The 143994-nt window shown below is 38.6% G+C and overlaps 1 long non-coding RNA gene and 1 pseudogene across 1 annotated transcript; both read right to left on the reverse strand.

Annotated features, from left to right (window-relative positions):
• Positions 1-1910: 1910 nt before the first annotated feature.
• LOC143676268 (uncharacterized) lies at positions 1911-100604 on the reverse strand. Its single transcript, XR_013171966.1, has 4 exons — positions 100517-100604; positions 80116-80263; positions 32230-32265; positions 1911-1978 (listed from the first exon to the last, which is right to left on the reverse strand). It is a non-coding gene; the product is annotated as an uncharacterized LOC143676268 (long non-coding RNA).
• LOC143676766 (ubiquitin carboxyl-terminal hydrolase MINDY-3 pseudogene) lies at positions 33993-36918 on the reverse strand (annotated as a pseudogene).
• Positions 100605-143994: the final 43390 nt, after the last annotated feature.

Genomic DNA, 143994 nt, shown 5'->3' on the forward strand with positions numbered 1-143994 from the left:
GCCATGGTGGCTGAGCAGGCAGAGTTCTCAGCTGCCCCGCTGGAGACCCCGTTCGATTCCCGGTGCCTGCCCATGTAAAAAAAAAAAAAAAAAAAAAGAGGCATGAGAGATCAGAGAGGAGAGTCAAGGAAGTTCCACCGCTGTACTAGATCTAAATTGCAAGGGAGAGGAAGGAACAAGCAAAACGATGTAATTAGAGGCATTTTACCCTGTGGGAGGAAAAGCAAAATATTCTATATTTGAAATCCAAGTGGAAACTTGAAGTTTTAAGGTGGTAGGGATAAGGATTAAAGGAACAAGGAGAAGGGGAGAGTGAAAGGAAACTGGCATCAATGTCTACATCAACACATAGGGGAGGTACTTGATCAGATACCTTGAAGAATCAAACAAATAGTGTTAGGAGAAAGGGATAGTAAAATACATTTCTCCTAAGTGTTTTAAGAGATGTCACACTAGATAAAAAACAATGAGAGATGTTGGGGAGGGAGAGGGTTGACAGGGCAGAAAGAGCTGAGAGCAGTTTGAGTATCTCAATTGATTTTTTTAAAGTAAAACTATTTTACTAGAACAAAGTCTCTACAAATGCTATTAATATTTAATTAAGATTACATAGCTTTACCATGCTAAAAGTAGTATTTTCTAAAAATACTTTAAAAAGTGCTACCCAACCTTTTTGGCTACAGTTCAGGGAGGAGTTATGGAACTTTCTATAAACCTAGAAGCTACCATCTCCCCAAGGCTAATTTTGTTTTCTACCTGATCCTGCCAAACTGAGAAAGTGAGTGTAACTTGTTGATTTGGCAAAGTACAACACTCAAAACTTCTTGAAGAAGACACAAAAATACCAAGGTTTCAAGTTTCTCTTCAGAAAGCTATTTTTCTTGCATAAATAATCCCTCACAGTTATATAGCATTTTAGACTTTTTAAGACACTTTCATCTGAATTTCAGTAAATTCCATGATGTATCATGTTTTGTTTTTACATACTGCTTTTTTCCACTATCAAAACCAACAAAATGTTGGTAAATTAGTTTCTTATGACTTCAGTACCTTCAACCTTTCACTGCTCTCTTTCCTTCCCTCTGACTTGAAAGCATTTTATATGACTGGTCAGTTCTCCTGACTCTGCCAAATTTCTAGTCTTTCACTTAACTCAAGACCTGTAAGAACTGTCTCAGATGGGATGAATATCTGGTACTTTGTTTCATGGCCAGTGATCAGGTCACTGGCAGTGAAAGAGACAATGTGGCTTCTTGAGGCACTTAAAGAGCATTGGGGTCTATCAACCAAAGTTGTAACGTAAGGCTAGACCTGGCTTTGAGCCCTGGCTTTACCATTTAATTGTTATGTGGTGTCCTCTGTAAAATTATGACATATGCTTAATACCATTTGTAAAGTTTCTCCTCACATAGAGGTCCTGCCATATAAGTCCTTGAATGAACATTGATTCCTCTCCCTTACCCCATGGGAGGAGGGCTGTTAAAGAAGGACTAGGAAGACTTGTCACCCATGGCTTCAGTGACAAGGGCTGGGTTGCCATCTTTTCTGTAGAATTAGAGATGGGAACTTCTAGAATCCCAAAATAATTGTGTGCATTGCTGAATGCTGGCCTGCTCACCAAACCTGCTGAAACCAGGACATCTGCTGACACCCCTCGGGATGACATAATGGCACCTACATACCATAATCCCAGGATGGCTTCAAATGTATACAAAAGACCATCTCCAACCAAGCTGGTAATTATACAACAACCCCAGATATGGCCTGCCAGCATCATTCAGACATTTTGCCTTCCTAACATGGGACAGAGACATTTTCAGTGTTTTGGCTTTAAAAGACCTACCCGCCACCCCCCCCCCCCCACCCCCCAAAAAAAGACCTACCACTTTTCTCCTCTCCCAAACCTCTGTCTGGATCAGATTTCCTGCTTGGCAGCACAATTTTCCCATTCTGTGGAAAAGACTTGGTCTTTACTCCCCTGTGGGAGAAAGTAAACAAGAGCCCCTGTGAATGTGACATGATGACTGTTAGGAGGGAGAATTGGAAAACTGGATGAGAAGGTGGGAAGAAGTCCCTTCAACAGGACAACTGATCTCTCTGTGTCGGGGAGTGGTTTGATTTCAATGAGCATTTACAAGTCATTTTAGTCAAATACTGCATTATTGCCAGAGGTATGTGGATGAGTAGAACGTGGACCCCATCCTAAGTACTAGTGGCCTAGTGGGAAGGACATATGAAACATATTGTTAACACATCATGATTTTGGTTGATACTAAAAACAACTCAAGACCCAAAGAACTCTGGGGTCATAGAAGAGGGGAAAGGTCAACTCTAACTGGGAGGCAAGAGAAGGTTTCATACAAGAAATAATACTGATGCTAATTAGGAGCTTCATGCAGGTTTTAACCAGCAGTTATCATGTAAAATAAAATCAATTATGGAATTTAACGACATCTCTAGTTCATATTAATTCTTCCATTTCTTCTTAATGATGTTTTCATATTTTGAAGTATGTGAATATATGACTATTGATATTAACACCCAAAATGTCTTCCTTTTTTCTTTCTAAGATTTCCATCTTTATTTTCTGTTCTACATTTCTTTACCACACTTGCCTTATGTTTGCCAGCCTCTAACCAGCCTGTGACCCAGCAACATACATCAGGGTCCCTGTAAAAGAAACACTTGGAGAAGCCCAAGATTGTGGTCTTAGTGTGAAGCTCCTATTCCTGCTCACAAAGCTGCATGCAATTCTGCAACTTCCAGCTAGATTTGCATTTTGGAAAGTGCTATCATCTTTACTCAGACAACATACTCTATGCTCTTGTTAGCCCAAGGATATCCCTGTTTTGCCCCAATCTAAAGCTTTCTTTCATTCAGCTGTCTCTGAGTCACACAGATCCATGGAGAAGGGATTTATTTATCTTGCTCTCATTTTAACAGGAAGACAGCCTGAGGTGTTGTAACCTGATAAAGATTCCCCAAATGGCCAAAGACTAAACTTGCAGTGCAGTTCTAAAATGTGCCCTCAATAGTTGCTGAAATTAAGTGGCAGAACTTTAATATTATAATTCCATACCCACTTTTGTGTAGTGGGTCAGCTTGAGTTGAAGCTTACCTCACATGTTCTGTTATATAGGTCACAAAAGCACCTTGCAAGCTATAATGCATTATGCAGACATAACTGCATTATGTTTGCAATTATGTTAGAGGCATTAACCCATTAAAGGGTAAAGTCTTTCTGCATAGATCACATCCATGCCTCTTTCCTTTATCAATATTTACATGAACTACTTTGGACTAAGTTGCACTGTTACTCCTGAGAGTCATTAAAATGCTATCCATTTGACTGCAGAGAAGGACAAAAAGTTTTCAGATTTTCAGGAATATTTAATTAAGCTGACCGTTCAAACTTTTCCTGCCTACCATTGAAATCTTAGGGAAAATAGCAGTGGGTAAGAGAATTTTGGAAGTGGAAGTAGAGAATACAGCTGAAAGGAAGGGGGAGGTGAGCTATACAAAGGTTATAGCTGATGCAGGAAATATGCATATTAAGAAAGCTACAAAGAGGAACTAAAGTAAGCGCATTGCCTAAAATTATAACAGAGGAAATAAAAATAGTGAGACATTCACATTAGGACGGGGGATGGGGGAAGTGAACAAGCCCTCATCTATCAGAATGGGAAGGAAGTCCACTGATAAAGTCTGTCTTGATAAATGAAGAAGTGGAGATATGACTGTATTATTCAGAGATAGGGAAGTGACCACCTAGAAGAACGAAAAAAAACTGAAGCTGTTAAAACATTAAACTTGATTGCTTTTGGAGTGTGAGTCTGGGGTTTGGGTGGGAGGCAAAGGGGTGTGTGAGGTGGGGAGCTGGATGTTGCAGCAGATAATTTTTACTTTTTACAATAAGCTCTTCAACACTGTTGAATTTCTGTAACATGCGCACATTTGGTTAAAGACATTTAAAACATAACTTAATAGTAAGGCCATTAGGCCCAAGAACAAGTCCCTCTGTCCAGTAATCTGCCAAGTTACTCTTCACTTCTTGAGCCTGCTTGCTAATAAATTATTTACATCTTCATCTTTTAATTGGTATCCCGGAATTAACCCTTGTGAATTTTATGTTCTCTTTTTTTCCCTTTATTTTTTTGCCTTCTGCAAACAGTTTAGAAATGGCTTCTCTATACAAAAATCTGAAGACTATTCATTATGGAAAGTTTGTTTCTGATAGGCTGTTAGGTGTAACAAAGAAGGCTCCAACAATTCAACTGGGTTTAAAACATGCATATGACAAATTCATTAAGATAGAAATAAGACCAGTGCTTGCCAGGGACTGGAGGGAGGGGAAATACAGAGTAGCTACTGATGGGTATGAAGTTTCTCTTTGGGATGATGAAATTGTTCTGGAATTAGAGAGTGGTGATGATTGCACAACTTGGTGAATACACTAAAAACCACTGAAATTGTACACTTTAAAGGGGTGCATTTTTTCCCTTGTTTAAAAAATATTTTTATTGAGAAATCTTCATACATATACATTCCATACATGGTGTATAATCAGCGGCTCACAATTGTCATTGCATAATTGTGTATTCATCACCATGATGATTTTTTAAAACATTTGCATCACTCCAGAAAAAGAAATAAAAAGAAAAAAGAAAAACTCATACATACCATATATCATACCCCTCCCTCTCACTGACCACTAGTATTTCCATCTACCCAATTTATTTTGCCCTTTGTCCCCCCATTATTTATTTATTTATTATCTATGTATTTTTTACTCATTTATCTATACCCTGGACAAAGGAGTTTCTGACACAAAGTTTTCACAATCCCACAGTCACACTGTAAAAGTTATATCTTTATACAATCATCTTCAAGAATCAAGGCTACTGAAACAGCTCAACAGTTGAAGGTACTTTCCTCCAGCCACTGTAATACCATAAACTAAAAACTATATAGAGGCATTAAGAACAACCTCCAGGTATTCCTGATATTCACACAAACAGTGAGGAAAACCAAATCAATAGGCCAAGCCCTCAATCTTGAGGCTTGTTCCTATGAAACTTATCCCCGCAAAGGATAGACTAGGTCTACTTAAAATTAGGCCTAAGAGTCACCCCCAGAGAACCCCTTTTTGTTGCTCAGATGTGGCCTCTCTCTCTCAGCCAACAAGGCAAGCATATTCACTGCCACCACCCCCCACCCCTGTCTCCAGGTGGGACATGACTCCCAGGGGTGTAAACCTCCCTGGCTATGTGGGACAGAAATTCTAGAATGAGCTAGGACTCAGATCAAGGAATTGAGAAAATCTCGACAGAAACAGGGAAGAGAGAAATGAAACAAAATAAAGTGTCAGTGGTTGACAGATATCAAACAGAGTTGAGAGGTTATCCTGGAGGTTAGTCTTACGCATTTTATAGATATCCCCTTTTTAGTTTAAGGTGTATTATAGAGACTAGAGGGAAGTACCTGAAACTGTAGAGCTGTGTTCCAGTAGCCACGTTTCTTGAAGATGAATGTATAATGATATAGCTTTCGCAATGTGACTGTGTGATTGTGAAAACCTTGTGTCGGATGCTCCTTTTATCTACGCTATTGACAGATGAGTAAAAAATATGGATTAAAAATGAATAATGGGGGAACAGTGAACAATGAAAGGGAGTGGTAAGGGGTATAGAAAAGAAATAGGGGGAACAAAGGTTAAAATCTATTCAGTATATGGAAATACTAGTGGTCAATGAGAGGGAAGGGTAAGGGGTATGGTATGTGTGAATTTTTTCTTGTTTCTTTTATTTCTTTTTCTGGAGTGATGCAAATGTCCCAAAAAATGATCATGGAGATGAGTATACTCCTATGTGATGAAATTGTGAACCATTGATTGTATGTTAAGAATGTTCGTGTTTGGATATTAAGAATTACTGATTGCATATGTAGAATGGAATGATTTCTAAATGTTGTGTTAGTTAATTTTTTTTAATTAATAAAAAAAAAGAATGTTCGTGTTTGTATGCTGTTTTGGTTTGATAATGCAAAATAAATTAAACTAAAAAAAATAGCCACCAGAATAATCTCTCAACTCTGCTTGAAATCTCTCAGTCACTGAAACTACTTTATCTGATTTCTCTCTTCCCCCTTTTGGTCAAGAAGGCTTTCTCAATCCCTTGATGCTGGGTCCCAGCTCATCCCAGAGTTCTAGCCCATGTTTCCAGGGAGATTTACACCCCTAGCTGTCATGCCCCACGTAGGGGGAGGAGGACAGTGTTCCACTTGCCAAGTTGGTTTAGAGAAAGAGGCCACATCTAAGCAACAAAAGAGATTCTCTGGGAGTGACTCTTAGTAGGTTTAGCTTTTAGGTGAACCCTACGCTCGAGGGCTCAACCTATGATTTGGCTTGCGAGAACATCAGAAATTCTCCAAATGGGAAGTTGAATATTTCCTCCTTTCTCCCCAGTCTCTCAAGGGTACTTCGCAAATACTTCATTATTCACTGATCAAATTACTCTGGGATTTATCAGGGCATCACGCTAACCTGGACAAACCTACAAAATCCCATACCCTATTCAAATGAGACAAAATAAAGTTTCAGTGACTGAGAGATTTCCAATAGAGTTGAGAGGTTATCCTGGAGGTTATTCTTATGCTTTATATAGATATCCCTTTTTAGTTTATGGTTATTGGAGTAGCTAGAGGGAAGTACCTAAAACTGTTCAGTTGTGTTACAGTAGCCTTGATTCTTGAAGATCATTATATAAAGATATAATGTTTACTATGTGACTGTGTGATTGGGAGAACTTTGTGTCTGATGCTCCTTATATCCACGGTATGGACAGGTGAATAAAAAAATATGGGTATCAGTAAGTAATAGGGGGAACAAAGGGTCAAATAAATTGGGTAGATGGAAACACCGGTTTCCATAAACTGACCATACAAGTTAAATTAGGAAATGTACTACCTCGAATATAAATTTTGCACCCAATAAACATCTCTTTCTTCAGTCTCACACAGAAGTTGAAGTTTTAAAATATGGACGATATCATCCTTTACCCTGTATTCTCATACATTTTAATCCTATCCAGATCAGCTTCACTCATATCTCTATTCAAAGTCTGATCACTTTTTCAACTCTTTAATCAGTTCCTGTATAGGTATTGTTGACTTTTATAACTTCAGAGCTCTAACTCTGAGTCTCAGGTGTCACATAAATATTTGAAATTTCTGGGAACAACCATGTTATATACAAACAGCTCAGTATCTCACAATTTAGAATTAACAGTTACAACTCCTGAATATATGTGACTGCTATAAGAGTTTACAATCTAGGACCCTTTACAGTAAGCCCTAATCTGATAACCCATGTTCTAGACTCTAGTTCACTGAACTTTTATATTATAGTTAGTCCATATGATTGAGGCATGATAATATTTATCTTTTTGTTCCCGACATTTCATTTAACATACAGTTAATGGGGTAAATTTTATGGTATTAGAGTTGTATCTCAATTAAAAACAAAAACTTCTGAAAAATGCTGCAAGGGAATGAACTAAAATGATCCTCATTTTGTTATACTTGGGGGGTATTTTTCTATCTTTTATTTTCCTAGAATTTTGGTAAAGTGATACTAATTTCATAATTTAAGAAATATTTTCAATATCATTAGCCTCAGTGTGTAATACAATCTTCAGATATCTACTTTATTCTCTCATACACCGTAGAGGGCATAATTGTTCACATTTTAATCCTTTTTTTAATAACTTTAGGTTTGCTGTTACAATCATTTTTATTTGACTTTTTATTTTTCTTTTCAACATCTTGATGCTGTCAGACCTTTGCTTGCAGTTTGCTTATTCTGCTCTGTTTTCTTCACTCACTTCAACAGATTGCTTTGCTCCTTTCCTTGAGAGCTCTTCCTGAACCACTTATAAATGTCCTAACTACATTGTGACACAGTGAAACAGGAGCTGGACTTTCCTCCCTTTAATAAGCCCTCAGCCTAAACAGAGCTGGCAGGGAATCTGGAGGAGGAGGAGGACAAGGAGAGTAAGAGGAGGAGAAATTAATATTTATTGAGCTCTTCCTATGTGCCAGGCTCCTTAGAGGCATGATTTCAATCCTTCTTCAGCCTGGGGTGGAGTGGGGGACATTATTACCCTTTTCTTTTTAATGCAGACTGTGGCTCAGAGAAGTTAAGCAACTAGCTTGAGGTCACACAACGTGTAAATAATAGAGAAAAGATTCAGACCCAGGTCTGTCTAACTTCAAAACCTATACTCTTTTTTTATACATCTTCTCTAAGTCATTATATTGAGTCATATTGCCAAGTTCTTCTCCAGAAAGTTTACATCAATCCCGACTGATGATTAGTGAATTTTCATGCTTATTGGCCATTTATGTATTTACCAATTTACATGAACTATTAGTCAATGTTCTATGTCTATTAGATGTTTATATAATTTCTTCTCTGAATTTCCTGCTCCTTTACTCTCCCTATTTTCAATTGGGTGTAAGTTTGCTTGCAATTCTTATTTGTAGGCCTCTCTATATATTATGGCTAATGATTCTTTATTTTCTATGTTATAATTGTATTTTCTGGACTGTCATTTGCCTCCCAACTTTTTTACAATACTTTTAAATGTAAAACAATTATAATTATTCACATTTCCAAATCTATCCATTTTTTTTACTTATGGTTTGAGTTTGGGGTCACTGTTCCACACTAGGACAATAAAAATATTTCTGTGAATTTTGTTCCTGGTAGTTTTTTTTTTTTTTTTTTTTAATTTTTTTATTAATCAAAAAAAAGAAAAGAAATTAACACAACATTTAGAAATCATTCCATTCTACACATGCACTCAGTAATTCTTAGTATCATCACATAGATGTATGATCATCATTTCTTAGTACATTTGCATCGATTTAGGAAAAGAACTAGCAAAACAGCAGAAAAAGATATAGAATGTTAATATAGAGAAGAGAATTAAAATAATAATACTACTAATATATATATATATAAAAAGGAAAAAGAAAAAAACAAAAACAAAAGATACAAACACACAAACAAACAAACAAAAAACCATATTTCAGGTGCAGCTTCATTCAGTGTTCCAACCTAGTTACATTACACTTAGGTATTATTGTGCTGTCCATTTTTGAGTTTTTGTATCTAGTCCTGTTGCACAGTCTGTATCCCTTCAGCTCCAATTACCCATTATCTTACCCTGTTTCTAACTCCTGCTGGTCTCTGTTACCAATGATATAGTCCAAACTGATTCTCGAATGTCGGTTCACATCAGTGGGACCATACAGTATTTGTCCTTTAGTTTTTGGCTAGACTCACTCAGCATAATGTTCTCTAGGTCCATCCATGTTATTACATGCTTCATAAGTTTAGTCTGTCTTAAAGCTGCATAATATTCCATCGTAGGTATACGCCACAGTTTGTTTAGCCACTCGTCTGTTGATGGGCATTTTGGCTGTTTCCATCTCTTTGAAGTTGTAGATAATGCTGCTATAAACACTGGTGTGCAAATGTCCGTCTGTGTCTTTGCCCTTAAGTCCTTTGAGTAGATACCTAGCAGTGGTATTGCTGGGTCGTAATCCATTCTGCCATTCTATGTCTTTTGATTGGGAAATTCAGTCCATTAACTTTTAGTATTATTACTGTTTGGATAATATTTTCCTCTACCATTTTGGCTTTTGTATTATATATATCATATCTGATTTTCCTTCTTTCTACACTTTACTCCATACCTCTCTCTTCTGTATTTTCATATCTGACTCTAGTGCTCCCTTTAGTATTTCTTGCAGAGCTGGTCTCTTGGTCACAAATTCTCTCAGTGACTTTTTGTCTATAAATGTTTTAATTTCTCCTTCATTTTTGAAGGACAATTTTGCTGGATATAGGAGTCTTGGTTGGCAGTTTTTCTCTTTTAGTGATTTAAATATATCATCCCACTGTCTTCTAGCTTCCATGGTTTCTGCTGAGAAATCTACACATAGTCTTATTGGGTTTCCCTTGTATGTGACAGATTGTTTTTCTCTTGCTGCTTTCAAGATCCTCTCTTTCTCTTTGACCTCTCACATTCTAACTAGTAAATGTCTTGGAGAACGCTTATTTGGGTCTATTCTCTTTGGGGTGCGCTGCACTTCTTGGATCTGTATATTTAGGTCTTTCATAAGAGTTGGGAAATTTTCAGTGATAATTTCTTCCATTAGTTTTTCTCCTCCTTTTCCCTTCTCTTCTCCTTCTGGGACACCCACAACACGTATATTTGTGCGCTTCATATTGTCATTCAGTTCCCTGATTCCCTGCTCAAGTTTTTCCATTCTTTTCCCTATAGTTTCTGTTTCTTTTTGGAATTCAGTTGTTCCATCCTCCAGTTCACTAATTGTAGCTTCTGTCTCTTTAGATCTACCATTGTAGGTATCCATTGTTTTTTCCATTTTTTCTTCTTTGTCCTTCACTCCCACAAGTTCTGTGATTTGTTTTTTCAGATTTTCTATTTCTTCTTTTTGTTCAGCCCATATCTTCTTCATGTCCTCCCTCAATTTATTGATTTGGTTTTTGAAGAGTTTTTCCATTTCTGTTCGTATATTCAGCATTAGTTGTCTCAGCTCCTGTATCTCATTTGAACTATTGGTTTGTTCCTTTGATTGGGCCATATCTTCAATTTTCCGAGCGTCATCCATTATTTTCTGCTGGTGTCTGGGCATTTGATCAGATCTCCCTGGGTGTGGGACCCAGCTGGTTGAAAGGTTTTTCTGTGGAATCTCTGGGCTCTGTTTTTCTTTTCCTGCCCAGTAGGTGGCGCTCGTGGCGGTCGTTTGTCTGCGGGGCAGTCGGCCAGGGAAACCGCGCGTGGAGGCGGGGGTCGCTGGCTGTGAGTGCCGGTCCAAATTGCCCAGCTGGCCCGAGACGCCAAGCGTGACGGGAGGGCCCCGCTATCCAATGTTCCCAGTCAGACCGGGGAGCCACGTGCGTGGAGGGGACCCCAGACGCCAGCCACCCCAGCCGGGAAAACGTGCACCCCTCGGGTATCTCACAGCAGTGGATTCTCCCTACCCATTCAGCCGTTCCAGAATGGGGTACGCTGTCTTTTTTGGTCTCTGTCGTGACTCCGGGAGCTGTTTCGTATTGTTTCTGTTTCTTTAGTTGCTTTTCTGGAGGAGGAACTAAGACCCGCGCGTCTTACTAAGCCGCCATCTTCTCCGGAAGTCTCCTGGTAGTTTTATAATTTGTTTTTCTGTTTAAGATTTAAGTTCTTGATCTATCAAGAATTTTGTTTGGTATACTCTCAGGGAAGGAATTAACATACTATTCTCTCTCCTAATCAATAGCCAATTGTCCCAAAGGAATTTATTTAATTTCATATACTGAAACCACTTATTTTTATGTTCCCTTTGTGGTATATCAAACTGATAGTTACATAAGAGTGTGTCTCTAAATTTCCTTGTTTATTCCAATGATGTATTCCTAGGCTTAAACCAGTATTACACTGTTTTAATTATTATTTTCTATTATTAATATTTATATATCTGGAAGGACAAATCCCACCTTCTTGCAATGCCTTTCAAAAAAACAAATAGACAAATAAAACTCATATCCAAAGACACTAAGTGACTTGCTTAAATTTACATGTGTTTTAGAGATAGAATGAGAGACTAGTTCAGTCTCTTAAGTTTGGGTCATTTATTCAAATACTTCACTAATTCAATTAATTTCAAAGATTTTTGCTGAGCACCTACTATACGCCTACCACTGTTTTAGCTGCTGGGGATCCAGCAATGGATGAAATATGAAAATCCTTATGGTTCTTTCCTGCCATGCCAGAGACCTGAATTGAATTCCAGGTCCCTGCCCATGCAGGAAAAAAAAAAAAAAAACCAAAAAACTATGCCCTCATGGAACGCATACATATTCAAAGTTAAACTTCCCAACTTTAGAGAAATAAATTTTGGTTATTACGGCATCATAATTATAAGAAGTGGGATCTTGCATTTATATTGCACAACCTCTTTTTCTTCCCATAACTTTTTTTTCATTAGAGAAGTTGCGGGTGTACATAACTTTTTTAAACTTTACAGTCTCATTTCTCTTTTTTTGTATGCAAATAGTCTCTCCCTTACATCAGAATTTGGTTTCTAAAACCATCTTTGTAGGAGACTTCATGGTTAAGGAGCTTAAAAGTTTACAAGAAAAATAACCAGGGAAATCAAGATTGTCATTAAACTAGAAAAAATACATATTTTCCTTAAACACTCATTGAAATCAAGCAACACCTCTAGCACATACCGATAATTGTCACCGTATAATTAATTTCCATTCACCACTTCCTGCTTTTGGAAAACAGTGCCGAATCTCTCTTTTATGACATTTCAGCTAGATGCATGTTCCTTTTATTTTGTAACACTTAATATTCATAAGAGGGTTTTTTCCCTTTCTGTTAGTTCCGATTACTCCATTTCTGTTGTTTTATTATTTTTTTTTCAAGGGTAGGCATGGGGAAACGAACCCTCCATTTCTGATTTTAAGAATTGGAGTAGTAGTTGACTCCCACCATCTAATCCTAAAATGACCCCAAAGAGACACAGTAACTACACAGAAGTTAAATGTAATCATATTTCTAGGTTCTGTTAAGTTAAACAGATCTGGATACCCATCCAGCTTTGCCAGGACTCTGTGTGACACTGGGCAAGTGAGGTACCTCTCTACATGAGGGTTCTCCACCTATAAATTTTAAAAATAGGGCCTGTTTCACAAAATTGTTCAGAAGATTAAATAAGCTAGAACATGTACATGCTTGGCACTTAAGTGTTAAATAAATGTTAACCAATATCATTATTGAGAGGTTTGGTAGGATACTTTCAATTCAAAGAACAGAATTTCAGTAGGGAGATGGGGGAAGGGTTATGGTGAGGATATTCGTGGAAATGAATCTGCTGGAAGTTCCAGAGGAGCTGTGGAGTCAGTTGGGCGTCATGGGCATTGAAAGTGACTCAGGGACATTGAGAAGCATCCAAGGAGGAGACGCTGGTCTGAGTCATCGTCCTGCTGCCTTGGCAGCAGTTCACTGATCCTGGGAACTGCGGTGACTCGGCGTCTCTCCATCTGTGCTGCTACCCTTCCTATTTTTGCTAACCACTTCCTCACCTCTCCTCCAAACAGACTTGATTTCAGCTTACCCATGGCTCCTGCTTGTTCATAACTGCTTCCAATAATTTCTGATCACTCAAATTTCATCCTATTCATAGTTTACATTTATTACTGGTATCTCCTGGCCTGGGCATCTGCCTGGCCTCTCTGTGAATTTCAGCTCTGGCTCTACCTCCAATGATTTTATTGTCTTCCCTTACAGTTCCAGGTCAAATTTCTAGGTAAAAGGATCTGCTTGACTCAATAACATGCCTGTTGGAACAGAAATTCTATGCTAAACAACTTCACAGGCCATAAGCCCATCTAAAACGTGTTACCTCTGGGACATAGTCTGGTTCCTGGTTCTGGTCAGCTGTAGTTGGAGACTGGAGGAAGAGTTAGGGAAGGGGTATGACAAGGTTCAGAACCTGGCTACCCTCTCATAGGCGCTGCAGGCTTTGCACTTTCCCAGAAAGGGACCATGGATGTGGTGGCCACTGTGACTGGCTTATCCAGTAAAATACACCTTGGTCAATTTTAATCCATGCATTATAGCCAAAAAGGAATTTAGCACTCACCTATGTTTTTCAAAGGACTGTACACTAACTTGAACTAATTTACATAGAAAGGAATTTATTGGCTCACAATAAAGGAAGGATTAAAAAGTACATGCCAAAAAATTCTTTCTTTCCAAATAACTGTGCTTCTTTATGTTAAACTGATTTAAAATATACCCTATTTCTCTCCTATCTGCTCCCCATAAACTATGAGTTTGACCTTGAATGATCTAATGCTATTTCAATTACTTGTTTCTGGCTTACATAATACTTGGCCCACATGTGTATGGTTTGTTTTTAGCACACCAAGCCTTCCTTTGAATTCTTTTTACTTCAGTAGGTTCTCAGTGTCTTACTTTTATCTCAGGACCCAGGTTACTTCCCCTTCCCATAGTCTTTGGTCTCCAGGGGCTTAGGCACCATTCATAGTGCTTTTCATTTTCTTTGGGCTTTACCTCCATCAAGTTTCCTGGAAGTCCTAAAATCACTCCCACTTCTCCCTTTCATCTTCTATGCTGAGCTCATGAAGTTTTCTCCTGCATATACTCAAGACAAGGTTATCGTTAGAGTAAGTAATCTTGGCACTCTTCCCTCAATTAAGGTTCATCTTGGCAACCCTGTCTACTTCTTCTTATTCATTATTTTTATCTCCACCATTTCCTGAAGTATGTCTTGATTTTATCCCCTCTCTTTTTATTGCTCACTTTACCACTCTCCCCTTCTCTTATAGAATCAGTTAATTCCTCTGTGCTCAAAAGGCAAATGTTGCCAAATCCTACCTATGCTTTAAAATGCAGATCAAAATTTTTCTCCTCCAGTAAATTTCCTAATCCAAAAAAGGCCCAAAGAGTCTCACACAGAAGTTATTGTCTCTCCCATTCATCTGATAATCAGCCATGTGCTCTATTGTAATATCTCTCATTTTATCATAACAAATTGCTATGTATATTTGTGTTCATTTTTATATGGTTTAATTTTCCAGGTAAGGTGAGGGGAAGAAAAATCATGCCACCCACTGTTTGAATCTCCATTAATATCTGGTACAATGCTTTGTAAATAGTATGTTTTCAATAAGTAAGTCTGACAGTTTAATAGATATTCTCTCACTTTAGAGTCTCCCAAATTCAAACCATTGTAAAGCTTGACACCAATTGTTTTCGGTCAATTCCTAAAAGATAGGTTCTCTTTGGGAAAGGGCCCTGTTCAGCCAAGTAAACAAGAATCCAATCAAGTAAGACCTGGCAGGGGTGAAAACTGTCTGAGGTTGACTAGATAGGGGTCAAAATTAACTGAGATTACTGCTAAAGCTTGGATGGGGTCCGTTCAGGAAGAGATCCTTAACGTGACAATGGTGGAGAGCATGTGCTGGGGTCCACTTGACTGACAGGATGGGCATGAAGCACACGGCAGGCCTAAGTCGCAAGCCAGGCCTTTGTTGGTGGAGCAGGGAGAAGGCATGGCTCAGGGGTCTGTACCTTGAGTGAATCTGAGAGAAATGCTACCTCAATACTCAGCTAGTTAAGGAGCCTTTTTCACTAAATATGGTCCTTCTCCCTCACTGACAGGTCCAGGGATGGTACAATAACCCATGAGTAAGATTTCATCTTCCTAACCAAGAAAGAACCTTCCCTGGGTGAATGAATATGGCCTTGCAAAAGTCTTCAGTTTCCACCTCACCAGAGCCTTCTTCCACGGGTGCCTCAACTCCCTTTCCACTGGACCTTGACATGTCTCCAGTATTCCCATAGGCTCCCCAGAGACACTGCACGAGGCTGCTTTCATTTGCCCACATCTGCAGTACTAACCACGCTCCCTCAAAAAGCAACACTAACTTCCTCTTTCTAGGCAGGACTTTTGCCCCGTGTTTTAGTTTGCTAGCTACTGGAATGCAATATACCAGAAGTAAATGGCCTTTAAAAGGGGGGAAATTTATTAAGTTGCAAATTTGCGGTTCTTAGGCTATGAAAATGTCCTAATTAAAGCAAATCTATAATAATGTCCAATCTAAGGCATCAAGGAAAGATACCTTGGTTCAAGAAGGCTGATGACATTCATGGTTTCTCTCTCAACTGGAGTGGCACATAGCGAACATAGAGATATCTGCTAGCTTTTTTTCTCTCCAAGCTTCTTGTTTTATGAAGCTCCCCCAGGGGCTTTTTCTTTCTTCATCTCCAAAGGCCTCTGTCTATGTAGGATCTCATGGTTCTTGTGCCTCTATTGCTCACTTGTGGCTCTGCTCCCTCCAAAATGATTCCTCTTTTAAAGGAGTCCAGTAAGCTAATCAAGAACCACCTGGAATGTAGTGGAGTCACATCTCCATCTAAGATAAAAGCTTATACCCACAATTGGATGTGTGATATCTCCATGGAGATAATCTAATCAAAAGATTCCAGCCTACATTATTGAATAGAAATTAAAAGAAACAGTTGCTCCCACAAGATTGGATCAGGATTAAAACATGGCTTTTCTAGGGTACATAATACTTTCGAACCAGCACACCCTGCTTTGGCTCATGTTCTCCTATCTGGTCACCCAAAAACATTTCTGATGTTTTCAATTTATGGTTTATTAAGCATTTCCCTGGTGTTAAATACTTAAACATTTTTTTCATTGCTGCAACCAACCCTCTTAGGTAGTATATTCATTTTCTATTACCACGTAAGAAATTACCATGAATTTAGTGGTTTAACACAACATAAATTCCTTATCTCAGGAATCTGGACATGGATTAGCTGAGTCCTTCACTCAGGGCTCTGCTAGGCTGGATTTGAGTTGTTGACCACAGCTGCTGTCTCATCTGAGGCTCAGGGTTTTCTTCCAAGCTCATTGGCTGTTGGCAGAATTAATTTCTTTGTGGGTCTATAATCCAGAACGCTCCTTTCTTGCTACCTGTCAGCTAGGAACTGCTTGCAGCTCCTAAAGGTTGCCCTGAGTTTCTTGGATGCAGCTTCCCCTCTCACAAAGTGGCCGTTTGCTTTCTTCCATGCCAGCAGGAGAGGTTTCTCTGAGGTTTCAGCATCTTTTAAAGACTTTCCTTATTAGGTCAGACACACCCAGGATTATCTCCTTTTTGTAAACTCTAAGTCAACTGAATAGCGACCTCATCAGAGGAGTGATATCCCACCATGTTTGCTGGTCCTGTTTATACTAAAGGAAAGGGATTGTGCTAGGCATATGCACCAGGGAGCTGGAATCTTGGGCACTCTCTCAGAATTTTCCGTACTACAGGGGGGTACCATTATTATCCCAACTTTACAGATTGAAAAGTTGAGGTACAGGAAGATTTTATAGGTTTACCACAATCATATTGCTTGTAAATGGCAGTGCTGGAGTAGTTTGCTGGCATGTCGATTCCAAACCAATGCTTTTAACCAATATGCTTGACCTCCTTTATTATCTCGATTTCTGCCTGCAGCATTGTTCTTATCCTTATTTTTGCCCACAAAATTGCATTTTTTTTAATCTGTCAAACATCAATATAATCCTCATGTCCTTCAAGAAATCTTTTTTGATTAGCCGAGCTTGATGTTGACCATAAGTAACTCTCACATCTCTCATATGTTTTCCAAACCCTCCTCCAGTTGGATATTTACAGGACACACTAAAAAACAAAAGCTAATGTTCTTTGTTTATGCCAGAAATATATTGACTGCTTTCTATAACTCACCAATGTTTGTCAAATTTAGCAGAAAGAACACATTATCTCTGAGAATCCCTTAACATAATAAGAAATAGAAAATTGAAAGCATTACTTGTTTCCACCCCTCAAAGGAATATTGCAAATGATATGCCCTTAGACTAAGACATAAGCTATATCAGAAAATATAAAGTATCTTTTGGAAATTGAGACAACAGGATGTAGCATCAATATGACTACAGAACTCTAGAGGGAGCTAAATGTATCCAGGAGAATCAGTGTTCCAGAAGTAGTCATGCTTTCTCTTACAGTGGTTCTCAAACTTGAGTGCACCTGAATCAACCATTAAAATACAGATAGTTGGGTCCCATCTCCAGAGTTTCTGTTCAGTAGGTCACAGATAGGGCCTGAAAATTTGCATTTCTAACAAGTATCCTGCTGATGCTGATGCTGCTCGTCTAGGAACCACACTGAGAACTACCGTTCGAGAGGGAAGAACCAATGGGCAGAGAATACAGGATACCTCATCTGGTTCAAAGTGCAGGGGGAATCTTTTTTAAGCCATGGTTGCTTTCCAACAATCCAACAGACTCTTTCATGAGGAAGAGAGCTTTCCATGACTGGAAATCGCAGAAATTGAATGATTGCTTATTGGGGATTTTATAAAAATGATTGTTGCAGTAAGCTGTGGTTTTCTGGGTTGAAGCCATGAAACCAGGATGGATCTGGGGAGATGAGTAGGGTAGAAGGAGGGGCCTCTTAGGTTCTGCCAGCTAGTCATCAAAAAGAGAAGGTTGCATTTTGAGCCAAATAGGCTGGATATTACCCAGAAGGTAGTTTTAAATTTCCCCTATATTGAATGAGAAATCAAAGCAGTTACTAGGAAGCAAGGATTAGACTGGGAATAAGGTATAGTTTGATCAGGATTGACTCTGAAAGGATTATACGACTCATAACTGAAGGATGAGTAGATAAGAAAAATCAAAGCAGAGGAGGAAAAACGAGGCAGTGTGGGATGGATTTCTACAGAATCTAGCACCCCACAGAGTGTTCCTAGTATATAAAACTGGTCAGGTGTTTCTAGATTCTTAAGGCAGGTGGTGACTGGGTGGTAAAGAGGAATCCCTAGAGGAGACAAGCAGAACACAGAGTTGTACTAGAATTGCTTCACAAACTAGAATTGCTGATCTTCAGAGTCACCAAAGGGGAGCTTTTAACTACAACCGATCTGGTGTGAAGTTAAAATGGTAGATAGACTTACTAATCATCTTAATTTGTTTAAATTTCCGTTTTACTCAGGAAACTACAAAGAAGAAACAAAAAGCGACTGAGGCAGGCTGACATAACTATCCTTTGTGGTGCGAATTAAGACGACTGCCTTGAATTAAGACGACTGCCTCTACGAGACTGGAAGAGCTCTGATAAACAAGTCATGCTGACACTAGCAAATCTGCTTATCTTCACCAGATAGTCCCTTCCAACAAAAACATTCTGCCTGGGCAGCTTTTGTAGATTTATGGTACCAAAAGATGCCCTGTCCCAGACAACTCACATGGCTCATGTCCTCCTTGCCTCCTGTTTAGGTTTGTTAATGCTACTGGAATGCAATATACTGGAATGGCATTTAAAAATGGAATTTATTAAGTTGTAAGTTAACTTCCAAGGCCATAATAATGTCCAAACTAAGGCATCCAGAGAAAGGTTCCTTGACTCAAGAAAGGCTGATGTCTGTCACATGGGAAGGCACATGGCTGGCATCTGCTGGTCCTTGTTCCCAGTTTGTTGCTTCCAGCCTCTGATGCCAGTGGTTTCCCCTCTAAGTATCTGTGGGACTTCACTTAGCTCCTCTGAGACACAACTCTGGGTTCTGGTTTGCTTAGAATCTTGCGGGGATCACATGGCAACATCTGCTGGACTCTGTATCTCCGAACATCTGTGTCTAGGCATCTGCTCTCTCTGTCAGTACTCCAAGGACCTCCAAATGTCTGTGTGTCTTTAGGCTCTGCCACTTCTCCAAAATGTTTCCCACTGGGAGTATAAGAGTAGTCCAGTGGTAGAATTCTTGCCTGCCATATGGAGACCTGGATTCAATTCCAGCCCCATAAACTTCCCAAACAAACAAACAAGGAAACCAACAAAGACAAACAAACAAGCAAACAAATTCAAAAAATGGTGCTGCAATAACTGGAAACTCACATGGAAAAAGAATGAAATGTGACCCCACCATAGAGCATACAGAAAAAAAAAGTTTCCCTTTTTAAAGAACTCCAGCAAACGAATTAAGACCCACTTGAATGGGCAGATTAACATTCCACATTTCATGGAGGTAATCTAATCAAAAGGTAACACTACAGTTGAATGGGTCAATTTCCACAGAGACAGTCTAATAAAAGGTTTCCACCTTACAATACTGAATCTGGATTAAAGGACATAGCTTTTCTGGGATATACAACACTTTCAAACTAGCACATTCTACCCTCTGGACCCCCAAAAGTCATGTTCTTTCCTTATACAAAATCCATTCATTCCATCACAATGTCACAAAAGCTTTAAACCATTTCACTAATAATACATACCATACAAAGTCAGAAACAGTACAAAATCTCATCAAAGTCAGTTACAGGCATGGTCTGTCCTAAGGCAAAATTCTCCTCTGGCTCTGGACCTGTGAAACTCCGAACAAGTTCATTGCTTCCAATATACAAATAGGGGCAGTCATGGGATACATGTTTCCATTTCCATAGGGAGAAATTGGAAGGAACACAGGGGTCACTTGTTCCAAACAGGGCGAACTCCATTAGATTTAAAGTCTGAAAGCAATTTATCATCCTCGGGGCTTTAGAAAACAGCAGCTTCTAAAGGGTATTTAGAAAAACATTTCCAAGGGTATTTGCAGTGGTCCTGCTCTCTGCAAATTCTGGGGTGTGAGCTGCAAGAGGGGGATCTGTGGGAGGACCACCTTTCTCTCGGCTCCACCGTCTCCAAGCATTGGGGCAGCACCTGAGCTCTTTGTCATCTCCAGACAACATGCTCAACTCATCCAAAACAATGGGGTAATCACCCCTTAATCCCTGATTTATGGGCTCCACCCTCTTCAAGGCATGGGTAAACTCACGCTTCTCACATGGATGGGTGGGTCTGCTCTCCTGGCCCAAGATTTCTTGGCTTCAGACCTTAGTTTCCATGAATCTGTCTTTGAAGTCACTTTTCCTTCAATCTGTCCCTTTTCTATCCCTTTTAATCCAGACTAGCAGCTCTTGCAAGAAACTTGTTGGTTTTCTGTGTAGTATGCAGAGATCATAGCCATCAGACATAAGACAAGGCACAAATCCTTTCTGGATAATTCCATTTCCAATCCTAGCTTGCCCTTTAAAGGCTGACTGCTTCCATGTTCGGTTAAATCCTCATTGTGGATTCCCTGGGGTCTCACTTTCTGGAAGCCCCCAATTTTCCAGACCATTAATTCTGTTTTCTTTGTATCTAAGAGTTCACCTCTCAATTTATCTCTTTCTTGTTGCATTTTACTGTAAACTGCAAAGAACAGCCAAACTGCATTTTCCACATTTAGTTTGGGAATCTCTTCAGCTAAGTATCCACATTTATTGCCCTTAAATTCTTCTTTCTATCCACAAAGATCACCATCCTTCCAGTTTGTAATCTCACGGTCATCATTTCTGTCTAAAGCCTTGTTGGAGATATCTTTGAAGGCCACATTTCTACCAACAGTCTCTTTAAGACTTCTCTGTTAGGATCCTCCCAACTCTTCCAGAATCTTTCCCTTACTCATTTAAAAAATTGTTCCAACGTGTTTGGTATTTGCAAACTGCAGCAGCACCCTACTTCTCTGATACCAAAATCTGTTTTGGTTTGTTAAAACTGCCAGAATGTGATATACCAGAAATGAAATGGCTTTTTAAAAGGGAATTTAGTAAGTTACAAGTTTACAGTTCTAAGGCCATAAAAATGTGCAATTAAGGCAACCAGGGAAAGATACCTTGAGTCAAGAAAGGTTGATCTGAGAAGGCACATGGTTGGCATCTGCTGGTCCTTTGATGTCTGGTTTCAAACAGCTTCATTGAAGGGTGTTTTCTTTTTGCATTTTTTAAGGTCTTTGTGTTAGCTCTGAAGCAACTGCTCTTCAAGCATCTGAGCTTCCTCCAAAATGTTTTCCCCTTTAAAGGTCTCCAGCAAGCTAAACAGGTCCTATCTTGAATTGGCAGATTCACATCTCCATCTAATCAAAAGGTCATTCCCACAATTGGGTGCGTCACATCTCCGTGGAAGTAATCTCCTCAAAAGGTCACATCCATAACTGAATGGGTTAATCTCCAGTAAACAATCTAATAAAAGGTTTCCACCCTACAATATTGAATCAGGATTAAAGGACATGGCATTTCTGGGGCACACAACACTTTCAAACCAGCATATCTCCCTCTCGCCGTTACTCTCATACCCTTTCTTTGTTCTAAGCAAGTGTATAAGTTGCTTCCCCACCACTTTGCTTTGAGTAGTAACTTTTAGTTCTGCTCCTCTGTGTGCCACTTAGCTCAATACACTTATTCTTCACCTTGTTTTTCAGAGTCTGTTTTCAACTTGACACTCTCATATCCCAGTGAGGTTAGGGTTAGCAAGGAGGGCCATTAGTAGGAGGAGGAGGACCAGCATCTGTGATTCTCAGGCACTTTTAGGTATGGAATTCATCAGCCCAGATCTCTAGCAATACTAAATTTTGGTAGTTGTTGCTAAGGCTGTTTCACAATAGGAAACATGGGCCTTTGAGGGATCAACCCGTAAGCAATTCATCTAGGCCATCTCTGTGTCAAAAAATCAATTGCTCAAAATAAAATCCAGGAGTATGGATAAGTAAATGAATGAACCTGAACATCTCCACTTTTATCTTTTCTATGCATTGAACTAGAAAATGGGACTTCATCTTTTTTTTTTTTGTCTGTTTTTAAAACAAATGGTTTAAAAACAATTGGATTGTAGCAGAAGGAGAGCAGACAGACCAGGATTTGAATCTGAATAGAGCTCACATAACCTTGGGTGAGTTGCTTAACCTTTCTGAGCCTGGCTTTCTTTATTAGTATGTTATAGAAAAGGATGCCAAGCTTGGAGGTGGTTATTGTTAGTGGAAGTACTTTTTAAAAAATTCTTATTATGTTGTCATAAAACAGATGTTTGTACTTTAAATTTCACGAAAATACAAGTTTAGGAGGGTTTTGGGTTTTGAACAGGTACAGTTGAGAGGTGGTCAAAGAGGACGTTATTTTGACCTTAAAATTTTATAATGCATTCAAATAGTATTTAACTAGGAAAAGAAGAGAAAAATTTAAAAGTAAACTAAAAACTGCCCTTATTTTTAAACTGTGGTTTTAAAAATAAACTAATATCACCTCAAGAATGCTCTGCCAGCCAGCTAAGGGGTTCTTCTTTGATGTTTCACTTATGATCTTACCCTTCTCCCCATCCACCCATAACAGGCACTCAACTTTCCATCTAATTAGAATAATTTCCTTTTATTGAAAAAGCTGCCCTGAACTGCATCATTCACTTCTGCTGGAGAAATATGTTTATCTGCTCTTATTCAGCAACTTCTTTCTTTCTGTTATCTAAACCCTTTACCTTATCAGGTTCACATTTTATGCCTTGTCAGTAAAAAGAATTTTGAACATGCAATCCAGAATATAATTTATAAATTATATTATATATAAGATTGTACTCACAGTCTTACAAATTAAATATGAATAGTGCTTTGTTTCTTTTAGGAAAAAAAGTGAATATAAAGAGATGTTCTCACATTTGCCTTCTACAGCCACTTGGATCCTGCTGGGTGTGCCCCCTGAAGGAGACCCCAGCTGTAGAGGGCGGGTTAGAGCTGGGGAATTTGAAAACAATGGGGCCTGAAAAGGGAAAAGTCCCTCTCATCTCACCCCTGACACTCAAGTTCCCAGTTCTCCACCCAAAAGTGGCCGCTATAAATAGTTGTGTGTTTTTTTCTGTGTGTATTTTTTCATTGTTCATTAATTTATTCAACAGAAATTTATCAGGTATACATGAGGCCCCGGGGATACTGCAATAAACAAAACAGGCAGATCTGCCTGCTCTCATGGGAATACCTTCACTTTCTGTTTGGGAAGACAGATAAAAATCAACTAAATATCAACTATTAACATATATAATAAAATTACAAGTAGTGGTAAGTGCTGTGAAGAAAAGTAAATGAGGGTGAGGTCATAGGCACTGATAAAGCAGAGTGTGGGGAGGGAGGGTACAGTCAGAAGGGCTAGGAAGGTCACTCTGGGAAGGTGAAATTTTAGCAGACTTGAATAAGTGAGGAGACAGCCACTGCACATATCTGGAAAAAGGATTTGCCAAGAACCTGAGGCCAATTGTTCCTAAATGAGTAAGCAAGATGGGAATGAGGGCAGAACCAGTTCAACCAGGCTGTGGAAGCCCTATAGAGGGCTTCTGGTTTTATTCTAGATGTATTGAGAAAATAAAAAGCCAAATATTTTGAACAGAGGCAAATGATGTGATTTGATTTTTCTTATTGGATTATCTGGGCTGCTGTGTGGAGACTAGACTGTAGGGCTGCCAGGGTGGAAGCAGGCAGTGAAGCAGTGAAATGGTTACTGTCCCAATGAAGGCAAATTTGAGGGCTTTCCTGAGGATTAAAGCAATGGAGGTGGAGAAAGGTGGTTGGAAAGGCGATTTATTTTGAAGGTAGGCTCAGCAGAGCTTGCTGATGGATTATTTGTTTTCTGCATCTACAAGCATATTTTTTTATTTCCTTTTTTTTTTTGGCGTGGGCAGGCTCCAGGAATCGAACCTGACATGGCAGGCGAGAATCCTGCCACTGAGCCACCGTTGCACCACCCTATATATCCCTTTATAAAAATACAAATATTAGTTTACTACACAAACTATTTGGCATCATACTTTTTCACTTATTATTTGACGGACATTATTGCTTTTATACGATGAGCCTGATCACTTTCTTTTTTCAACTTGTAACTAGGTTAACAGGCACGTAAGTGTTAAAGAAACATAATTCTACAAGATTTAATGTTAAAGACAGCAGGCCCCTGACTGCCTCAAGAGCATTTCCTCCCTGCTAGAGGCACCAGTTTCATCTTTTTTATCTGATTATTTTGTATTTTTCTCCATTTTTTAGATCACATTCTGGTATAGCTACTTCTTGACTGCTTATTTTTATTTATTTTATTTTTTAATTTTTTGCATGGGCAGGTACCGGGAATTGAACCCAGGTCGCTGGCATGGCAGGCCAGAACTCTGCCTGCTGAGCCACCATGGCCTGCCCGTGACTATTTAGTTTTAGATACAATCCATTTGCCTTTCCCTCTGGAAGAGGAGTAGAAGGGTTGCTTCAGCCTCTTTTTATCCTTCTTACTCCACCCACTTTTCATACCCCATCTTTCTCCCAACTGTAATTTGGTTTAGTTCAATATTCAATGATTACAGGCTGATTTTTTACTAAATACTTAGCACTACTCGATCTGTGGCAAACTAGAGTTATTCTCCTTGGCTGAGAAACATTCTAGTATCCTTAACTAATAATTACCTACTTTTTCTTTTTCTTGGTTCTCTTTATATTTATAAGGAATTCAACATCAAACTCCAATAATTGTCTAACTCATCTCTTAAGATGTTCATGCACATGAAGTACATTTTACCAATTTCATGCTTTCTAAAAATTACTCTCCTGGGGCCTTCTGATGAGAACTGCAGTAGAATAACAATGATGTCCTTTCCTGTGTGACTTTGAGTGCACCTCCCAGTTTGGCTCTGAGTTTCACATATGACTTGCCTTTGATAATGGGATACTAGCAAACATGATACAAGTAGAGGCTTGAAAAGTGCTTGTGTGCTGGGGCTTGTCTTCTCTTGAGACTCTTGGAATCCTGCTGTCATGTGAAGAGCTGCCATGTATATGCCAGTCTCCTGTATCACTCTAGTCAACACCAAGTCAACTATCAGACATGCAAATGAGGCCATCTGAAACCAATCAGTCCTCACCAAACCACCACCCGACCACACGCACATGAGTAGGCCTAGCCAGGATCAGCCAGAAGAACTACCTGGTAATATTGTGAGCTAAATAAATGACTGTTTTAGGCCACTGAATTTTGAGTTGGTTTGTTATGCAGCATGAGATAACTGATACAAGCTACACTGTGGACTGATTTGCTCTGGGGTGTAGTTACTTTCCTGGGATCTCTCTTTACCAACATCCTGGGGCTGCCTTGTGCTGTTTTCCTATATTGCAGCTCTTGTTTCCAATATTTCCACATCTTCCTCTTTCTTGGTTTCCTCTTACTTCCTGAAAAATGGTACATGAGAAGTAAATTGTTTAAGATCTTGCATGTCTAAAAATGTCTTTTTTTTTTTTCTATTTTCATATTTAAAATGCTAGTTTGGTTGGGTGTAGAATTCTAGATTGTTAGTTATTTTCCTTCAGAATTTTGAAAGACTTTTCCCATTGCTTTCTAGCTTCCTGTGCTCCTGTTGAAAAATTAAAAGCCAATCTATGTCAAAAGATGATGAGTCCACCTCTTGGCATCTGAAATAAAGGGACAAAGCTGAATTTACTGCTTGTTAAAGTAAGAGAGAGCTATGCTGTTCAGGCACAATCTTTTAGAGCACAATCTCTCTAGATGGAACAGATTGCTGAGTTTGTCTTGGGTTTTTAGGAACTGTGGAATTCAGGGATTGATGGACTTTCAGAGGCTTAAGTAGGTTGATATCATCTGTAGAATCATGGTTCCTTGGGTGAGATTTTGTCTATTGATTGGTTAGCACTTAGAGGCATGCTTGTTGGAGTGAGTCCATCCTTGACTGGCTGATACTCAAAAACAAGCGCTGACATTGATTGGTTGCTTTTTTGAAAGTATGTTTGTTTAGGTGTGTTGCTACAGAGCAATTAAACGGGCTTAAAAACCAAGTCTGATGGCCACTTGTTACAGAATAATCACCTTTCACAAAGCTTGTGAGAACATTTTCATTCTCACAAATTACTGAACCTGTGTATATGATCTGGATTTTTTTTCTTTAGAATCATATGGGATCTTCTCTTTGTCTTCAGTGTTTGGCATTTTGCAATGTTGGGTATTGGCATGAGTCTTTTTTCACTTGGTAAAATTTTCAGTCTGAAAACTCAGTTCATTAGCTATTTCCTCATATCCATTTTCTCTGTTTTTCTTTTTAATACTGACCCTCCTTGACAAATTTCTGAACTGTCATATGATTTTATCTCCTATTTTCCATCTCCTTTTCTTTTTGCTGGGAGAATACTACTACTTCCAACCTTTCTACTGAAAATTTTCATCCTGCTATTGTATTTAATTTCCAGACTTCTTATGTTTTCAGAATGCTTCATTCATTCATTTATCAACTTATTGTAGAATTCTGTTCTTGTGTCATTGTTAGAGTAGCTTCTCATTATGAGGTTTTTGACATTTATTTTACCTTTATTTCCTTGATGTTTCTCTTTTTTGTCTTTTTTTTTTTTTTTTTTTTACATGGGCAGGCACCGGGAATCGAACCCAGGTCCTCTGGCATGGCAGGCAAGTGTCCTTGCCTGCTGAGCCACCATGACCCGCCCTCTCTTTTTGGTCTTTTTTTCTTTTATTTCTTATCTGCCAGGTTAAAGGCTTTCCTCAGATACCTGTGATATTTGCTTGTTTGACAATATTTAAGTAAGATATTAAAACTTATGCTGGAAGCTCTATGGATGTGAAAGAGGGGCTGGTTTAATGGGAGCTTCCCTGAAGGATCAAAATGAGCTGTTTAGCAGTGGAATTTGCAATATCAGTATCTTTGGATCTTTCATCATGGACTTTCCACATTTCCCAGAGAAGACTCTTCCAGGCTCCTAGTTGGAGGTTGAAAGTCTAGCTTTCAGTGTTCTGGGAGTAAAGTGGGGAAGAAAAGATATGGGGTGGAGTGCCTCAAAAGCTAGTATGCATAAATTCACGTACTCTCTAGGTACAGTTCCCTCATCCTCACCTGGATCTTATATTCTTCCAGTGCAAAGCCATCTATTTTACCCTATTTGGGAAATAAAACCATGACTCTTTTCCAGTTGAGGAAGGTACAGTCTCCTAATGCAACATGGATCTGGTGAGAAAATCTATACTCCTTCTAAAACAGACTTCCTGACAATTTCCTTTTTTAGTCCATACCTCATTTCCCTCACTTCCATAGGGACCTGATGCTATTAGTTCCCATGTCTTTGGATGTTCTTTAAATCTAATTAGTTCTTAATCTTCTCTATTGCCTGATTGGATTCCATTTTCTCAGATCCGCCTATTAGATCACTGTGTATTTATCTGCTTTCCAACCCCCCGAATTGTCTCCTCTTCTGTTGTCTCCATTTATTTGTATTTAAGCCTTAAAAATAACCAGTTCACTAGTATTTTTAGTGGGACTTCAGGAAAGAAAGAGGGTAGAAGTACATGTTCAATCTCTTATCTTCACATAGAGCTTGCTTTCCACTTTCTAATTACGTGAAGTATGTTAATTGCTTCATAATTGGATCCAGCCTATAACCTTTTTTTTTTTTTTGCATGGGCAGGCACTGGGAATTGAACCCAGGTCTCAGGCAAGGCAGGCAAGAATTCTTCCTGTTGAGCCACCGTGGCCCTCCCAGCTTATAACTTATTTGTGATAAATCCAAAACTAATTAATGAACAATAGCTCCAATAACAGTAGACTTAAAGCAATGTCTCCCTTCTTAAAAAACAAAGGAAAAGAAGTCTTTCAGCAACAACTCAGTGAAGAGGTGTACATAATTATAAATCAAGATTAATATGCCTGGGAATATTATTTCCATGAATTTTTATGCTGTCACTAAATGCAGGTTGCACAACATCCTTAATAAGAAAATTCCTAGGCCTGTGCAAACTTGTGGAAGGAGTGTGGTCATGCATAATCTTACACTAAAATTTGCCAAGGCAATGAATAATACTATGAAATTCACAATTTCAGAATCATTCCACATAGTAACTCACAGCTGGAAACATATGTGCTCATGAATCTTTGTCAAATTTATCACATTTTCCTGTTGCACCAACATTTTAATACAGGCTTCTTAACAACCCATCATTAGAGGTAAACCTTTTTATTAATCATATGATAACCCACCCATGAGTCAGGCTAATATTCTTCTGTAAATTAACGTTGTTCTGATAATTGTAGTCATTTTTTCCAGAACTACCCTCTTCTGCAGTTTTTTTGGATGGCTGGCTTCCATACCCAGAACTAAGCCAGAAAATAAAACACTGTAACAATGCAAAACAAAAACAAACAGGAAAGAACATGTAGGCACTTATTCTGTCTCCCTCGTATTAGCCCCAAATTTATAGATAACAAAAATGAGGCCCACAGAGGCGATGGAATCTGCCAAAGGAAAAATGCCGGTTAGTAGCAGTACCTATGTGTAAATAGTACCACTATCCACTCCAGAAGCTTGGGAATCAGCATTAATTCCTCTCTTTCTCTTTCTTGCCATATTTTTACCATCTTAGGCAAGGCCACTGCCTTTTCTCACTTGGACCAACACAGTAGCCTTCTAAGTATTCCCATTTGTTTCCTACAGACAATTTTCTAGATAGACAGCAAGGGAATCTGACAAATCCACACTCATTACGACACACTTTACCAAACCTCTTTCAAAAGCAAACTTCATGCCACCAAAATAGTTGTGTGCCTAAAGGAGTTTTGGAAAACATAATTAACAAACTAAATCTGCTGGATGTTCATAGACCATGGTGTAAATTTAGAGAATACACACTCTTTTCAGTAACACTTAGAACACTCACGAAAACTATGTCTTATTTGTTGTCTCAACAAATATTAAATAGGCATTATGATCTGTATACAAATCAATAGCAAAAAGATAGTCAGTTTCCCTGCACTGGTCAGATCCAGCCCGTTTTACCCTTATTGTTCCGCACCTAGCATCCCAGGCTCTGGCACACAGGCAGCTCGGCCAGCTGGAAACATTGCCAGCACCAAAAGTTGATTGGGAGGCAGGAAAAGGGGAAAGGCAAAATGCCTCGACTCCCTGTGATTCTTCACTCTGTGGCCCCCAGCTTCTGTTGGGCAGCCCCTAATCTGGCTCAAACTCACATCTGATGGCTGCAGTTCCTAACCTCTAGTAAAATCACCTCCTCCCTCCAGACGCTAGGAGTGAGGGAGGCTACCATGTTAATCTCTCAATTGCCCCACTGTCCCTGATCGACTTTTCAGCACCTCCATGTTAAATTCTCCTCTGGTTGACTGTAGGGACCATGGCTGACATAAGGCCATTCACATTCACTTAGAAATTACATATAAATAGTTCATGAGTCAATACTTACAGAAGAACAACAACTCAAACTGCATATCAGCATGGTGGGATGAAGGTAGAATGATCCTTAGAGGGAAGTTTATATCCCAAAAAAGCAAGATCTGATTTTGGCTCACTCCTAGGGTTGATGACTTATTTGTGCTATGTTTACTTTTTTTTAACTCTATTTTCCTTTCTTTCAATGATTCTGTATAATTCCTTGATTTTTGAAGCATCTGTAGCTCTGCTAAGCATCTTTACTATCCTATTACCCTTGGAAACAATACTTTAGTCTCTCATGCCTGCCTCAGTATTAACTTTATGCTGATTGATCTACTTGAAAATTTCTATCTATTGTGAATAAATATGCAAATTAAAAAATGTTTCTGCATGAAGAAGAACAAAGGAATGTCAATATTGCAGGTTGTTGAAAATAGATGGTCATTCATATTTTTAAACTTCAACTTCTGTATCAGACTAAAGCAAGAAATGTTTATTTGGTACAAAATTTATGTTTTGACTAGTGCATTTCCTAATTTAACTTATACGGACAGTTTAATTGAACACTGTAAGTATATGGAACCTTGAACAGGGCATGAGATTTTGTAGGATTGTTCAGGTTAATGTGATGTCCCGATAAATCCCAGAGTGATTTGAACAGTGAATAAAGAAGTATTTGCAAAGTTCCCTTGAGAGAATGGGGAGAAAGGGGGAAAATTCAATTTCCCCATTTGGATAATTCTTAATATTCTCACAAGCAGTGGGGACAACCAAATCAATAGGCCAAGCCCTCAATCCTGGGGTTTGTTCCTATGAAACTTATCCCTGCAAAGGATAGGCTAAGCCTACTTAAAATTAGGCCTAAGAGTCACCCCCATGACAACCTCTTCTGTTGCTCAGATGTGGCCTCTCTCTCAGCCAACATGACAAGCAAACTCACTCCGCTCCCTTCTCTACATGGGACATGACTCCCAGCGGTGTAAACTTCCCTGGCAATGTGAAACAGAAATCCTAGAATGAGCTGGGACTCAGCATCAAGGCATTGAGAAAACCTTCTCGACTGAAAGGGGAAGAGAGAAATGAGACAAAATAAAGTGTCAATGGCTGAGAGATTTCAAACAGAGTCTAGAGGTTATCCTGGAGATTATTCTTACACATTATATAGACATCCCCCTTTTTAGTTTAAGGTGTATTAGAGTGGCTAGAGGGAAGTGCCTGAAAATGAAGAGCTATATTCCAGTAGCCATGTTTCTTGAAGATGATTGTACATATAGCTTTCGCAATGTGACTGCGTGATTATGAAAACCTTGTGTCGGATGCTCCTTTTATCTATAGTATGGACAGATGAGTTAAAAATATGGATAAAAAATAAAAAATAATAGAAGGAAGAAAGGTTAAAATAAATTGAGTGGATTGAAATACTAGTGGTCAATGAAAGGGAGTGGTAAGTGGTATGACATGTATGAGGTTTTTCTTTTTTTTTTCTTTTGTTGGAGAGATGCACATGTTCAAAAAAATGATCATGGTGATAAATACACAGCTATGTGATTATATTATGAGCCATTGATTATAACCATGTCAAGAATGTTTGTATGTCAAGAATATTTGCATGTAAAGAATGTTGCTATATCTGTTCATTGTTTATAATAAAACTAATTTTAAAAATATTGATAAAATAAATAAACAAATAGTAGGGGAACAAAGGTTAAAATAAATGGGGTAGATGGAAATACTAGTGGTCAATGAGAGGGAGAGGTAAGGTATGTATGAGTTTTTTCTTTTTTCTATTTATTTCCTTTTCTGGAGTGATGCAAATATTCTAAAAAAATGATCATGGTGATGAATACACAACTATGTGATGATATATATTTGGAGCCATTGATTGTACGCTATGTATGAAATATTTGTATGTTAAGAATGTTTTGTGTTTGTATGTCGCTGTTGTTGTTTTTAACTTTTTTATTGTATAATATAACATATATTGTAAGTTGTTTTAGCAATAAAATATTTTTTAAAAATTTCAATCTCTTGCCCTGACTTCTCTGTTGATCCCATTCCCATGCTTATAATGCTATAGAGGACGGCTCTGCTTTACCTTTTCAGAACACCAAATTTAACGTGGCTAAATACTAAATTCATCATCCTTCTCCCTACATGTTCTAGAATCTGTTCTAATGGCTATGACTGACCCCATGGCTTTCTGAGTTACCCATCCATGAAAACAGACACATTCAGGGCAGGAAGTGCTTCTTATTCACAGAAAGGGCTTTTGTGCCAAGAGCAGAGGCTGATGCATCATAGGTATGCAGTAAATATCTTCTGAATGACTGAAAGATTCTCCTTTCTTTTTTCATCCTATATTTTAGTGTCGTAATGCCCTCTCAACTCCATTCTCTTCTTCATATCTTCATTGACACGAATTCTCTCCACCACTCACCTGGGCATGTGAACTCTGAGAGTTCAATGATAACTAATCTCATAATGGCATTTCACAAAAGACATGTTAGGGCAGGCCAAAGTGGCTCAGTGGCAGAGTTCTCACCTGCCATGCTGGAGACCTGGGTTCGGTTCCTTGTGCCTGCCCATGCAAAAAAAAAAAACAAAAAAAAAAACCATGTTAAAGGCAAAACACCCCTTGTCAGCAAGAATACTTTGAGATGCAAAATATCTTTGTCAGCAAGAATAGCATTACTTGACTTAACACTCTCAGTGCTGTAAACATACTGACAGGAGCACATCCATCCATTGATAATTTGAAATGCAGAAAACACGGGAAAAGACTAATGTAGCTGAGTCCAATTAAGCTCTGTTTGGGATGTTTCTTCTTCCCAGTGGCTCTGCTCCTTCTCTTGGTAGACATAACCTAAGGGTGGGATTTCTTTGTTGGATTTAACTTGTCTGGGACCAAATTTAACCACTCTCTAAATTTCTGGCAATCCCACAGCTGTTTCTTCAGTTAACCTGAAGTAAAATGTTAAAATTATCTCTGACTCTTGTTCTTCTCTATTCCTGATCACTACTTGACTGAGCCTTTTTGCTTCCTACTCTTGCATTTTTCTTTCTCCTTTTTCACTTCCCTGCATCTCCTCCCCTTGTGCCTGCCAATCATAATTTATCAGGTGTTCATCAAATAATACTAGATTACTCCTTTAATTAGATCTCTTTGTCTCTTTCTGCCCTTTGCCAGAGTCCAGATCTTCAGATTCCACATCCTGGTGTTTCCTTTTATTATGTAACAGCATAACACACAGGAGTGTACAAAGATTCCCAGTGGCCTTTCCAAGTTGGTATTTCAATATGGCACCAACCTGCTCAGAGAACCCTCCCTCTCCCCCTCCAGCCAACACCACCATGGATTTCAGAAGAAGCTCTCCACACTTCCCTGAATGGATGATGCTTATTCTTGCCTCCATTCCCTCCATCTACCCAAATCATAACCATGGCTCAAGGTCCCATTTCCTCCCTAAAACTGTTGCTAATATACCTGGTAAACACTGACCTTCTTTAGACCCAAATACATTTAGGCCAAGGTGGATTTACCACAAAGCTAATGAAACCTCCATTTCAGGGTGCCGTACTTGGACAGTTCTAAATTTTTTTTTCTTTTTTAAAATTTTTATTGATAAAACAATGTACAAGCACATACATTCTTAACATACAAGCATTCTATACATGATGTACAATCAATAGCTCACAATATCATCACATAGTTGTATATTCATCACCGTGATTGTTTCTTAGAACATTTTTATCACTGCAGAAAGAGAAATAAAAAGAAAAAAACTCATACATACCATACCCCTTACCCCTCCCTCTCATTGACAACTAGTATTTCCATCTACCCAATATCTATTTTTTTAATTTTAACATTTGTTCCCCCTATTATTTATTTATTTATTTATTTTTAATCCATATGTTTTACTCATCTCAGTCCATACCATAGATAAAAGGAGCATAAGATACAAGGTTTTCACGATCACACAGTCACATTACGAAAACCATATCATTGTACAATCATCTTCAAGAAACATGGCTACTGGAACACAGCACTATAGTTTCAGGCACTTCCCTCTAGCCTAATACACCTTAAATTAAAAGAGGAGGTATCTATATAATACCTAAGAATAACCTCTAGAGTAACCTCTAGAGTCTGTTTGGAATCTCTCAGCCACTGACACTTTATTTTGTCTCATTTCTGTCTTCCTCCTTTCAGTCAAGAAGTTTTTCACAATCCCTTGATGCTGAGTCCCAGATTATTCTGGGATTTCTATTCCATATTGCCAGGGAGGTTTACATCCCTGGGAGTCATGTCCCACATAGAGAGGGGGAGGGTGTTGAGTTTGCTTGCCCTGTTGGCTTGGCAAAAAATACGGTGAGGTGAGTTTCATTGCCCACAATCCAAATGGAGAATTTTGGAGATTTCAAGTAAGAACGAACTTTACAATATCTTTTTTTCTTAATTTTTTATTAATTAAAAAAAAATTACAAGAAAGAAACACAAACATTCCCAACACATACACTCAGCAATTCACAATATCATCACATAGTTGCATATTCATCATCATGATCATTTCCCAGAACATTTACATCAATTCAGAAAAAGAAATAAAAAGACAACAGAAAAATAAAACAAAAACAGATAAAAAATTTTATATACCATACCCCTTACCCCTTCCTTTCATTAATCACTAGCATTTCAAACTAAATTTATTTTAACATTTGTTCCCCCTATTATTTATTTTTATTCCATATGTTCTACTCATCTGTTGACAAGGTAGATAAAAGGAGCATCAGACACAAGGTTTTCACAATCACACAGTCACATTGTGAAAGCTGTATCATTATTCAATCATCATCAAGAAACATGGCTACTGGAACACAGCTGTACATTTTCAGACAGTTCCCTCCAGCTTCCCCATTACATCTTGTTTAACAAGGTGATATCTACATAATGCGTAAGGATAAGCTCCAGGATAACCTGTCGACTCTGTTTGGAATCTCTCAGCCATTGACACTTTGTCTCATTTCACTCTTCCTGCCTTTGGTCGAGAAGATTTTCTCAATCCCTTGATGCTGGGTCTCAGCTCATGCTAGAGTTTTTCTCAATCCCAGCTCATTCTGGGATTTCTGTCCCATGTTGCCAGGAAGATCCACACCCCTGGGAGTCATGGCCCACGTAGACGGGGGAGAGTGGTGAGTTTGCTTGTTGTGTTAACTGGAGAGAGAGGCCACATCTGAGCAACAAAAGAAGTTCTCTTGGGGGTGACTCTTAGGCCTAATTTTAAGTAGGCTTGACCTATCCCCTGTGAGGTTAAGTTTCATATGAACAAACCCCAAGACTGGGGGCTCAGCCTATAGCTTTGGTTGCCCACACTGCTTGTGAGAATATCAAGAATTCAACTTGGGGAAGTTGAGTTTTCCCCCGTTCTCACCATTCCCCAAAGGGAACTTTGCAAATACTTTTCCACTCACTCATCAAATCACTCTGGGATTCATCAGGGCATCACCTGGACAAACCAACAAAATCTCATGTCCTGTACAAAGTTCCATGTACTTAAGGTGTTCAACCAACTATCTACATAAGTTATATTAGGAGATGCACTAGTCAAAGTATAAATTTGTACCAAATAAACATTTTTTGCTTTAGTCTCACACATAAATTGAAATTTTAAAATATTAATTACCATATATTTTCAGCACACTGCAGTAATGACATTCCTTTTTACAATATCTTAAAGCTTCCATTAGTGTTAGGAAGCCTACAGCTGCTTGTTCATGTCCACCAAGAAGCTGCATTCCTGAGCATTCTCTGTCACCATCCCATACATTAGACACAGCATGTCCTATCAGTAGGAGGTTAATTAAACTTTGGCTGCCATGTCCATACACAGGATCTATCAAAAACTCACTTGCATCTTCAATTTCATTTTTTATATTTTCAATATCCTTTGTTGGTAATACAGAATATGGAAAGAGCAATACTCCAAATTTGTTTCCCCACATTGAATACTGGTCCAAGGCAGCATCTTTGAATTCTGATAAACTTCCAAATGATCTTTCCTGAATTAATGCATGAAATCGCTCAAAGCCAAGTTCTTAGACAGCCAAGGCAGAAGAATGTTCCACTTGGCAACTGGACTCTGCAGGACCTTTTAAATTATGAGCCGTTTCCTTGGTAGTCTTTCCTCTTATTCATGACACCAAGCAGTAGGATCCAGAGTTGTCACAACAAGCATTTTCTAAAATATCACACTAGGTCTGACAAAGGAGTTCCTTCTGCTCTTCCTCTGAGCAATCCGAACAAGAAGATTTCTCAGAAGAAAACAAGAGCTTCTTCAAAAGAGATACCTGCACAGGTGCAATAACAGCAGAGGGACCACCTTCAAACTGTTCTAATGCAGATCCCTTGGAATCACTAAATACAAACCCCGGGCACCCCACACTAGCTCCAGTAGCTTGCAGGTCCACTCAGGCAGGGCAGGGCGGCGCAAGGGGTCAGCGATTTCAGGACTCCTGCCGCGGACATGGGGGAAGGGGCAGCTCTGGAGGCCGGGGTCGCGGTGGGACTGATGAGCCTGACGGCCAGGCGGGCAGCAACAGCAGGGCGGAGTGCCAGGATACGCGTGTCATGCCTGGGCGAATGGCCTGGACAGTCCTAATCTTTACTTCCAATTCTGCATTTTTTTTCTTAAAGACAATCCTATAAATTGTTAAGCTTCACATAATCTGGATCTGTCCCTGAATTGGGGCATTTAATTATATATTTTTCTTGAAGTATTTATTAATTGTTTAATGGATGACAAACTTGCTTTCTCAATTTAGGAAGGGATTCTTGCTATGTAATGCTGAATGTAGTGTGGTGACTAAAATGGTCATTGGTGGAGTACCTCAGACCTTGTCTAAAGATCACCTCTGCCATTTCCAGGCTGTGTGGCCTTTGGGCAAGCTCTGGTTTTCTCTTGAATTGTTTAAACCTCATTGAACCTCAGTTTCTTCAACTTTTGAATGGGTATGATTATTGTCAGGGCCACATCCTGACTTTCATGGGTGCAAGGCTCTTTTCCCTTCCTGGGATCCTGCATCCATAAAAAATATTACAGGTTATATTTTATAACTTGGTGGTTTAAAGATATTATAATCCAGGCAGAATTATATTTATTTGTTCCTTTTGATTTTAAAAGAAACTAAAACATTTTCATGGACTCTTAAAAGTACCATGGACTCCAGACATTGTGCCTGCTGAGCCTACTAAATAAGTCAAACCTGATTATAATCCCCATGAAATCAGGTCCAGATGGCTGGCCTATTGTGTGTGTGTCTCTGTGTGTGTGTGTGTTTGCTTTGTTTTTCTTTTTATTACTTTTTTTATTGTGAAATATAATATATGTACAAAAGCAGTAAATTTCCGAGTACATTTTAACAAGTAGTTATAGAACAGATTTGAAAGTTTGATATGAGTTACAGTTTCACAATTCTTTGTTTTTTCTTCTAGCTGCTCCAAGACAGTGGAGACCAACAGAAATATCAATATAATGACTCAGCAGTCATACTTATTTGTTAAATCCTATCTTCTCTGTTATACTCCTTCTTCTCTTTAAATAACATATATACATAAAAGCAATAAATTTCAAAGTACATCACGAAAATTAATTGTAGAACAGATTTCAGAATTTGGTATATGTTACAGTTTCACAATTTTTATTTCTAGCTGCTTGAAGGTACTGGAGGCTAAAAGAAATATCAGTATAATGATTCAGCTCTCAAATTCTTTTGTTAAACCTGATCTTCTCTGTATAACTCCACCATTACCTTTGATCTTTCCATACCTCTCACTGGGGTTGTTTGGGCTATGGCAATTCTAAATTTTTGATATTGGAAGGGTCTGTCACTAACATGGGGTGTGTGTGTGTGTGTATTTGTCCTGGGCAGGCTCTGGGAATCGAACCCAAGTCTCTGGCATAATAGGTGAGAATTCTGCCACTGAGCCACCATTGCACCACCCAAAGTAGTATATTTTTAAGGGTCAGAGGAGTATTATACACATAGAGCATCCAATCAGAGGAAGAAGCAACCGCTATTGGCTGATTCAGTGGGGAGGCCTCATAGTTAAGAGTGACTTGAGCTGACTTACAGAGGAAGATGGACTGGGGACATAGCACAATAGGGAAGAAAGAAAACTGGATTGGGAAACCTAGGAATAAAAATGGCTTTGCCATTTGCTCTCTGGGTATCCTCAAAAGTAAAGATATGGAAAAAGATCGCAGTGTCTACATTTATTCTAAATAAAATAAATCCGTAATAAGAATATTAGTATTAGCAAAAAGAATAGATGCTAAGACAAAAAAAAAAAACATTATTAAGAATAAAGAGGGATATGACACTATGTATGTTAAGGAACAACCCACAGGAAGACAGATTCATCAGGCACCAAGAACAAAACATCCTTGATCTAAATTAATCCACAAATCAAAATTTAAATATAAATTAATCCATAATTGAACATACCTCTATCAGATACTGATGGACCAAGCATACAAAACTTAATAAGCATAAAGAAAAATGAATTTGAACAAGGAGAGGAATCTGAAACATCAGAGCATCGGAAAAACTTGCCTAAGATTATGTAACTTGTAAGTGACAGAGCCAGATTCAAGCCCAGGATATCTGGTTCTATTACTAACACTTAGTAAAATGGCATTTGGAGATACAGTCAGAGTTTTAAAAGCTATTAATTTATATAAAAATGCATTTAAAATAAGAGACTAAACATTCAATATTCAATTCAAAAAGTTAGAAAAGAACAAATAAATTCCAAGAAGAAAAAAAAGTAAGAAATAAGAATAGAAATAAGTGATATAGGAAACAAAGAAAAACCATAAACAGCTGGCTCTTTGAAGAGCCTAATAAGTTAGAAGACCTGCTTAAGATATTGATGGAAAAGAAATTCACAGGAATGAAAATATGAGAAAGAAAGAGAAGAACAAAGAAGAGGAGCACAGATAGAGGTATAGCACAGATTTAAAAAATTGTAAGTATAAAAGTAGTCTAAAGACCTGCCTGACAATGCATATGAAAACTTAAAGGAAGTAGATTATTTTCTAGAAAAATAAAAATTATCAAAATTTAATAAAAATTTAAAATCCCAATGAAACAATACACAATAAAGAAATTGAGCATAGTCAAGAATCTCCCAAACCTCCTTCCCTCCAGTCCTAAAGACAGAAGGCACAGACAATTTCATAGTTATATTGTTAACAAACCTTTAGGGAAATTATAATTCAAAGTTCTTGGAAATTAAAAAAAGAAGAAGAAGGAAAAGGTGGAGGAAGTGGTGGAAGAAAAGGAGGAGGAGAGGCAGGCAGGAAGAAAACCATGCACTTTATAAAGTTATAGTTACCGTGACCTCTGACTTCATTTTTCTTTCTCAAGATATTTTTAGCTATTTGGGGGCAGCCTGCCCTTCCAAATAAATTTGGTTATTGGTTTTTCTGTTTCTGCAAAGATAAGTTTTTGGGATTTTCATTGGTATGGCATTGAATCTATAAATCAATTTAGGTAGAATTGACATCTTGACTACATTTAGTCTTCCAATGCATGAACACAGTATGCCCTTCCATTTACTTAGGTTTTCTGTGATTTCTTTTAGAAATTTCTAATAGTTTTCTTTGTATAGGTCTTTTGTATCCTTAGTTAAATTTATTCCTAAATATTTTATTCTTTTGGTTGCAATTGTAAATGGAATTTTTTTCTTGATTTCCTCCTCAGGTTACTCTTTGCTAGTATATAGAAACACTGTAGATTTTTGTGTGTTGACCTTGTAACCTGCCACTTTGATGTACTCATTTATTAGCTCTAGTAGTTTTGCTGTGGGTTTTTTGGAAGGTAGAATTTGGAAGTGATGAGCTTGGATATTTAACCAAGACTATGTCCAAACTAAATGTGAAAAGTGCAGCCTGGCTTCTCCTTGCAGTTTATAGTAAAATGTGAGAGGAAAGGGATAAGCTGAGAACTGAATTCCTGGGTAAAAAAAAAACAAGAAAGTGATTTTGAAAATACTGAGCTTCTGAAAGATGCGTTCCCAGAGAAAAATGCCCCATATGAGAATTTTACCAAATGTGGAAACAGACATTTCTGTGCAAGCAAGGATTAGAAATGCAGCTATCCAGGAAGGATTTGTGGAAGGTCCTCCTGTCTGATGATCAGGACTCCTGTGTACTATATGTGAGACCAACAAGTTTTTTTGTGAGATCTGTACAGCAGAAAAGGGACAGAATGAAGGAACAGTTACTTCAAAGGCAGAAAGCATGGAAGCTGAGGTCTGGAGCAAAGATACCTAGAGCCAGGAGAGTGGACCCACCCATGTATGTGGAAAGGGTGAGTATGTCCTAGAGCTTGCAGAGGCTGGGCCTTTTGCCTCATTGTTCAGAACAAGTATTACCACCTCAAGGTTCTTAGATGCCTGGGGAATTGTGGAGAACTTGTCACCACCCAGATGCTTGAGGAGGGTGGAATCTAGATTTTGGCAGCCTGATGTTTCTTGAGAGAGTGGCTCTGAGAGCATGGCCCCCACCCAAGTACTTGCAAAGGGCGGGACTGCCACTCCATCAGGCCCTGAAGATGACTCTCAGACTCTGAAATCTAATGAAGCGTGCCCTGCAGGGTTTCAAAACTATTTGCAGCCCTTCACCTTATTTCCCTTCCAATTTCTCCCCATAGGAACATTAATCCTATGGCTGTCCCTTCATTATATATTGAAAGCAGATCACTTGTCCCTTAAGCTTCACAGATCCACAGACTGAGGTATTGTGCCCCAGGAGAGATTATATCTGTAACTGATTTAGATAAGACTTTGTACTTAAGTTGTTATTGAAGTGGTTTAAGCCTTTTAAGTTATTGTGATGGAATGAATTTATTTCACATAAATAAAGAACATGTCTTTTTGGGGTCCAGAGGATGGAGTGCATAATCTAAAGTTGAATGGACCCCAGAAAATCACGTTCTTAAAGCTAATCCACTCCTATGTGTGTAAACCTATTGTGGGTGGGAAATTTGATAAGGTTTTTTCTGTTGAGGTGTGCCCCAGGTGGGTCTTAGTCCCTTTGTTGGAGTCCTTTATAAAGGGGATGAATAGGGAGAAAGAGACAGAGAGAAACCTGTGGAAGCAAGAAGCTGAAACCTGAAAGAAGGAAGAGACCAGGTGCCTTGCCATGTGACAGAGAAGTCCAGGATTGCCAGCAACCGATCTTTAGGAAGAAGGTACCATCTTGATTATGCCTTGATTTGAATATTTTCACAGCCTCAGAACTCTAAGCTTGTAAACTAATAAATTCCCACTGTTAAGAGCCACCTCATTTTATGGTATTTGCATTTTGGCAGCTCCAGCAGACTAAACAGGGGTACATAGCTCCAAGCCATCACATAAGTCATCCCTCAAAATGCAGGAATCATTTTTTAATGGGTTTATTCTATGGCCTGAGGACATGAGTCTTCATGAACTAGGCTTCATGATACTTTTGCTATTTTTCTTGATCTTGGGTGGGATGGGACATCTGAGACACTGGTCACTTATAAATCCCCAGGATACTATACATTCAATGCCTAACAGGCAATCCACAAGTGACAAGCTTTTACACAAGCTACAAGAATTTTATAAGATATGTTGATTCCTACCTCCTTCTATGACAAATCTTCACCTAGATCAGCTGGTGAACAAAAGAACTGCTTTGGGTTTTCTGCTGTTTTTGTTCCTTCTCTGGGCTAAATGCCTTATTCTATTTTTGTAGTCAGCAATTGGCTAAATAGAAATTTCACAGAAGGAATGTGCATACTTGCAGAATATCAATAGCCAAAATCTGTTTTTGTTTTAATTAATTAAGTATTCTTTATGCTGTGAATAAAAAAGCTCTTTGAATCAGAGATGCTACCTGACATGTTTTGGGTTTTCTTGGTTGATAAGAATTTTAAGAGCTATTTTATTTTATAGTATATGTACATATACATACACATATATAAAATTATATAACATTGCTCTTTGAATATGGAAGATAACATTGAATAAGTTCTTTGAATTCTGAAAGGGTTGGGTTTAAATCTCAGTTCTAATAGAAAACGGTCTGGAAATAAACACAACAAGCTGTTAACAGAAGTTACTTTTGGTGTAGGGCACTGGAGAGGGGCTGGGGCACTCCACTTTTCCTTTTATCCCCCTCTGAATTATTTTAATAGTGAACATGTATAACAGTTGTAACTTGAAAAAAAAGGGGAGGAAGGGAAGACGGAAGGGAAGAGAGAAAATTCTAGTTTCCCTCCTTACCAATTCTGCCTCTTTATACCACAATTTATTCATCCATAATATGGAGAACTTTTAAAGATTCTCTGAAGATTGAGATGATGCATGTAAAGATTTTTGCACTTTGCCTGGTGCAGCGTTGGTATCATTGGCAGTATTGGCCATTATAATTAGAGAAAGTCCTTAACTGAATATCTGGCATGTAGTCATGCTAGGGAGTCTTACTAAACATATTTTGCTTATCTATTTGCTGATTCTTTTTTATGTCTTGAAAGTTTTTCTGCTTTGAATCTTCTTGTAGCGGGATTTTTGTTTTAAAGACAACATAGACCTGAATTGAAAGAAACCTTTCAAATAAACTGACCAGAACTTTTTAAACGTGTCATGAAAGGCAAGAAAGCTTGAGAAACTATGACGGTGTTTCCTGATTTTGGTAGTTGTATATTCATTAATTTGAAGTTATGTTAGAATAATTCATTAAAAGAGAAAGTGAGAGCGAGAGAGAATGTTAAAAAAAGGCGATTTGTTACAAATAGGAGTGTAAATTCATATAACTTCCTGAAGGGCGCTTGCAAAAGTAGAAATGCATATACTCTTTGATCCAGAAATTCAACTTCTAAGTAATTAGCCTAAAGAGATATGTATGAAATGGTTAAAACATGATATATCCATTTCAGGTATTCATTTAAGAGCAAAGTTTGGAAACAATATACATGACCATCGATATGGGCCTGGGTTAAATAAAATTATAACACACTCATACAGCAGAGTAATATAAACATAATAGACTGCTCTAAAATGTACTTTTATGAAAAGTGTTCCAAGAGAAGAGCATTTAAGAGAAAACAATAAAGTATAGAACATTGGGTACAATATGTCACCATTTGTGTGTGGAAAATATATGTATGCATGTATGTGTAAATATATACATATGTTTTACACACTTCTACTTATATTTGTATGCATACATAGATATGCATTTGTATACATATATACATATATATTTTTCTTACTCATCAATATGTGTATTTATGTGTGAAAGTGTAGAATCGCTCTGTAATGGTGCCTAAGAAAGTTGAAATAATTTTTGGCCCCAGAGAGGGAGGCTGAGCTGCTGGGAGATGGAGAATGTAGGATGCTGGAAAGCCAGTATGAAATCATTGAAAGGAGTGAACAGTTGTTAATAACATGAGTGCAAGCAGATGGAGAAGGAACGTGTGCTGAACATATCTCCAAATATAGAGATAGTCTGCTTTTTGTCCCAGAGACTGAAGAACAATGGAGTAGGAAACTGGAGAAACTCAGAGAACATTGTTTTCCACAAGCATGACATGTTCAAAAATCTGTTTCCAGCCTAAAGTTTATTCTATTTTTACAGAGTGGGATTAGCACATGACCCATTCTCCTTTTTACAAATGATAGAATTGTATGAATTTTACAGTATGTAATTACACCCCAATTTGAAAAATTAAAATCAATTTTTATGAAATAAATGCTGTTGGTACATCCATACCATAGAACACTACTCAGCAACAAAAAGAAAAGAACTATTGATACATGCAACAATTGAATGAATCACAAAGACAAGACATGAGGCTGAGTGAAAGAAGGCAGTCTCCAAAGGTTGCAGAGCATAATATTCCATTTAGATGACATTCTCAAAGGCAAAATCACAGGAAAGGAAACAGATCCATGATTGTCAGGGTTATTAGTGGGGAAGGAGGTGACTACACAGGGAGGTTTTTTGGGGGTGATAGAACTCTGCTGTGCCCTGGTCATGGTGGTAGTTGCATGAAATATACAGATGTTAAATGTCATAAAACTGCATAACATAAGAAAAAAGACAAATTTACTGAATATTAGTTTTTTTCCTTTTAACTTTTTTGTTGTTAAATGTAACAAAGATACAAAGCAAAGAAAGAAAAAAGCAATACTTTCCAAAGCACACCTCAACAAGTAGTTACAGAACAGATTTCAGAGTTTGTTATGGGCTACTGTACCATCACAGATTTTTCCTTCTAACTGCTCCTCAACACTGGAGGGTAAAAGAAATATTAATATAATGACTCAGCAGTAGTACTAGTTTGCCATATCCTATTCTCTCTGTTACACCTCCTCCTTCTCCTCTGATTCCCCTCCCAAACCATAGGGATCCTTGGGCAACAACCATTCTGACTTCTTCATGTTGACAAGGGGTGTTGAGGTTCCTTCCAGGTAGCCTCTTTGTTGCCCTGAATAATACTTTTTAAAATAATTTTTTTGACTTTAAACAACCTAAAGTGCAGTCCAACATAGACTTCGTAATTTTACTTAAATATGCTACATCACCAAGTATCAGCAAAGTTGATTATTTGACATTGGTGCCATAATTATCCTGTCCTCATTCTGAAAAACCATAGCCCTAACCGTCCTTGTGTTTCTTTCCGAAAAATTAAGAGAATCATTCCAGCCTATCTTTACAGGGACACAGTGGCTGCATGAATAAGCCAGCCAGTAGACATTGGTGTACAGTCAGGGCACACCCAACAACACACTTTTAAAAATATATGTTTTTTCTTTATCACAGAAATTGTGGGTTTACTGAATAATCATGCATAAAATATAGGATTCCCATATACCATCTCACCACCGACACCTTGCATTTATGTGGAACATTTGTTACAATTTATGATAGTCCATTTTTATAAATGAACTATTAATTAAAGTCCATAGTTTAACTTAGAGTTCACTGTTTGTAGTGTAGTTCCATGGATTTCTTTTTTTAGTTTGTACTGTTACCACATATGCAAGCTAACATTTTCCCTTTTAATCATATTCAGATATATATTTCAGTACTGTTACTTGCATACATAATGTTGTGCTACCATCACCACTATCCATTACCAAAACTTCATCATTCCAAATAGGAACCCTGTACATTTTAAGCCCTAACTCCCCATTCCCTTTCCCCATCCCATCCTCTGGAAACCTTTATTCTAAATTCTGACTCTATAAATTTGCTTCTTCTACTTGTTTCAAATCTTTGAGATCATACAATATTTGTCCTTTTGTGTCTGGATTATTTCACTTAACATGATGTCTTCAAAGTTCATCCATGTTGTTGCATGTATCAGACTTCATTCTTTTTTACAGCTGAACAATATTCCATTATATGTATGTACCACATTTTATTTGTCCATTAACTGTTGGTGGACATTTAGGATTGTTTCATCTTCAAGCAATTGTGAATAGTGCCACTAGAACAGTGGTATGCAAATATCTTTTTGAGTCCCTGCTTTCAATTCTTTTGGTAATATACCCAGTAGTAGGATTGATGGGTCATCATGTGGCAGCTCCATGTTTAGCTTTCTGAGGAACTGCCAAGCTCTCTTCCACAGGGGCTGCACCGAGTTACAGTCCCACCCGCAGTGAATAAGTGTTTCTATTTCTTCACATCCTCTCCAAAAATGCTTGTTATTTTCCATTTTTAAAATGGCAACCATTCTAATGTGTGGGAAGTGTATCACATTGTGGTTTTGATTTGCATTTCTCTAATGGCTAATGATGTTGAGCATTTTTTATGCGCTTTCTGGCAGTTTGTGTATCTTCTTTAGGGAAATGTCCAAGTCTTTTGCTCATTTTTTAAAAATGCAATTTTACTGAGATATATTCACACACCATTCAATCTACCCAAACTATACCATCAGTGACTCCCAGTATCATCAAATAGTTATGCAATCTTCACCATAATAAGCTTTAGAACATTTTTATTACTCAAAATAATAATAATAATATAAAATAAAATATAAAAGAAAAAACAAAATGCCCCATACTGCTTTTCTTCCCTATTGTTGACCCCCAGATTTAGTGTGGCACTTTTGTTACTGTTGATGAAAATATTAAGATGTTACTATTCGTTATAGTCCATAGTTTGCAATAGGTTCATTTTTCCCCAAATACTCCTTTATTATTATTTCCTTGTACTACTGTCATACATTTGTTTTAGTTTATAAAAGGTCTTTTAAAATATTTGTTCTGTTAGTCACCGTCATTGTCCACCAGAAGAGTCACTGTGTTATGCATTCCCCTAGGCTTTCCTTCTTTGACATACATCATTCTAAACTATCCTTTTCGATTACATTCACTCACAACTCAGCACTATTAATTATACTCTCAATAATGTGCTATGGTCACCTCTGCTTCCAAACATTTAGGTTCAACCCAGTTAAATTATCTGCACATGTTAAGCAACCACTCCCCATTCTCTAGCCTCGTTCTATCCTCTGGTGACCTATATTCCAAATTCTATGTCTATGAGTTTACATACTATAATTAGTTCATATTACTGAGATCATACAATATTTGTCCTTTTGGGTCTGACTTGTTCAACTCAATATAATGTCCTCAAGTTTCATCTGTGTTGCTGTGTGCTTCAGAACTTCATTCCTTCTTACTGCTGAATAATATTGCCCTGTATTTCTATACCACATTTTGCTTATCCATCCATTAGTTGATGGGCACTTGGGTTGTTTCCATCCTTTGGCAATTGTGAATAATGCTGCTATGAACATCTGTGTGCAAGTGTCTGAGTCCCTGCTTTCAGATCTTCTGGGTATATACTGAGTAACTGGATTGCTGGATCATAAGCTTAGTTTTCTGAGGAACTGCCAAACTGTCTTCCACAGTAGCTGCACTATTTTACATATATATAGGAGAATAAGTGTTCCTATTTCTCCACATCCTCTCCAACACTGGTGGTTTCCTGTTTGTAAATAGTAGCCGTTCTACTAGTTATGAAATGGTATCTCATTGTGGTTTTGATTTGCATTTCTGTAATAGTGCAGCTCAGTATCTTTTCATGTGCTTTTTAGCCATTTGCATTTTCCTCCTTGGAAAAAATTTTTATTCATGTCTTTTGCCCGTTTTTAAATTGATCTGTTTATCTTTTCATTGTTGAATTGTAGGATCGCTTTATGTATTCTGGATATCAAACCCTTATCAGATACATGGTTTCCAAATATTTTCTCTCATTGAGCCAGATACCTTTCACCTTTTTGACAAAGTCCTTTGAAGCACAGAAATATTCAATTTTGAAGAGTTCTTACTTACTACATTTTCTCTCATTACTTGTGTCTGAGAGTAAGGTCTAGGAAACTACCTCCTATCACTAGATCTTGAAGATATTTCCCTATATTTCTTCTAAGAGCTTTACAGTACTGGCTCTTATAATTAGGTCATTGATCCATTTTGAATAATTTTTTTGTATAGTGTGTGAGATAGTGGTCCACTTTCATTCTTTTGGATATGGATTTCCAGTTCTCCCAACTGGTCATGTGTCTTCCCATGTGACAGGGGTGTCCCAGATGCCAGCAGCCTTTATTCAGAGAAAGTATTGTCCTGTTGATGCCTTAATGTGGACATTTTCAAGGCCTTAGAATTGTAAATTTGTAAACTAATTAATCTCCACTGAAAAAGCTAATCCATTTCTGATATATTGCAAGTTTGCATCTTTAGCAGACTGAAACGTCTTCCAAATAAATTTTATAATTAGCTTTTCCATTTCTGCAAAATAAGCTGTTGGAATTTTAATAGGTATTGCACTGAATCTGTAGGTCAATTTGGGTAAAATTGACATTGATGTCTTAATGACATTTAGTCCAATCCATGTACACCAAATGTCTTTCCATTTATTTAGGTGTTCTTTGGTTTCTTTTAGCAATAGTGGTTTGTGTATAGGTCCCTTATATCCTTAGTTAAGTTTATTCCTAGATATTCAATTCTTTCGGTTGCTACTGTAAATGGATTTTTTTCTTGATTACATCCTCAGAGAGCATATTTATAGTGTATAAAAACCCTACTGATTTTTGCACGTTGATCTTGTATTCCACCATTTTGCTTTATTACCTCAAGAAACTTTATCAAAGTTTTGTTTGGATTTTCTAAATATAGGATCTTGTCACCTGCAAATAGCAAACATTTTACTTTTTCTTTTTGATGTGGGTGACTTTTATTTCTTTTTCTTGCCTAATTGCTCTAGTTAGAACTTCTAGCACAATGTTGAGTTACAGTGGTAACAGTGTTTTGTCCATTTTTAACCTGGATGTTTTTCTTTTCTTTCTTTTTCTTTTTTTTGGTTAAGTTGAAGGAATTCTTTATATATTTTGGATATTAATCCTTTATTGGAATTGGTTTCCAAAAATTTTCTCCCATTGGGTTAGTTGTTACTTTACATGATAAAGTCCTTTGAGGAACAAAAGTTTTTAATTTTGATGTGGTCCCATTTGTTTATTGTTTTCTTTTCTTTTTTTTTTTTTAATTTTTTTATTAATCAAAAAAAAGAAAAGAAATTAACACAACATTTAGAAATCATTCCATTCTACAAATGCACTCAGTAATTCTTAGTATCATCACATAGATGTATGATCATCATTTCTTAGTACATTTGCATCGATTTAGGAAAAGAACTAGCAAAACAGCAGAAAAAGATATAGAATGTTAATATAGAGAAGAGAATTAAAATAATAATACTAATAAAATATATATATATATATATAAAAAGGAAAAAGAAAAAAAACAAAAACAAAAGATACAAACACACAAACAAACAAACAAAAAACCATATTTCAGGTGCAGCTTCATTCAGTGTTTCAACCTAGTTACATTACACTTAGGTATTATTGTGCTGTCCATTTTTGAGTTTTTGTATCTAGTCCTGTTGCACAGTCTGTATCCCTTCAGCTCCAATTACCCATTATCTTACCCTGTTTCTAACTCCTGCTGGCCTCTGTTACCAGTGATATATTCCAAGCTGATTCTCGAATGTCGGTTCACATCAGTGGGACCTTACAGTATTTGTCCTTTAGTTTTGGGCTAGACTCACTCAGCATAATGTTCTCTAGTTCCATCCATGTTATTACATGCTTCGTAAGTTTAGTCTGTCTTAAAGCTGCATAATATTCCATTGTAGGTATACGCCACAGTTTGTTTAGCCACTCGTCTGTTGATGGACATTTTGGCTGTTTCCATCTCTTTGCAATTGTAGATAATGCTGCTATAGACACTGGTGTGCAAATGTCCGTCTGTGTCTTTGCCCTTAAGTCCTTTGAGTAGATACCTAGCAGTGGTATTGCTGGGTTGTAATCCATTCTGCCATTCTATGTCTTTTGATTGGTGTGCTGGTTTGAAAGGATATATGCCCCCTAAGAAAAGCCATGTTTTAATATAAATCCCATTTCTTAAAGGTAGAATAGTCTCTATTCAATGCTGTGTATTTGGGACTGTGATGGGATCATCTCCCTGGTTGATGAGATTTAGTTAAGAACGGTTGTTAAACTGGATTAGGGGATGACATGTCTCCACCCATCCGAGTGGGTCTTGATTAGTTTCTGAAGTCCTATAAAAGAGGAAACATTTTGGAGAATGAGAGACTCGGAGAGAAGAGAATGCTGCAGCACCACGAAGCAGAGAGTCCACCAGCCAGCGACCTTTGGAGATGGAGAAGGGAAATGCCTCCCGGGGAGCTTCATGAAACCAGAAGCCAGGAGAGTAAGCTAGCAGATGACGCTGTGTCTGCCATGTGCCCTTCCAGCTGAGAGAGGAGCCCTGACTGAGTTCGCCATGTGCCTTTCCAGATGAGAGAGAAATCCTGAACTTCATCGGCCTTCTTGAACCACGGTATCTTTCCCCGGATGCCTTTGATTGGACATTTCTATAGACTTGTTTTAATTGGGACATTTTCTCGGCCTTAGATCTGTAAACAAGCAACTCATTAAATTCCCCTTGTTAAAAGCCATTCCATTTCTGGTATATTGCATTCTGGCAGCTAGCAAACCAGAACAATTGGGAAATTCAGTCCATTAACTTTTAGTGTTATTACTGTTTGGATAATATTTTCCTCTACCATTTTGGCTTTTGTATTATATATATCATATCTGATTTTCCTTCTTTCTACACTTTACACCATACCTCTCTCTTCTGTCTTTTCGTATCTGACTCTAGTGCTCCCTTTAGTATTTCTTGCAGAGCTGGTCTCTTGGTCACAAATTCTCTCAGTGACTTTTTGTCTATAAATGTTTTAATTTCTCCTTCATTTTTGAAGGACAATTTTGCTGGATATAGGAGTCTTGGTTGGCAGTTTTTCTCTTTTAGTAATTTAAATATATCATCCCACTGTCTTCTGGCTTCCATGGTTTCTGCTGAGAAATCTACACATAGTCTTATTGGGTTTCCCTTGTATGTGACAGATTGTTTTTCTCTTGCTGCTTTCAAGATCCTCTCTTTCTCTTTGATCTCTGACATTCTAACTAGTAAGTGTCTTGGAGAACGCCTATTTGGGTCTATTCTCTTTGGGGTGCGCTGCACTTCTTGGATCTGTAAATTTAGGTCTTTCATAAGAGTTGGGAAATTTTCAGTGATAATTTCTTCCATTAGTTTTTCTCCTCCTTTTCCCTTCTCTTCTCCTTCTGGGACACCCACAACACGTATATTTGTGCGCTTCATATTGTCATTCAGTTCCCTGATCCCCTGCTCAAGTTTTTCCATTCTTTTCCCTATAGTTTCTGTTTCTTTTTGGAATTCATATGTTCCATCCTCCAGTTCACTAATTGTAGCTTCTGTCTCTTTAGATCTACCATTGTAGGTATCCATTGTTTTTTCCATTTTTTCTTCTTTGTCCTTCACTCCCATAAGTTCTGTGATTTGTTTTTTCAGATTTTCTATTTCTTCTTTTTGTTCAGCCCATGTCTTCTTCATGTCCTCCCTCAATTTATTGATTTGGTTTTTGAAGAGTTTTTCCATTTCTGTTCGTATATTCAGCATTAGTTGTCTCAGCTCCTGTATCTCATTTGAACTATTGGTTTGTTCCTTTGACTGGGCCATATCTTCAATTTTCCGAGCATCATCCATTATTTTCTGCTGGTGTCTGGGCATTTGATCAGATTTCCCTGGGTGTGGGACCCAGCTGGTTGAAAGGTTTTTCTGTGAAATCTCTGGGCTCTGTTTTTCTTTTCCTGCCCAGTAGGTGGCGCTCGTGGCGCTCATCTGTCTGCACCGCAGTCGGCCCGGGAAACCGCGTGTGGAGGCGGGGGTCACTGGCCGCTGCGGCTTGGGAGAGTGCCGGTCCTAATTGCCCAGCTGGCCTGAAATGCCCAGCGTGACGGGAGGGCCCCGCTATCCAACGTTCCCAGTCAGACCGGGGAGCCACGTGCGTGGAGGGGACCCCAGTCGCCAGCCGCCCCGGCCGGGAAAACGCGCGCCCCTCGGGTATCTCACCGCAGAAGATTCTCCCTGCCCGTTCAGCTGTTCCAGAATGGGGTACGCTGTCTTTTTGGTCTCTGTCGTGACTCCGGGAGCTGTTTCGTATTGTTTCTGTTTCTTTAGTTGCTTTTCTGGAGGAGGAACTAAGACCCGCGCGTCTTACTAAGCCGCCATCTTCTCCGGAAGTCTATTGTTTTCTTTTGATGCTTGTGCTCTGGGTATAAAGTCTAAGAAACCATTGCCCAACACAATGTCCTGAAGATGCTTCCCTAACTTTTCTTCTAGGAGTTTGATAGTTCTACCTCTTGTATTAAGGTCTCCGAGCCATTTTGAGTTGATTTTTATATATAGTGTGAAGCAAGAGTCTTCCTTTTTCCTTTTTTTTTCGAATGGAGATTCAGTTTTCCAAGCACCATTTGTTGAAGAGAATATTCTTCCCTGAATTAGTAGTCTTTGCCACCTTGTAAAAAATCAATTGGCTGTAATGTGTGGGTTGATTTCTGAGCTTTCAGTTTTATTCCACTGGTCTGTATGTCTGTCCTTGTGCCAATGCCACACTGTTTTGATTATTATGGCTTTGTAATAAGCTTTAAGATTGGGAAGTGTGAGTCCCTTAATTTCATTCTTCTTTTTTAAGGTGGCTTTAGCTATTTGGGGCCCCTTACCTTTCCATATATGTGTGATGATTGGCTTTTATATTTCTGCCAAGAAGGTTATTGGAAAGCATTGAATCTATAAATTGCTTTGAGTAGTATGAACATTTAAATGATATTTAGTTTTCCAATCCATAAATATGAAATGTTCTTCCATTTATTTAGATCTTCTTTGATTTCTTTTAGCAATGTTTTGTAGTTTTCTGTGTACAAGGCTTTTCATCCTTGGTTAGATTTATTCCTAGATTTTTTTATTCTTTTAGTTGTTATTGTGAATGGAACATTTTTCTTGATTTATTCTTCCAATTGTTCATTACTTGTGCACAGAAACACCGCTGATATTTTGGTGTTGAGCTCCTTCAGTATGCCAAATTCATTTATTAGCTCTAGGAGCTTTAAACAACACAATTTTATGGTTCAATGCCACAACATACCCTATGTGCTGGTATGAGAATGATTCAGCAACAATGAACCAGGGAGGGTTGCACAGGTAGTTCAGTGGTTAGAATGCTCACCTTTCATGTGGGAGACCCGGACCATGCACCACACCGCCCCCCAAGGGAAAAAAAAAAAAAGAACCAGGAATTTTAGGACAGCATCAGTTCTGGTAAAGCAATTCTAGCACAAGTTACTTTCCCTACACTGGCTTAGCAACTTCATGTCTCTCTGTGGCAGAGAGGAAAATCAAGTCAAATAGCCTTCCTGAGGACAGGGTGTGAAATATGCCAAATTTATTCCTGAAAGATGCCAAATTTATTCCTGAAAGTAACAATAAATAAGTATTTATTGAAATGAAATAGTACACATTCTCCCCACATCTCACGAAAGCAGTCAAAGGTTAATTGTCTTCTTTGAGATTCAAAATGGAACAAAGTACTTATCTTTCATTTATGTATTTCCATTGCTTATATTCTTGTCACAGCCCTATTTAATTTATATCATTGTCCCAGATTTTGTCCCAAATAAACCCAGAAAAAGCTATCGTCATAAAGGCAATGCTTTATTTTGCTAGACTGCTGTCATAAATACCACACAGTGGATTGGCATAAGCAATGGCAATTTATTTGATCATGGTTTTGAGACTTTAGAAGTCCAAAATCATGATATTGTCAATACTTGCTTTTTCTCCAAAGATCGTGGCATTCTGATGCTGGCTGCTGGGTTCCTTGACTTGTTTTTCTGCCTCCTGTCACATGGCAAGGTCTTCTGCTTTCTAGCTTTTGTTACTTCCCAGTTCTCTTTAAAAGGCCTCCAGTAATCTTGATTAAGGCCCACCCTCATTCAGTTGGACCACAACTTAACCCAAAATAACATCTGCAAGAGATCCTATTCATATTGGGTTCACACCCACAGGTAAACATGTGTCTAAGTTGGCATTCACTAGTCAGTCTATCACAGGAGAGATAGGGCTAATGGTTTGGACATCATTCTTTTGCAAAAGTAAACCATCCTGTAGAGAAGGCAGTAAAAAGTACTTCCTAGTTGAGAAGGAGGGCTCTGAAGTCAAAAATCTTGAATTTGAATTCCAGCCCTGAAATATGTCAACTGTGGGAACTTAAGTAAATAAACGGACTTCTCTGACCTCCATTTCCTTCCTGATTATTGTGGATTATTTTATGTGCTGGGATTAATTTATGAAACTCGTGATAACATTAAATGTTAAAATGCATATAGGACCCCCAGTATTGTTGCGGGTTTGACTTCTTAGGTTCTTGGTCATGCTACAAAAAAGAACTCAAGGGCACAGCACAGCACAGAGTAAGCAGGTAGAATGTTTGTTAGATATGCATGTGAGAAGGACACAGTGTCAGGGCACTCTCACTAGAAAAGAGAGATGAAAGGCAAGAGGCCCCAACATGGTGGGGCAATCTGTTTTCATAGATTTTCGCTCCTTTTGTAATTTTTATTAGCTGTTTTATTACCCTCCCTCTCTTCCTCATCTGTAGATGCCTGATGGTAGATGACTCACTTAGGTGGGGGTTGTTTGGCCCCCAGGTGCTGTTTATTGCTGTTCTTCTTGGGTATATCTTCTTCCTTGAGAGATGACCAGTTCTGGGAATTTGCCCTTTGCTCAGCCAGCCACCCTAATTCTAATTCTACCTCAGTACCACATCTAATACTTAATATGAAGTGTGAACTATTTTCATATTAAAGTCATTTTCATGTCTCTGAACATGAATTGGTGAGAAACACCATCAGAATGTTTAAATCGGGTGCCCAGTCCTTTAATCTGCCTGGTTTGACCAACAACATACCCTGGTGAGATTGGCCACTAGACCTGAAAGTCTGGTGTCCCATTCCCTTGAGGTCTTTCCTGACCTGGCAGTTAATTTGATCAGTTAATGATTGAGGAGATGTTAGTGACTTTCTGGGACTTCTCTATTTAAATGTTGTTTTTGTTTCAAGCTGCGAGAATGCAATATACCTGAAACAGAATGAATGTTAAAAAGAAGAATTTATTAAGTTGCAAGTTTACAGTTCTAAGACCATGAAAATGTCCAAATTAAGGCCAGGCTATAAAAATGTCCAAATTAAGGCATCCAGATAAAGATACCCTGGCTCAAGAAGGCCAATGACATCAAGGTTTCTCTCTCAGCTGGGAAGACACATGGCAATGTCTGCTAGCTTTCTGTGCAGGTTTCTTCAATGCCTTCCCCAGAGCTCTGTCCGTTCAGCAGCTCTGTAGGTTCTGGTGGCTCTCAAGTTTTTTTCTGAAATGGTTCCCTCTTAAAGGACTCCAGTAAGTAACCCTACCTTGAATGGGTTGAGACTCATCTCCAGGAAACCATCTAATCAAAAGTTACCACCCACAATTGGGTGAGTCACATATCCATGGAAACAATAAAAAAGATTCCACCCAGACTTGACTCTCAGGGGTGTAAACCTCCCTGGTAGTGTGGGACAGAAATCCTAGAAAGAGCTGGGACTCAGCATGAAGGGATTGAGAAAACATTCTCAACTGAAAGGGGGAAGAGAGAAATGAGACAAAATAAAGGGTCAATTTCAAACTGACATTTCAAATAAAGTCGAGAGGTTATCCTGGATATTATGCTTGTGCATTATATAGATAACTCCTTTTGAGTTTAAGGTGTATTAGAGAGGCTATAGGGAAGTGCCTGAAACTGTAAAGCTTTGTTCCAGTAGCCATGTTTCTTTAAGATGATTGTATAATGATATAGCTTTTGCAAAGTGACTGTGTGATTGTGAAAACCTTGTTCTGATGCTTCTTTTATCTATGGTATGGACAGATGAGTAAAAACTATGGATTAAAAATAAATAAATAATGGGGGAACAAATGTTAAAATAAATTGGATAGAGGGAAATACTAGTGATCAATGAGAGGGTGGGGTAAGAGGTATGGTATTTGTGCTGGTTTGAAATGATGTATGTACCCTAGAAAAGCCATGTTCTAATCCTAATCCCATTTTGTGGGGGTGGCCATTTCTTCTGATCCCTATTTGGTATTGTATGTTTGAAACTGTGATTGGATCATGTCCCCGGAGATGTGATTTAATCAAGAGTAGTTGTTAAGCTGGATCAGGTGGAGGCGTGTGTCCACCCATTTGGGTGGATCTTGATGAGTTTCTGAAGTCCTATAAGAGGAAACATTTTCGAGAATAAGAGATTCAGAGAGAGCAGAGGATGCTGCAGCACCATGAAGCAGAGAGTCCATCAGGTAGTGCTTTGGAGATGAAGAAGGAAAATGCCTCCTGGGGAGCTTCATGAAACAGGAAGCCAGGAGAAGAAGCTAGCAGATAATGATGTGTTCACCATGTGCCTTTCCAGATGAGAGAGAAAATCTGACTGTGTTTGCCATGCGCCCTTTCACTTGAGAGAGAAACCCCGAACTTCATTGGCCTTCTTGAATCAGGGTATCTTTCCCTGGATGCCTTAGACTGGACATTTCTATAGACTTGTTTTAATTGGGACATTTTCTCAGCCTTAGAACTGTAAACCAGCAACTCATCAAATTTCCCTTTTTAAAAGCCGTTCTGTTTCTGGTATATTGCATTCTGGCAGCTAGCAAACTAGAACAGTATGTATGAGTTTTTTCCTTTCTCTTTTTCTTTTTCTGGAGTGATGTAAATGTTCTGAGAAATGATCATGGAATGTTCATAAGTTAAGAATGTTCGTGTTGTATGTTGATTGGTTTTATTAATAAAATTAAAAAAAAATACATTAAAAAAAAAAAGATTCCACCCAGCAATATTGAATGAGGATTACAGGACATGGCTTTTCTGGGGGTACAAAGTAGCTTCAAACCAACACAAATAACTAATGGCTTAAAAATGTTCTTACAGCTGGGGGTGGTTGGGTTTGCTGGGGCCATTGAGCAATCTCAGGCAGCACCTGTTTCTGCACAGATCAGGCCTGCAATCTGGGCTGTGGCCCCTCCGTGAGCTGCTACTTTGCACTAGTGGTTGGATGGCTAGATAATGGAGCCACCCTTCTCATGCACCAGCATCCTCGTGCACATTTATGACATCTACCTTTCTGCTCCCCTTCCTTTTTTCTCCCTTCCCTCCAAAATCAGAGGAGACTAGAGCTTGTTAAACTGACAGTACTGATATAGAAATTTAAGAGCTGGACTTTTCTGAAAAGAATCATTAATGAATATCAACTGTATGCTCTGTGAACCTTCAGGTGGTCTACTTTGAGTTGTTGTTTTATTTTCAGGAAAACTGGGAGAAAAGTCATGTGACTATTTCCTAGCACATACATGTTTACTGTCTGGCTTGAAAATTTCAGTTATTTGTTTCTTAGATAAATTATGAATTAAAAAAACTAAAAATCATGACTCTTGCTTTCAGGCCAAATCATTTTATTGGGCAACAATGTGTCATATACAAGAACACCAAACAAGTTAGAAAGGTTTGTTCTAGAAACTGCTGACACAACACAATAGTTTCAGCAAAGGCTCTCTGTGAGAAAGTAAAGTGTTGCTAGATTATGTTTTTTTTTTCATGGGCAGGCACTGGGAATCAAACCTGGGTCTCTGGCATGGCAGGCGAGAACTCTGTCACTGAGCCACCAGGGCCCACTCACTAGAGTAACTTTTGCTGCCCTGCTGCCTTGCTTTTTCAATAGTCCTTAAACTTGGTGTGGTAGGTGGAATCATGGCCCCCAAAGATGTCCAAATCCTAATCCCCAGAACCTGTAGAATATGATATATTATATGACGAGTGGGAAATTTATGTTTCAGATACAGTTAAGATTGCTAATCAAACTTCTAAGTGGATTTTAGGAAAGTTTCAAGGATGAAGAGACATTCAAGATGGGCCTTTGTACACCCAATTCTCCAGCCCTGTGCCTTGACCATCTCTCTATCACTTACTAAATTCCATCTTTACTGGCCTTCTAGCCATGCTTCTCTCTATTCATGAAACTTCAGGTTTCATACACTCTTATCCCTCTATCTGAGTATCCACCTCATCCCACCCCACTCTACCATCACCAAATACCTTTGCTTAATTGCCATGTATCTATTCTTGAGATTTTAGCTTTCCCATCACTTTTGGTGGGAAGATTTCTCCTGACTTCACTTGTTAGGTGTAACTTTCTGAAATAGGTTCTTGCAGTTGTACTTGCCATTCAAGTTAATTTTCATAGTTCTAATTATCAGATTATCTGTGCAGACATCAGTTTGGTGTTTATCTCTTCTATTAGAATGCTTTATTCAACACCACAACCTCAGGTCTGACAACAATGTTGGCAAGGAATAGACCATCGGTTTTTATTTGTTGAATCTTAAAAGTGATGAAACTTTAAGTGTCTGTGGAGAAAGCAACGGAACTCAATCTCTCCCACCTTAAAAAATAAAAATAAAAAGCAATCCCTCCTCTTCCCCATATCCATTTCTAATTACTGCTCTATTGTTATTTTTCCCTTGTATTTAACTTCTTGGGAGGGTTGTCTACAGTGTTGGCCAAAACTTTCTTGCTTCTCATTCATGCCTTCACCTAGAAGTCTGACTTTGCCTTCATGTTTTGCCGAAGTTGTGTCCTCCAAGGTCATGTCTTACATCATTACAGCTAAATCCAGTAACCATGTTTAGTCTTTGTCTTATTTGACCTCTGAAAATTCAGCACTGATACTTTTTACCCCTCTGTCCTGAGTTTCTCTCACCCATCCCTGGACTTCGTGGCTCCACATTCTGCCAGCTGTCTTCCCACTTCTCTGGCTTGTGATTTTCAGTCTCATTTGAAGCAACTCTTCTTCTGCCTGTCCCCTACATTTAGTAATTATTATTAGTCATTCCCAGGCCCTCTTCTCTTCTTCTACACATCCTTTAGCACCAATGTCTACAGCCTCAGCTAGAAAACATATATTGATGGTTTTCAAATTTATGCCTCCAGCCCAAACCTTGCTCTGAAAAGTTTCAGATCCTTATATCTATTTTGCCTTCTGGAATCTTCACTTGGTTGTTTCTTTGGGCTTCCTACAAGTAGACTCCAGTGCTTGGATTTGGATCCAAGTAGTTGATTTCAGAGGAGGTGATCCCAGGAAGCCTTTTTTTTTGACATATTCTTCTAGGTCCTTTATGTGCATACACACAACTGAGCATACATTTTTATGTGGTTCAGATCACACAGAAAGTAACATGCTTTTTCATGAATCTTTACCAATTCAAAGTCCCAAAGCCATGAGTATTGTGATAGACAAGAATATATGACACCAATTCAATCAGGAGGAAAAATGCATTCCTGTTTTTCTTGAGGATAAAAATTTCCTACAAGACAAAAATGGCAACAGGCCTCAATAGATATCTGCAATTACAACACTGCATTTCCTTAATGCTCAATTTACAATTAGACATAAAGGAAGAGAACAAAAAGTATAACGCATCTAAGAGAATTCATTGTCAGATCTATATCAAAATAATAGCAAACTAGGGAAGCATTTTTTTTAATTGTGAAAATTAACATATATACAAAAAAGCAATGCATTTCAAAGCACACTGCAACAATTAGCTATAGAATAGATCTCAGAGTCTGGTATGGGTTACAGTTCCGCAATTCCACAATAAAATAAAAAAAATTTTAGGTTTTTCCTGCTGGCTGCTCCAAGATACTGGAGACTAAAAGAAACATCAATATAATGATTCAGCAGTCATAGTCATTTGTTAAATCCTATCTTCTCTGTTATAACTCCACTTTCTCCTTTAATCTTTTTCCCAATCTTTAGGGGTATTTGGGCTATGCCAATTCTAACTTTTTCATGTTGGAAAGGGCTGTCAATAATATGGGATAAGGGGGTGGAACTAGTTGATGTTCTGGAGAAGCTGGCTCCCTGAGTTTCAGGGCTTATTGTGCCTAAGAGCCAATTTGGAGGTGGTAGGTTTCTGGAAAGTGATCATAGAGCATGGACTCTTTGTAGAATATCAGATGAAGCTCTAGGTGTTCTTTAGGGTTGGCAGGAATGGTTTTTTTTTTTTTTCTCATTTAAAAAATTAAAAAAAAATTTATTTATTAATTAAAGAAAATTTAACAAATAAAATAAAACATTAACATATATAATCAGTAATTCACAATATCATCACTTAGTTGCATATTCATTATTTCTTAGAACATTTGCATCAATTCAGAAAAAGAAATAAAATAAAACAGGAAAAAAAAAAAGATTATACCTACCATATCCCTTACCCCTGGCAGGAATGGTTTTGATTGAGATTTGGAAAACCATGATAAACAGCAATAACTAGCTGAATCTTGCATAAGAGTAACCTCCAGAATAGCCTCTTGACTCTACTTGAACTCTCTCAACCACTGATACCTTATTGTTACAACGCTTTTCCTTCTTTTGGTCAGGAAGGCATTGTTGATTCCATGGTGCCAGGACCAGGCTCATCCCTGGGAGTCATGTCCCACATTGCCAGGGAGACCAAGAAGCATTTTAAGAGAATGGGAAGTGAGATAGGGAAGAAGGAATGCCAATATAGGTGTGTTGTCACACAGATTATTGCTGTTGGCATCTGGGATCCAATCTCACTGGGGACTCTTCAAGACACTGTATGGAACAATCTCAGAATTGTTGAATTGCCAAGCTAGCAAGCTAGGGTATTAATATACCAATTCCAGCCCCTCACTGGTGAGGGTTACTCTGGAACTTCCAGCCTGATTTATATGTGCCTTGCAGCCCAGGTCACTCTAGTGGCCAGGAAGTTACCTCTGGCAGATAGATGTAGAAGCTGTTACCCAGATGGGAGTTGTCTGCAGGTAACCTCAATGATAGGCCACAGGGATGCCAGTGGCCATAGACTGCACTACTACACACCATGTACATCAACATGTACCAAATTGAAATCAAGATCTTCACTCCCAAATCTTTTCTTTTAACTTCCACCTGTCTCAACAAATAATCCCACAACCAACCTAGTGTCCAGGAGAGAAGCTTGACCAATCTCAGTGTTATCCTGGCTTTCTCCCTATCTTAGTTTTCCAGGGGAGCTAGAACAAATACCACACCGTGTGTTGGCTCAAACACCAATAATTTATTGGATCATGGTTTTAGAAGCCAGAATCTGGGCCCCAAAATCTATCAGTAAGATCATGGTGTTCTGAGGCTTGTCTGGCACACTCCTTGGAGGTGCTTGGCTTGCGTCTCTGCCTCCTGTACACAATAATCTCTTTATCTCTTTATGTATGATCTTCCAGTTTCTGCTGGTTTTTCTTTATCAAGCCTCCAGCAATACAGATTAAGGTCTATCCTTAGTCTTTTATATATATATATTTTTCTTGCTAGATCTTCACACACATACACTCCATACATGGTATACAATCAAAGGCTAACAATATCATCACATAGTTGTGTATTCATCACGAGGATTGTTTTTTTAGAACATTTGCTTCACTCCAGAAAAAGAAATAAAAAGAAAAAAGGAAAAACTCATACATACTATACCCCTTACCCAACCCTCTCATTGACCACTAGTATTTATTTTTTGTCCATATTTTTTTCCTTATCTGTCCATTCCCCTGGATAAAAGGAGCATCAGACACAAGGTTTTCACAATGACACAGTCACATTGTAAAGGTTATATCTTCATAAAATCATCTTCAAGAATCAAGGCTACTGGAACACACCTCAACAGTTTCAGGTACTTCCCTCTAGCCACTCCATTACACCATAAACTAAAAAGGGACATCTATGTAGTGCAGAAGAATAACCTCCAGGATAACCTCTCAACTCAGTCTGAAATCTCTCAGCCACTGAAACTTTATTTTTATCTCCTTTCTCTCTTTTTCCCCTTTTGGTGAAGAAGTCTTTCTCAATCCTTTGATGCTGGGTCCTGACTCACCTGGAATTTTTGTCCCATGTTGCCAGGGAGATTTACACCCCTGGTAATCATGTACTATGTAGGAGAGGAGGGCAGTGAGTTTACCCATCAAGTTGGCTTAGAGAGAGAGGCCATATCTGAGCAACAAAAGAGGTTCTCTGGGGGTGACTCTTAGGCATAATTTTAAGTAGGCTTAGCCTATTCTTTCCAGGAGTAAGTTTCTCATGGACAAGCCCCAAGATTGAGGGCTTGGCCTATTAAATTGGTTGTCCCCACTTTTTGTGAGAATATCAGGAATTCCCCATATGGGGAAGTTGAATATTTCCTCCTTTCTCCTCAGTCCCCCAAAGGGACTTTAGAAATTCTTCCTTATTCACTGCCCAAATTACTCTGGGATATGTTGAGGCATCACACTAACCTGGACAAACCAACAAAATTTCACTCCCTTATTCAAGCTTCCATGTACTTATCCTACCCTTAATCTTAATCTTAATCTGCCACATATATAGGATCTTTGAAGATTCTATTCACAGATGAGTCCATACCTTGACTGATAATATATCCTCTAAGAGTCCTATTTACAAATAGGTTCACCCCTCACAGTGGCATTAATTAAGATTAAGAACACGTCTTTTACTCAGGGAGTATGATTCAATCTACCACACTCCCTTTCATTCATCATCCACATCACATCTATTTTATGCATTCCACTGCCAGTCCATAAACACAGCCTACCATCTTCTCTCACCTGGATGCCTACATAGCCCCCTCATTGGTCTTCCAATCTCTAGACTTTGTCTCTTCCAATCCATTTCAACACAACAATCAGAGTGACTTTCTGATCATGCATCTTGACTGTTAAAAATTATTCAGTGACCTTCCCTGGGGATAGAGATAACGCTTCCAAATGTGACTTTCTAGACTTTCCATGACTCAGCGCTTGCTCATTCCTTTAACCTCATGCTTTATCACTTTCTATCCAACTAGTCCCTACAAAACATGCCTCTCTGGGGTCATCTACACACACACTTTCTATTCTCAGTCCTTCAAATAGGCTGTTTCCTCCAACGTCAGGGCCTTTGCTCAGTCTCTCTTCCCCTGTTAAGATCTATACTGTTAAAACCTATAGTGAGATTACAATTACAACCCACTTCTTTCAGGAAGGCTTCCCTGCTTGCCCTTATTATATGATTTCCATAGCATCCTGTGTGTCCTCAACATGGCATTTCTCACACTGACCTTTAAACTATTTACCCTTCTAGATGACCCCTACATAAGAGCTCTGCTAGGCGAGGGGCTATATCAGTCTTGATCATTTTTACATCATAAGCACACAGTATCTGGCACATAGTAGGTACATATATCACACATGTTGAATGGATAATAGCACTTACTGATTGAGGGGAAAAAACATTTCTCCATCTGTAGTAGTCAGGGTTCTCTAGGGAAACAGAACCAACAGGCAATATCTGCAAATAGTATAAAATTTTATAAAAGTGTCAAGTAACTACGGGGAGGCACAAGTTCAAATTCCATATGTCAGGCTGCAAACTGGCAACTCTGGTGAAGGTGTTCAGTAAATTCTTCAGGAGAGACTGGCTGGCTGGCTGAACTAGAGATGAAAGTTCTCTTTTCTAATGCTGAAATCATCACCTCTCCCCTAAAAATCTTCAATTGATTGGATTAGCATCTCTCATTGCAGGAGGCACTCCCCTTAGCTGATCATAGATGTAATCAGCCATAGATGTAATCAACTGACTGACAATTTAGGTCCATGAAATGTCCTCACAGAAATTATTAGGCCTGTGCTTGCTTGACCAGACAACCGGGCACCATCACCTGGTCAAGTTGATACATGAACCTAACCATCATGCCATCCTATGGCAAAAGCAATAAATATGTACATTTGGCTGGTTGTTGACTCTTCCAAATGCCTGAAATCTGAGCATTCAAAGCAGTATTTATATTTGAAAAGCACATAGAAAAAAAAAAGGTATCCCTTTGAAGCCAGTGTGGGTTTTCTCAGCCCAAGAAACTGAGCGCCAGGAGAAAGTATGGTATCATTAGAACTGCCTCCCACCTGCTGCTGAGGAACTTATCAAGATTCTGAAGAATATCCAAGAAGATACGCTTCCCGGAAAAGCAAACCAACAATCTTTCCTCAGCCCCTACTTTTAGTAACCTGGTACAATCAGTCTATTCATCTTGCTGGTAACAATTTTTCCCCTTCAAAGCACTCCATTCATTATCCATTGCTGACATGTAATCCAGAAATAATAGAGGTCGGTCTAGTATAACTCATATCCAAAAATGGAAAGTGCCAACACCCTGAAAGGAAAGCTCTGAATTAAGTATTTCTGAAAATAAGTCTCAGCAAATCAGGGGGCTATGAAAAGGCCCATTCAGTTGTAGATGATATTTCTTTTTGTTATTCATTATAAATATGGCTCCTCAATGGAAAGAGTTAACTTTGAAAACACTGCTCAGGCACAATCCTTGTAGTTACATCACAGGATTCAAATCTGAAATTTGATGGTTGACCTATTTTAGTTCTATTCAGAGGTGCTAAAGTTTGAATCAGTTTTTTAAAAATACTAAATTCCCACTGTGTGGCAATTAATCAAAGTAGTCAACCAGACCCCTAATGGACATGTAACACAAGCAGGAAATAAATTTTGTTGTTTTAGCTGCTGGGATTGGGGTTCTCTGTTTCTATGGAATAACCCAGCCTGTTCTGACTGATGGACTAAGTGATAGCTTCCTTTCAGCTCCCTGACTTCAGAACCAGCTGAGAAGTGGACATAGGGAATCAGGCAGTTAGAGAACAAAATCCTCAGTTCTGTTTTTGAATGGGCCAGTTTGGAGAATGAAATGTAGAAGTTAGCCAAAATCAGGTTTGCTAATAACCCCTCTTCTGAATTGACTATCCCAAACTTCAGGTGTCCCCATGACAAGGATAGATCCTGACAATGAAATTTTAACTGGTAGAGAAACCGAGGAGAGCTTCCTGAGGAAAGGGAGGTCTGAGAAAGAGCAATCAGACAACAGCTAAGTGGAGCATGCTCAGTTCCTTCTTCCCATTCACCAATTAAATAAAGCAGGACGCCAGAGAATTCCTAAAGAGAGAACGTTCTCTCCCTTTGGTGGAAAGAGTTCACACTGAAACAATGGAATGTTGACCTCCTTAAACCCAAGAGTAAAAGTCAATGGAACCTACAGGGGCCATCCTTCATGTCAATTATTTTTTTTTAAATGGCCAGCATTGCAGATACTCAATTCATGCAATGTGACATTTATCCTGGGAGGTGGAGAGTGCAGGGCCAAATGGCTCCAGGGAAAGCTAGACTCTGCATTGTTTCTGAAATTGTGAGGAGCTTCATCAAATAAAACCACATCTGGGTGCTTATCCGTTCATCTGAGCTCTAAGAATATAACTGAAAGAGAGAGAATCCCTGAAGGATAACCTGGATAGAGAGATATGGAAGGAACAGAGAAAGTCTTATTATGTTGACAATGATAGAAAGAGGCTCTGGGCATAGCAGCCTCAGGGAGTTTAGTAACTGATGATGGAAGCAAATCCTTTTCCCTATTTGCCTTCCTCAGCTGCTACCTCTCTCCCTTACCAAGTGAACGATGTTTAACATTATGCATTTAAATCCAAGATCTTCTTGTAGGTTTCATTATAGACATAGTATAGAATCTGGTTTCAAGTTCATCTCAAAGAAGTATAGTGCTGTGGAAATGGGATACCAGTGAAGCTGAGCAATTTTAAGCAGGAGAAGTACAGTGTTGTGATATCCTGGAACAAACAACCAATCTTATGATTGTCATGTGGGATTTATCAATTGAGTAACAAACACGTGTTTGATTTCTAAAGCAACAAAATGCCTTTGGCCTCTGCCCAGTTGTAAAACAGAAACACAGAAACACATACACATTTTATACACAGTCAAGATAGATAGATAGAAAAAAGGGAAGGGATGGAGGGAGGATATAAGGAAGTAGGAAGAAAGGGGGGTGGTTCTCCTTTCTCCATTTAATATATTTATAAGCTACGTAGCAAATTGACTCACTTTTGGTCAAATGCCTTTCTTATGTGTAACAGCTAAGAAACCACAAGCTCATCATGTGAAGAGGAAGAGTCTGGCATTACATCTTGAATTATAATTATCTTCCTTGCATGAATCTTAGAAAAAAAATTTCAAATTATTTTCTTTCTGTAAATAGGTCTGCTTCAACTGATCCTAAGACATTACTTGGATGAACTACCCAGGAGCTAAGAAACAGTCAGGGTAGGCCTGCCTTATTGGTACTACTTTTGAATTTACTTTTTCTTTTGCATAAAGATTTTCCACTACTATTTGTTTACTTTATTTACAGTTTTTGCTTACTATGTGAAGCTTGAATACAATTTCTGGAAAAATGTATTTTGGACCTATTTCCAGCAGGTTGTGTTTTCTGAGATTTTCCAAGTGAAAGCATTAAAGTTTCTCTCTGCAAAAGAAATTAATATGTATTTTCTTAAACTTTAGTAACTGATAATGAATGGATGCTATTTCTCCCCTGGAGAATACAGATAATTTTGTTTTGATGGATAAAACGTAAGCCTTTAATGTAATATTGCCTTGTTCTGATAGGTCAGCTTTCAGTTAGGGTACACTTTGTAAATTTTATTAGGAGGATGTTTCAGAGAGCTATGATAAACTTCTAGGTAATTTTTTAAAGCCAGAGAAACACATAATGTTTGGAAGTTTCCCTCATGAATGAACAATTATTATCAATAGTTTTAATGTCAGGTGAGCATATATTATTTATTTGATCTCTGCTTATTGGCAAACATTCTATGCATACAATGAAATTTGAGGTCTAGAAATATTTGAGTGAATGGAGTCCCATCAGTAGGATGTGTTTCCCAGGCTGTCTGATCTGAATTATGATTTGCTGTCTGGAAGGTTTCCGGTCTTCTAAGGTGGGTAAAGACGGTGGTGAGACTTAAGACCCCTGGGGAAAAGAGTCAACTTTCTGTGGCAGAAAGGATGATAATAGTCTCTGTCTACCATGGCCTTTTGATTATGAAAAACACTAAAAATAACTGCTCCCCATGTGTTTACAAATTACAGTCCATTTGCTGTATCTGGTGGCCATAGGGGGATTCACCATCCCAGTTTGTCTGGCACTAAGGGGTCCCCAGGACATGGAACTTTCAGTGCTAAGGCTAGGAAAGTTCTGGACAAATGAGGACAGGATGAGAGCATCACCCTAGGTGGTCCCTAATTCTGAAAGATTGCAATCCCTGATTTGGGGAATTCAGACATTCTGACTAACATGACGGAAATGTGGTGGATGTGCAAATTCAGTTCATTGGCTCCAGATTTGCCTTCAAGTGACACAGGGAGATGTATCTGTTCATGGTCCATAAAGGGTTGGGTATACTTCAAAGAACAGCCCTATCTCTTTCTCTCTCTCTCTCTGCTATTAATTGCCTTCACAATGTTGTGCTAATATCACCACCATCCACCACCAAAACTTTTCTATCATCCCAAATAGAAACTGTATATTTTAAGCCTTAAGTCCCTATTCCCTACCCCTACCTTGTCCCCTGGTAATCTAGATTCTAGATTCTGACCCTATTAATTTGCTTATTCTAATTATTTCATATCAGTGAGACTATGCAATATTTGTCCTTTTTGTCTCACTTATCTCACTCAACATGATGTCCTCAAGGTTCATCCATGTTGTCGCATATATCAAAACTTTATCCCTTTTTATGGCTGAATGATATTCAATTGCACATGTTTAGTACATTTTGTTTATCCATTTGTCTGTTGATGGGCATTTAGGCTGTGTGCTGATTTGAAATTGTCATGTACCTAAGAAGAGCCATGTTCTTTAATCCTCATTTAATATTGTGGGTGGGACTTTTTGGTTAAGCGGTTTCCATGAGATGTGTCTGTACCAATTCAAGGAGGGGTTGCTTACTAGAGTCCTTTAAGAGGGGATCATTTTGGGAAAAGGTTTACTGCTAGCAGAGTCCCAGCTGACAGAGAGGTATTCTGGACGCATCAGCCTTTCTTGAACCAAGGTATCTTTTTCTGGATGCCTTAGTTCAGACATTTTTATAGCCTTTGAATTGTAAACTTGCAACTTAATAAATTCCCTTTTTAAAAATCATTTAGTTTCTGGTACATTGCATTCTGGCAGCATTAACAAACTAACACAGATTTTGATATCAGAGAAGTGGGGTGCTGTTGTGGTTTGCAAATACCAAACATGTTGCAGTGGCTTTTTAAACAGCTAAAGGGAAGATTTTAGAAGAGTTGTGAGGAACTTGATAGAGAAGGCCTAGAATGCTTTGAAGAGACTGTTGGTAGAAATGTGGACTCTGAAGATATTTCTGGTAAGAACATAGAAATGAAGCATGTGTTATTACAAACTGGAAGTAAGGTGATCCTTGCTTTGAAGTGGCAGAAAATAAGCAAAATTGACTACTGGATATGGATGGAAGGCAGACTTTAGAAGCCATGAACTTGGATATTTAGAAGAAGAGATTTCCAAATTAAATGTAGAAAATGCAGCCTGGTTTCTCCTTATAGCTTATAGTGAAATGTGATAGGAAAGAGATAAGCTGAGAATCGAACTCTTGGGTGTAAAGAAATCAGAAATTGATGGTCTGGAAAATTCTGGGCTTCCAGAAAGGGAGATCCCAGAGACTAGGGCCCCATGAGAGGATTTAATCAAGCATGGAAGCAGTCAGCCATTTCAGAGGAAGCCAGGATTGGAGATGGAGTTATCCAGGAAGGATTTATGGGAAGTCCTATTGTCTGATGGTTATGATCCCTCCTTACTATAGAGAATATCAACACTTGGAGAGGGTGGAATACATTCCTTGGAGATTGGGGAGAGTCTGGCTGTCACCCCATTGTTCTGGATAGAGTGAGCATGTGCCCTAGAGATGGCAGAGAGCCTGGGTGCTGTCCCAAAGCTTGGAGAGGGTGGAGCTGAGAAAAAGGTGGTCTCCCCAGTGTCCCCCAAGGTTGCATTTGGAGAGAACTGGGCCACTGTATAAGCCCTTGGAAAGGGTGGGTCTGCTGCTTTCTAAAGCTCCAAGGATAAATAACTCTCAGACTTTGAAATCTAATGGATTTTGCCCTGCAGGTTTTCAGAACAGTTTGGGTCTGGTGGCCCCTTTGTTCCTTCCAATTTCTCCGTATGAAAATGGGACTAGGTATCCTATGACTGTCCCTCCTTTATATATTGGCAGCAGATAACTTGTCCTGAGATTTACAGGTCCAGAGCTAGAGGAGAATTTTGCCTTAGGACAGAACATGCCTGTAGCTGACTTTGATGAGTTTTGTACTGTTTCTGACTTTGTTTTGTATTTGTATTGTTACTGAAAAGGTTTAAGGCTTTCTGATATTGTTGTGGAATAAATGTATATGGAAAGAACATGTCTTTTGGGAGTACAGAGGTGGAATGTGCCAGTTTGACAGCCGTGTTCTTTAATCTTCATTCAGTATTGCTGGGTGGGATCTTTGTATTGCTTCCATGGAGATGTGACCCACCCAATTGTGGGTGGTAACTTTTGATTAGGTGGTTTCCATGGAAATGTGTCTCCACTCATTCAAGGTGAGGTGGCTTACTGGAGTCCTTTAAGAGGGAACCATTTTGGAAAAAGCCTCAGTGCTAGTAGAGCTCATACAGCCAGAGATCTTTGGAAAATGTCCCAGGGAAAGCAGTTTGAAGAAGCTGGGAGAGGAAGCTAGCCAACGTGATTATGTGCCTTCCCAGCTGGCATAGGTGTGCCAGACCCACTGGCCTTTCTTGAACTAAGGTATTTTTCTCCGGTGCCTTAGTTTTGACATTTTTATAACCTTAGAATTATAAACTTGAAACTTAATAAATTCCCTTTTTAAAAGCTGTTCAGTTTCTGGGATATTGCATTCCAGCAGCATTAACAAACTAATACAAGTTGCCTTCATCTTTTGGCAATTGTGAATAATGCTGCTATATACATCAGTGTACAAGTATCAGCTGAGTCCCTGCTTTCAATTCTTTGGAGTATATAGCAGGATTGCCAGGTCATATGGTGGTTCTATATTTAATTTTCTGAGGAACCATCAAATGTGCTCATGATTTAAGTCCATGAAATGTCTTCACAGCAACAGATAGGCCAGTCCTTGCTTGATCTGACAACTGGACACCATCACCTGGCCAAGTTGACATGTGAACCCATACTCCCTAAATCCCCTCATTTACTCTCCTATCTTCATTTCCTGCTTAATTTTTTTCCTTAGTACTTACCTCTATCTAACTCTGTTTTGCTTATCTTACTTATTACTTTCTGACTTCTCAAAAGCTAGAGGTTTGGTCTTTGTTTTTTTATTGCTGTATCCCCAGCACTTAGAATAATACCTGTCACATACTAGGTACTCAGCAAATTTTTTTTGAAAGAATTAATGGGTCTCTACTAATACCCTTAGTGGTATGAGGCCATTGGGATTTGAAGCAATGGAATAACTTGATCCAACTCTAGCTGCTCTTTTGAGAATAGATTTGCAGGAAGAGAGGAGGAGAGGTTAAATATGAAAGCGGAGAGACCAGTTAGGAGGCTATTATTATAATCAAGTAAAGAAATTATGTTGGCTTGGAGGAGGATGGTGGGACAGAAAGTAGGGCGAAGTTGTTGGTCTAGGGATACATTTTTAACAAAGTGCCTCCATTTTATCCATTCTAATCACACATTTTTTTATTCACATTCTAATGTCTCTGAAATCAGGATTACATTGGGATGGCATCTTATGATAGCTGAAAGCCAGGTGGCAGTCACAGCATGACAATTATTTAGTTAGCTGAAAACCTTCCATTGGCACCATCTGGTCATTACTAGCATCCATTCTATGCATATAGACACGTTGTAGCATATTCTACTTTCACACAATTGAACTTTTGAGTTTAATATCTTTGCTCAGAAACACTTCATGCATGTGGCTTCTCCTCTTACTTTTATTATCACCACCTTTTTTTGTGCCCTTCATCCTTTTGCACCTGAACATTAACTTTCTCCAGGTTTCTCTAGGCTTCCAGTCTTTAACCTCCAATAAACACTGAAGACTGGTGCCAGGGTTATCTTCTTGAAAATCAAAGTTGATCTTGTCACTCACTGTTTACAAGTTTCTGATGCCGTGTGATAGTTACAGAATTAATTCCAAACTCCGCTTCATACCAGATCCTTCACAATCTGTCTCCCACCTATTTCTCCTGCCTTATTTCTTTTACTTTCTACTTTAGCTACACTGAATTCTCAGTTCCCTGTGTTGCCAGGACCTTGTCGCAGTTGTCCACCTTTACACCTGTTTCTTCCTCTATTCTTCTAAACTGCTGCTCATCCTTCAAGATCCAGCTCAGATCTGTGAATCTTCTTCTCTGTGAAAGTTTTTTGACTCCCTAAGCCAAGTTGATTGTTCATCCTCTCACAAAACATGCTGCATTGAAATGCAATTTATCTATTTACCCATCTATTACTTCCAGTAGGCTATGAATTGGGGACTCATCCATTTTGCATCCTCTGAACAGAGTAATATGCTTGGCACAGAGCAGGAATGCAGGATTTGTAAGAGTTGGTTTCGATTATATTGAGTTTGACAAACCACAGTTCCCTCCTCTGCAACATGTAGATAAAACGGTAACTACATTATAAAAGTATTTTGAAGATTACCTAAGATAATGCATACTCCAGGTACAGAGAGCAATGCCTGTACATAAGTGCTCAATAAATGTTCACTCTTTAAAAATTTATAATATATTGTGATCAATATTTCTTTTACACTCTCAGTGATTGTAATATATTTTAACTACATCTGAAAATATTTTTCAACTTTATGCAGTATCTATTTTTAAACCTTGGGATGGGGTTTGTGCCCTCATGGAAACCTCTCAGGTGTTCAATGAAAAAGAAGAAAGCAATGAAAAGAGGAGATAACCCCATTTCCTTTCTCTCTTGGTGACAAAGTGTTAGGATCTTTGATTGTTTAAACATTCTAAATATAGAGCACTGATGACCTAAAATCTTTACTCAAATTTCATTTTCTGAGAAATACTCCCAGGAACATCAGTCCTTGGTATAGATGTAAGCAGCTTAGGCAGTGTACAGTAGTCTCTGACGTAGTCTGTGCATGTCCCATCTGTTCGGTCATGGTAGATATGTCATCCAACTACCTTTATATTTTTTAATTTATTTATTTTTAATTTATGATACATAACTATATACAAACATAAACATTCTTATCATATGATCATTCAGTTGTTATATAATCAATAACTCACACTATCATCAATAATTGTATATTCATCATCATGATCATTTCTTAGAACATATGCATCAATTCAGAAAAAGCAATAAAAAGAACACAGAAAAAAATTCATACATACCATACCCCTTATCCCTCCCTTTCACCAATCACCAGCATTTCAATCTACTAAATTTATTTTAACATTTGTTCCCCCTATTATTTATTTATTTTTAATCCATATGTTTTACTTCTCCATCGATAAGGTAGACAAAAGGAGCATCAGACACAAGGTTCTTACAACCACACAGTCACACTGCAACATATCATCATACAATTATCTTCAAGAAACATGGCCACCGGAGCACAACTCCACATTTTCAGGCAGTTCCCTCCAGCCTCTCCATTACACCTTAACTAAACAGGTGATATCTATTTAATGCATAAAAATAACTTCCAGGATAACCTCTCAACTCTGTTTGGAATCTCTCAGCCATTGACACTTTATTTTGTCTCATTTTGCTCTTTCCCCTTTTGGTTGAGAAGATTTTCTCAGTCTCCTGATGCTGAGTTCCAGCTCATTCTAGGATTTCTGTTCCACGTTGCCAGGAAGGTCCACACCCCTGGGAGTCATGTCCCACGTATAGAGGGGGAGGGCAGTGACTTTGCTTGCTGTGTCAGCTGAAAGAGAGAGCCCACATCTGAGCAACAGAAGAGGTTGTCTTGGGGGTGACTCTTAGGCCTAATTTTAAGTAGGCTTAGCCTTTCCTTTGCGGGATTAAATTTCATATGAACAAACACCAAGATTGGAGGCTCAGCCTATTGCTTTGGCTGTCCCCACTGCCTGTGAGAATATCAAGAATTCTCCACTTGGGGAAGTTGAATTTTCCCCCTTTCTCACCATTCCCCCTAGGGGATTCTGCAAATACTTTTCTATTCACTGCTCAAATCGCTCTGGGATTTATCTGGGCATCACTCTGGACAAACCTACAAAATCCCTTGCACAAGGCATGAAATCTTATAGGTTTGTCCAACTACCTTTTGTAATCTCCTTTCTAATAGAGATAAACAATTAATGCATTTGTTAAGTCAGTAAAACAGACATCATTTGGGTCTCTGTTAATTCTAGGATGCGTGACTTTGAAAAGGGAATTTTCCTGACTGCTAAATTTACATTGATGAATTTTAATATATGATTATAAAACTCCCCTTGGGATTTTAAATAAAGTCCTTCAATAAACTCACCTTGACTTGTGCACTGTTGTTCTCATTGGTTATAGTGGCTTGCCTTTATTCTTTTAGAATAAAAGAATTTTCTTGTTTGAGATCTTTAGAAACTGTGGAGTTTTTTGGGCAAGTAAGAATCTAAATATGTTTTTATTTTCAAATTATTGTGATCAATCTGCAATGTAAAATATTCTTGAAGAGTTATTCTGGTTTGTTCCCAATATCCCTCCCTCCTGCCGGCCCTCCCACTCTCCCTCTGTCATAGTCAGGTTCATGTGTCAACTTGGCCAAGTGGTGGTACCCATTTGTCTGGTTGGCCAAGTGCTGGCCTGTCTTGCGATGAGGACATTTCATAGAATTAGATCATGATCACGTCAGCTGCATCCACAGCTGATTCCATTTGTAATCAGTCAAGGGGCGTGTCTTCTGCAATGAGCGATGCTTAATCTAATCACGGGAAGGCTTTTAAGGAGGATTCAGAAGAGACCGGCTCTCTTCCTGCTTCGGCTGGTGAGACTCTCCTGTGGCGTTCATCCAGACCCTCTATTGGAATCGTCGGCTTCGCAGCCTGCTCTGCAGATTTTGGACTCTGCGTTCCCACTGTTACGTGAGACACTTTTATAAATTTTATATTTGCGAGTATTACCTGTTGATTCTGTTTCTCTACAGAACCCTAGCTAATACACTCTCCCATGACTTGATTCATGAGAAATAGAAGCAAACAGGCACTTTCTCATCTTCCTACACAGCATATCCCCAGGCTTCTGAATTGAGGCCTCTCTCTGTATTTCCTCTTGCTCCTATAAGCAAAAAGTGTCTAACCCCTCACTTGGGCTATAAATTTCATCCCGTCTCACCTGTTCAAGAATATTCCCTTCTGCAAATAGCATTATCGATTTCTCTCTCTGGAAGATCATTTCCATCAGTAAAAAACCTGTTTTTGACCTCCCATTCTTGTTTAGCTGCTGCCCAACTCTGCATCCCTTATAGCAAAAAATTCTCAAATGACTGTTACCTATTTTCTTTCCTTGATCCATTTCAGTTCAGCTTTTGTCCTCCCACTACACCTGAAACTTCTAAAAGGATCACCAGTGACTTCCATGTTGCCAAATGCAATGGTCATTTGTCTTCATTTTACACAAACCTCTTCACAGCATTTGTCTCAAGTGACTGCTCTCTCCCTTTTGAAACTCTCTCTTGGTTTCCATGATCCCACAGTCTCCTGATTTTCTTATATCACTGCCCGCTCCACTGACTATAGGCTAATAACTCCTGAATGTGTATATGTAGATCTGACCTTTCCCATGCTTTCAACTTGTGTACCTAAATATGGTTTGTCATCTCCACTTGGGTGCCTAATGAACATCTCATACCAAACTATGTATTATGATCACATATCCATGTCAATAAATATATGTTAATAATCCTTCAACTATCTGTCCCCACTTTTTACCTGGGTAACCCCAGACCAATCGTCACCTCTTTCAGGGAGCTTTCATCTTTATTTCTTATCCCTTTTCCCAAGCCAGTCCCTAATAGGTTACCACTTATAATGTTCTCATAGCAATTGCCCTTCAGAGAAATTATCTCAAAGATAGCCAATTATTCAGATGTGTGATTATCTGTTTAATATCAGTCTTGCCCCTCCAGTCTCTAAGATCACTGAAGCCAGAGATTAGCTCTGCGTTCATTGCCCTCCACTGTATCCTAAGGCCTAACACAGTGCCTGGCACATAGTAGAAGTTCAATAAATAGTGTTTAGGAGAAAGAATAAATACATGGATGCTCTATAGCAATCGCTTTTAACAGTTAAATAGCACATTTTGTGGATTTACCATAATTTAGTAATCTAAATAATTTTTTTTTTACTATTCTACTAAATAGTATAGATAGATTTGCAATCTATCTTTGCAATTCTAGGTGGTTTCCTATTTTTCCCTGTTTATAAGCAATTCTACAGTGAACATCCATATAGCTGAATCTTTGGCACGTCATTAACAGTGTGCTTAGAAAAATCCCTAGAAATAGAATCACTTGCTCTATAGTGAGTTACCCATTTTGAATGCTTTTGCTGAAATTGGTGTAGTTTACAAAGATGGCCACCATGAATTCCTCCCCTCCTTGTGCATGCCTGCCACCCCTCCCATCAAAAGGTCAAGTCTCTTTCCTCATCCTTGAATGTGGGCTGGCTTTTTTATTGCTTTGACCTTTAGAAGGTGGGAAGTAGGGTTGCTACATAAAATACAGGAGTTAAATTTTTTTCAGATAAACAAAAAAAAGGGACACATACTAAAAGTGCATTTGCTGTTTATTTAATAATTAAAATTTAACTGGACATTCTATATATATATTGATATATTTTGTATGCTATGGCAGGGTCACATTTCATTATTTTTCCATGTGACTATCCCATTATTGCAGCACCATTTCTTGCATTTTTTGTTTGTTTTGTTTTTGCTTTGTCTTTTGGGAAGTGCATGGACCAGGAATCAAATCTGGGTCTCCCACATGGCAGGCGAGGATTCTATCACTGAATTGCCCTTGTACCCCCTTCTATCACTGAGCTACCCTTGCACTCCCTACATTCTATATTTTTATTTGCCGAATCTGGCAATATTAGTGGTGGTGACACTGATCCAGTTGCAGGCCTTGCCTGTAAGAGGCCTGGCAGTTTCTGCTTTTGCCCCCTTGGAAGCCAGCTGCCATGGTTTAAAGAATTTTGGATTAAACTACTGAGTGAAGAGAAGTCATATGAAGTGACCTTGGAGGGTGGTCATCTTGGATGTTCCGGCCCCTGGTGGCACCCAGTCTTGGTAGTGAGGAGTGGGAGGCTGGCAGCACGTGTTCAAGTAGACTTCAGAATTCCTATGTACTTGCTCTCCCTCTTCTTGAATGGGAGTGTCTCTTGTGATTTTACTGCTCCTGCCTTACCGTTGTATGTTGGCATGAGGGTGGGGGAATGTTCTAGTTTGCTAGCTGCCAGAATGCAACACACCAGAGACGGATTGGCTTTTAATAAAAGGGGATTTATTTTGTTGGTTCTTCAGAGGAAAGGCAGCTAATTTTCCCCCGAGGTTCTTTCTTACGTGGAAGGCACAGGATGGTCTCTGCTGGTCTTCTCTCCAGGCCCCTGGGTTCCAACAACTTTCCCCGGGGTGACTTCTTTCTGCATCTCCAAAGGCCTGGGCTGAGCTGCAAGTGCTGAGATGAGGAATGCCGAGCTGCTAGGCTGTGCTACATTGCGTTCTCTCATTTAAGCACCAGCCAATTAAGTCAAACGTCACTCATTGTAGCAGAAACACCTCCTAGCTGATTGCAGATGTCATTGGCAACAGATGAGGTTCACGTACCGTTGGCTTATATCCGCAGCAACAAGACTAGGTATGCTCACCTGGCCAAATTGACAACTGAATCTAACACAGGGAAGAATACAAAACAGTTCTTAGGTCTCCAGATCCAGAGGGACTCCACTTCTATCTGCACATGTTGCAGGTGATCTAATACTGGATTTTGAGCCTGATGATTTCATGGGATGAGGCTTTGGGGTATCTTGGGAGGGGTGAATACATTTTGCATGTGGAAAGAATGTAAACAATTTGTAGCAAAAAGATAGGCTGTGGTGAATTATAGATGGTCACAAATTCTTTGCTATGCCTCTGATCAAGAGGTGGAGTCTATTTCTTCTCCCACATTGACTCCAGGCTGGCTCTGTGAGTTGCTAGGACAAACAGAATGCAGTGAAATGATGTTGTGTGAATTCCAGATGGTAATGTTTTGGAAAACTGGCTCTCTGAAAAAATTTTTTAAAAGCCCTGACTTGCCAGTATCTGTAATATAAACACTTCTACTAATAGACTTGGGAAGAGACACACACAATTGACTCTCACAACTTGTATCAATGGGCTCTAACACACCCCTACTGCCAGGCTTCATCCTTAAGAGATCTGTCCAAATCCATTTTGCAATATATATGGCTACATATTTTGCTTGTGTGTTCTTGCAGTAAAGAAATTTATTTAACCTATTAATGTAAAAAAAAAGATGCTTGTCTAGATAATTTTGCAAGTGCTTTTTATAACATTATCATATCTGGTGCTTGGTTTGTTTCATTTTAGTATTTGTTAAATTATTCCAATTATTTTCTCTGGATATTCTTTACTAGTGATTTTCTTCAAATGACATTTTATAGTAGCTGAAACCTACTATAAAATACAGACCCTGCATTTCTGCCCACTCCAATTCAAACACCACACACTTAGGCCAGAAGTAGGTTACATCTTTCCACCATTCTTGTGTTAAAACCCATGATAACTTGAAATAAATTTGATATACTTTGATATAGACTCTAAAAAGTGTTATGAAAGATTTTACTACTTAGCATTCTTTTTTTTTTTTTTCAAAATCACATTGTAAAAGCTATATAGTTATACAATCGTCTTCAAAAACCTAGGTTGCTGGAACACAATTCAACAGTTTCGGGTACTTCCCTCCACCCACTCAAATACACCATGAACTAAAAAGGGATATCTATATAACACATAAGAATAACCTCCAGGATAACCTCTCGACTCTGAAATCTCTCAGCCACTGAAACTTTATTTTGTCTCATTTCTCTCTACCCCTTTTTTGGTCGAGAAGGCTTTCTCAATCCCTCGATGCCGGGTCCTAGCTCATTCCGGGATTTCTGTCCCACAATGCCAGGGAGATTTGCAATCCTGGGAGTCATGTCCCATATAAGGGGAGGGCAGTGAATTTACCTACCCGAGTTGGTTTAGAGAGAGAGGCCACATCTGAGCAGCAAAAGAAGTTCTCTGGGGGTGACTCTTTGGCATAATTAGAAGTAGGCTTAGCTTCTCCTTTGCAGGAATAAATTTCATAGGTGCGAACCCCAAGATTGAGGGCTCGGCTATTGAATTGGTCATTCCCACTAGTTAGCATTCTTTATGGCGGTAAACAGTTGGGTAATATAAAAATAAAGAAATGAAACATTGGTTTATATCTTTCTTGCCAGATGTTGTTATAATAGTTATAATAGCAAAAATATTATCATTTTATGTCATTCAAAAAGCCAAAAAATAAACCCTATACATAATCTTTGGCTAAACACTGCAGTTATATTTTATACTAGCTTAAATCTAGCAAATTTGAGTCAACATGATATAAACTTGCTAATTTGCATAAATTTCAAGTAATTTGAATTCTCCCTAAACTAAAAGTATTTTAAAAAGGACTGGATTCTGGAAAAAATAGGGGAAATTAATTGAAAAATTAGTGAAATCCAAGTAAAGTCTCGAGTTTAGCAAATAGTACCAAAGTGAGTTTCTTAATTTTGACAAATGTACCATGGTAATATAAGATGATAGCAACAGGTGAAACTCAGTGAAGGGTATATGGAAACTTTCTATACTATCATTGTTACTTTTCTGAAAATGTAAATTATTTCAAAATTTAAAGTTTATTTTTAAAAATGTTGAAAAATTGGCTGTAAGAAATGTTCTACAATGTTATAGGTTTATGTACTCTGCGAATATTATTCCCTTTCATTATATTGATTCCCCTGGGGGAATAATCCATCTAGAATTATGCAAGTTTTGAATTACACGAGACTTTAAACAACTTATCCCATTAACATAGTTCAACTGCTATCTAGACCCAGTTTGTGGGGGAATAATCTGTCTAGAATTGTGCAAGTTTTGAATTATGTCAGGATTTAAAGAACTTATCCTGTTAATATAACTCAACTGCTGTTTGGATTCATTTTGAAAACTAAAGTATACATAGCTGAAGATCTAAGCCTAAACCATAAACTGAAAGAACTCCCTCCTCCCAATAAAAACCAGAAACTTCTCTCTTCCAGATGTGACATCAAAATTGTCACAGTAAAGCTATATTTGTCCTAAATTATCTTTGGACATTCATGCTATTATAGGTCTAGCTTTAAGCATGGAATCTAGAACTCAGGTCCCTAGGAAGTGCTTTTGCCTACCTCCATGAGACAGATGTGAAAGCATGTAAACCCAAATTTTGCAGGCATAATTACAAATCTTTATTAGAAATTTTACTTTTCCCCATGCAGTTCATAGGATTTTATTTTCTCCTTCCTTTTGTGTTCTCCTTTTCCATTACAAGTGTCTTGGGAGAGGGGATTCTAGTTTTTCATTATTTCATATTCCTCTGTAGGTTTTTTGTAGATAAAATTTATCATTTCAGAGATTTCACAGTTGTAAAAGTAATTCTAATAATTTAAATTCTGGGCCTTTCAGGATTTGCAGTTCCTGTTATTTTCCTCTCTATTTAGATACACAGCGTGTCTCTAAACATTATGCTATACTTCTCCGCCCTCTTTTGTTCTAATATCCCTCTCTAATATCAGGTGGACTTTGGTAAATGGTAGAGTTCTATTTCACACAGATGTGAATTAGCAAATTTGAGACAGTGAGAGATGAAAAATATTATTACAGTCTCATTACATGCACATAATTTGAAACCACATAAACTTTCCACACTAAAAATTGTTTTTTGTGCATTAAAGAGTAAGTTTGGTTTAGAAAGTGCCTACTGAGGTCTAGATGTATGTGCACAGAGACTGTTATTTCTTGCATTACATTTATTAAGGGGAAAAAATCTGTCTTCAATTATACACATTTTGAATTATGGGAGGTTTTCAGAAGGTCTTCTTAGAATAGCTCTCAAGAGACTTTAATGATCCAACCTTGATTCTATTTGATTAGTGTTGCTGATGTGATTGCTAATGGTAAAAGTTATCGATTGCTTACCTACATGCCTGGGACTGTGTTGAGTATGTGCTTATCAATGTGTATCACTCCATTCCATCTTTGAGGTAGGTACTGTTAATACAATTTCTACTTTATAATTTAAAAATTTCATGCATATCAAATGTAAGTAATGTGCATGCAGCCAAATACCATTGGATTTAGGGCCAGAATGAATATTTCTTTCTCCATCAGTTCTAAGATCTGTGCTAGCCAATTCAGTATAAAAGACTTAGCGCTCTTTCCTCTGTTATTCCAGCCCTGTAGAAAGGTAAGTAGATTTTTGCTTCTGTGATCATGATCGTCCTACTTTAACTTTTGATCTGCTTCTTGTTTCTTATGTCACTCATCTGCCTTTCAGCTCCACTCCACTGAGGTGGTTATGGGGCAAATGTAGCAAAAGTACTTATTTCTAGAATTGTTCAGGATGGAATCGCTGTTAAGCCATTTTTGTTTGCTTGCTTGATTTTGCTTGTTTCTTTTGGTGTAGGAATTTTGTTGCATCAGTTGAAGTTGCTCCAAGTCTTTTTCTCAGTGGTGCTATGTAAACAAGGCTCTCTAATCAGTAATTTCCCACTTTCTAGGAGCAGTTTAGAACCTGTTTAGAACAGCAGGTTCTAATCCTTACTGTTAAGATACTTCTGCAAACTTTTTCTTTTTTGAATTTTAAAATATGGTTAACTACTCACCTAGAACAGTGGCAGTTTGGCTCCAGCTCATCCGAGGCATTCCATGGCCTATGATGTAATTTCCCTTCTTAAATTCTTCAATTCAAGGAAGCAGAGTAGCCTCAGGGCAGAGAAAAACTAAATCTTCTCAATGTCTTCCAATCTTTGGCTACAGTTAAACATGGAATGGAGGAAAATGATTTGAGCTGGAAGTTGGGACTTTCATACTCCACTCTGTTTTACATTTTCCATCCAGGTAGTGTAACTGTTTTCATAAATTCCTATTAACCAAAGAACTGAAGTTTTTTTCCATGACTATGCTTTTCTTTGCAAGACTTTCATTATTAATTTTTATTTATAATTCATTTTCTGTCACCCCCCCCCCCAAAAGTGAGCTTCATGAAGACAGGGACTTTGTCAACGAAGAGAGCCTGACATGTAGTAGGCATTCAATTCATTTTTGATAAATGGATGAATTAATTATAGTTCAATAATTGTGACCTCACTCATGTCACTTTCAGTTGAATTTAAGGAAGATAGTAGAGAACAGTAAAGTAGAAGGAGCACTTCAAGAGGAATCTGAAGGATTGGGTTCTACTTTCAGGTTTGTCCTCAACTGGTGAAATATATAAATTTGGACAAGTCCCTAAACCTCTCTAAAAGTCTTCCCCCCACTAAATTCCATGTTCTGATTAAATAGTAGTTTATGTTTTGCTTTCATTTCTGAATATCAGTTCTGAATCAAGATTCTTAGTGATTTTAGTTATTGGAAGACTAAGATATGATGCATTTAAATCTTCTATATCTGATGCTATAGATTACACATTAGCATATTTAACGAAAATATTAAGAGTTGTTATATATTCTGCAGACAGTAATGATTGCATTTTTTATTTTTGTGCTCTCAAAAGTCACTTGTTAAATAGAACTGAATCTCTTATTTTCCTGAATATTTCCTTGGGGACCATCTCTATATATGTTTGTACTGATGTGTCTACTTTAAACAATTCCACATTGTTCCTCTAATGATTTAAGTTTTGCTCTTCTTAGGAGAGGGTCATTATTGTTGGAGAGATATACCCAGAGCAGGAGGATTGATAAGACGTACCCTACAAACTAAAGAAGCCAAGTGACTGTGAGTCAGACTGTCTATCTAGAACTGGAATTATACTTGACAAGCAGCCAGAGGAGAGACAATGTTCCCATTGGGAGTCAGCATTTTCTTATCTTCATTTTCACTTGAAAGTGCCAAAGGCCAAGGACAAGTTGAATCCTGCTGCTAAAGAGGCACAATAGGGTACACTCTAAAACTGGAGGGTGAGGTCACCTGCACTCTTGAAATCTGGGCCCCCAGAGTTATCTTTATCCAACAAGTACATTCCTAGGAAGATAGAATGGCTACAGACAAAAGAAAGCATCCTTTGATAGCTCTTTCATTTATCACCTAATGGGAGGGAGACACAGTACTTCAGATCAATGTTCTCCAAACAAACTGTATCAAATATAGAAATTATGCTTTCCATCTCAACTCAGTGCAAACATGCATGTGCATGCATACACAGAGACATACATCTGAAACAAAAGTTTCAAAAATAATATCTATCCTAACTACATTTGATCCATCCAATATTTCTCTGCACTATTTCATTTTTTAAAAAGTGCTTGTTCTGAGATGGCAATTTAGTTTCATGAACACTAGTGGTTTGTAAAAACCTATTCTAAGATGCTTCTGGGAGAGTTAAAGAAAATTATAGCCCTTCACCAACAAAGAGAGCATATAAACCAACAAATTATCAGCAGAAAGTCAAACATAATAAATGTTGTCCCTTTCAACAAATAGTGCTGGGACAATGGGAGACCCACATACAAAAGAGTGAAGCTGTACCTCTACATCACACCATTAAAAAAAAAAAGTAGCATCCTGTAATTTGAAAGTATTTCAAAATAAAAAGTTAAAGATATTAGCTCAGAACAGATCAAAGACCTAAGTATAAGAGAGAAATTATTAAACGCTGAGAAGGAAAAGTAGGCATACATGTTGACCCTGGGTTAGGCAATGGTTTCTTAGATAAGATACTAAAAACACAAATAAATTAGACATCAACAAAGTTAAACATTTTTGTGGTTCAAAGGACCATCGAGTGGCATGTCTATACAATCAGTCTGGATTGTACGATGTGTGAATAAAACTGTTTAAAAATGAACAGAGAGAAGCAAGTGCTAGAGAGAATGCAGAGAGAGAGAGATGTACCTAGTCACTGTCTGTAGAAAAATGAGAGGTCTAGCCCCTTGGAGGGCAGTGTGGTGGTTCCAGGAGGCTAGGGGTGGGGGTACAATATGACCCTGAAACCCCATTGCTCAGTGTATACCTGGAGGAACTGAGTGTAGGCACACGAATGGACATTTGCACACTGTGCTTCTGGCAGCAGTGTTCTTGAGCCACAACAAATGGAGGTGGTCTAAGAGTACAATGACTGAGGAATGGAAGGGGGAACTATGGTGCATACATACAATGGACTACTGAGTGGCCACAAGAAGGAATATAGTTGTGAGGCATGTGTGCCAGTTTGAAAGGATGTATGTATGCTAGAAAAACCATGTTTTAATCCTAATCCCGTTTTTTTTTTTTTTACTTATTATTTTTTTTTTATTAATTAAAAAAAGAATTAACAAAACAAGTAGAAATCATTCCAATCTACATGTACAATCAGTAATTCTTAATAACATCACATAGTTGCATATTCATCATTTCTTAGTACATTTGCATTGATTTAGAAAAAGAAATAAAAAGACAACAGAATAAGAATTAAAACAATAATAGAAAGAAAAAAAAACAAAAAAAACAAAAACAAAAAACCTATACCTCACATGCAGCTTCATTCAGTGTTTTAACATAATTGCATTACAATTGGATAGTATTGTGCTGTCCATTTCTGAGTTTTTATATCCAGTCCCATTGTACAGTCTGTATCCCTTCATCTCCAATTATCCCTTCTCTTTTTTTTTTTTTTTTAATTAACGGAAAAAAAGAAATTAACCCAACATTTAGAGATCATACCATTCTACACATGCAATCATTAATTCTTAACATCATCACATAGATGCATGATCATCATTTCTTAGTACATTTGCATTGGTTTAGAAGAACTAGCAACATAACCGAAAAAGATATAGAATGTTAATATAGAGAAAAAAATAAAAGTAATAATAGTAAAATCAAAACAAAACAACACAAAACAAAACAAAAACCTATAGCTCAGATGCAGCTTCATTCAGTGTTTTAACATGATTACTTTACAATTAGGTATTATTGTGCTGTCCATTTTTGAGTTTTTGTATCTAGTCCTGTTGCACAGTCTGTATCCCTTCAGCTTCAATTACCCATTGTCTTACCCTGTTTCTAACTCCTGCTGAACTCTGTTACCAATGACATATTTCAAGTTTATTCTCGAATGTCCGTTCACATCAGTGGGACCATACAGTATTTGTCCTTTAGTTTTTGGCTGGATTCACTCAGCATAATATTCTCTAGGTCCATCCATGTTATTACATGGTTCATAAGTTTATCTTGTCTTAAAGCTGCATAATATTCCATCGTATGTATATACCACAGTTTGTTTAGCCACTCTTCTGTTGATGGAGATTTTGGCTGTTTCCATCTCTTTGCAATTGTAAATAATGCTGCTATAAACATTGGTGTGCAAATGTCCGTTTGTGTCTTTGCCCTTAAGTCCTTTGAGTAGATACCTAGCAATGGTATTGCTGGGTCGTATGGCAATTCTATATTCAGCTTTTTGAGGAACCGCCAAACGGCCTTCCACAGTGGTTGCACCCTTTGACATTCCCACCAACAGTGGATAAGTGTGCCTCTTTCTCCGCATCCTCTCCAGCACTTGTCATTTTCTGTTTTGTTGATAATGGCCATTCTGGTGGGTGTGAGATGATATCTCATTGTGGTTTTGATTTGCATTTCTCTAATGGCCAGGGACATTGAGCATCTCTTCATGTGCCTCTTGGCCATCCGTATTTCCTCTTCTGAGAGGTGTCTGTTCAAGTCTTTTTCCCATTTTGTAATTGGGTTGGCTGTCTTTTTGTTGTCGAGATGAACAATCTCTTTATAAATTCTGGATACTAGACCTTTATCTGATATATCATTTCCAAATATTGTCTCCCATTGTGAAGGCTGTCTTTCTACTTTCTTGATGAAGTTCTTTGATGCACAAAAGTGTTTAATTTTGAGGAGTTCCCATTTATTTATTTCCTTCTTCAGTGCTCTTGCTTTAGGTTTAAGGTCCATAAAACCGCCTCCAGTTGTAAGATCCATAAGATATCTCCCAACATTTTCCTCTAACTGTTTTATGGTCTTAGACCTAATGTTTAGATCTTTGGTCCATTTTGAGTTAACTTTTGTATAGGGTGTGAGAGATGGGTCTTCTTTCATTCTTTTGCATATGGATATCCAGTTCTCTAGGCACCATTTATTGAAGAGACTGCTCTGTCCCAGGTGAGTTGGCTTGACGGCCTTATCAAAGATCAAATGTCCATAGATGAGAGGGTCTATATCTGAGCACTCTATTCGATTCCATTGGTCGATATATCTATCTTTATGCCAATACCATGCTGTTTTGACCACTGTGGCTTCATAATATGCCTTAAAGTCAGGCAGCGCGAGACCTCCATCTTCGTTTTTTTTCTCAAGATACTTTTAGTAATTCGGGGCACCCTGCCCTTCCAGATAAATTTGCTTATTGGTTTTTCTATTTCTGAAAAATAAGTTGTTGGGATTTTGATTGGTATTGCATTGAATCTGTAAATCAATTTAGGTAGGATTGACATCTTAACTATATTTAGTCTTCCAATCCATGAACACGGTATGCCCTTCCATCTATTTAGGTCTTCTGTGATTTCTTTTAGCAGTTTTTTGTAGTTTTCTTTATATAGGTTTTTTGTCTCTTTAGTTAAATTTATTCCTAGGTATTTTATTCTTTTAGTTGCAATTGTAAATGGGATTCGTTTCTTGATTTCCCCCTCAGCTTGTTCATTACTAGTGTATAGAAATGCTACAGATTTTTGAATGTTGATCTTGTAACCTGCTACTTTGCTATACTCATTTATTAGCTCTAGTAGTTTTGTTGTGGATTTTTCCGGGTTTTCGACGTATAGTATCATATCGTCTGCAAACAGTGATAGTTTTACTTCTTCCTTTCCAATTTTGATGCCTTGTATTTCTTTTTCTTGTCTAATTGCTCTGGCTAGAACCTCCAACACAATGTTGAATAATAGTGGTGATAGTGGACATCCTTGTCTTGTTCCTGATCTTAGGGGGAAAGTTTTCAATTTTTCCCCATTGAGGATGATATTAGCTGTGGGTTTTTCATATATTCCCTCTATCATTTTAAGGAAGTTCCCTTGTATTCCTATCTTTTGAAGTGTTTTCAACAGGAAAGGATGTTGAATCTTGTCGAATGCCTTCTCTGCATCAATTGAGATGATCATGTGATTTTTCTGCTTTGATTTGTTGATATGGTATATTACATTAATTGATTTTCTTATGTTGAACCATCCTTGCATACCTGGGATGAATCCTACTTGGTCATGATGTATAATTCTTTTAATGTGTTGTTGGATACGATTTGCTAGAATTTTATTGAGGATTTTTGCATCTGTATTCATTAGAGAGATTGGTCTGTAGTTTTCTTTTTTTGTAATATCTTTGCCTGGTTTTGGTATGAGGGTGATGTTGGCTTCATAGAATGAATTAGGTAGTTTTCCCTCCACTTTGATTTTTTTGAAGAGTTTGAAGAGAATTGGTACTAATTCTTTCTGGAACGTTTGGTAGAATTCACATGTGAAGCCATCTGGTCCTGGACTTTTCTTTTTAGGAAGCTTTTGAGTGACTAATTCAATTTCTTTACTTGTGATTGGTTTGTTGAGGTCATCTATGTCTTCTTGAGTCAAAGTTGGTTGTTCATGTCTTTCCAGGAACCCGTCCATTTCCTCTAAATTGTTGTATTTATTAGTGTAAAGTTGTTCATAGTATCCTGTTATTACCTCCTTTATTTCTGTGAGGTCAGTAGTTATGTCTCCTTTTCCATTTCTGATCTTATTTATTTGCATCCTCTCTCTTCTTCTTTTTGTCAATCTTGATAGGGGCCCATCAATCTTATTGATTTTCTCATAGAACCAACTTCTGGTCTTATTGATTTTCTCTACTGTTTTCATATTTTCAATTTCATTTATTTCTGCTCTGATCTTTGTTATTTCTTTCCTTTTGCTTGCTTTGGGATTAGTTTGCTGTTCTTTCTCTAGTTCTTCCAATTGAACAGTTAATTCCTGCATTTTTGCCTTTTCTTCTTTTCTGATATAGGCATTTAGGGCAATAAATTTCCCTCTTAGCACTGCCTTTGCTGCATCCCATAAGTTTTGATATGTTGTGTTTTCATTTTCATTTGCCTCGAGGTATTTACTAATTTCTCTTGCAATTTCTTCTTTGACCCACTCGTTGTTTAAGAGTGTGTTGTTGAGCCTCCAGGTATTTGTGAATTTTCTGGCATTCTGCCAATTATTGATTTCCAACTTCATTCCTTTATGATCCGAGAAAGTGTTGTGTATGATTTCAATCTTTTTAAATTTGTTAAGACTTGCTTTGTGACCCAGCATATGGTCTATCTTTGAGAATGATCCATGAGCACTTGAGAAAAAGGTGTATCCTGCTGTTGTGGGATGTAATGTCCTATAAATGTCTGTTAAGTCTAGCTCATTTATGGTAATATTCAGATTCTCTATTTCTTTATTGATCCTCTGTCTAGATGTTCTGTCCATTGATTAGAGTGGGGAATTGAAGTCTCCAACTATTATGGTATTTGTGTCTATTTCCCTTTTCAGTGTTTGCAGTGTATTCCTCACGTATTTTGGGGCATTCTGGTTTGGTGCATAAATATTTATGATTGTTATGTCTTCTTGTTTAATTGTTCCTTTTATTAGTATATAGTGTCCTTCTTTGTCTCTTTTAACTGTTTTACATTTGAAGTCTAACTTGTTGGATATTAGTATAGCCACTCCTGCTATTTTCTGGTTGTTATTTGCATGAAATATCTTTTCCCAACCTTTCACTTTCAACCTATGTTTATCTTTGGGTCTAAGATGTGTTTCCTGTAGACAGCATATAGAAGGATCCTGTTTTTTAATCCATTCTGCCAATCTATGTCTTTTGATTGGGGAATTCAGTCCATTAACATTTAGTGTTATTACTGTTTGGATAATATTTTCCTCTGCCATTTTGCCTTTTGTATTATATATATATCATATCTGACTTTCCTTCTTTCTACACTCTTCTCCATACCTCTCTCTTCTGTCTTTTTGGTTCTGACTCTAGTGCTCCCTTTAGTATTTCTTGCAGAGCTGGTCTCTTGGTCACAAATTCTTTCAGTGACTTTTTGTCTGAGAATGTTTTAATTTCTCCCTCATTTTTGAAGGACAATTTTGCTGGATATAGGAGTCTTGGCTGGCAGTTTTTCTCTTTTAGTAATTTAAATATATCATCCCATTGTCTTCTAGCCTCCATGGTTTCTGCTGAGAAATCTACACATAGTCTTATTGGGTTTCCCTTGTATGTGATGGATTGTTTTTCTCTTGCTGCTTTCAAGATCCTCTCTTTCTCTTTGACCTCTGACATTCTAACTAGTAAGTGTCTTGGAGAATGCCTATTTGGGTCTAATCTCTTTGGGGTGCGCTGCACTTCTTGGATCTGTAATTTTAGGTCTTTCATAAGAGTTGGGAAATTTTCAGTGAAAATTTCTTCCATTAGTTTTTCTCCTCCTTTTCCCTTCTCTTCTCCTTCTGGGACACCCACAACACGTATATTTGTGCGGTTCATATTGTCCTTGAGTTCCCTGATACCCTGTTCAAATTTTTCCATTCTTTTCCCGATAGTTTCTGTTTCTTTTTGGAATTCAGATGTTCCATCCTCCAAATCACTGATTCTATCTTCTGTCTCTTTGAATCTATCATTGTAGGTATCCATTGTTTTTTCTATCTTTTCTACTTTGTCCTTCACTTCCATAAGTTCTGTGATTAGTTTTTTCAGTTTTTCTATTTCTTCTTTATGTTCAGCCCATGTCTTCTTCATGTCCTCCCTCAATTTATCAATTTCGTTTTTGAAGAGGTTTTCCATTTCTGTTCGTATATTTAGCATTAGTTGTCTCAGCTCCTGTATCTCATTTGAACTATTGGTTTGTTCCTTTGACTGGGCCATATTTTCAATTATTTGAGCGTGATCCGTTATCTTCTGTTGGCGTCTGCGCATTCAGACAGATTTCCCTGGGTATTGGATCCAAAAGTTTGGAAGATTTTTCTGTGAAATCTCTGGGTTCTGTTTTTCTTATCCTGCCCAGTAGGTGGCGCTCGTGGCACACGTTTGTCTGCGGGTCCCACCAGTAAAAGGTGCTGTGGGACCTTAAACTTTGGAAAACTCTCGCCGCCCTGGGGGTTCGCTAGCCGAAGTGGCTTGAGCCGGCCCGGGGTCCGAACGCAGGGAGGGTTGCTGGTCGCCGCAGCCAGGGAAAGAGCCCGTCCGAATTTCCTAGTCGGCCCTGGGCAACAAGCGTGGCGGGAGGGCGCCAGCGGCAGCGGCCCGCCCGAGAGAGTGCACGTTCCCCGGGAGTCACAGGTTTGGAAGGGGCCTCCCGCACCCATCACCGTTCTCCGCGGCCTGGGGGTTTCCGATCCAATTCTCTCAGTTGGTCCGGGGGCTGCGCGTGGTGTGGGCGCCAGCCGCCTTGGTTTCAGGGGACCACCTCTCCAATTCTCCCAGCCGGCCCGGGAAGGGGGAAGGGAGTAACTCCGGCCGCTTGCCACCCCGCCCGGTAAGGCCCGCGCGCCTCGGCGATCTCACCCGAGCTGCTTCTCTCAGCCAGCCAGCCGTTCCAGGATGGGGTACGCTGTCTTTTTCATCTCTGTTGTGGCTTTGGGCGCTTTCTGTATCGTTTCTACTCCCCTAGTAGGTGTCCTGGAGAAGAAACTAAGATCCGCGCGTCTTACTAAGCCGCCATCTTCCAGGAAGTCCCCCCTAATCCCGTTTTATAAATCCAGCCATTTCTTCTAATCTCTATTCAGCACTGTATGTTTGAATCTGTAATTAGATCATCTCCCTGGAGATGTGACTCAATCAAGAGTGGTTGTTAAACTGAATTAGGCGGAGATGCATCTCCCCCGATTCAGGTGGCTCTTGATTAGTTTACTGGAATCCTGTAAAAGAGGAAACATTTTGGAGAATGTGGAAGATTCAAAGAGACCAGAGAATGAAATAGCCACGAGAAGCAGAGAGTCCACCAGCCAGCAACCTTTGGAAATGAAGAAGGAAAACACCTCCCGGGGAGCTTCATGAAACAGGAAGGCAGGAGAGAAAGCTGATAGATGATGCCATGTTCACCATGTGCCCTTCCAACCGAGAGAGAAATCCTGACTGTTTCATCATGTGCCTTCTCACTTGAGAGAGAAACCTTGAATTTCACTGGCCTTTTTAAACCAAGATACCTTTCCTTGAATGCCTTTAATTAGACATTTCTATAGACTTATTTTAATTGGGACATTTTCTCGGCCTTAGAACTGTAAGCTAGCAACTTATTAAATTCCCCTTTTGAAAGCCATTCTCTTTCTAGGATATTGCATTCTGGCAGCTAGCAAACTAGAACAGCATGCAACTAGGTGAATGAACCTTAAGAGCTGTATGTTGAATGAAATGTTAGGAAAAAAAGACAAATATTATCATGCCTCAATCATATGAACTAATTATAATGTAAATATTCAGTGAACTAAAGTTGAGAACATGGGTTATCAGGTCGGGGCTTATTGTAAAGCCTTCCTAGATTGTAAGCTCTTACAGCTGTCACATATATTCAGAAAGTATAACTGTTAATTCTTAATTCTGAGATACTGAGCTGTTTGTATATAACGTGGTCTTTCTCAGAAACTTTGAGCATTTATGTGACACCTCAGATTCAGAGTTAGAGCTCTGAAGCTGTGGAAGTCATCAGTACCCCATATAGGAACTGTTTAGGAAGTTGAAAAAGTGATCAGATTTCAAGTAGAGACAGGACTAAGATATATCAAAAGACTGGGTAAAGGATGATCTCGTCCATGTTTTAAAACTTCAACTTCTGTGTGAGACTAAAAGGAGAGATGTTTATTTGGTGCAAAATTAATATTTTGGGTAGCATATTTCCTAATTCAACTTATATGGTCAGTTAACATCATAAGTACATGGAATCTTGAATAAGGCATGAGATTTTGTTGTTTTTTCCAGGTTAGTGTGATGCCCCAATAAATTCCAGAGTGATTTGGGCAGTGAATAAAGAAGTATTTGCAAAGTCCCCTTGGGGGAATGGGGAGAAAGCGGCAATATTCAACCTCCCCATATGGAGAATTTCTAATATTCTAGTAAGCAGTGGGGATAACCAAATCAATAAGCTAAGCCCTCGATCTTGGGGTTCACCCCTATGAAACTTATTCCTGAAAGGATAAGTTAAGCCTACTTAAAATTAGGCCTAAGAGTCACCCCTTGAGAACCTCTTTTGTTTCTCAGATGTGGCCTCTCTCTCTAAGCCAACATGGCAAATGAACTCACTGCCCTCCCCCTGTACATGGGACATGACTCCCAGGGGTGTAAACTTCCCTGGCTACATGGGACAGAAATCCCAGGATGAGATGGGACCCAGCATCACAGGATTGAGAAAAACTTCTTGACCAAAAGGGGGAAGAGAGAAATGAGACAAAGTATCAGTGGCTGAGAGATTTCAAACAGAGTTGAGAGGTTATCCTGGAGGTTATTCTTACACAATGCATAGATATCCCCTTTTTAGTTTATGGTGTATTAGAGTAGCTGGAGGGAAGTATCTGAACTGTAGAGCTGTGTTCCAGTAGCCTTGTTTCTTTTTCTTTTTTTCAAAGAGAGAAAGCATTTATTACTATGCACTTAGTAGGAGAGCAGATAGCCTAATGACCCAAAATCTGTCTCCCTAAACTGCAGTAATTTGGGTAGCTTTATTAGAGAAGAGGTGGACAGGGTTTATGATAATGAGCACTGTGGCTCCAGATGAGGTAGTTAGACATGTTCTGATTATTGAGCATGCACAGACTGATTACATCTTAGTCACAGAACATATGAAAGAAAATGGCGAAATGGAGTATAGGTGACTTGTAGGTTAAAGGCTAAGCTACTGCGCATGTCAGGTGGGCCCACTTAGGTTTGATCCAGTCTCGGTCATCAAGATAATTTAGGACTTAGGGTGGGTTAGTTCCAGGCAGACCTACAATCCTTCATTAACTTCCATTAGGGGCTATCTTTAGTGATTACAAGACTCTAAAGTTGAAAAACTGGATAACTAGGTATAGATGAGGGTTAGTCACAAGTTTTTTACAATCACAGGGGCAGAAGATAAAGGCTCTACAACCATTATCAGAGATCAAGGCAGCTGGATTACAATTCACAGATTTCTGAATTCAGAGAATTCAGAAAGCAAAAAGTAATATTTATATAGCGATTTAGCAATCAAAATCATCCCTTAAATCCTGATTTCTTGGTTACGGTTCCTCCCTGTCCTTTGACCATTCCCCAGTGTTGGGGGATATCTGGAGGACGACTGCTCTGACTACTTCCTACTGACAATATAAAGGACTGTGAAAGAATATGATAGTATCCTCTAAAATTATGCGTTAATATCCACCCACACTACCAAATTAGGTCTTCTGATGAAATTACCCTACTCAGATTTATTCAACCCATTACTGTCTGGCAGAAGGACAAATGTGGGACAAATTTAAGTTTTTGTTAACTAGCAAGTTGTTCTTGTAGCAAAGCCAAATTGACTTTCGGTAGGAAACTGAGAATTGCTTTGACTTAAAAAGATCTTGCAATAAAATATATATAGATAAAAATAAAGAATAGAGTGAACAAAGGTTGAAATAAATTAGGTAAATGGAAATACTAGTGGTCAATGAGAGGGAGCAGTGAGGGGTATGGTATGTATGAGTTTTTTCTTTTTTATTTCTTTTTTCTGGAGTGATGCAAATGTTCAAAAAAATGATCATGGTGATGAATACACAAATATGTGATGATATTGTAAGCCACTGATTATACGCCATCTATGGAATGTTTGTATATTAAGAATGTTTATATGTATTCATGTTGTTTTATTAATAAAAAATATTTTAAAAAACCATCAGGAAATTTAAAAGTTAGCCCACAAAATAGGAGAACATTTTTGCAAATCATACATCTGACAAGGGACTTTTAACTTGAATACATTTAAAAACTCATGACTCAATAATAAAAAGATACTCCAATTTAAAAGTGGGTAAAGGATATGAATAAATATTTTTCCAAAGAAGATATGCAAATGGTCAAGAAGCACATGAAAAGATGCTCAGCATCAAGGAAATACAAATAAAAATCACAGTGAGATACCAGTTCAAACTCATTAGGATGGCTATAATAAAAAAGATGGATTATAGAATGCTCATATGCTGCTGGTAAGAATGTAAATGGTACAGCCACATTGAAAAACCATTTGGCAGTTCTTCAAAAGGCTAAACATAGCTGGAGACAGCACAAGTGTCCATTGATAGATGAATGGCCAAACAAAATGTGGTAAATCTACACAATGGAATATAATTCAGCCATAAAAAGAAATGAAGTTCTTTTTTTGTTAATGTATTTTTATTTAGATATCTTCATATACCATACAACCCATCAAAAGTGTACAGTCAGTGGTTCACAATGTCATCACATAGGTTTGTGTTCATCACCATGATAATTTTTAGAACACATTTGCATTACTCCAATAAATTAAGTGAAGTGCAAAAAAAAAGGCCCTATACATCCCATACACCTTATCCCTCCTTCTTATTGACCACTAGTATTGCAATATACCCATTTTTAAGATGTACAATAGTGGTAGGTTAACTAGGACAGCATAGTATCGGCAGAGTTATATATATCAGTGGAACAAAACAAGACACCCAGAAGTAGATCCATAAAAACATGGACAACTGACTTTTTTTGTTTGTGGTATAGTTATACGATCATTATAAAGATCAGGGCCACTGGATTACAGCTCATCAACCTCAGTTATTTCCTTCTGGTCACTCCAAAATTCCAGAATCTAAAAAGAAGTATCTATATAATGAGTCAACAGTCACAGGAATTTGTTGAATCCTAATTTCTCTGTTACAAACCTCCTTCCTCCCATTTGATCTTTCTCTCAATCTTCAGGGACATCTAGGCAATAACCATTTTAACTTCTCCATGCTGGAAAAGGATATTGACCTTCTGCAGTAGAGGAATGAATCTGGCTGTTATTCTTGGGGAGATTGGTGCCTCTGGGTTTGAGGACTTAACTGGCCTAGGAATATTCTGGAGGCCTTAATTTTCTGAAAAAATAAACTTACTAAGGAAAACTTTGCAGAGACTTAGATAGACTTAGGCTCTCCCTGGGATAGAAATTAAGTTCTGAAACCTGTTAAATCATGGAAACTTGAAATCATTATGCTAAGTAAAATAAGCCTGACACAAAAGGACAATATAGTATGAATTAACTTACATGAGGTATCTAGAATTGGCAAATTTATAAAGACAAAAGGTAGAATAAAGGTTACAAGGGTTTTGTGAGGAGGAGAAACTTGAAAGTTTTTCCTTAATGGATATAGATTCTGCTTGGGATGATGAAAAAGTTGTGGAAATAGTGGTGATGTTTATACCTTATTGCAAATGTACTTAATACCACTGAACTTTACACTTAAAAATGGTTAGAATAGTAATTTTAAGTTATGTATATTTTACCACAATAAAAAATAAAATAAAAATATTTATAAGATTAAAAATTCAAAAATAAAGGTTAAATATATACCATTTGACAGCATTTCCACTCCTAGGTATACTCATTTTTCAAGAGAAATGAAAACATATGTTTTCAATGCAAAAACTAGTACATGAATGCTCAATACAGCATTATTCATAACAACCCTAAAATAGAAATAACACAAACCAACTGATGAATGGATAAGTGAAATGTGGTATATCCACACAATGGAATCTTTTTTTTAAAATGCAACTTTACTGAGACATATTCACATACTCATATTCATATTCATCCAAAGTATACAATCAGTGGTTCACAGTATCATCATATAGTTGCATTCATCAACACAATCAATTTTTGAACACACATAATGGAATCTTATTTGGCAAAAATGTAAATGAAATATTGATATATGCTACATCACACAGATGAACTTCGAAAACATTATGCTAAGTGAAAGAAGCCAACCACAAAAGGGCAGATATCATATGATTCCATTTTTATGAAATGTCCAGAATAAGCACATCTGTAGAGACAGAAAGTAGATTTGTGGTAACAAGGGGCTGGGAAATAGCAGAGAATGAAATTAGATAGCAGCAACACTTGTTCAATTCTATGGATATACTAAAAAATAATGAATTGCACATTTCAAAAGAGTGATTTTTATGATTTCTGAATTATATCTCAATTTTTTTTAAAAAAAAGGAGTGAAAAATAAAGACACAGCACACTCACTCATACGGGATAAGCAAAAGCAGTGCCCAGAAGAAAATATATTATTGTAAATGACCACATTAAAAAAAATTTCAAATCAATGACATAACCTTCCATCTTAAGAAATAAGAAAAAGATTGAACTAAACCCAAAACTAGGAAAAAGGAAATAATAAAGATTAGAGAAGAGATAAATGGAAAATCAAAAGAGATAATCAGCAAAATGAAAAGTTGGTTCTTTGAAAAGTTCAGGAAAATGGTCAAAACTTTAGCCAGACTGACCAAGAAAAAAACAGAAATGACTCAAATTAGTAAAGTATTGAATGAAAGAGGGAATATTACTGTGCTGGTTTGAAAGGATGTATGTCCCCTAGAAAAGCCATGTTTTAATCAAAATCCCATTTTGTAAAGGCAGAATAATCCCTATTCAATACTATATGTTTGAAACTGTAATCAGATCATCTCCCTGGAGATGTGTTAAACTGGATTAGGTGATGACATGTCTCCACCCGTTTGCGTGGGTCTTAATAAGTTTCTGGAGTCCTGTAAAAGAGGAAACATTTTGGAGAATGAGAGTGATTCAGAGAGAGCCAGAGAAGAACAACATAGCCACGAGAACCCACAAGCCAGACCTTTGGAGATGAAGAAGGAAAATGCCCCTGGGGAGCTTCATGAAACAGGAAGCCAGGAGAAGAAGCTAGCAGATGACACCATATTCACCATGCGCCCTTCCAGATGAGAGAGGAACCCTGACCATGTTCACCATGTGCCTTTCCAGATGAGAGAGAAACTCTGACTGTGTTCACCATGTGTCTTTCTGGGTGAGAGAAACTCTGAACTTCATCAACCTTCTTGAACCAAAGTATCTTTTTCTGGATGCCTTAGGTTGGACATTTCTATAGACTTGCTTTAATTGGGAAATTTTCTCAGCCTTAGAACTGTAAATTACCAACTTATTAAATTCTCCCTTTTTAAAAGCCATTCCGTTTCTGGTATATTGCATTCCGGCACCTAGCAAACTAGAACGATTACTATTAACCTTACAGAAATAAAAAGAATTATGATACTATGAATAAGTATATGCCAATAAATTAGATAACATAGATGAAATGGACAATTCATAGAAAGACACAAACTACCAAAACTTTGACTTGAGAAGAAATAGAACTAAGTAAACTTATAACAAGGGCAGTGATTAAATTTACTAAATGAAAAACTACAAAAAAGAAAAGTACAGGCCCAAATAACTTCACTGGTGAATTCTACTAAAGATTTAAAGAATTAGTGAGAGTTCTTCCAAATTCTTCCAAAAATTAGAAGAGCAGGGGACACTGCCCATCTCATTCTATGGTACTAGCATTACCCTGATACCAAAACCAGAAAAAGACATCACAAGAAAGAAAACTAGAGACCAATATCCCTTATGAATTAGATGCAAAAATCCTCAACAAAATACTACCAAACCAATGTCCTCTCTTCCCCAAGTTTCCTTATGGGTCAGGCACTGCATTATATGCCTTATAGCAACCAGTTCTTTGCCCCAGGCAGCTACAACTTGACTGTTTGCCCACAGTGATCTGTGGAAGAATCCTGTGAGCTGCCTTCTATAAGTAGAGTAAGTTCTGGAATGGTGAGCCTCTGACAAGAGTATCCTGATTCAGTCCCTCGTGATGCCACCAGTTGGAATGTGTCAGACAAATATGCTCCCAGCACTCTGCTTCCTCCAGATCTAGGACCAGGGGTGTGCTCTGAGAGTGCAGACCAGCTCTGCACTAAGTGCAGGGATAAGGGATGGGCCAGGCAGGGCACTGCAGGATCCTACCACTTTTATGTAGCCTTTTGCTTGATTCAGTATTTTCTCTGCTTCTGCAAGACTTTAGCTATTTTCTGGAACTTTGAAGAAAATGTCCCTGCCAGTCTTGCTGGTTGTTTAAAACTTCTGTAGGGGGATAGATCCCTGGAGCTTCACACTCCACCCATATTGACCAGGGAGAGCTGGTAGTTGAATTATACATTCCAATTTAGATGCATTCTTAATCTTAATCAGCATTAATCTTAATCACTGTAAATAGGGTCTTTTGAAGATGTTATTATTAATTCGGGTGTGGCCCAACTGAATGAGGGTAGATCTTAATCCAGATTACTAGAGTCTTTCATAAGCAGAAGAAATCCAGGCACATTAGAGAATGACATGGGGAGAAGCCAGAATCTAGAAGTTGGTAAAATCCAGAAGAAAAAGTAAAGGACATCATGTGATTCATGGCAGGGATACAACCAAGGAACTCCAAGGATCACTGGCAGCCAGTACCAGAATGGGACTAGACTTTGGGGAGAAAGCATTGCCTTGCTGATGCCTCAATTTGGATTTATAGCCTCAAAACTGTGAACCAATAAATTCCCATCACTTAAACCAGCCCATTGTGCAGTATTTGTCATAGTAGGCTGGCAAACCAGGACACTTGGAATGTCTTAATTTCTCTCTAATATTGAAAGATGATTTTGCTATGTACAGAATTCTTGGTTGGCAATCATTTTAGCATTATGAATAGGCTTTCCCTCTGCCTAATGCCCTCCATGGATTCTTTTTTTCTAGGGTAAGCAGGCAGAAAATTTATTGAATATGCATGCAGAGCAGGAACTCGTGGGCACTCTCACAAGAGGATAGAGGTGAGAAGCAATAAACAATATGGGGCCATTTGCTTTTATAGATTAGCTTTACTTAGCCCCTCCCTCCCTCCCTTGTTCAGGGCTTTTTCTTCTACCATCGTTTCTCTCCAGGGTGGTGCCCGGTGGTAGGTAGTGTGTTTGGGTGGGTTGGTTGGCTCTATCCTTCCTCACAGATGACTCACTCAGGTGGGGAGTGAGTCGTTTGGCTTCAAATCGGTTGGCTGCTGGGGGTGTTTCCTGTAAGTGGGTAGCCCTCAGGCAGGGTGTCTGTACTGGACATAGGCCCTCCTGACCTTGATTAACCATCTGTGCTGGTTTGAAGGGAAGTATGCCCCCTAAGAAAAGCCATGTTTTAATATGGATCCCATTTCTTAAAGGTAGAATAGTCTCTATTCAATGCTGTGTATTTGGGACTGTGATGGGATCATCTCCCTGGTTGATGAGATTTAGTTAAGAACGGTTGTTAAACTGGATTAGGGGATGACATGTCTCCACCCATCTGAGTGGGTCTTGATTAGTTTCTGAAGTCCTATAAAAGAGGAAACATTTTGGAGAATGAGAGATTCAGAGAGAGCAACACTACAAAGCAGAGAGTCCACCAGCCAGCGACCTTTGGAGATGAAGAAGGAAGACACCTCCCGGGGAGCTTCATGAAATAGGAAGCCAGGAGAGAAAGCTAGCAGATGACGCCATGTTCGCCATGTGCCCTTCCAGCTGAGAGAGAGAAGCCCTGACTGTGTTCGCCATGTGCCTTCTCACTTGAGAGAGAAACCCTGAACTTCATCGGCCTTCTTGAACCAAGGTATCTTTCCCTAGATGCCTTTGATTGGACATTTCTTTAGACTTGTTTTAATTGGGACATTTTCTCGGCCTTAGAACTGTAAACTTGCAACTTATTAAATTCCCCTTGTTAAAAGCCATTCCGTTTCTGGTATATTGCATTCCGGCAGCTAGCAAACTAGAACACCATCTTTGTTTAAGAGCTTATCATGTTTTTTTATTTCTCTCTCATCTCTCCATGTTCTAACCTGCCTCACATTTCCCACTCAGAGAGTTCATGCCCCTTAAACTTAAGAGGCGCTGAGAGACAAGGATCTATCTTCCATAGCTGCCTCTGGCATGTTAGGGGTTTAGGCCCTGCCTGACAGGGCATAGAACTTTCTGGCTATCTTATTTAGTTGAGAAGGGAAGTTGAAATGGCTGAAAATTCTCACATCAGCATCGCTTTTGTGTGAAAGTCTTCTAGATTGGAAGAAATAATGTTGGTGAGAAGCTTAAACATGCAAGGGCCAGTTAATAGCAGGAGGATAAAAGTGAGTGGCCCTACAAACCCTCGATCATGAGGCTTACTCCTGTGAAACTTATGTAGGTAGCGGAGAAGTTTAGACTACCTATAGGCATGCCTAAGAGTTACCTCTGGAGGACCTCTTTTATTTCTTGGATGTGGCTTCACTCTCTCTAAGCCCAACTCTGCAAGTGAAATCAATGCCCTCCCCTGTATATGGGACTTGACATCCAGGGGTGAAAGTCTCCCAGTCAACGTGGGAGATGACTCCCAAGGATGAATCTAGCCCTGGCACCGTAGGATCAACAATTCCATCCTGACCAAAAGGGGAAAAGAAGTATAACTAATAAAGTATCAGTGGCAGAGAGAGTTCAAATAGGGTCGAGAGGCTACTCTGGAGGTTGCGCTTATGCAAGCTTCAATTAGACCTTGCTACCTGTCATAACCTGCCAACCCCCAACCAGGAATATTCGAGCCCATCCTAAAGAACACCTAGAGCAATTTATAAAATTCCACAAGGGTTCCAGGCACTAGAGTAACTTTCCAGAAATCTACAACCTCCAGATGGGTCCCTGGTCCAGATAAGTCCCGAAACCTAGCCCAGCCTCTCTAGAACATCAGATAGTTCCACCTCCTTACCCCGTATTAGTGACAGACCCTTCCAATATGAAAAAGTTAGAATGGCCATAGCCCAAACACTCCTAAAGAGAGGGATGGAAAGATCAAAGGTGATGGTGGAGTTATACAGAGACGATTGAATTTAACAAATGAATATGAATGCTGAATCATTAAATTGATATCTCTTCTAGTCTCTGGTATTTTAGAGAAGCTAGAAGTAAAACCCTAAAATTGTGGAATTGTAACCCAAGTCAAACTCTGAAATATGTTCTACAACTAATTGTGGTGCTGTGTTTTGAAATTTATAGCTTTTTTGTATATGTAATTTTTCACAAAAAAAAGAAGGAAAAAAAAAGTCGATTGTGGTGATAATAAAATATTTAAGCCCTCTAGCCTCCTACATTCTGGAGCAGCTAGAAGGAAAAATCTGAGAGGATCATATGATAGACCATGACAAACTGTCTGGGATCTGTCCTGTAACTACTGTTGAAGAGTACTTTGAAAACTATTGCTTTCAAACTGTATGTTAGTTTACAAAGTTAGCATATTGCAAGACTGTACTTTGAGGTAGCTGGAGGCCAGTAAGCTCTGCTGCTAAATTACTTTCAAAGCCATAGGGATTATTTCTGAAACTCTTGGGGAGTACTGTTTAAGTGAGTAGGGTAGGAATTTTATAAACCCCTACCATTCAATAACAAATAGGTATTGAGAGTTAGGATGAAGAGGGATACAAAAATGCATTTTTAAGATTTAGGACTAAATATTTGCATGCAGTCAAGGGTTATCTGTGGGCTAACAATAGGATGCTTTCATCTTATACAGACAAGTTCATTTGCTTAAGAATTTTCTCTAGATTGCCAAAAAGGCTTGATCTGGAAGGGGCTTTAGGGTAATGAAGGGGATAAATATTATCTGGGTTTATTAGTCTTAAGGTGGCCCCCAGGGAGTGAAAAAGATCTTTCTAGAAGGGATGGGGCATTCTGGTACTAACAAGAACTGATAATTTAAAAGTATGCTAACAATTTGATAAAAGGAGGCGCTGAGTAATGGTCCTGGCTTTAGGCTTTTTATTTTCCCCTACCATGGGACAGGTTTGTAGAGGTAATGGGCCCAAGTGACAGGTCATAACAGAATAAATGCGGTGCATGGGTGGTTCAGTGGTAGAATGTTCGTGTTCCATGTGGGAGACCCGGGTTCGATTCCCAGTCTATGCACCACCACCACCACTCCCCAAAAATAGAACAAATGGCCACAGTATTAATTAAATAAATTAATTGTCTTACCTGCCAGGTTGAAAGTCACACAGGGCTTTTCAAAACTGATGTCCTTCAGCAACATCTAGGGAGCCACTAGCACCCCAGGCCTCCTCAGTCTTGTTCAGGAGCAGTCACTAAGGCCTTTGCTGCGGGGGGGTGGGGCTTGACTCCCCATTGGAACTTGGTGCACTCCTGGACTCAGTGTACATCTTTCCCACACCTAGTGCCAAGCCCGGGGGATTTTGGCATCCCTGAGGGCACACATAATTCCAGTGCCCTATTTTTTCACACCTTTAGCAGAATCTGATTGGCTTCTGTCCCAAGTGGCCCAAGGCAAATGCTTTGAGCTGAGCTTTGTTCTTGTCTCTCCTTATCTTTTCTTCCATAACAGCCCTGTTCCAAAGAGTAAAAACACAAAAAGCAACATTCATGAAATCATTCATAGGGATTAGAGGCCAGTTTTTTGAGTTTCTTCAATCAGGAACTGTCTGAATAATAAAATAGGTTCTAAGCATTATTTGACCTTTTGGAGAGTCAGGGTCCAATTGGATGTACTTTATAGTTTCCACTAGTCTTCCTTGAAATAGAGCAGGAATTTCCTTATCCTCTTGAGTTATGTTCTGTAACATATAATTTACAGGTTTGATGGTACAGTTTTCATTCTTTCTATTAGACAAGTTATCATCTGGTCTCTGGCTTTCAAATCTGCCTGACCCTTCTGGTAGTTCCAATTTGGGTCAGCATTCGGAACTGCTACGGCCCCTACTGCATGTTGGACAGGCTTCTACCTGCAGGTTGTTCTACATGGTCCTGTGCTTCAGTCCAAACTCAGTGCTTTTCCTCAGGAGTGCAACAGGAGGGAAGAATGGCTTGCACATCCTCCCAAGTAAATTCATAGGTTAATTCTTCCATAAATTTTAAGGGGTCTTTCTTGGCATAACATAATTGCAAGACCCCTTTTATGGATTTATCCTGACTTAAGTTCATAAAAAGGAATTTCTTGTCACTTTCCCTCCTTTTTGCCAAAAAAATTTAACTGTAGGAGAGGTGTGCTGCTTTGAAAGTGTTGTGTTCCCCAGAAAAGCCATGTCCTTTCATCCTGATTCAATATTGTAGAGTGTAGGGGTGCAAGGGTAGTTCGATGGTAGAATTCTTGCTTACTATATGGGAGATCCAGGTTTGATTCCAGCCCATGCACTTCCCCAAAAAACAAACAAACAAGTAAACAAACAATCCCACTGTGGCAGATGGGACTTAGAGGGGCTCTGTGGCTGGCTCAAAACCATGTTGACCAAAGCTCCCTCAGTGCCAGTGGGAGTGGCTGGCCATATGTGTGTCTGTCCCTGCCCATGTCTGGATTTCACCAACCAGGCATCCTAAATGATCCACCTTCCTGAATGTTATCAGAAGGAAAACTCCTCTTTCCCAGATCTTGACAGATCCTCCTGTTGAAGTTTTATATAAGACACCACTCATTATTGATTACAGTAATCAATAGATTGGGACAGCATTATTTTCTCATAAATCAAGAGTCAGGAAGACAGGAGGAGAATTAAACTAGAAATAACACCAGTGACAACGTTATTAATGATAACTATACAGAAAAAAATGAAAGAAAGAAGGAAGTGAATTTCAGAAAGGCTCAAGACAGAAAAAAAGTCTCTTCAGGCACAGACAGACTTCTGGGGGAGTCCTTGTCTTGGCAATAGGTATTTTTTAGGTTGGGAATGGATGGAGGGCTAAGAAGAAGGACCCTGAGTAAGTTTCAAGAGTAGCATCATATTAATTCATACCACCAAATTCCCCAGCGTTGGAGTTGGAGATGATCACGGTCCAGTTCCTTCACCACCTAACGGAGGCAGCCAAGGTTGCACGAGGTACAGTGATTTTCCCAGGACTACATGTCCAATTTGAAAGAAGTAAAAGTTAGATGAGGTCACTTCTTAAATGACTCAGAACAATTTTTTTTTTAATTTTGGTGGTTAAATATCATTATAAAATAACAGAAAATATAGAGAACAGAAAGGAACAGGAAATAGTGGTCACTAAAAACACGAAGTACACGTTTCTCAAGATAACTTTTGGTCTCTTGGACACACTCATGGTCTTTGAAGTGCCAGGGAATAGAATGCACAACAAAGATGACCCCAGCGATTATCAGGCCAGAATGATAATCTGGGGATTGGTTAATATTAAAATAAAAATTCCTAATGCAAAATTTTCAGTATTCTTTTAGTGCCCTCTGCAGTTCTTTTCAGATTCAACTTAATGAGGAATTGTTTGTTCTTGGTATGTCCTCCTTCATCTTCATTTTCCCAATAAGTCACTTCCTTCTTAAATTTCACTTCCCCCAGTAGAGACCTGGGGCATCCTCATTCTGTACTCTGGTAGAGAGTGAATTCTCCAGGAGAAATCAGCCCACCTTATCTATACGTCTCTGTTTATACAGATATATTTTAAAAATACTGAAAGGAAATTAAGCAAAATTTACCAGTATTTATATGCAGATTGTGAGGTTAAAGGGGACTTTATTTAATATTTTGCTTTTCTTTCTGTATTTTAAAAATTTTCCTTGATAAATATATTTTTTGTTTTAAAAAATGAAGACTTTTTTTTTTTTTTTTGCTTTTAAAAAAGGAAATTCATTAAGTTGCAAATTTACAATTCTAAGGCCATGAAAATGTTCAAACTAAGGTATTCAGAGAAAGATACCTTAACTCCAAAGAAGGGACAGATGAAGTTCGGGGTTTCTCTCTCAGCTAAGTGGGTGCATGGCAACATCTGCTAGCTTTCTCTTTTGTTTCATAAGGCTTCCCTGGGGGTAGCATCTCCTTCTGCATCTCCAAAGGTCTCTGGGTATGTGGGCTCTGTAGCTTTTCCCAAAATAGTTCCTTTTTAAAGTGTTCCAGTAAGCAATCCCACCTTGAATGGGTGGAGACACATCTCCATGAAAACCTCCTAATCAAAAATTACCACCCACAATTGGGTGGGTCACATCTCCATGGAAATAATAAAAATGATTCCACCCAGCAATATGGAATGAAGATTAAAGAAACACCTGCCCCCACAAGATTGGATCAGGATTAAACACAGCTTTTTTACGGTACATAATAGACTCAAATCAGCACATTCCACTCTCTGGACTGGAAAAAAGACATGGTTTTCTCATATGCAAAATACATTAATTCCATCACAATATCAGAAATCCTTAAACCATTTCAGTAGCAATACAAACGAAATACAAAGTTAGAAACAGTACAAGCTTATTTCAAAGTTAGTTACAGGCATAGTCTGTTCTAAAGCAAAAATTCTCTGGCTCTGGACTTGTGAAACTCAGAACAAGTCATCTGCTGCCAACATACAAAGGAGACACAGTCATAGGATACATATTTCCATTTCCATCAGAAGAAAATGGAAGGAACCCAGAGGTCACTGGACCCAAACATTCTGAAAACCTGCAGGACAAACTCCATTAGATTTCAAAGTCTGAGAGTCATTTACCTTCGGGGTTTTAGAAAGCAGCAGTCCCACCCTCTCCAAGGACTTGCACAGCTACTCGGTTCTCCCCAAATGCTGGGGTAAGAATTGTAACCCTGGAGGATATTAGGGAAACCACCTTTTTTTTTTCGCTCCAACCTCTCCGAACATTAGGGCAACACTCGGGCTCTCTGCCGTCTCCAGATGCTCAACCCCCTCAGAACTATGTGGTTCTCCCCAATCCCCAAGGAATCTGCTCCACTCTCTTTGAGACCTGGGTCATTGAAATTCCTGCCCTCTACCTTTGGGGCAAACTCACCCTCTCCCAGTGCGTGGGTGGGTCTGTTCTCCTGGCTTGAAGTTTCTTGGCTTCCATGGTTCTGACTTTGAAGTCATTTTTCCTTCAATTTGTCCATTTTCTGTCCCTTTTATTCTAGATTGACAGTAGCTCCATTTATACAGATCCCACAGCACTCTTTCTGGTTTTCTGTGTAACAGGCAGGGATCAAAACCATCAGACAATAAGACTTTCCACAAATCCTTCCTAGATAACTCCATCTCCAATCCTGGTGTGGTAGTTAGATTCAGTCATCAACTTGGCTAGGTGAAGGTGTGTAGTTCTATTGCTATGGATATGAGCCAATGGTACATGAACCTCATCTGTTGCTCATTACATCTGCAGTTGGCTAGGAGGCATGCCTGCTGCAATGAATGATGTTTGATTTAATTGGCTGGTGCTTAAATGCAAGAGCTCAACGTAGCACAGCCCAAGCAGCTCAGCATACCTCATCTCAGCACTCGCAGGTTAACCCAGGCCTTTGCAGATGCAGAAAGAAATCACCCTGGGGAAAGTTGTTGGAACCCAGAGACCTGGAGAGATCACCCTGTGTCTTTCCACGTAAGAAAGAACCTCAATTGAAAGTTAGCTGCCTTTCTTCTGAAGAACTAATAAAATAAATCCCCTTTTATTAAAAGCCAATCCATCTCTGGTGTGTTGCATTCTGGGAGCTAGCAAACTAGAATACCTGACTTTTTCTGAAATGGCTGACTTGTTCCATCTTTTATTAAATCCTCATATGGGGCACTATTCTCTGGGGTCTCCCTTTCTGGAAGCTCAGACTGAAGACTGTTTTTTAAATGAGATTTTATCTAGCTGTATTGTATATTCACATACTATACAATTATCCAAACTGTACAATCACTGGTTCACAGTGTCATCACATAATTGTGTATTTATCATTACGATTTGATTACTTTTAAAAGTACAACTAGAATAACAAAAAGTGGCTGAAAATTGAACAATGTGAGGCCCTTCACATTATTAAATTCCCAGAGAAATGAAAGCCCAAAATGAATTCTCCCTCCTATTGGAAACTGAACTCCAAAAGCCTTAAAGCCCCGAATTCTCTTCTCCCTAATTTTCTAATCTCTTCAGTCTGATGAAGACTGTTTTGAATATAAATACCATATATGCATACGTTTCTGCAAATGCATCTGTATATGTGTATATACATATATCTATATATATGTGTGCATGTATGTACCTTAACATAATTTTGGAAATTTCCATTTTGTAGATTCAGTAATATTTCCATAGACTTATAAAATCACGCCTTCCCACCCTAGATATTAGCTCCAGTATCTTCTGGTTACAAAGAAAAGTTTATCAAGAAACCAGCATAGGGCGCATAGGTGGTTCAGTGGTAGAATGCTAGCCTGCCATGCAGGAGACCCAGGTTCGATTCCTGGACCATGACTCCCCACCCGCCCCACCCCCCCGTGAAAAAAAACAAAAGAATGAATTATAATTTCAAGTGATGAGGCACTGATTCTTTGCTAATCGGTTCTCTGACTCACTGATTATATATGCCCTTGTCTCCCTGATATGAATTGTAAAATAAAGAAAATACAGTATCACCTTCCTTTAAACCTTTAAGTATGTCAAAGAGAAGGAGTTCATGGGTTCACAGGATTATTTTGAGCTATTTTGTGACAAATAGTAACATGTATGCAGTTAAAGACCATGATGTTCATTGAGTGCTTTTGTTGTCATTTGCCCTTTTTTTTAAATATAATGGCTTTATTGAGATATAATTAACATACCACATGATTCACCCATTTAAATTGTACAATTAAATGTTTTTTATTATATCATTTAGCTTTTTCTTTTCCAAAACAATAGTGTGTTTTAGAAGTGTGAAGCAAACAATGAAATATGCATTAGTATTTGCTCAATTGAATGCATAAAATATTCAATATGGTTACCAACCAAATATTGAGTCCAGTTGGAAAACATCGAGCTAATATTATAATATCAATGGACTCCTAGCCTATAGAACTGTGAAACAATAAATTCCTGTTATTTTAAGCCATGTAGTTTGTGGTACTTGTTACAGCAACCCTAGAAAACTAAGACAAGTACATGGAGCAGATGCTATTTTGGGCCTTATTACACAGTGACATTAAAGCAGAACAAAAGAAAATGAGAGGCCAATCATGTAGGAATTTTGAGATAAAGTATTCCAGCTGGGGGCCTGCCAAGACCTATGTTAGCTATTCATCGCTGCAAAACAAATTATCCCAAAATATTTATCATGTTGCACAGTTTCTATGGGTCAAAAACTTGTGATGAGCTGGTGGTTCTGACTCAGAGTCTCTTAAGATGTTGCTGTGGAGACATTGCTACACAGACTGCTTGAGCATCCTCATGACAAACTGGCCCATCTGTTTCCTCCAGAGCAAGTAGTAGGGGACAAGGTAGAAGTCACATGTGTTTTATGACATAGGCCCAGAAGCCACACACCATCCTCTTAGCAATACCTGTTGCTACACAGGTCAACACTAACCAGTGTGAGAGGGGACCATCCAGTGTGTAATGCTATGGGGTGGGAATCATGGGTGATCACCTCGGAGGGTTGACAGTCCCAAGGCCCTAATCAGGACAGAAGTGGGCAAGTTCAAGGAACATGAAGGAACCCAGTGTGATTACAGTGGACTGAGTGAGAGGTCATGTGGGAAGACACAGGGGTAGAGGAGCAGAAAGAGATCAAGTCATGTTAGGCTTCATAGGCCAAAGTAGAGACTTCCAATTGTACACTGAATGTGAAGGGAAGCCATTGGAAGGTGGCAGGATAATTTATTGAATTAGTAAATTCTGTTTGTTCTTCAAGACTTCCCCTTCCCCCATGACTTGCAGCAGATTGCCCAAGTTTGCCATTCTTGGCCTCAGGACTTCTGACTGGGCTGAAAGCAGAAATAGTATAACCAAGAGCTTCTCTAGGGTTGCTAGAAGCCTAACACCTCTGAAAGGGTTTTTCTTAGGTCTCTTCCAGGTGATGGGGAGAGGAAACATTGCTTTGAGAAGCTCCAAGTCTGGGAGAGAAGGTTCCTAGAGGCATCAAAAACTGTTTGAAATCCCGGGCTATGAGTTCCTGCACTTGCTCTCTTGCAGTGACCATGGGAGGGTATGGGTCAAGACCTCAGAGGGAGATTGCTTTGCAGGGTTCTCAAAGGGAGGGAGGGACTTGAAGCACCAGAGTCACAGGACCTGAAGCATGGCTGTGAGGTAATTAAATCACCAGGGGCCAGTAAGGTACCGTGTTAGTCCCAGGACTTTTGTAAAACTTTCCTCCTGGGAGAGGTCCCCAAAGTCACTGAAGTTGAATTTCTCACCAGTCTGGTAAGAGGGAAGGTCATAGTCCTAATTAAAATGATTTAAAGAAAGGAAAGAAATATATCTTGTGCACTGATTTTCACTTGTAACATGCAACCAACATGCTTTAGTTACATCACTATTAATGTTTGCTGCTTGATGGTGAGATATAGTTCTTGGTTTACCTTTAAACACACCACTTTGATGCAGACATTTTGAATGAAGCTAGATTCCCACAAGACTATGGCTTCTGTTCACCACCATGGTCACAATCAAATGATTAATCTCCCTCCATGTTGGTTGCAGCACTCACTCACTCACTTGGGCATTTAGCTGCAAGTACTGCAGACATCTCTCTAAAGAGGATAAACTGAAACAAAATGCAAGCTCTAGCTCAGGTAAAACCACCCTTGTCAAGGTTTCTCAATTGGTGACCACAGCCACTCTTGTAGGACAACATTCCAAGGCCTGTGGACTGGGGCATCCACACCTGAAGTGCAGCTTGCCATATAGCTGGCCAATGATAGTGAGGCTCAAATGTTCCCCAGAATGACAGCTGAGAAGGCAGCAGCTTCTTTTCTGGGTCATTGCATGTTTTGGCAGATCATTTCCCTGGTGGTACAGCAGAAGGTTATGAGGTTGAGCTGGTTAGGCTCACTGTGCTGATGACTGATATGCATTTGGGAAGGGGAGCATATCAGGCTGCTACCTCAAACCTGGCAGGAACTCCCAGAAATGTGGGAGGGAGGGAGACAGAAACAGCTGGGCTGCCTGTCATAATGGGCATGAGAACCTATGCGTGTTAATCTTTGTTGCAGGTGGTGTTCCTAGCAAAAAGGAAACAGGGTATCCAAGGTTTGCATGTAGGAAGTTTATGGGGGTATGCTTTTGGAATTAACAATGGTGGAGAAGCGAAGGAAAGAGGAATAAGCAAAAGGAGAAGTTGAACTGCTATCTAGTCCCAACAAAGGGCTCAGCTGATACCACAATTTGCTCTGGAGCAAGGAGTGTCCTGCAGAATTATCCTGACTGAGGCCAGGGTGCTGGGCCTTCATTCCCCCATGCTCCCTTCTCCCTCAGTGATGAAGACTGTCTCCAGAAAGAGGGTGAGACGTTGGGAGCAGCAGCTCTCTGTTGATTCAGCTGAGAGCTGTTAGCCTTCAATATTTCCAGAAACCAGAGAAATGAGGGCTGTTTTTCAGAAAAGTAGAGAGGAAGGAGATGAGTCTTGCAGCACATCAGCTAATCCAGTACAAATCTTTTTCATAGTGTAGGAATAGACATGTCAGTGAAGGGGCACTTACAATGAGTTTATAAAATTAGGTGAGGAAACACAGGAAAGCTCTCAGCAGTTCACATACTGAGTATAAAACCCTAACATCATTCAGGATTCAGCAATAATTGTGTTACCAGGTAATCTTGTTGCTTCTCAGAAGAGACACTACTGCTCCTAGTCCTGTGACTCTGATAATTGCAGCTTTTCTCTAACAGGTTTCCACTTTAAATGTTCTCTTGAAATTCCACCTCCTCCAATTGTTCTTACTTTTGCATCCACATCTTCCTAATAGAAAATCTATTTGGGTCTGTTAATCTCTACAATACAGTGTCCCACTTGGATTGATTACTAGGGTTAGGCCGTCTCAGTCTAGAAGTGGTTGTCTTTTCTCAGGGAACCAATTATGTGTAATTTCAGCTTTGGAAAAATCAAGGCAACATCTGCTGTGTCACTCTGTTGGGAAGGAACCAGAAACCAGCCAGGTATTTGAATTCTTTGATACACAAGGGTTTCTGCCTTCTTTCCTTAAGTGTAAGCCCTAGGTACTGAAACAGAAACAAGCACAGCTCCTGTGATAGTTAGTTTCAGGTGTTAACTTGGCCAGCTGATAGTGCCCGTTAATGTGAACTTAAATCATCAGCATGCAAATTTCATCTGTGGCTGATTACCTCTGTGGTGGGCAAAGGGGAGTGCCTTCCACAATGAATGATGTTCAATGTTATCAGTTGGAGGCTTAAAAGGAGAAGTCAGGAGAAAGAGAAGCAGGTCAGCATAGCTCAGCACAGCACAGCACAGCTCAGCTCAGCTCAGCTCAGCTCAGCTCAGCGCTCAGAGCTGACATAGACCCAGATGTTTGGAGATGCAGAGAGGAAATTCCCCAGGAAAAGACATTTGAAACCAGAAGCCAGGAGAGAGGGCCAGTAGACATCATTGTGTGCCTTCCCATATAACAGAGAAACCAGAAGAAAGCCAGCTGCCTTTCCTCTGAAAAACTAAATTTGTAACTAAATAAATACCCTTTTATAAAGCTAGCCCATTTCTGGTGTATTGCATTATGGCAGCTTTAACTAAAACAGCGCCACATAAAATTAAGTTGTTGGCTTAATAAATGCTTTTTTGATGATAGTTGTAAAGATTGTGGCTAGATGGTAGAGTCTGGATGTTGGTAAGATGAAATGGAAGTTCTGGAAAGATCTGCTGGTATCACTGTAAAATAGTTACTATCCAAAAAAACTTTCTTTTTTTATCCCCCCTAAATCACATAATATGTACCTGTGACATTTTTTAAGTGGTAGCAGAAGTAGTCAAAGATTTTAAGATATAGACAGTATAGAAATGATCTCTTTCCAAAGAAAAAAAGCACTCTGCCTCCTGCTTCACTCCTCAATTCCTGCTTATAACATTTTTAAACCATTTTTAAGTGAACAAGTCAGTGGCCTTCAGTACATTCACAGTGTTATACAAACATTACCTTTCTCTAGTTCAAACACATTTCCATCACTCCAAAATAAAACCCTAAACACTTTTAGCAGTTGCACCACTTTCTCCTCTCCCTCAGCCCCTTTTTGTGTCCTTTTATGTTTGGCTTCTTTCACAGTTTTTGAGGTGCATACACATTGTAGCATGTATTGGCACTTCATTATTTGGTGGCTAAATAATATCCATTCACCTATTGATGGACATAGCTTGTTTCCACTTTTCGGTTATTGTGAATGATGCTGCTGTGAACATAAGTGTACATATATTTGTTTAAGAATCTGTTTTCTAGGATGGGCTATGGTGGCTCAGCAGGTAAGAGTGCTTGCTTGCCATGCCTGGGGACCCAGGTTCGATTCCTGGTGCCTGCCCATGTTAAAAAAAAGAATCTGTTTTCTATTCTTTTGTGTCTATCCAGGAGTAGAATTGTTGGGTTATATGGTAATTCTATGTTTAAATTTTTGAGGATCTGCTACACTGCTTTTGCTTGTAACACTTTTAGCTTTCTTTGTTTATTCCAAACTGTTTATTATACTGTTTTTCATTTATCAATTTTAGACTGTTTTTTATTATGTTATGTGAGGATTGTATTATCTTATACTTCACTTCTTTTGATTAGGGAATTATATTAACTTTTCAGTCATCCTTAAAGAGATTAGTGTATTAAATTACTATTAGGCATTCACACTTAAAATGAATGAACACTTCAAATTTTTCCACATTTCACAGCTTGTTAAGGGCACTTTAGAAAAACTTTGGTGTCCACACAGAAAGGTAAGCTTAGTAGACTGACACAGAGTGAAGAGACATGAGAGAAAAATGTGGTAGTTTCTACTCTTAGCTGATTGTTTGGGTGCCTACCCCCAAATCTCTAAATAACTTGTGTGTGTTGCTATTTATTGATTTTTCTGTTTTAGGTACCAGTTATTGACTTCCTGTAAATAGCTTTTGACTGTGCAAGATAAGTTTTTATCTCTTTTTCTTCCCTCAGGTGCTCTCATGCTTATCTTTCTTAAGACGTCATCCTCCTAGTATATGTAAAATAATTTTGATTAATTCTAGAGTATTTATAATATGATTTTGTTAATCAGTGTTTTCCTGATATGACTATTCATACTGCTCAGCTATGCTATAAACTATAATTTATTTTCCTTTCCTATACCTCTTTTTGTTTTCCCTAGACATAGAATTGTGTGATTTTTTTCATTTGCTTTGTAGTTATCACTATCTCAACAACAAGCTGTTTTGCCAGTTGTCTAAATCTCCTCTCAATATATGCAGTCTCATTAGGTGTTCTGTCAATTTCATCCTCCTAAATATATCTGAAATTTTTCATAGGCTTGGATCTGAACTGGTTTCCTTTGTATCTGCTACAAAGCTATTCTCCTGAGATCTTTCTTCAGCATCATCACGTAGATTGTCTTTTGCTCTCTTCTCTATTGGATCTCCAGAGATTGTATGATGAACCTCCTGTTTCCCATATCCTCTGCCTTCTTCCCTGGTTTACTCTTATTTTTGTGGAAGAAATCCTGCCATAGGCTCCTCAGAAAGGTTACATCAGAAGTATATATTTTCAGTTCTTAACCATCTGAAAATATCTCCATTCAACTTTTACATTTTTTAATTGATAGCTTGAAAGGGTATAATATTCTACGTTGGAGGTAATTTTCCTTCAGAATTTTAAAGTAATCAGTCCACTGTATTCTAACTCTTAGTGTCGCTTTTGTAATGTCAAGAGCATTTCTGATTCCTGATCTTTTTAATGCGACCTGTTTTTTGTTTTTTTGCTAAATGCTTGTAGGGTCATCTTTTTGTCCAAATTTTCAGGAACGTATCATTGATATTCCTTGGTTAGGGTCCATTTTCATCTATTGTGTTGGCTGCTTGATGAAACTCTTCAATTGAGCAATTCATTACTTCTAGTTCTAGAAAATTTGAACTCTTTCTAGTTTTATTTTTAAAAATTAAATAAATAAAAATAGATAAATTAAAACAATAAAAATTTAGAGTGCCATTCTGAAAAACTAGTAAACGTTTTTTAGGAGAGTCCATTTTCTCTTTCCTTTATCAATTTCCCTCTTTGTAATGATAATACTCTAAATGGAATCTTAGAAAGGGAGGAATGGAAAAGCTTAAGAATTGGGAAATAAGGTGTTTTCCCCACTTTTGGTTGGTGTTTTAGTTTGTTAAATGCTACCAGAATGCAATATACCCGAATTGCAATGGCTTTTAAAAAGGGAATTTTTTAAGCTACAAATTTATGGTTCTAAGGCCTTAAAAATTGTCCAAACTAAGGCTTCCAGAGAAAGATACCTTGACTTAAGAAAGACCAATATCTATCACATGGGAAGGCATGTGGCTGGCATCTGCTGGTCCTTATTCCCTTTTCCATTGCTTCCGGCTTCTGAGTCCAGTGGTTTCCTCTCTAAGACCTTCATTTAGCTGCTCAGAGGCCAAACTCTGGATTTCATCTCTTAGCTTTCCTTCACTCTCTCCAGTTTCTGGCTTTCTTAGCATCTCATGAGAAGGCATGTGGTGACATCTGATGGGCTCTGCATTTCTAAACATCCTTGTATGGCATCTGTTCTCCCTGTCAGCACTCAAAGCATCTCCAAATATCTGTGTCTATGTTGGCTCTGAAGCAACTGTATTTTCTCCAAAATGTCTCCCCTTTAAAGGACTCCAGTAAACTAAAACTAAGCAAGACCCATCTTGAATGACAGAGTCACATCTCCATCTAATCAAAAGTTCATACTCATAACTGGGTGTGTCACATCTCCATGGAAGTAGTCTAATCAAAAGATCTTGTCCACAATAGGGTGGGCCAATCTCCATGGAAACAATTTAATCAAAGGTTTCTACCCTACATACTGAATCATGGTTACAGGACATGGCTTTTCTGGGGTACACAACACTTTCAGGCCAGTATGAAGTGGATGGACCATAACAGTTCTATTATAACTGAGCATAATTTAAAAAACTGTTTTCAGGACTGACTGGTTGATTTCTTAGCAATAGTGAGGATGATCTGCCCCACTTATCGAGAATATACCCTAACTTTTCTCTAAATCTTAGAGGTGATTCTCTGTGTCTTGGACATTCATTCTTTCTACTTGGCCCAATTATCCATTGTGTTGGTTATGATTAGGTTCAGTTACATACAACACAAAATCTAAAACAACATAGCTTAAACACATAAGGATTGATTTAATTTTTCTCTTGTAAAAGAAGTCAAAAGGTAGACAATCCCAGGCTGTTGTACAGGAACTTGACTTCTTCTATTTTCTCTTCTTTGTGGTTTGCATAATAAAGTTTGTCCCATGGTTCACGATAGTAGCTGGAGCTCAAGCCACCAAATCTGTATTCCAGGTAGCAGAGAGGAAGAAAAGAAGGACAAAATACAAACCTCAGCTGTGTTTTTAAGCCTCTTTTTAAGCCTTCCTGAATGTCCCACCCAACAATTTTTGCTTACCTATGTTTAACCAGACCTTATTTCACAATACCATAAGATTAGGAAGCACAACCTTTTCATTTGACATGTTTTGCTGTGAATAAAACCTTAGTAGGTAGCGAGCAGTCAGTGCAATGTCTATGTAATTTAAAATATTTTTCCTATTTTTATAAACATTGGCATCTGATTTTCTGAATAGAGATGGTGGAGGAATTAGTCATTTAAAATATTCTTTTTTTGGAGAAAATAGCTTTATGTATGTAGAATACTACTTGTAATAATATACTTATAGAGAGCTATAAGGTTTTCAAAGTGATTTCAAAGAACATTATCTAAGTTGATAGTTCTAAAAGTGCACTATGGTAGGTAAAACAGAAATTATGACATTTATTATGAAGATGATGAAGCTGAGGCACAGAAAGACTAATGGTCTTTCAAGAAGTCACCTGGCTAGGAGTTGTCAGAGCAGAGTTTAGAGTTCAGGACTTCTAATTTATTCTCTAGTTTTCCTACCTCTGCATATGTGGGAGCACTGTGGGAAGGAATAGTTTACATGGAGGGTGTAGTAGTGTTGGGATGGAGAACAAAGTTGGTGCATACAAACATGGCACCAATGTCAAAGTGGTTTGCCTTCTTCTCAAAATGTTCCTCCTGGGTGGGCCATGGTGGCTCAGCAGGCAGAGTTCTCACCTGCTATGCCGGAGACCCAGGTTCGATTCCTGGTGCCTGCCCATGTTAAAAGAAAAAAAAAAAAAATCCTCCTCTGAATTACTGCATATGTGTCAAATGCCTGCAATCCCCCCATCCCCTCTTTGGAACTTCCATTTGATGTAGTATAAGAATAAGTATTGGCATCAAATCCTGTTATACAGGTACTGTATGGATAAGGCAGAATTGCAACTTGGTAATTATGGACATTTTCCCATCGCTTAGTAATATAAATGTTAGTGGCCTGACCTCCATATTTTTATGCATAAAGAAAGATCACCAAGAATCAGACTATTTAGAGTTGCAGATTATTTCATCATAAACAGTGAATACAAAAATAAGTTACTATGCAGAGTTTGTAGAAGGTTGAAAATAATATGTATATTTTAAAAATTCAGATGTCATGCAATTCTTGTTTTCATTTGTTTATTCACTTGAGTTGTACTTGAGTTAGAGACTTTGGAAGTGACAGGTCTACCAGGAAAAAAAAAGTCAGTTTTAGTATTGTGCCTTAGAGAAAAATGTGGTTATGTTAATTTTTAACTGAAAAAACAATTGACTGCTCTGCTAGAAGGGTTAAGCAACAAAACTATTTAAAAATTAACTTATATAACCACATGGCCAAGCATTCGATTGAGGTTTGTGCTGCCCTATTTACTGGAAGCACTTTTATAGACCACTACAATTAATGACAGTATTTTAATTATGAAACAGCTGTAAAAGCAAAGCATATATAGAATCACACAGCAAAAATTTAAGGAAATGACACTTTCTTTTTCAAATTCCAAAAACCAAAATTCCTACCAATAGTAGAATTTATTTAGGCTATTTCAATGTTCAGTATCAGTAACATATATTACATAGCAAATACATAGTATCAGAGATTTTATTTGTGACTCTTGCTTTCATGTTACATATATCTGGGGTAAAGGAAAACTTAACCTTTAATTTTTTGTAACTTTCTTTTTATGGAAAAGTCAAACATAGGGAAATAGAAGAATATAATGAAACCTTAGGTACTCATTACCCAGCTTCAAAATGATCAATTCATAGCTAATCCTGTCTCAACTATCTCCCTGTCCCCTTCCCTTCTCAATTATTATAGACTTCATACCTTTTCATTGTAAATACTTTAGTATACACCTCTAAAACACAGGGTATCTCCTTTTAAAAACATAACCTCTGTGGTAGATTATAGATATCCCCACATTTTTACCTCTTTTTACCCATGAAAAGAAGGTTAATTCCCCTCACTTTGGGCCATAATGACTTACATGACCAATAGAATGCTGTAGAAGAATTATTCTGGGAACTCCAAAATTAGATCTTAAGAAAAACCTTCATGCTCCCATCTGGACCTCTTGAGACCCATTCTCTGAGAGCCCTGAGCTGCCATGTAGGAAGTCTGATAACTAGAGACTGCCATGCCAAAGAGGCCCTAGGTAGGTGCTCTTGTCCAAAGCCGTCTATTCTTCCTCTCCAAGGCACAAGAACAAACCACCTTGAGCCCCCAGATCTGCCTTTCTGCCGGCTGAATACCAGGGAATGACTTCAGTTGGTGCCTGATGGAGCAGAAGAATCACCCAGCTGAACCGTGCTCACATTCTCACATTCATGACCTACAAAATGATGAGATTTATTAAAATGGTTATTCTAAGATACTAAGCTTGGGAATAATTTATTATTCTGGAACAAAGTATGGCAATTAGAAAACTACTATCACTCCTAAAATAATTAACAATATTTCCCTAAAGTATCACATTTTCAATATGTGAATCACAAGTCATCCACACTGTCCTATAACTTTAAAAAACATTTTGTCTTAATTAGGATCTAAATAAGGTCTAAACATGGTGAAGTGGGTTGAATAGTGTCCTCTCCAAATGCAGGTCCACCTGTCTTCAGGATGTGACCTTAACTGGATACAAGATTATTTAGTTTACTTACACTGCTGGAATGCAAGTTATCAGAAATGGATCAGCTTTTATAAAGGGGATTTATTAAGTTACAAGTTTACAGATCTATGACCTTAAAAATGTCCAAACTGTGGCATCCAGAAAAAGATACCTTGACTTTGAAGAAAGGCCGGTGTCTGTCATATGAAAAGGCATGTGACTGGGTGTAGTCTGGTTCTTGTTCCTAGTTCTATTGCTTCCAGCTTCTGAATCCAGTGGCTTCCTTTCTAAGCATCTGTGGGTCCTGACATAGCTGCTTCAGGGCAAGTCTCTGGATTCTAGCTTGCTTAGCATCTCATGAGAAGGCACATGGCGATGTCTGCTGGGCCCTGGTTCCTGTCTAGTTTCTGTCAGTTTTCTCAGCTCTTGGCATCTCCTGGGGCTTCTGCATTTCCGAAACTTTGTTGGCACTCCAAGCATCTCCAAATGTTTGCATCTAAGCTTCTCTAATATATTTCCCCTTTTAAAGGACTCCAGTAAACTAATCAAGATCCACCTTGAATGGGTGGAGTCACAGCTCCATCTGATCATACCCATAATTGGGCCTCTTTAGACCCAATTGGAAACAACCTAATCAAAAGTTTCTACCCTATAATGTTGAATCAGGACTATTGAACATGGCTGCCCCCACAAGATTGGACAGGACTGAAAACACATGGCTTTTCTGGGGTAAATAATATTTCAAACGAGTACAAGGGTCTTTGCAGATGTAATTTGTTAAGATGAGGGCATACTAGATTAGCTGATTGTAAAAATTCAGAAATAGCACAATACCACCTGACTGTAGCACAATAATATAAGTACACTGAATGAAGCTGAATGTGAGTATGATAGAGGGAAAAGGGCTGGGCACGTATGAAACCAGAAGGAAAGATAGAGGATAAATTTGACATGGTGTAATTTAGGACTGCCTAGAGTGTACAATGATGGTGATTAAATATACAAATTAAAAAATGTTTTTGCTTGAGGGAGAACAAATTAATGTCGGTACTGCAGGGTGTTGAAAATAGATGGTATATGAGAAAAAGTACAATCAATGTAAGCTAGGGTCTATAGTCAGCAGTAACATTGTAATATGCTTCCACTGAATGTAACAAAGGCATTACACCAAAAGTAATGTCAACAGGTAGGGGATTGGGAAAGGGGTATGGATTCTGTGAGGAAGAAAAGGAAATATCTTCAGATAGAGTATAGTGGTGAAGGCATGTCTATACAATTAGGTTGGATTGTATAATGTGTGAATAAAACTGTTTAAAAATGAATGGAGAGAAACAAGTGATAGAGAAAATGTGGAGAGAGAGAGAGATATATCTATTCACTGTCAGTAGGGAAATGAGAGGTACAGCCCCTTGAAGGACAGTGTGGTAGTACCATAGGAGGCTAGGAGTGGGGTTGCCATATGATCCTGAAACCCCATTGCTCAGTATATACCTGGAGGAACTGAGTGTGGAGATGGAATGGACATTTTCACACCGGTGTTTATGGCGGCAGTGTTCCTGATCCACAATGAATGGAGGTGGGCTAAGGGTACAATGATCAAAGAATGGAAGGAGAAACTATGGTATATACAAACAATAGACTACTGAGCTGCCACAAGAAGAAATGAAATTGTGAGGCATGCAATTTGGTGAATGAATCTTAATAGCTGTATGTTGAATGAAATGTCGGGGAAAAAAAGAAATATCATGTCTCAATCATATGGATTAACTATAATATAAAAATTCAGTGAACTAAAGTCAAAAGCATGGGTTACCAGGTTGAGGCTTATTGTAAAGGGTCCTAGATTGTAAGTTCTTACAGCAATCACATATATTCAGGAAGTATAACTGTTAATTCTAAGTTCTGAGATACTGAGCTGTTTGCATATAACATGGTCTTTCCCAGAAACTTTGGGTGTTTATGTGACACCTAAGACTCAGAGTTAGAGCTCTGAAGCGATGAAAGTCAGCAATACCCCAAACAGAAACTGTTTAAAAAGTTGAAAAAAGGGATCAGGCTTCAACTAGAGCCATGAATGAAGCTGATATGGATAGGACAAAGGTATACTGGAAGACTGGGTAAAGGATGATATTGTCCATATTTTAAAACCTCAACTTCTGTGTGAAACTAAAGGGTGAGTTGTTTATTTGGTGCAAAATTCGTATTTTGGGTAGTGCATTTCCTAATTTAACTGGTATTGTCAGTTTAGTTGAACACCATAAGTACATGGAATCTTGAATAGGGAGTGAAATTTTGCTGATTTGTGCAGGTTAGTGTGGTGCCCTGATAAGTCCCAGAGCAATCTGGGCAGTGAATAAAGTATATGTGAGGTCCCTTGGGGGAATGGGCAGAAGGGGGCGAGGTGTTCAACTTCCCATTTGGAGAATTTCTGTTATTCTTGTAAGCAGTGAGGACAACCAAATTAAAAGGCCAAGCCGTCGATCTTGAGATTTGCCCCTGGAAACTTATTTCTGCAAAGGATAGGCTAAGCCTACTGAAAATTATGCCTAAGAGTCACCCTTACAGAACCTCTTTCATTGCTCAGATGTGGCCTCTCTCTCTAAGCCAAGTCATCATATGAACCCACTGCCTTCCCTCCTACATAGTACATGACTCCCACGGGTGTAAATTTCCCTGGCAATGTGGGACAGAAAGCCTGGAATAAGCCAGGACCCAGCATCAAAGGATTGACCAAGAGAGGGAAGAGAGAAATGAGATAAAATAAAGTTTCTGCAATTGAGAGGTTATCCTGGAGATTATTCTTATGCATTATATAGCTATCCCTTTTTAGTTTATGGTGTATTAGAGCAGTGTGCTGGTTTGAAAGGATGTGTGCCCCCTAGAAAAGCCATGTTTTAATCAAAATCCCATTTCATAAAAGTAGAATAATTCTTGTTCAATACTGTGTGTTTTGAACTGTGATTGGATCATCTCCCTGGATGATGTGATTTAGTCAAGAGCGGTTGTTAAACTGGATTAGGTGATGACATGTCTCCATCCATTTGGGTGGGTCTTGATTGGTTTACTGGAGTCCTATAAAAGAGGAAACATTTTGGAGAAAGAGATTCAGAGAGAGCAGAATGACATAGCCATGAGAAGTGGAGTCCACCAGCCAGTGACCTTTGGAGATGTAGAAGGAAAATGCCTCCCAGAGAGCTTCATGAAACCAGAAGCCAGGAGAGAAAGCTAGCAGATGACGCCATGTTCGCCATGTGCCCTTCCAGCTGAGAGAGAAGCCCTGATTGTGTTCACCATGTGCCTTCTCACTTAGAGAAACCCTGAACTTCATTGGCCTTCTTGAACCAAAGTATCTTTCCTTGGATGCCTTTGATTGGACATTTCTATAGACTTGTTTAATTGGGACATTTCTCAGCCTTATAACTGTAAACTAGCAACTTATTAAATTCCACCTTTTAAAAGCCATTCTGTTTCTGGTATATTGCATTCTGGCAGCTAGCAAACTAGAACAAGCAGCTAGAGGGAAGTACCTGAAACTGTTGAGCTGTGTTCCAGTAGCCTAGATTCTTGAAGACAGTTGTATAAAGATATAACATTTACAATGTGACTGTGTGATTGTGAGAATCTTGCATCTGATGCTCCTATATTCAGGGTATGGACAGATGAGTAAAAAATAATTTGGATAAAAATAAATAAATAAATAAATAAATAAATAATGGGGAGACAAAAGGTAAAATAAATTGAGCAGATGGAAACACTAGTGGTCGATGAGAGGGAGGGGTAAGGTTTATGGAATTTATGAATTTGTTCTTTTTTCTTTTTATTTCTTTCTCTGGAGTGAAGCAAATGTTCTAAGAAATGATCATGGTGATGAGTATACAACTATGTGATGATATTGTGAGCCATTGTTTGTACACCATGCATGGAATTTTCATATGTTAAGAATGTTCATTTGTTGTTTTGTTTTGTCAATAAAAATATTTTTAAAAATATATCATCCTTTCCCCTTTAGTCTGATTTACCTTAGTCCTACCCAGAACAGCTTCATTCACATGTCTAATTGATGTCTGATCACTTTTTCAATGTTTTTAACAGTTGCTGTATTGGGTAATGCCAACTTTCACAGCTACAGAACTCTAGCTCTGTGTCTCAGGTGTCACAAAAACACCCAAAATTCCATGGATTGACTAGGTTATACACAAAGAGCTCAGCAACTCAGAATTTAGAAATAATCACCTCCAGAATTGATGTGACTGCTGTAAGAGTTTACAATCTAGGAACCTTTACAATAGGCCTTCACCTGATAACTTGTGCTCTCGAATATAATTCTCAGAGTTTGTGCATCATCATTAGCCTATATTAGTGAGGCATTATAAAAATTTTCTTTTTGTTTCTAGCTTATTTCAATTTACTGTCCTCAAAGTTCATTCACTTAGTTGCATGCCTTACAACATAATTCCTTCTTGCAGCCTCTTAATAGGGCATCGAGTGTAATAAACCATGGTTGCCCCTTCCAGTCTTCATTTGATGCACCCTTAAATCACCTCCATCCATTGCAATAAGATTTATTATCCTAGTGTGGTTTTGAGGTGAATTTAGGGAGGAGTTGGTACTTAACCCACACCCTGAAGAACAGGTTTCATTTTCAAGGGCAGAGGAAGGAAGGAGGTGAAGAAACAGAAGCAGTTGTGAGGGGAGTATAGTGGAGAGCCTTGAAATGAAGGGTTTAGCTTGGGAAGTTGGGTAGATGTGTTAGGAGTATGTTGGCTGAAGTCAGTTTCTTGGCAAGTTTGAATGTTAGGCTCAAGGAATTATATTTCAGAAAAGCATCTGTGCCCTTCATCTCAGCTGTCAAGGTCTTTGTTGTTAACCAGTAGCTAGGCTATTTATTTATGGAAAAATTCCAGGAGTATGATTAAAGTAGGAAAAGAACTATTAGAGTTAGAGTGATAAGGAAAGCCATACAGAATAAGTACTTAAGTGAATGTCAAGAAAAAGGCGATAGTAAACTCATAGACAGATATCTATTCATTCATTTAACAAATATGTATTGAGTACATTTATATGTAAGACACTGTACTAGGTGCTGAGAAGAAGAACATTAATTAAGCATCTCTTAATTGAATTGAAGAAAATTAATACCTTGATGTGAATTAATAATTTAAACCTTAAGGGTAGAATTTCAGACTATGTGATAGTCCAGGAGAAGAGGAATTTTTTGTCACAGTCGCCTTTCCCCTTATCTTGGATATTACCATGTTGTAGGGCACCTGTTCTTTACCAAGGTGTAATACTAAACTGTGACCTACTCTCTCTGCCCTCTCATATTCTTGACCTTTGAGAGCTCCTAGAAACATAAGGAAGTAGTAACAGCAAGAGTTCAGGAAAGTTGAGGATAATAACTGAGTAGCATTAACTGCTTTGGAGCAGGGAGCTACTTTAAGAGAAATTGTCAGAAAGCAGCTGTCAGGCATTCATTCCATCAGTCAACATGAACTTAGCTTCTCCTAGGCTTTAGGCACTGATCTACATGCTGGGGATGCAGTGTTCAACAAAATAGGAACTGCTGCTGCACTCATGGTGCTGACTTTCTGGAGGAAGAGACAGGCAAAAAAGTAAGTAAATAAATAAATATATACTGAATTTTCAGGTAGTGGTATGTGTTATAAAAAATATATATAGCAAGGCAGCAGAATAAAGAGTGATGACAGTGTGTACATGGTAACAGTACAGGGAGGTAAATTTAGATTGGATAAATGGAGGAAGTAACTTCTGAGGAGATGACATTAGATTACTTTGGGAATAATGTTCAAAGGAAGAAAAAAGCAAACGCAAGGACCTTAGGCAGGAAAGGCTGGGTATGATTGAGAGAAGAAGGAGTGTGTCTGGAGTCCTGTGACCTAAGATGTAAGAGAGGCAGGGGCCAGTGTACTAGGGCCTTGTAGGCCTCATTGAGTGTCATGGTCAGGTTCATGTGTTAACATGACCAGGTAGTGGTACCTGTTTGTCTGGTTGGGCAAGTGCTGGCCTGTCTACTGCTATGAGGATGTTTCGTAGAATTAGATCATGAGCACGTTGGCTGCATCCACAGCTGATTCCATTTGTAATCAGTCAAGAGGAGTGTCTTCTGCAGTGAGGGATGCTTAATCTAATCACTGGAAGCCTTTTAAGGAGGATTCAGAAGAGACAGGTTCTCTTTCTGCTTTGGCCAGCGAGCCTCTCCTGTGGAGTTTGTCCAGACCCTCCGTAGGAGTCCTCAGCTTCACAGCCTGCCCCACGGATTTTGGACTCTACATCCCCACAGTTACGTGAGACATTTTTATAAATTTTATATTTATGGAAATTTCCTGTTGATTCTAGTTCTCTAGAGAACCCTAACTAAAGTAGCTTAAAACCAGGAGTGGTTCTTAAGAAACAGAATCTTAAAAAATGGTTTTTTATGATTGGTTTTCTACTCTGACTGGACTCAAAGGCACTAAGGACTCTGATTTCCATAATCAGAATTATACTGCCAATCCATGGGGTGAGTTAGCAAAAGAGATAGTCAAAATATCACCATTTGATTCTTCTAATGCTTTACTATGAAGCCAGGCTCTGGGGGATAATGTTTTTGACATCTTTACAGAGTTTTGTGGGAATAGGAGGTATAGAGATGTTGGCTGGTTGTAGTTAGATATACTGTCTACAATAATGAGTGAAAGGGATGGGCTTAAGGCTTCAAATGAAAAGTTTACACACCATCTGACAGATGTAAATGCTTCTATGAGAGTTCTGAAGGAAAATCATATTTCCTGTAGCTGTAGACTTGAGATCTCCAAAAATCAAACTCAGAATCTTATTGTTAGAGTAGCAACTTTACAACATAAACAGAAATCTCAATTTTGCATAGTGTCTGCTGTTAAAGTAAGGGCATTGATTGGAAAGGAATGGGCCCCTGAAAAATGGAATGTTGACATATAGATTGATAATGTCAGCAGAGAGGTTGAAACCCTAGGTCATGCTGAGTGTTCTCTAGATAACCTTGTAATAGTCTGCCCTGAGGACATAGCCACCCCATCTCCAACTTGCCTTGAGCAGTTGGCTACCCAACCTCCACCTGAAGGGATTAGCCCTAGAGTGATTAATCCTGTTTCACCAGATGAAACTGCAGATGAAGGTCCTGAAGCAAATGGCGTGGAAGATACGTCTAATTCTTTTCATGACCCACCCCCACCACCTCTCATTTCTTCCAGACCTATAACTAGACTAATGTCCCAACAGACCCCTAAAGATGAGGTACAAAGTATCACACATGAGAAGGTACATTATACTCCAAAAGAACTGTGTGAGTTTTCCAATTTATATAGACAGAAATCAAGGGAATATGTGTGGCAATGGATTTTAAGGGTGTGGAATAATGGTGGGAAAGATATAAGGCTGGATCAGGTTGAATTTATTGATATGGGCCCACTAAGCAGAGATTCTGCATTCAGTGTTGTAGCTTGAGGGGTTAGAAAAGGCATTAACAGTTTGTTTGGATGGTTGGTTGAAACATGGATCAAAAGGTGGCCAACATTACCTGAGGTTGAAATGCCAGAACTGCCCTGGTATAATGTAGATGAGGGGATCCAGAGGCTTAGAGAGATTGGAATGTTAGAGTGGATTTATCATGAAAAGCCTGCTCTTACACCCCAGGAATGAAAAAAAAAAAAAAAAGGTGGAGGATGCACCTTTTACCAGAACAATGAGAAATAAATTTATGAGACTACCGCCATCATCCCTGAAGAGCTCTGTAGTTGCATTTCTCTGTAGGTCAGATATTACCATGGGAACAGCCATCACTGAGCTGGAATCCTTAAACATAGGATAACAGGATCCCAAGTTGGCAGAAGTCAGGTGGCTGCACTTAATCACCAAAGACAGGGTGGAAATGGCAATTATAATAGACAGCAAACTCAAAGCAGGAGTCAAAATAAATAATCTGACTCGCAGAGGTTTGTGGTGTTGGCTAGTAAATCATTGGGTACTTAGAAGTACATTAGACGGGCAGTCTACTAAATTCTTGTTTGAGCGTATAAATAAAAGTTCTAGATCAAGTGAACAGAAGTCTAGCTTGAATTACAAAAACATTCAGTCACGGCCTCTTAATCAATTTCCAGACTTGAGACAGTTTTACAGACCCAGAGCCCCTGAAATGAAGGGGAGGCCAGGTCCCTTTGGAGGAGAACCTTGTTACACTGCCACAAATTTATACTGTTAATCTTCCTCCAAGCCTTCCCCAAGGAGACCAATGGCCTTTTACCAGGGTAACTGCATTGGGGAAAAGGAAATGATCAGATGTTTTGGAGATTATTAGACACTGGTTCAGATGTGTCATTAATTCCAGGGGACCCAAAACGTCACTCTGGCCCACCAGTGAGAGTGGGGGCTTATGGAGGTCAGATGATGGATGGAGTCTTAGCTCAGGTCTGTCTCACAGTGGGACCAGTGGGACCCTTGACCCATTCTGTTATTTCCCCAGTTCCAGAATGCATAATTGGAATAGACATACTGAGCAACTGGCAGAATCCCCACATTGGCTCTCTAACTCATGGAGTGAGAGCTATTATGGTGGGAAAGGCTAACTGGAAGTCACTAGAACTACCCCTACCTAGCAAAATAGTAAATCAGAAGTAATACCAGATTTCTGGAGGTATTGCAGTGATTGCTGCCACTCTTAAGGACTTGAAGGATGCAGGGGTGGTGCTTCCCGCCACATCCCCATTCAACTCTCCTATTTGGCCTGTGAAGAAAACAGATGGGTCTTGGAGGATGGCAGTGGATTATTGCAAGCTCAACCAAGTGGTAACTCCAATTGCAACTGCTGTTCCAGATGTGGTATCATTGCTTGAGCAAATCAGTACATCCCCTGGTACCTGGTATGTGGCTATTGATCTGGCAAATGCTTTTTTCTCAATAGCTGTTAGTAAGGACCACAAGACACTGACAAGTTCAGCAATATACTTTCACTGTCCTACCTCAGGGGTATATCAACTCTCCAACCCTATGTCATAATCTTGTCCACAGGGACGTTGATCATTTCTCCCTCCCGCAGGACATCACACTGTCCATTATATTGATGATATCAGGTTGATTGGACTAGTGAGCAAGAAGTAGCAACTACTTTAGACTTATTGGTAAGGCATTTGTGTGTCATAGTATAGGAGATAAATCCAACTAGAATACAGGGGCCTTCTACCTCAGTGCAATTTCTAGGTGTCCAGTGGTATAGGGCATGTTGAAATATCCCTTCTAAGGTGAAGGATAAGTTGCTGCATCTGACCCCTCCTATGACCAAAAAGGAGTCACAATGCCTAGTTGGTCTCTTTGGATTTTGGTGACAACATATTCCTCATTTAGGTGTACTACTCCTGCCCATTTATCGAGTGACCAACAAATCTTCTAATTTTGAGTGGGTACTTGAACAACAGGGGGCTCTGCGACAGGTCCAGGCTGCTGTGCAAGCTTCTCTGCCAGTTGGAACATATGGTCCAGCAGATCCAATGGTGCTGGAAGTGTCAGTGGTGAATAAAGCTACTTCTTGGAGCCTTTGGCAGGCCCCTATAGGGGAATCACAACACAGACCCTTAGGATTTGGGAGCAAATCTTACCTCTGCTGCAGATAACTACTTTCCTTTTGAGAAACAGCTTTTGGCCTTCTACTGGGCCTTAGTAGAAACCGAATACTTAACCATGGGCTACCAAGTTACCATGAGACCTGAGTTGCCTATCATGAGTTGAGTGTTTTCTGACCCATTAAGCCATAAAGTTGGGCATGTGCAGCAGCACTCCATTATAAAATGGAAATGGTATATATGAGATAGGGACAGAGAGCAGATCCTGAAAGCACAAGTAAGTTACATGAGGAAGTGGCCCAAATGCCCATGGTCTCCACTCCCACCACATTATCTTCTCTTTCCAAGACCAGAGCTATGGCCTCTTGGGGAGTTCCATACAGTGAATGGACTGAGAAATTGAAAACTCGGTCCTGGTTTACAGATGGCTCAGCACTATATGCAGGTATAATGCAAATGGATAGCTGTAGCAGTCCAACCCTTTTCTGGGGTGTCCTTGAAGAACAACGGTGAGGGGAAATCCTCCCAGTGGGCAGAACTTCGAGCAGTGCACCTGGTTGTTCATTTTGCTTGGAAGGAGAACTGGTCTGAAGTGTGTTTGCATACCGACTCATGGGCTGTTGCTTATGGTTTGGCTGAATGGTCAGGGACTTGGAAAGATCATAATTGGAAAATTGGTGACAAAGAAGTCTGGGGGAGAGGTATGTGGATGGACCTTTCTGTGTGGGTTAAAAACTTGAAGATATTTGGGTCCCATGTGACTGCACACCAGAAGGACTTCATCAGAGGAAGGTTTTAATAATCAAGTGGATAAGATGACCCATTCTGTGGATACCAGTCAGCCTCTTTCCCCAGCAACTTCTGTCATTGCCCAATGAGCTCATGAACAAAGTGGTCATGGTGGTAGGGATGGAGGTTATGCATGGGCTCAGCAACATGGATTTCCACTCACCAAGGCTGACCTGGCTACAGCCACTGCTGAGTGCAAAATCTGCCAGCAGCAGAGGCTGACACTCAGCCCCCGATATGGCACCATTTCTTGAGATGACCAGTCAGCTACATGGTGGCAGGTTGATTACATTGGACCACTCCCTTCATAGAAGGCGCAGCAATTTATTTTACCTGGAATAGACACAAACTCTGGATATGGGTTTGCTTTCCCTGAATGCAATGCTTCTGCAAAAACTACCATCTGTGGGCTTACAGAATGCCTTATCCATCATCATGGTATCCCACACAGCATAACTTCTGATCAAGGAGCACATTTCACAGCAAATGAAGCACAGAAATGGGCATGTGCTCATGCAATTCTCTGGTCTTACCATGTTCCCTATCATCCAGAAGCAGCTGGATTGATAGAACAGTGGAACGGCCTTTTGAAAACTCAATTACGGTGCCGACTAGGTGGCAATACCTTGAAGGGCTGGGGTAATGTTCTCCAGGAAGCTGTGTATTCCCTGAATCAGCATCCACTGTATGGTACTGTTTCTCCAATAACCAGGATCCACGGGTCCAGGAACCAAGGGGTAGAAATGGGAGTGGCACCACTCAGTATTACCCCTAGTGATCCACTAGGAAACATTTTGCTTCCTGTCCCTGTGACCTTGAGCTCTGCTGTTCTACAGGTTTTAGTTCCAAAAGGGGGAGTGTTTCCACCAGGAGAAACAACAATGATTCCATTGAATTGGAATCTTTACTGCCACCTGGTCACTTTGGGCTACTCGTGCCCCTGGATCAACAAGCCAAGAAGGGGATTACATTACTGGCTGGGGTGACTGACCCTGACTATCAGGGGGAAATAGGACTGCAACTGCACAATAGAGGTAAAGAAGGGTTTTCCTGGTATATAAGAGATCCCCTAAGGCGTATTTTAGTAGGACCATGCCCTATGATTAAAATCAATGGAAAACTGCAACAACCCAATCCAGGCAGGACTACCAATGGCTCTGAAATTTCAGGCATGAAGGTTTGGGTCATACCACCAGGCAAAGGACCATGGCCAGCTGATGTGCTTGCTGAGGATAAAGGGAACATGGAATGGGTAGTGGAAGAAGGTAGTGATAAATATGAACTACAAACCTTGTGATCAGTTACAGAAACGAGGACTATAATGCTGTTTTGCTTATGTTATAGTATTTATGTTATAAGATATCAAGTTTAAGAATGAATATTACCCAAGGACTTGCACCCTATTCTGGAGAGATTTAATGTGTTTCCAGTTATATGTAGGACAGTTGAGTATTGTTAGACGAAGAAAAAATGTGTCTTTTATTGTTTTTTATTTAGAAATTAGGTGTGGTTTAAGGTGATCTGTATAGCTGTCAAGTTGACAAGGGATGGACTGTCATGGTCAAGTTCATGTGTCAACATGGCCAGGTGGTGGTACCTGTTTGTCTGGTTGGGCAAGTGCTGGCCTGCCTGTTGCTATGAGGGCATTTCATAGAATTAAATCATGATCACATCAGCTGCATCCACAGCTGATTCCATTTGTAATCAGCCAAGGGGAGTGTCTTCTGCAATGACTGGTGCTTAATTTAATCACTGGGAGCCTTTTAGGGAGGATTCAGAAGAGACAACCTCTCTTCCTGCTTCAGCTGGTGAGTCTCTCCTGTGGAGTTCATCCAGACCACTCCATTGGAGTCCTCAGCTTCACAGCCTGCCCTACGGATTTTGGACTCTACATTCCCACGTTACATGAGACACTTTTATAAATTCTATATTTACAGATGTTTCCTGATGATTTTCATATTCTAGAGAACCGTAACTAATACAATGAGATATGTGGTATCTTCAGTGTGATAGGAACTGTGAGAAGTTTTGGGAATGGGAATGACATGATCTGATTTATATTATTTAGAAAATATTTCCACATGCAGTTTGTAGAACAGACTATGTAGCAAGGGTTGAAACAGATCCTTTAGGAGGCAGTTTTGGTGGTCAAGTTGAGAGATGATAGTGATTTGGACTAAGGTGTTGTGGTAGAGGTTGTGAGAAATGGCTGTACTCAAGACACATTTTGAAGGTGGAGCTGGCAGATCTTGGTGATGCACTCGTGGTGTGAAGAAAAGGGGTTAACAAAAGGTGACACCTTCTCAGTAAAATGTAGACCCAGTTACTGAGATGGTGAAAGACTGGTAGACAAGGAGGTTTGACATATTTGTTGAATGATCTGATGAATAAAATAATCAATGCATCTTCAAACTTTGGGAGTTTGGAATGGGTTCTTTAGTTCTCCTCTCTATTATGAAATGTTAAGAGTATATAATGGTCTAGAGTCATGCTAGATCATTATAAAGTTTCTAGATTTTCAGGGACTGGGGGGTTCAGAAACCATTGAAGAAAAACTGTATTCTTAGGAATAGCATGGTAGAAAAAAATTAAACTTGTGGTCTAAAAGAATTATCACTGGGCTGGAGCTCAGAATATTTTCAGGGTTCAAGTGAGGAATGGAAAAAAGTTAATTAGGCATTTCTCCTCAAGGCCCCTGGCCTCTGCCTTAGCCAGTTTCTTCCACTGATCTACCACTTGAGATGACAAAGTGGAATGAAAATTGATTTTTTTCTTGACAGTGTAGGAATAATCAATTGAATGCTGCCATTTCAGCTGGAACTGGGAGAGAGAATTCCTCTATCCAATTTTAAAGGCTGTCATCCAAATGTATCTTTGGCATATATTACATAATTTAAAAAGCGCAAACACTTCCTTAATTGGCTTAATTTCATCTTGCCTGAGATTTACTGTAGATGAATGAGTAAATCATGTTTACTGAAGATGCAAAAGGTGTAATTTCCATCCTAGGAAACTATCCACCCTCAACTATTCTTTGCCAGAAATATCAAAGTACCTGCCAAGCTTCCTGACCTCCTGCGTTGTTTCACCTCATGATTTTTTACATGTATCTGAAATTTTTTATTTTGTTTTTTGCAAGGATAGGCACTGGGAATTGAACCCGGGTCTCCAGCATAGCATGGAAGAATTCTACCTCTGTGCCACCATCGCCCACCCTGAAATTTTTTATTTTGAAAATGTCACACTAATAGAACAATCACAAGAATGGAACAATGACATCTTATACACTCTTACCCTAGATTCTCTAATTGCCAACATTCTGCCATATTTGCTTTATATGTATATATGCATATAAACATACATGTGCATGTATCATTACTACTGCTACTACTACTATTGCTTTTATTAGGTTTGTTGAACTGTTTAAAGGTTTTTTAATGGTTTACATCTTCCTGATGTATTTTCTACAAACATGGGCATTCTCTTACATAATTGCAGTACAATGATCAAATTTAGTAAATTTAATTTTGATGCCATATTACTGTCTAACATATGTCCATATTCAAAGTTCCAGTCTTGTTGCAATAATAGCCTTTATAGCACTTTTTCTTCTAGTCTATCACATTGTTTTTGTCATCTCATGGCATATTTGATCTTCCTATCTCTACAGTCAGAGCCATTATGTTCAGATATGGAATTTTGCTTCCTTTATTTAAGTAACTAACTACCAATTATTTAGCATCTGTAAAATGGTTAACACTATATTAAGCCAAGAGAGGACCAAAAATAGAGATGAAATTGCCTAGTCTTCTATCTCTTGGGAAGACAATATTTCTATCCAAGAAATAACTAAATTATACTTCCAAAGCAACACACCATTAAGTATGAAATAAGCTAGATGCAAGTGCTTAAAGGAATTCTGAGTTTAAAAAAAAATAGAAAAAAAAATAGAAAGGAGTACTGTAGGGTCAAGATTAGCCTCCAATTCTCTGTGTTGGGAACTGCTCTTTTCCATTGGATACTGAGTTGGAGTGAAATTTGGTCACTGGGAGTTTTTTTAAATTTTTATCTTTATTGTGAAAAATAACATATATACAAAAAAGCAATAAATTTCAAAGCACATCACAAAAATTATGTATAGAACAGATCTCAGAGTTTGGTGTGACTTCAGCTTGTCAGATATTTTCCTTATTGATATGGCAGAATTTTGCTATTATAAGCATGAGAGAGTATATCTGTTTTGTTTTGCTGTTTTTAATTTTTAATTTTGAAAAATAATATATATACAAAAAAGCAATAAATTTCAAAGCACACCATGACAATTAGTTTATTTCAGGATTTGGTCTGGGTTACAGATCCACAATTTTAAGTTTACTTTCTAGCTACTCCAAGACACTGGAGACTAAAGGAAATATCAATATAATGATTCAGCAGTCATACTCATTTGTTAAACCGATCTTCTTTGTTATAACTCCACCTTCTCCTTTGATCTTTCTCCCGATCTTTGAGGATATTTGTGCTATACCCATTCTAAATTTTTCATGTAGGAAAGGGGTGTTGACAGTATGGCATGGAGGATGGAATTAGTTGATGTTCTTGGAGAGGTTGGCCCTCTGGGTTTCAGGACTTATCTGGCCTAGGAACCCATCTGGAAATTGTAGGTTTCTGGAAAGCAATCATCGTGCATGGAACATTTGTAAAATCTCAGATAAAGTCCTAGGTATTCTTTAGGGTTGGCAGGAATGGTTTTGGTTGGGGTTTGGCAAACCATAATAGATAGCAATATCTAGCTGAGGCTTGAGTAAGAATAGCCTCCAGAATAGCCGCTCGACTCTATTTGAACTCTCTCAGCCACTGATACCTTATTTGTTACAATTCTTTTCCCTCTTCTGGGCAGGAAATCATTGTCAATCCCACAGTGCCAGGACCAGGCTCATCCCTGGGAGTCATCTCCCACGTTACCAGGGAGACTTTCACCCCTAGTCACGAGTTTTAAAAAACTCCCTATATAATATTGAAGTGGTGCCTGGGTTAAAAAAATCATTGTACTAGAGTCTAAAAACATCTCAGCAAGCAAAAATAGCTGCGCAGCCTCATGCATTCCTTTAGAAGCATCTCTGACCTCTATCTAACAGATGCCAGTAACACTACCCAGTTGTGATGAACAGTTATGTCTCCAGACATTGCCAAATGTACCCTGGGGTAGGGGGAAAGAAAATATCAACACATTGAGATACGTCATACTGGATTGAGCTTCTTTAGGACAAGTAAATCAACTTCTGAATTACTTATTATTGCATGGCAAGCACCGTATCTGATTTTGCTTAATGAAAGAACTACTGGATCACAGCACTAGATTTCTGCTAATTTGCTAAGTATCCCCCCTATATCCACATTGAATGGGGTTAATTAAAGCTTTTCCCAGTGAGTGAATGAGCAAGGGTTAAGGTAGCCCCATGATATCTTTATGATAAAACAACATTTCAGTCAAAGTTCAAGGTACTAGTTGACCAATTATAAAGCATAAATGGATAAATCGAGTAAGATACACAATTAATTTCAGAATATTTATTATTTTCATTCATTTGAGCAAAATATCATCGATGGTCTGGCAGGGAAGGTAGAATGATGAAGGCAACTGACACCTCCTACTGACAATGGGGACAGCCTGAGAGGGATGTTCTGGGGCCCTGGGTACTGCTCCCCAGGGAGTGATCAGTTTTGTCTTTGAAGAATTTTGAAGAGTCAATTATAATAAACTATAAGGGATCCTGTCTGCAACATATGTGCAATATGCAAACAATCTTTTAATTTGTAGTTTAGTTTCCTAGGTTGCTCAAACAATTGCCATGAGATGGGTTGGGTTAAACAACAGGAATTATACACTCACGGTTTTGAGGCTAGGAAGATATCCAAATTAAGTCATCATCAAGGGGATGCTTTCTCCCTGAAGACTGTGGCATTCTGGGGCTGGCTGCCAATGATCCTGGGCTCCTCTGCCACGTGCCAAGGCTCATGGTGGTGTCTCTTGGTCTCTTCCTTCTCTTTCAGGTTTCCTTTCTGCTTCTTGCTTCCTTTGGCTTTCTTTCTCTTTGTCTGACTTTGATTCTGCTTATAAAGGACTCTAGTTATAGAATTAAGACCCATCCTGGCTGAGGTGGGCCACACCTTAATTGAAGGAGCCTCATCAAAAGATCCTATTTACAATGGGTTTACACTCACAGGAATGGATTAAATTTAAGACATATTTTCATGGGCTACATACAACTTCAAACTATATACCTTGTTTATTTATTTATTTACTTATTTACTTTTGGGCATGGTCAGGCTCCACGAATCGAACTCAGGTCTCCAGCATAGCAGGCGAGAACTCTGCCACTGAGCCACCATTGCCCACCAACCTTGTTTACTTTTACCACACAAGAGAGGAATGGGAAAAACTTTTTTGCATGCAAAATTACCACATTCAAAAATACTATCTTAACATTTGCTAAGATGTTAATGCTAAGTCTAATGTACTCTAACTATATTTGAATAAATTTCCTATTTCATGTGTCCTTCTTTTATATTTAATGATCATAAAAATGATTCTGTGTCAATGATAACAGTTGCTTCAAAGAGATATTAATGAGACAAATGCCTGGCAGGGGCAGGAGCTGAAAGCTTTGGCTATCTCATCCTTTTATACCCACAAAGACCTGATTTTAAACTTCCTATCCATAATTTTTGAACCATAGCTCAAATACTTTGAACGCACAACTAAGAGGACCTTGGAAGGTGGAGTAGCCTTCTAGGTCTCTTAGAGTTTGTAAGGCTTCTCTTTCATCTTAGTTTCCTAGTTGCTATGACAGATATCGCACAATGGCTTGGCTTAATAATGGAAATTTATTGTCTCATGGTTTGGAGGCTGGAAGGCTTGCTTCCTCCCAGGTTGGTGATGAAATTGGCTGGCTGGCAATTCTTGGGGTACTTGGCTATTCTTTCACATAGTGACATCCTCTCCTTTCTCCTTGGGTTCCCACTGACTTTCGGCTTCTAGCTCCTTTCCATGGTTTTCTTTCTATAAGGCCCCCAGTAATAGGATTAAGGCCCATCCTGATTCAGTTGGCCACACCTTAACTAATAATAACATCTTTGTTTACAAATGGGTTCACACCCACAAGAATACAGGTTAAGATTAAGAACATGTTCTTTTTCTGGGGCACATAAATCAATTTACCATACTTTAAAAATCTAGCCTAAAAATATTCTCATACCCAGTATTTCACTCCTTTAAAAAGGACATTTTCAACAGGACTCATTCCTGCCCCACTCCCCACTGACACATGACAAGGCAGTGTTTTGGATGATATGCTCTACCTTAGTGAATAACAGGTTCTTATTGGGTAATTCATATCCTATTTCCCATCTTGAAGCAGCAAAAGGCTCTGTTACTCTTTGCCATCTGTTACTCTTAGTACTCTCCTCACCTCAGCCTGGACTAGCTCATCCCTAGCTTTATCGCTGATATTCTACTATTATATTATAGATCACAGGCAGAATAGGACTTGATAACAATGTTCTGTATTTACTGCTTGGTTCTTATATTTCTACATCTTAAGCCAGCTTCATTGATTGAACAAAAACATGCATAATCGAGGTACTCTTTTAGGCACTCAAGATTTGCAGATTTACCTCTGCTGTAAGAGCAATATCTAATATTCTTCATGTCAATTTCACATCAGAGTCAGTAGTTTGAATACCATATGATGTGGCCTAAACAACAGAAATTTATTGCTTCATGATTTGGGAGGCTGAAGTCCAACATCAAGGTATTGGCAAGGCTAGCTTTTTCATGGAGGCTGTAGCATTTTAACAGGCCTGTCACATGGCAAGTTCTCTTTCCTTGCAACTGTTCCTCTGATTTCAGCTGACTTCTAGTTTCTACTGACTTTTGGCTTCTAGTGACCGAATGTGTCTGATTTTTCTTTATAAGGACCCCAGTCATGTGGATTGAGGCCTATCCTGATTCAATTCAGCCTAATCCAAACAAGATCTCTGAAGATCCTATTCATACATGAGTCTACACCTTAATTAATGCAGGTGTGCTGGTTTGAAAGGATTTATGCACCCCAGAAAAGCCCTGCTTTAATCCTAATCCAATTTCATGGGAGTGACTGTTTTCTTTTTAAACCCTATTCAGTGCTGGATGTTGGAAACTTAGTTAGATTACCTCCATGGAGATGTGACCCACCCAATTGTGGGTATTAACTTTTGAATAGAGGGAGATGTGACTCCACCCATTCCATGTGGGTCTTGATTAGTTTACTGGAATCCTTTAAAAGGGGAAGCATTTTGGAGAAAGTTTGAGAATGATGAGAACAGCAGAGACATGAGAATACAGAGACCACCAGCAGTGATGTTTGGAGATAAAAAAGGAGAACACCTGTAGGGGAACTTCATGAAGCAAGAGGCCTGGAAAGGAAGCTAGAAGACATTGCAATGTTTGTCATGTGTCTTTCCAGTTGAGAGAGAAACCCTGAACTTCATCGGACTTTCTTGAGTGAAGGTAACCTCTTGTTGGTATCTTAATTTGGACACTTATATAGACTTGCTTTAATTGGAACAGTTTTCCAGCTTTAGAACTATAAACTAGCAATTTATTAAATTCCCCTTTTCAAAAGCCATTCTGTTTCTGGAATATTGCATTCTGGCAGCTACCAAACTAGAACAACAGGTATACCTCATTTTATTAAGCTTCACTTTATTGTGCTTCACAGATGCTGTGTTTTCAACAAATTGAAGATCTGTGGCACATCTACTCTATGCAGGGTTACTTGTCTATCAGAGCCATTTTTTCCAATGGCAGGTGCTTACTTCATGTCTCTGCACCACATTTTGGTATTTCTTGAAATATTTCAAATTTTTCATTATTATATCTCTTACATGGCTGGAATGCAATATACCAGAAACAGAATGGCTTTCAAAAAGGGGAATTTAATAAATTGCTAGTTTACAGTTCTAAGGCCGAGAAAATGTCCCAATTACAACAAGTCTATAGAGATATCCAATCAAAGGCATCCAGGGAAAAATACCTTGGTTCAACAAGGCTGATGAAGTTCAGGGTTTCTCTTTCAAGTGAGAAGGCACATGGCAAACACAGTCACAGTTTCTCTCTCATCTCAGAAAGGCACATGGTGAATACGGTCAGGGTTCCACTCTCATCTGGAAGGGCACATGGTGAACATGGCGTCATCTGCTAGCCTTTTCTCCTGGCTTCCTGTTTCATCAAGCTCCCTGGGAGGTGTTTTCCTTCTTCATCTCCAGTGGTGGCTGGCTCATGGACTCTCTGCTTCATGATGCTGCAGCATTCTCTGCTCTCTCCGAATCTCTTTCATTATCCAAAATGTTTCCTCTTTTATGGGACTCCAGAAACTTATCAAGACCCACCCAAATGGGTGGAGACATGTTGTCACCTAATCCAGTTTAACAACGACTCATGATTAAATCATATCTCCAGGGAGAGGATCTGATTACAGTTTTAAACATACAGTATTGAATAGGGATTATTCTACCTTTATGAAATGAGATTTTGATTAAAACATGGCTTTTCTAGGGGGCATACTTCCTTTCAAACCAACACACATATTATATATTATGTCACTGATATAATATCAGTGATCTTTTATGTTACTATTGTAATTGTTTTGGGGTGCCATGAACCTTGCACATATAAGGTGACGAACTTAATAAATGCTGTGTTCTGATTGCTCCACAGAACATCTCTCTCCATCTCCCCAGGCTATCCTGTCCCCTGAGACACAACAATATTGAAATTAGGTCAATTAATAACCTCACAATGCCCTTTAAGTGTTCTAGTGAAAGGAAGCATCTTTGTAAGGCTATAGCTGCATAGTGATTCCTCTGATGGATCTGGGTAAAGTTGATTGAAAACTTTCAGGAAATAATTCACCATTCTAGATGCCACTAAGAACGTTCATATTTCAAGGGAAGGATCAAAATATCAACATTAATAGAAGTTTGGAAGAAATTTATTCAAACCTTCATGGATGACTTTGAGGGGTTCAAGACTTCAATGGAGAAAGTAATGGCAGATGTAGTGGAAATAGCAGGAAAACTAGAACTAGAAGTGGAGCCTGAAGATATGCCTGAATTACTGCAATCTTAAGATAAAACGTTCATGGATGAGGAGCTGTTTCTTATGCATAAGCAAAGAAAGGAATTACTTGAGATGTAAGCTATTCCTGGTCAAGATGTTGTTGAGGTGACAACAAAGGATTTAGAATACTACATAAACTTAGTAGATATAGCAGCAGCAGTGTTTGGGAGAATTGACTCAAATTCTGAAAGAAGTTCTGTGGTGTATAAAATGCTATCAAACAGCAGTGCACACTATGGAGAAATCCTTCATGAAAGGATTATATGGTCCTATTTTAAGAAAGTGCCATAGCCTCTCCAACCTTCAGCAACCACCACCCTGATCAGACAGTAGCAATCAACATCAAGGCAAGACTCTCCACCAGCAAAAAGATTACAACTTGCTGAATGTTCAGATGATGGGTAGCATTTTTTAGCAATAAAGTATTTTTTTTATTAAGCTATGCAGATTGTTTCTTAGACACAATGCTATTGCACTCTTTTTACACTATAGTGTAAGCATAATTTTTGTATGCACTGGGAAACCAAAAAAATTGTGTGACTCACTTTATTGTGGTGGTTCCCAACTGACCCCTCAATATTTTTGAGACATGCCTATAATTACATTTTCAAAGGTCCTATTTACAAATGCAGTCAAACTCCACATCCACAGGAACTTGGACTGATATTTGAACATGTCTTTTATGGGGGTCTTGATTCATTCCCCAACACCATCTCATACTTTCCCTTGCCTACCAAGCTTTAGTCACAACTGACCTTCTTTCTTCAACACATCAGCTGCTTCTTCCACCTTGATTGTTTTCCAGATAGCTATTTACATTGCTGGTTCAAACTCATGCTTAAAAAAAGTCAATACATTGTAAATGTATCCCTAACCAATCCTTGAGAACTGGCTTCTCCTAGTTACTATCACATCTCTGTGTTTATTTCATTCAGAATGTTTATCACAAACTGTTGAATTATTTGTCTATTTGCTTGTTTATTTGTTGTCTACCTCCCCCTTCTAGAAAATAAGCTCCAAAGTATCGGGGTCTTACTTGTTTTGTTTATTGCTATATCTCCAATGCCTTGAATAGAACATGGCACATATCAATAAATACTTACAGAACCAATAACTATATCTTCCACATTGTTTAGTAAAATGCTTGAAGGTCATACAAGTGACCATCTGCCATGGTCAGATTCATGTGTCAACTTGGCCAGGTGGTGGTGCCTCTTTGTCTGGTAGGGCAAGTGCTGGCCTGTCTGTTGCTATGGGACATTTCATGGACTTAAATCATGATTACATCAGCTACATCCACAGCTGATTGCATTTGTAAATAGCTAAGGGTAGTATCTTCTGCAATGAGTGATGCTTAATCTAATCACTGGAAGGCTTTTAAGGAGGATTCAGAAGAGACCGTTTTTCTTCCTGCTTCAGCTGGCAAGCCTCTTCTGTGGAGATCATCCAGACCCTTCATCAAAGTCATCAACTTCATAGCCTGCCCTATGGATTTTGGACTCTTCCATTCCTACAATTGTCCAGCTAGTCTCTCCTGAGAGTCTTTTGAGGAACTTCATCAAAGTTACCAGCTTGTGGCCTGCCCTACAGACACTGGACCCTTACATTACCACAGTTGCCTAGCCAGCGTCTCCTCAGAGTTTGTTGTGGACCTTCATTGGAGTTACTAGCTTGTGGCCTTCTCTACAGACCTTGGACTCTGTGTCCCCACAGTTACATGAGACACTTTTATGGTTTTGCTTTGTTATTTTTTTTGCAAGGGCAGGCACCGGGAATCGAACCTGGGTCTCTGGCATGGCAGGCAAGAATTCTGCCTGCTGAGCCACAGTAGCCCGCCCACATGAGACACTTTTATATATTTTATATCTAAGGATATTTCCTGCTGATTCTGTTTCTCTAGAGAACCCTAGCTGATACACCATCGATAAACACTTCTAGATGAATTGCAATATGAGCATGTATGACAGGAAACAATATTTCTATAGTATTGTTAGATACTTTGAGTTCTAGTTCTATAATATTTTGTTCTTTGAAGTTACCTAGGTTATCTAATTTGTTGTTGTATAGTTGTAGTAATGCCCTCCATTTCATTTCTGATTTTAGTTTTTTGTGTCCTCTCTTTTTGTCTTTGTCAGTCTAGCTAAATGTTTGTCAATTTTATTGATCTTATTAAAGAACTTTTGGTTTTGTTGATTCTTATTGTTTTCTTAATTATTTCATTTATCTCCTCTCTAATCTTTATTTCCTTTGTTCTGCTCACTTTGAGTTTAGTTTGTTCTTTTTCTAAATCCTCCCATTGTGAGTTTAAATCTCTGATTTGAGATATTTCTTCTTTTTTAATGTAAGCATTTAGAGCTTTAAATTTCTCTCAAAGCCCTGCCTTTGCTGCATCCCATAAATTTTGGCATGTTGTGCTTTCATTTTCCTCAAGGCATTTCCTAATTTCCCTTGTGATTTCACCTTTGAACCATTAGTTATTTAATAGTACATTAATTTCCACATATTTGTGAATTTTCCTGTTCTTCCTCTCTTACTGATTTCTACCTTCATTCCATTGTAGGTGAAGAAGATAAATAGTATAATTGAAACATTTATTGAGACTTATTTTGTAACTTGCCGTATGGTCTATTCTGGAGAATGACCCAGGTATGCTAGAGAAGAATGTGTATTCTGCCACTGTTTGATGAAATATTCTCTTTATATATAATTATGTGTTGGCTGTGGTTGGTTTAGAGTATTATTTAAGTCTTCTATTTCCTTATTGGTCTTCTGTCTACATGTTTCTATATGTTATTGAAAGAGGTATATTGAAATCTCCTTCTATTAATGTAGAACCATCTATTTTTCCCTTCAAATCTGTCAATATACACTTTGTATGTTTTGGGGCTCCGCCATTAGGGACCCATAAATTTATAATTATTCCTTCTTGTTGAACTGATCCCTCTGTCAGTATATAGTAACTTTCTTTGTCCCTTGTAACTGATTTTGACTTAAGGTTTTTTTTATCTGGTATCAGTATAGCTACATCAGCTTTCTTTTGGTATTTGTGTGATATATATTTTTCATCCTTTCAGTTTCAATTTACCTGTGTCTTTAAATTTAAGGTCAGCCTCTTATAAAAAGCATATAGTTGGGTCATGCTTTTTAATACATTCTGCCAATCTCTGCCTCTTTTTTTTTTTTTTTAGCTTTTTTATTGTATAGTATAACATACATACAAAGCATAGAAATAAAAAAAGCGGTAGTTTTCAAAGCACTCTTCAAAAAGTGGTTACAGGATAGATCCCAGAGTTTGTGATGGGCTACTATACGATCCTCTCATATTTTCCCTTCTAGCTTCTCCAGAATATAGGAGGCTAGAGGGCTTAAATACTTTTTTATCACCACAATAGACTTTTTTCCCTTCTTTTCTTGTGAACAATAACATATATATATAAAAGCTATAAATTTCAAAGTGCAGCACCACAATTAGTTGTGGAATGACTTTGACATGGGTTACAATTTCACAATTTTATGCTTTTACTTCTAGCTGCTCTAAGATACTGGAGACTAAAAGAGATATCAAATTAATGATTAAGCATTTATATTCATTTGTTAAGTCCTATCTTCTATGTATAATTCCACCATCACCTTTGAGCTTTCCATACCTCTCTTTGGGGTTGCTTGGGCTATGGCAAGTCTAAATTTTTGATATTGGAAGGGTCTGTCACTAATATGGGGTAGAGAGATGGAACTATCTCATGTTCTGGAGAGGCTGGGCTAGGTTTCAGGACTTATCTGGACCAGGGACCCATCTGGAAGTTGTAGATTTCTGGAAAGTTACTCTAGTGTCCAGAATCCTTGTGGAATTTTATATATTGCCCTAGGTGTTCTTTAGGATTGGCTGGAATGGTTCTGGTTGGGGGTTGTCAGGTTATGATAGGTAGCAAGATCTACCTGAAGTTTGCATAACAGCAACCTGCAGAGTAGCCTCTGGACTCTATTTGAACTCTCTTTGCCCAATCTCTGCCTTTTGACTGGAGAATTCAATCCATTTAAAGTAACTACCAGTAATGCAGGACTTTCTTGTCATTCTGCTACTTTGTCTTTGTAATTCTTATACCTTTTTTTGAACCTCAATCCTTCTGTTCATACCTACTTTCAAATTTATTTGATTTTTTTGGTACAGTGCCATTTTGTATCTCTTTTAATTTCTTTATGACTGTACATTTCATTTATTTTCTTTGTGGCTACTATGAGGCCAAAATTTAACATCCTAAGTCTATAACAATCACGTTTGATTTGATACCAACTTAACTTCAATAGTAGCACATACATTGTTCCTATACCCGTCTGTCCTCCTAACTTTTTGTTGTACTTGTTAAAATTTTTATTTTATACATTGTATACACAAAACTATAGATTTATCAGTACTCTTTATGCCTCTGTAGTTTAGAACATGTATGAAGTAAAAGTGGAGTTATATACCAAAAAATACAATAGTACTTGGGGCATTTATAATTATCCACATGGTTACCTTTGCCAGAAGTCTTTATTTCTTTATGCTACTTCGACCTAATGTCTAGTGTTCTTTCATTTCAGTCTGAGCAATTCCCTTTAGTGTTTCTCATAGAGCAGATCTAGTGATGACAAAGTTCTTCGGCTTTTGTTTATCTGGGAATGTCTTAATCTCTCCCTCATTTTTGAAACAAGTCCCACCAGAAATGCATTTCTTGGTTGGCAATTATTTTTAGCACTTTAAAGATTTTGTTTCACTGGTTCTTATCTCTAGGTTTTCTGATGAGAAATGCGCACTTAATTTTATTGGGATTCCCTTATACATAACTCATTGCTTTTCTCTTGCAGCTCTCAGAGCTCTCTTGTCCTTGTCCTTGGATAGTCTGATTATTATGTGTCTGGTTATGGCTCTCTTTGAGTTTATCCTGTTTGGGGATCATTGAATTTCTTGAATATGCTTATTCATGTATTTCATCAAATTTGGGAAGTTTTTTACCATTATTTCTTTTAATATTCTTTCTGCCCCTTTCTCTCTTTCCTCTCCTTCTGGTACTCAGTGCGTATATAGGTACTGTTAATGTTAGGTATTCCACAGGTCTCTTAGGCTCTGTCCACTTTAAATCTTTTTGTTTTCTTTCTATTTTTCAAACAGAATCATTTTAATGGTCTTGCTTCAAGAGCATTGATTATTCTGCCAGCTTCAGTTTCCTCTATGGAATTTTTCATTCCAGTCATCTTGGACTTTAACTCCAGTATTTGTCTGATTTCTCTGGAAAATCTCAAAGAGAATCCTATAGTTCATTCATTGTTTTCCTCATATGCTTTAGTTCTTTCTCATTGTTTTCCATCATCTGCTTGACATATTGAAGATCATTTTTTTAAAGACTTTGTTCTGGTATGTCCAAAATCTCATCCTCTTCTTTGATGGTTTCTGGAATTTTTATCTCAATCCTTTGGATGTGTCATCATTTCCTGTTTGTTTGTTTGTTTTATAATTTTTGTAGTGCACTTTATGTTTTAAAATTTTAAAGTACTTAGTCTTGGATTTTAGTCTCTGAGCTCTCTGTTCATTACATTATTATCCAGTTAGTGATATCTAAAAATATCTCTTATTTAAAAGCCCTTAGGTTTGCCTCCCATGCAGATTAAAATCCAAACTCCCTGGCCTAGTGTTTAGAGCACACTCTAATCTCACTAGAATTCACTTGGCCTGTCTTATTTCCCACTGCCTCTCTACAGAGATGCAGTCTTCTGCCAAACTGGTTTTATAACTTTCCTCTGAACACACCCTTTTCTATGGTTCATACTTTTACTCATCTAGGAGAAAAATCTTCCCTACCCCTGTCAAAATTCTACCCATCATTAAAATCAAGTTCAGATTCTACCTCTTTCTAAAGCTTTCTCCATATCTACCTGAAGAGATGATACCCTCAGAACTCTGGTCCATCCCCTCAAAGTCATGGCATGAATGGCCATTAATCAAGCACTGTCTTGGGATACCTGATCTATCAATGTCTGGAACTTTTATTAAAATCTTTGTTAAAATCTCGCTCTTCTAACCTGTCTGTAAGCTCCTTGAAATTCTTAATAGTTTTTATACATCTCAGAACCCTCCACACTTATGACTTCTACTAAAATTTATGATTTACCCTATAAAATGCAGTAAGGTTGAAATTCACAAGAGGTCTTCCATATCCATATATTTTTAAAACAATTTGTTTAAAACAATTTGTTTAAAAAAATGTATACCTCAATCTCTTCAACAGCACCTTACAAACAAATCAAATTTTAAAATATTTATTGAGGTGACCGATTGCCCAGAACTCAGAAAGATCCTTGGAAATTACAGAATTATCATAGGCAGTTTCAACTATTACCTAGAGACCCCAAACATCCATTACATAGTCAGCTATAATCTTCCTAGGATAAAAATTTGAATTATGGTCTTTGATACTGGTATATAGGAGAGTTAGTTCCTGATTGCCTTGTACTACGAGCATGACTTTGCTTTTATATTCATATTGTGGCATATGCACTTTACTGGAGAAATTATATTCCCCAGAGCATAGTTTGGGAGATTTTTTGACGATGTTAGGACCTATCCCTGATAAATCTTCAGGGTCTATTATCTGAGAGATTTCAAAAGTTTTAGAGAGTGATTGACTTTGTAGATTAAAAATGAAATTAATAAAAATAAAAGATCGAGCTTTCTAGTCTGGTAAGTGATGGTGCCAATTGATAGAAATGGAGATGTGGGAAAGAAATTAGGTACAAACAAAAGTTCAAGAGAGCAGCATGTGCAAGTTCATTTAACAAATACTGACTAGCAACTCTGCTAGGCATAGTTCTATATGCTGAGGATGCAGGGTGAACTTAAAAGACAACTATCCTTATTCTTGTGGAATTTCTATTTGAATAGGTAGACAATTGGGGGGGTGCCAAAAATACACAGGCGATAGACAACCCCAGTTCAATCACAGAACCCTGCAGTCCTGTTTTTGCTTTCTAAATATAAATCAGGATACTGGCCAGGCC

This window comes from Tamandua tetradactyla, chromosome 3 (assembly GCF_023851605.1).
Source record: "Tamandua tetradactyla isolate mTamTet1 chromosome 3, mTamTet1.pri, whole genome shotgun sequence".
NCBI classification, from domain to species: Eukaryota; Metazoa; Chordata; class Mammalia; order Pilosa; family Myrmecophagidae; genus Tamandua; species Tamandua tetradactyla.